The 144,179-nt window shown below is 44.7% G+C and overlaps 1 protein-coding gene across 1 annotated transcript; it reads left to right on the forward strand.

Moving 5' to 3' along the window:
- Window positions 1–31,174: 31,174 nt before the first annotated feature.
- On the forward strand, window positions 31,175–113,295 carry LOC141258134 (elongin-A-like). The gene is made up of 11 exons (XM_073673140.1): window positions 31,175–31,282; window positions 83,122–83,178; window positions 85,159–85,271; window positions 86,443–87,247; window positions 88,275–88,377; window positions 88,799–88,966; window positions 92,411–92,508; window positions 93,485–93,665; window positions 95,893–96,016; window positions 104,845–104,972; window positions 113,234–113,295. The coding sequence occupies exons 1-11, from the start codon at window positions 31,208–31,210 to the stop codon at window positions 113,293–113,295; spliced, it is 1,914 nt and encodes a 637-aa protein (XP_073529241.1). The 5' UTR covers window positions 31,175–31,207.
- The last annotated feature ends 30,884 nt before the right edge of the window (window positions 113,296–144,179 follow it).

The raw sequence follows: 144,179 nt of genomic DNA on the forward strand, positions 1-144,179 counted from the left end.
TCCACGGGCCTCTACTGGGTTCTTTCATTTGAACTTCTGTATGGCTGACATCCGCGGGGTCTCCTTGATATAGCAAAGGAAACCTGGGAAGCCGAAGTCATGCCCCACAGGAGCGTCATCGAGCAAGTCGCACAGATGCAGGAGAGGATTGTGAAGGTGATGCCCATTGTAAAAGGACATCTCCAGGCACAAGAGGCTGAAACTAGGGTCTACAACCAGTCAGCCAGAGTGAGGTAGTTCGATCCTGGAGACCGTGTCCTTGTTCTAATTCCAACTGTGGAAAGTAAATTCTTGGCCAAGTGGCAAGAGCCTTATGAGGTGGTGGAAAAGCTTGGTGAAGTGAAATATAAGATTCATCATCGCAAACCATACCAGATCTACCACGTCAATCTCATCAAGCCATGGCAAGACAGAGAGCCTGTTGAAACTCCATGCTTGCTGGTCAAGCCAGAAGCCAAGGTTGGAGGAGTCGCAATAGAGGAGACACTGACGAAAGCCCAAAAACTACAGTGTCGGGAATTGCTGCAGAAGAACAGGGACCTGTTCTCGGAATTGCTTGGGTGTACAAAGGTCATAGAACAAGAGGTTATGACGGAGCCACATGTGCGGGTGAACTTGAAGCCCTATCGAATTCCTGAGGCCCGACAAGAGTTGATCTCCAAGGAAGTGAATCGTATTTTGAAACTCTGGGTCATTGAGGAATCCAAGAGCGGATGGTCGAGCCCGATTGTCTTGGTTCCAAAACTCAATGGTGAATGGAGATTCTGCGATGATTATAGAAAGTTGAGTGAAGTCTCCAAATTCAACGCATATCCGATGCAGCGTGACGATGAGCTGATCGAGAGACTTGAGCCGGCATGGTACATAACCACCTTGGATTTAACAAAGGGATATTGGCAAATCCCCATGTCACCGGGAGCCAAGGAGAAGACTGCTTCCAATATGCCTGGATGCTGTTTGGACTGCAGGGAGCCCTGACCACCTTCCAGAAGGCCATGGACCGAATCCTTGCACCTAATAAGAAGTACGCCGCGCCATACCTGGACGATATTGTAATCTTTAGCCCGGACTGGGGAAGTCATCTGGAAAAGGTCCAGGCAGTGTTTGATGCTCTAAGGAAGGTGAGGTTTTCAATAAATCCAAAAAAATGTGCCCTGGGGAAAGAAGAAGCCAAATACCCGGGATATGTAGTGGGTAGAGGCAAAATCAAACCCCAATTCAGTAAAGTGGAGGCAATCCAAAACTGGCTGAGACCACTGTCAAAGAAGCAAGTTAGAACCTTTCTAGGAATCGTGGGTACTACAGGAGGTTAATCCAAAACTTCGCCATGATGGCCGCCCCCCTGACTGACCTCCTTAAGGGGATGAAATCAGCAATGGCCAAATGGACTGCAGAGGCTGAAGCAGCCTTTCAAGAAATTAAAGGGGCTCTGTGTAAGCAATCAGTTCTGGTTGCCCCCGACTTCAAGGGGGAATTTATACTCCAGATGTCAGTTTAGAAGCAGTCCTTTCCCAGGAGATACACGGGTAGGAGCACCCTGTTCTCTACCTGAGTAGGAAGCTATCCTCATATGAGAAGAATTAATCCATCATAGAAAAGGACTGCTTGGCCATAAAGTGGGCTGTGGACACGTTACCGTACTATCTGTTGGGACGAATCTTTAAATTGGTATCAGACCATGCCCCACATCAGGTGGATGAGGCAGAAAAAAGGGAAAAATGCTAGGGTCACCTGCTGGTTTTTAGCCCTACAGGATTTCAGCTTCCATGTGGAACATAGAGCCGGGAAGCTACATGGTAATGCTGATGCCTTCTCGAGAATTCCCTGTCTAGTAGGAGAAGGTGCCAACCCCCACGGCTTTAGGCAGAGGGGGAGGTATGTACGATAGCTCTCAGACACATAGTTGATGGGAGGTATGTATCACAGATATGGTTGTCGACTGTGATGTAATCCTGGAATGTTGCTCTAGTGCACATAAGCACTAAGAGGATTGTTTGGTGCATCCAGGACCAGGTTTTACAGGCAACCTGAGAGACGAGCGGGTCTGACTGCCCACATACCTCACCTCTGGGTGTGGGTAAGAGGATAAAATGGAGTCCTTTGTTTGACACATGATCTGGTCAGCAAAACACAAAACACATTCACTCTCAACACTGTGGAGTTTTTACTCACTTGAGTGCGTCGAGAGGCAAACAGGAAGCGTTTCCATTTAAATGTCCAAGTATGGTTCCATCAGGCTTACTAGGTCATCTGCATTCTGGGAATCTCCTTGGGCAAGCAAGCTTTGCATGGATTTAGATAGTGAGTGGGTAAATCGGTCCACTACCACACTTTTCAGCATCTGTGCTGGAGAGCAGGTCTCGGGTTGCATTTTTGCATCAGGTGTAACAGGTCGAACATCTGGGACCGGGAAGGCTTGTCCTTTTGGTAGCGCCAGAGGTGCACCCATTGTGCTTGGACTCTCAGGGTTACGCCCAAACATGCTAAAATCTCCACCTTCAGCTTATCGTGCTCCTTGGAATCCTGCATGGCAAGGTCATAATAAGCCTTCTTATGCCTTCTTATGCAGTGTCACTGTGTTCAGGAAGAATTGCATAACAAATTTTGGGTCCATTTTCTTCTATCCATTTTTACAACTGAAATGTGATATTAACTGGGCATTATACTCCATATGTTGTCAGAAACTGCTGTTTGGCCTCACAGTAGAGCTCAAAGGGAAGGTGCATAATGCTTATATTTTCCTGAAATAGATTACGGACACCAAGTTTACATTTATCCTGTGCTCTATACTGAACACTTACATCCAGACTTTTGTCTAAATCCCCCAAAAATTAGATTAAGATGAAATCCAAGACAGAACCATTCACTGTAAGACTAGGGTCACAAGAGCGTAAGAAAACTTGGTCCGATTATTATCCAGAAAAGTGGCACGATTTTTTTCTCACTTGTGATTTGTGTGCTTTCCGTATGCAGTCCATATGCAATCTGCTTTTTAATCAGCAGCTGTTAATCTTTTACATGACCATTTACAGTTTTCTTTGCTACAAAATTGTAATGTATCTGTAAAAATCAGATGCCATATTGTGCCATCTGATTTTTTCTCGCACCCATATGATTTTGGAGTAAAATTGGAGCATGCTACTTCACTTCCTTTCCGCTGCCATCCCCACTATCATCATGGGCGACTTCAACATCCCCATTGACACTTCCCACCCATCTGTCTCTTAGCTTCTATCTCTCACTATCTCCTTTTTTTTTTTTAGAAAAATATTTGTGGTCAATTAAAGGAGCGCTATGGCTAGAGAGCACACTGTGATAGATTGGTGGTGAACAAACTTTTTATTAAACCACTACGCGTTTCGGCAGCAGACCGCTATCTTCCTCAAGTGGATTTACACCACCTTTATTGGAATATCCCCACTAGGTGCTTTTCAAGCTGCACTCTTCCATCTTCATTGTCTCACTTCCTCCTTTGGCTTGCTCAATGGTCTTCAGCCCCCACTCACAAAGATGGCCACACTCTGGACTTCATCTTCACCTGCCTCTGTTCCCTATCCAACATCTCTAACTCTCATATCTATTACGCACATGCCCGGACTGACTGGCGTGAGCGTGGTTAGTGATCCCACTGGACCATGAACCGAGGAGTGCCTGGAGGGGCGTGACTAAGTATCAACTCGGTCCGACCAAGGTCGCACGGCGGCTCAGTCGACTCCGTGAACCAGGGAGGAACCGAGCAGAGGGACCAGGTACTACTCCAGGTCAGACCCCGGTCACAGCTGTTGACCCAGACCGGGGAATGCAGGAACAGGCAGGTTAGGCTGGCATACAGAAAGTTGGGTTCTGGCAGGAACGGCTGGAGTGCAGACAGGTGGGTACTGGCAGGTAGGAACGCAGGCAAGATAGGGACCAGTACAGGAAAAGAGCCACAGATGCGGTAGACAAGCAGAGCAGAGCAAAACCCGCAGGTGCGGTAGACAAGCAGAGCAGAGCAAAACCCGCAAGTGCAGTAGAGAAGCAGAGCAGAGTAAAACCCGCAGGTGCGGTAGAAAAGCAGAGCAGAGCAAAACCCGCAGGTGCGGTAGACAAGCAGAGCAGAGCAAAACCCGCAGGTGCGGTAGACAAGCAGAGCAGAGCAAAACCCGCAAGTGCAGTAGACAAGCAAAGCAGAGCAAAACCCGCAAGTGCAGTAGACAAGCAGAACAGAGCAAAACACGCAAGTGCTGTAGACAAGCAGAGCAGAGCAAAACCCGCAGGTGCGGTAGAGAATCAGAGCAGAGCAAAACCTGCAGGTGCGGTAGACAAGCAGAGCAGAGCAGAACCCGCAGGTGTGGTAGGCAAGCAGAGCAGAGCAAAACCCGCAGGTGCAGTAAAACAAGCAGAGCAGATACACGCAAGGTACTTACAATGAAGTAGCGAGTGGACACTAAACACACAAACAGAAGTACAGAGACAACGAGTTGGAGTTAGTTGCAGGTTCAGACACTGCAGGAAAAGGGAAGATACGAACATAGAGACAAACAAGTAATGGGCTAGGACACTGTTCAGAAAGGAACTGAACCAGGAACAAGATACAGGAACGAGCTTGGGAACTCAGCCCCCAGGGTGGCAGAAACAGACTAGAAGTCATGGATACAGGTAACAGGCCTGGGTATAAAGCCCCCAGGGTGGCGGAACAGAAGAGAAGTCACATATACAGGTAACAGGCCTGGGTATACAGTCCCCAGGGTGGAGGAAACAGACAAGATACAGAACAGGACCTGGCAACTCAGTTGCACAGAACACAGTGAAAGAAAGTGTTGCTCAGGCACCTCCTACTGGGTGGAGTGGGTTTAAGTATCCAGTGACTCACAGCAATAGGCTGGGGACACATTAGGACTGTGCACACAGTAACTATAAGAAACAGGCAGTAACCGCGCCGTCGCCCTAAGCAATCAGACAAGAGACATGCACACAGCAGGTACTGGAGCAAAGTGTGCCGCCTGGACTGATAGGTAAGATGTCGGTCTTGCATGGTGGGAGGTGGTAAGCCATGCTAGCATGCCGCCAGGTATTTTACAGTACACCCCCCTTTACGCCCCCTCTTCTTCAAGCCTGCAAGGATTTTCTGCAGAGAATTTGGAGGCCGAGCCTTCTCTTCAAGAAGATTACCTCTTCTGTCCACTAGAGGGAACAAAACTGGTCTCACCATCTTGGTGACTAGGATTGTTCCTCCCATCGAGCCATCCTCAGCAACAGATGAAGTGAGTGAAGTACCAGGAACAAGACACAGGAAAGTCTCTCTCTCTATTTGTTAATATCGGGTAGCACCCCAAAGGATTTACGGGACAACTGGAGATCCTCCACAGGGTTGGAGGGGTGCAGAGTAGAGATGAGCGTTGTTCGACTCGAACTGTTCGCCAATCTCAAATTCGAGCTGTTTTGGGCGGTGTTCGAGCCGTTCGGCGAACACGAACGATTTGAGAAAAATTCGGCTGTTCGAGGTTATGTTCGATAACTGTTCGTGCACCAAAATCATAACTGGATTTTTTCTCAGTAATGATGAAAATTAATGTTAATACGCAGTTTGAGTGTACAGCGGGGTGGGGGGAGGGGCAGGGGATGGATCTCTGCAGGAATAATGAAGATCTCCATTTTTTTTTCTCTTTCCCGCATTTACAGTGGGGAGGTGCAATCTGTCAGCCTATCAGCAGCGCACACACGGAGCGAAGTGCTTTTTTTCACACAAGCAAGGGCATGTGTCATTGGCAGTGTATGTCACATGTCCTTGCCCTTTAAGACCAAGCCATTTTCCCCGTCGCCACCATTTTCTCACTGCTGCAGCTGCGTGTTAGACGGCACCGCTGTTGCTGTGTGCGCTATACCTTGTTAATTTCAAGCCAATTTTCGCACAAATCTACAGATAGCTTGGGAGTAGGGAATAGTTGTGATTGCAGTCCTTTTAAGGACTAGGTTACAGCATTTCCTACGACTTTTATCAGGCAGGTCTGTGCTCTTAAATAGATAGATTGTGGGAGTAAAGACTAATTGTAATTGCAGTCCTTTTCAGGACTAGGTTACATCAGTTCCTATCAGTTTTTGCCAGGCAGGTCTGTGCCAGTGCTGTGCAAGTTTTTTTCACAGCATTTGGCTGAATCTAGCAAAGCTAATCCTTTTTGGCCTATTGCAGAGTGTGTTAGTCAGTGGAGTAGCCTATCTGTGTTGCAAGATATACCACCTGTGTATAGAATACCAATTTTTTTACTGCACCTAGTGAAGTAAAATCTTTTGGGCATAGCATCATTCTATTAGTCCATCTATACTGACCTCCATCAGGTTGCAAATTGAATATAATTTTTTTCTGTATCTAGCTCTGAAAAAATATTTGGCCTTCTAGCAGTGTGTGGGACTTTCTCTATTAGTCCATCTATACTGACCTCCATCAGGTTGCAAATTAAAAATAATTTTTTGTCTGCATCTAGCTCTGAAAAAATATTTGGCCTTCTAGCAGTGTGTGGGACTTTCTCTATTAGTCCATCTATACTGACCTCCATCAGGTTGCAAACTGAATATATTGAATATATTTTTTTTCTGCATCTACCTCTGAAAAAATATTGGGCTTCTAGCTGTGTGTGGGACATGTTCTATTAATCCATCTATACAGACCTCCATCAGGTTGCAAATTAAAAATAATTTTTATCTGCATCTACCTCTGAAAAAATATTTGGGCTTCTAGCTGTGTGTGGGACTTGTTCTATTAGTCCATCTATACTGACCTCCATCAGGTTGCAAACTGAATATAATTTTTTTCTGCATCTAGCTCTGAAAAAATATTTGGCCTTCTAGCAGTGTGTGGGACTTTCTCTATTAGTCCATCTATACTGACCTCCATCAGGTTGCAAATTAAAAATAATTTTTATCTGCATCTAGCTCTGAAAAAATATTTGACCTTCTAGCAGTGTGTGGGACTTTCTCTATTAGTCCATCTATACTGACCTCCATCAGGTTGCAAATTCAAAATATTTTTTTGTCTGCATCTAGCTCTGAAAAAATATTTGGCCTTCTAGCAGTGTGTGGGACTTTCTCTATTAGTCCATCTATACTGACCTCCATCAGGCTGCAAATTAAAAATAATTTTTATCTGCATCTACCTCTGAAAAAATATTTGGCCTTCTAGCTGTGTGTGGGACTTGTTCTATTAGTCCATCTATACTGACCTCCATCAGGTTGCAAACTGAATATAATTTTTTCTGCATCTAGCTCTGAAAAAATATTTGGCCTTCTAGCAGTGTGTGGGACTTTCTCTATTAGTCCATATATACTGACCTCCATCAGGTTGCAAATTAAAAATAATTTATATCTGCATCTAGCTCTGAAAAAATATTTGGCCTTCTAGCAGTGTGTGGGACTTTCTCTATTAGTCCATCTATACTGACCTCCATCAGGTTGCAAATTAAAAATAATTTTTTGTCTGCATCTAGCTCTGAAAAAATATTTGGCCTTCTAGCAGTGTGTGGGACTTTCTCTATTAGTCCATCTATACTGACCTCCATCAGGTTGCAAATTAAAAATAATTTATATCTGCATCTAGCTCTGAAAAAATATTTGGCCTTCTAGCAGTGTGTGGGACTTTCTCTATTAGTCCATCTATACTGACCTCCATCAGGTTGCAAATTCAAAATAATTTTTTGTCTGCATCTAGCTCTGAAAAAATATTTGGCCTTCTAGCAGTGTGTGGGACTTTCGCTATTAGTCCATCTATACTGACCTCCATCAGGTTGCAAACTGAATATATTTTTTTTCTGCATCTACCTCTGAAAAAATATTTGGGCTTCTAGCTGTGTGTGGGACTTGTTCTATTAGTCCATCTATACTGACCTCCATCAGGTTGCAAACTGAATATAATTTTTTTCTGCATCTACCTCTGAAAAAATATTTGGGCTTCTAGCTGTGTGTAGGACTTGTTCTATTAGTCCATCTATACTGACCTCCATCAGGTTGCAAACTGAATATAATTTTTTTCTGCATCTACCTCTGAAAAAATATTTGGGCTTCTAGCTGTGTGTGGGACTTGTTCTATTAGTCCATCTATACTGACCTCCATCAGGTTGCAAATTGAATATAATTTTTTTCTGCATCTAACCCAGCCAATAGTTTTGGCCTAATACCACAGTTTGGCCACTCAGCTCTGCTCGGTTCCCATCCATTGTTTTTTTCTGCAAACAACTCCAGAGTTGTGAATTAGTTAACCACCAAAATGAGTGGAAAAAGGCCTGCTGCTGGTGGAAAGGGGAATAGGCGTGTTGGGAAGGGGAAAAAATGTTTTGTCCGTGGGGTAGGTGTTAAAGCAACAGTAACATCTGCAGAAGAAAGACCATCTTCCAGCCAAACTAAAATGTCTACTTCTTTTAGCGGACAATGTGATAAGATCCCTTTCTTACGGCCACGCCAATCGCTACAAATTCCAGATGAGGCACAAAAACAGCAGGTGCTTCAACGGATATCAAGTGCTCCTTTAAGTGGGCTCTCCTCCACATCAACTTCAACATCACAAATACTCCAGTCCTCAAAGGTGTCACCCCAATCGCACTTGCTTCCTCACAGCTCCCAAATCTCCAACTGCCCGTCTGAGTATGAGGTAGAACAGATGGTTGAGTCTGCAGAGCTGTTTACTCATACATAGCCTGGGAATCAGAGGTCGACTCCAGCGCTTCTGTGAATCCAGACGAGGAAATGATCTGCACTGATGCCCAGAATCTTTATGAGTCGGATCCAGGAACAGACGCAGAAGGTTCTGACCATAATGTAGACCCTCATTCCCAAACTGTAACTCCTGTTGGTGGAGACAATGAGGAAGACGATGATAAGACTCAAATACCTGATTGGAGCGACAACTTTAGTTTTTTGTCAGGGCAGGAACAGGTTGGCTCTGAGGACGACGGGTGTGATAACGCACAGGGTGATGATGATGAGGTTGGAGATCCCACTTACTGTCAACCCACAGTCAGCCAAGAGATGAGGTCAGCAGAGGAGGTGGAGGAAGATGCTAGTGACGACGAGGTCAGGTTGCGCCTTCCTGGACAGAGACGTAGTACTGGAAGCACGTCAACAACTGCATCCTCAAACACAACTCTGCCTCTCACCACAAGTCGTGGTGGCTCTTCAGGTCGCATGGGTGCTAAGCCTTGCATAGCCTGGGCATTTTTTCAGATCGATAAAGATGACCCAACTCGTGTTATCTGTAACATTTGTCAGCAAAAGCTAAGTAGAGGCCAAAAATACATAGTTTGAGTACTTCATGCATGAACCGGCACATGGACATGAAGCATAAGTTGCAGTGGGAAGCTCAGTGTGCTACAATGCGGCCTAGCCGGCCGGGCCAACCACCGTCTGCCATATCTTGTGCATCCGCGGCCTCTTCATCCTCTGTGACTGGGGGGACAGCAGTCACACCTGTTTTGGGGCGCAGACCTGCCACCTCTTTACCCGCAACAGTCAGCGTGATTGGCAGGTCATCATTTTCTTTGGAGGTGGTAACACCAGCTGGTGTTGAGCGCTGTCCGACATCGATAGCACCACCTTTGGATCAAGGCAACCTAACATGTCCGCCTGCATCTTCCTCACAGACCGGCAGTTTGCCGGGGACACCCTTATCAACCCCGTCTAAGCACAATAGCCAGCCCTCGGTCCCTCAGATGTGGACAAGTAAAAGACCATTTCCTCCTAGCCATGAGAAAGCTAAGAGGTTGAATTTCACCATCTGCAAGCTCTTGGCTACAGAAATGCTGCCTTTCCGCCTGGTGGACACAGAGGATTTTCGAGACCTTATGTCCGTCGCAGTGCCCCAGTACCAGATGCCCAGTCGGCACTACTTCTCAAAGAAATGTGTGCCTGCGCTCCACCAGCATGTCGCACACAACATCACCGCTTCTTTGAGAAACTCTGTGTGTGACAGGGTGCATTTCACCACAGACACTTGGACGAGTAGGCATGGACAGGGGCGTTACATGTCGCTGACTGGGCACTGGGTAACTATGGTGACAGCAGGACAAGGGGCTGCTGTTCAAGTCTTGCCGTCCCCACGAGTTGTGCATCAATCCTCTTTATGTCAAAGTTCCTCCACTGCTTCTGCCTCCTCAACCTCCTCTCGGTCTTCCACCTGCACCCAAAGCCTGTCTGGTTATGCCACAAGCTTTCTAACTGTGCAGAAGGGATCCTGCACACCTCCTTACTATGCTGGCAGTAGGGCTCAACGTCATCAGGCGGTTTTTACTTTAAAATGTCTGGGAAATGTGAGTCACACAGCTGAGGAGTTGTGGTCAGCTCTGGAGAACCAATTTCATGAATGGTTGTCTCCACTGGACCTGAAACCAGGGAAGGCCGTGTGCGACAATGCTGCAAACCTGGGTGCGGCCCTTCGCCGGGGCAATGTCACACACGTGCCTTGTATGGCTCACATGTTGAACCTGGTTGTCCAGCAATTTTTAGCCCACTATCCCAGACTAGATGGCCTTCTGCAGAGGGCACCGTCACTGTGTGCTCACTTCCGCCGTTCGCATCCCGCAGCTCAGCGACTTACATCTCTACAGAAGTCGTTGGGCCTGCCACTTCACCGGCTAAAATGCGATGTGCCTACCCGGTGGAATTCAACTCTGCACATGTTACAGCGACTGTGGCAGCACCGACAAGCCCTGGTGCAATACGTTCTGACGTATAGCCTGGGCCAACGAGATCCAGAGGTGGGGCAAATCACGCTGGAGGAGTGGTCTCAGATCAGGGACCTATGCACCCTTCTGCACAGTTTTGAAATGGCGACGAAGATGTTTAGTGCTGATGATGCCATTATCAGCATGACTATTCCGGTGATTTACATGCTGGAGCACATGTTAAACAGAATTCGGAGTCAGGTGGTGGCACAAGAGGAGGTGGAGGAAGTAGAGGAGGAGGAGTTGTATGCGGAAGGGCTAACATCTGCAAGGTCCAGACGGTCGGCAGCACCAAGGCGGCAGGCATGTGAGGGTGGGGGAGATGGTTTTACCAGGGCGCATGGTAGCAGCCAAACTAGTGAGGAAGGTGCAGGAGCCCAGGAAGAAGTGGAGGACGAACTGATGGAAGACTCATCAGATGAGGGAGACCTTGATCACATTTCTGTTGTGCGAGGTTGGGGGGAGAGGACAGAGGAAGGAAGCAGGGACTTGGTGCTCCTGGATGCGCAACACACATGAGTGCCTTCTTGCTGCACTACCTGCAACATGACCCTCGAATTGTGAGAATTAGAAATAATCCTGACTACTGGGTTGCCACACTGTTAGATCCCCGGTACAAAAGTAAATTTGCAGAAATTATTCCTGCTATAGAAAGGGATGCACGCATGCAGGAGTATCAGCAGAGACTGTTGCAGAATCTTACATGTGCTTTTCCACAAAACACCAGTGGTGCACGTAGTGAATCTCACAGTTCCAACTTGCCAACCGTGGGACCGTCAAGTGTTCAGCACTCAAACCGTAACAGAACCACAGTATCTGCTGGTAACATCAATTTTGCGGAATCATTTCACCACTTTTTTAGCCCATCCTTTGCAAGGCCACAGGAGACAAGAAGTCTGACACATAGTCAACGCCTAGAGACGATGGTACAGGAGTATCTCCAAGTAGACATTGAAGCCATGACTGTGTCACTGGACCCTTGCTCTTTTTGGGCTTCCAATCTGGATAAATGGCCGGAGCTAGCCACTTACGCCTTGGAGATCTTGTCATGCCCCGCAGCCAGCGTTCTGTCTGAACGTGTGTTCAGCGCTGCTGGTGGTGTGCTGACAGATAAGCGCACGCGGCTCTCCACTGATAATGTAGACAGACTCACGTTCATAAAGATGAACAAATCATGGATCCGAAACGACTTTTCTACCCCTGTGTCATCCTGGGGAGAGTAAAAGCTTGATGATTGGTTAAAATCACCATACCAACCATTTTAAGCTTTCAAATTACTAATCATGTTTATCTGTATCTTGGCTGGAAAATAATTTGGGCTTTGTAGCAGTGTGCAGCACTGATTCTATTAGGCCATCTATAATAAGCTCCACCAGATTTAAAATTACTAATCATGTTTATCTGTATCTTGACTGGAAAATAATTTGGGCTTTGTAGCAGTGTGCAGCACTGATCCTATTAGGCCATCTATACTAAGCTCCACCAGATTTAAAATTAATAATAATTTTTAGCTGCATCTTGCCCGGAAAATAATTTTGGGGCTCGGAGATGCCCAAGACACATAAGTGCCTTCTTGCTGCACTACCTGCAACATGACCCTCATATTGTCAGAATTCGAAGTAATCATGACTACTGGGTTGCCACACTCTTAGATCCCCCAAACTTTTCGATCAACCTTTTCATTTTAATAAAGACCAAAAAAATGGTCATTTTTGAAATTATAAGCATTAGCAGGTTATTAGAAACTGAAATCAAACAGTTTTCAACTCAAAACTTTATTCTAGGTGATGTTACATTTTCACATAGGACCCCTTGTTCGAAAGGAGCTTCCGAACTCTCTCGTCCATTGAATTTGTCAGGTTTTGGATGGTTTCTGCTTCAATTGTTTTGCATGAGGACAGAATACCCTCCCAGAGCTGTTGCTTAGATGTGAACTGCCTCCCGCCATCATAGACACTCCTTTTGATGATGCTCCAGAGGTTCTGAATAGGGTAGAGGTCAGGGGAGCATGGGGGTCACACCATAAGTTTGTCCCCTTTTATGCCCATATCAGCCAGAGATGCAGATGTTTTATGTGCAGCATGAGATGGTGCATTATCATGCAAAAAAATGATCTTGCTGTGAAATACACGGTTCTTCTTCTTGAACCATGGCAGGAAGTGCTGTTTGAGAAAATCCACATACATTATGGAGTTCATCTTTAGCGCCTTCAGGGATCCTAAAGGGGCCGACAATCTCTCTCCCCATGATTCCAGCCCAAAACATTACTCCACCTCCTCCTTGTTGGCGCTGTAGCCGTGTTTGCGTGGGGTGTCCATCAACGAGCCATCCTCCACTCCATCCATCTGGACCATCGAGCGCTGCACGGCACTCATCCGTGAACAAATCAGTTTTGAAATCAGTCTTCATGTAATGTTTGGCCCACTGGAGCCGTTTCTGCTTGTGTGAAGTGGATAGAGGAGGTCGACAGGATGGCGTATGCACAGCTGCAAACCTCTGAAGGACCCTGCATCTTGTTGTTCGGGGGACGTTGGAGGCACCAGCAGCTTCAAAAACTTGTCTGCTGCTATGACAAGGCTTTTTTGCCGCTGCTCTTTTAACCTGACGTAATTGCCTGTAGGAAAGAGTCCTCAATTTGCCCTTATCAGCACGCACACGTGTGTACTGTGAATCAGCTACATACTTCTTGATTGCCAAGACACTTCATCCTGATCATCGCACAATGTTGATTGTAGTCATGCCTTGACCTAAACACTCCACAATTTGTTGCTTCTCAGCAGCCGACACATCCTTTTTCTTTCCCATTTTGGCAGAAAATGTAGGCTGCTTAATAATGTGAGACAGCCTTCTTAAGTAGTCTTGCCTTTCATTGGACACACCTGCCAAACTAATTAGCACAGGTGTCTGCAATTGCTTACAGTGATATAAAGAGCCCTGACACACATCACCATCAATGAGTTTAACTGGCAAACAAACAAATTCTTCCCTTATCACTCCTAAACACTTTTTGCATAATAATTTGGAACACAGTGTACATGTGCTTTTCCACAAAACACCAGTGGTTCACGTAGTGAATCTTACAGTTCTAACTTGCCAACCGTGGTCTGTATGGAGTTGTTCAATAAAGGGCCCAAAATTAAGATAACATAGATGGGAGAGGTCTCTATGAATAGGAATTCCTAAGTATTTGATACCCTGTGAGGGCCAGGCAAAGGGAAAGTTGGACTGGATGGAATCCTATATGGTTTTGGGGAGGGAGACATCGAGGGCCTCAGACTTCGCTGCATTGATTTTAAAATTTGACCATGTAACAAAGTGATCTATTTCAGCCATAACAGCATGGATGGATATATGTGATTGAGTGATATATACTAGGACATCATCAGCAAATAGAGAGCACTTGTACTCGGTGCTTCCCACCTCAATCCACCTAATATTGGGGTTATGGCGAATTGATGAGAGCAGGTGCTCCGTCACTAGGATGTATAAGAGAGGGGACAGAGGACATCCCTGCCTTGTCCCATTGGTGATTGTGAAAGGTGATGAAAATGTTCTGATGCACCCCCTGGGCCTTGGGACACCCGGAGCCGGACCCTTTTTGGTGGATGCTGGTGGTTGTAGTCTTCGTGGCGGCGACCCGGTTCCGTGGCTCAGGGTGGTCAAACCAGTGGCGGAACTATTTATGTGGTTTTGATGTTTAAATGTCCGACTACGCCACCCGTGGATTGCGGTCAGAGTGAACCGCCGCTGCAGGGCAGACCGCTGAGGCTGGTGTTGTGGGTGCAGCAGAGCGTAGCATAACTCCCCACGGGAGGAGTATAGCCTCAGGGCAGTGTATGCGGAGGATGGGGGTGATGGTGCAGGGCAGCAGCAGTAACGACACGGAGTCAGTGATGCAGTCCAGGGCCTTTACTCATAGTTCTTATTATCCAGACCACGTCTGCAGGTAACGGCTGCCCACGTCGTACTGTGCTCACCAGTTGAGGGGCTCAGACAACTCCCAGATAACTTTGGAGCGCTTCACAGGACCCCCTTTGTGTGTCCTTTGTCTGGCCTTTCTTACCAACCCTTCTGTCCGGCTGCCTCGGGCCTCCTCTTGGTAAAATTGGCGCCAGTTTCCCTGACCCTATGTGGTGCCTTCCTAGCCGGTGTAGCGAGGGGCTGCGCCACATAAAATGTCACAGCCTCCGGTTTCTAGCTGAGGGTCGTTTCCTGCCTCCACTAGTTTCGGGGACCGGTCTCCCCCTTTGGCCTGACCCCTCCACGCAGGTAGATTCGGGCGTGCGGTGGCGACTCGCCCGTCCGCACCCCTGGGATCCCTTCATTCCTCGTTCCTGGAGCCTTCTCTGCTCCTCTTCCTTCCTTCTCCCTCTTCCAGGCCTGGGCCTCAGTTACTAGGCCCGCCTCCGGAGCAGAGCTCATGCAGAGCCCCTGCTCCCTGCCACTTCTGCTCAGACTTCTCTGCACTGAACTAAGATGGTGCCCACCTTTTATACTCCCTTTTCAATGCACCCAGGAACTGCTTCCTCCCTGCTCCTGCACTACAGGGTTCCCCTTCCTCAGTGTTCCCTCCCCCCACTCCAGCCAGGGACAGGGACTGTCGTGCCCATCTCAGAGGCATATTGGTCGCCCTGCCCCACGGCAATGTGGTGTAATGCATGCAGGTGTCGGGTCCTGATCCACACTCCATCCTTACCTGAGAGTGAGATATCACACCTCTGGGTGAGGTGCAATACCTCTGTAGCAACCGAGCCCTCAGGGTGCTACAGTTCCATTTATCTTCAGCCTAGGTGACGTATTGTGATACAGGGCCGTGATTTTGGCTATAAAAGGGTCCCCTAGACCCCTACCCCAAGCTTTTTAAGAGAATCATATATGGCGTGCCAGGAGACTCTATGGAATGCTTTCTCAGCATCCAACGAGAGTATCTAATTACAAATTTTTAACTGCATCTAGCCCAGGAAATACTTTGTGCCTAGTAGCAGTGTCTGCTAGTCAGCGGATTATCCCGGCTCTTAAGCAAGCTACACCACCTGTAGTTTGGACACTTAATTTTTTCAAAGGAAATGCTTCGGGACCACGGGATACTCAGTGAAGAGCATCAGGAGGCACCCCAATGCATAGGGGCTGGGACTGGCAGTAGGATGCCTTGCGGTGGACAGCCGAGCTCGATCCTTATAAAAGCTTTTTAACTGCAGCAGCTTTAGTGGACGCTACTGGAGCTGGAATTACGCGGCTGCTGGCATGAGACTTGCCCTCCAATAGATCCTTGTAAATGGATTTAAAGTGTATTCATTCAAATTAGAGAGACAATTTAAATTAAAAAGCTTAGAGCTGCCTCCACCACAGGGGGGCTCGCTCGACCCACCAGCGGACAGGCACCAGTATTGGGAGAGGGGGGCTGGCCGTCAGGGTTCACCGCGGCTCTGGCACAAACCCGGCGACACGGAGGTGGCACGGGCAGGAGCGGACTGAACGTGTCGGCTTCTCACTTTTTGGATTTTAGAAGGGCATGACATGCCTATATCTGTGTCTCCCCCTCCTTTTACTCCTCCACCTCTTTTCTTTTCGCATGACTATATGTACTTGTCACTTTTCCATGTGTTAGTTGTGTCTTCTGAGCAGTTTATCAGCTTTTGGACACCTTTGAAGGTGTTTTCTATGTGTTTCTATGTGTTTTTGTTTGCCTGCCATTGGTTTTAACGGTGTTCGAAGGTGTTCGACGAACAGTTCGGCGAACACACGGGTGTTCGACGAACCGAACCGAACTCGAACACTACGGGGGTGGCTCAACACTAGTGCAGAGACTTGGGGCTAAACACCACCTTGACGTACACTTTGCCAAGCTTACTGGATGAAGTGGGCGAAGTACCAGGTACAGGGTGCAGAAAAGTCTCTCTCCATTTGTTATCAGGTAGCACCCTGGAGGATTCAGGAGGCAACCGGAAGTCCTCCGACTGGTTGGAGGGGTGCAGAGACTTGGAGGTAGCCACTGCCTTGATGGACTTATTGCCAGATTTGTTCGAGATGGAGGATCCTTGCTTAGGGACCAACTTCAGTCTGGTTTCTGAGATGACACGTCTGCGAGGCGGGGCGGTGCCTAAAGCCAGATCATTGATACAATCGTCGAGACTGTGTGGGGACAATGCCTCCGCTTCCCTTCCTTAGCAGACTTCAGCTCACAGTGAGTCAGCGACTAGCAGATCTGGTGAAGAAGAAGAAAAAGACACTGCTGACTGTCCTGAAGATATGGGGACTGGACTGGACACCCCTTGTACCTCAGCAGTCCCCCCGGAAAGACCATACAGGATCTCCAGACCTGAGCGGGCACTAGATCTCTCGGCTCTGTATGACCTGTGGGTAAACCAGACAGCACCTGGAATGTGAACTTCTTCATGTGTAATGCTCCAATCTGGAGCTTAATTTGTACAGACATATTTTGACTGTTTCTGAGTAGGGCTCGTCCTTCCGCTGACAATGCCCCAACCGGATTCTGGAGTTGTCGGACGGGAATCAGACACCGACTCTTCAAGGCTTTAAGCCCGAAACTTCCGGTTAATCCGAGGCCTTCACTTGCCACGGAGACAGTCATGGTCATCTGTGGAGAGGAAACACTAACGCCAATGGCAGCCTCTCCTACAGGCCTAATGACTTGGGATTCTCCAAACTTCGCTGGACAAAGACCGTCATGGGGTCCCAAACAACCGCAGCGGGACCGCAATCTGATTTTGTGACTGAGTTGTAGCCTCTGCTTTGCCTGACGAACATGGTCATCCTTCATGGATTCTGTGCAGATAGCTGCCTCTACAGGCTGGGAACAGGAGGTCTTTGGGAGGACAGAACCTGGCGTGACGGTTTACCTCTACGTCTTGCACGTCTCGACAGCCTCTTGAGGTTGGGAAGAGAAGTATTCTGTGGAGCATTGTCATCCTGTGTGGATTCTGTGTGGGCAGCAGTCTCTTCAGGCTGGAGAGCTGGTGGGCTACCTACACGCATCACCCATCGGGACTGCTCCAGGATATTGGGAAGGGAAGCTTTAGCAGAAGCCTCAGGGTTAGCGTCATCGAAGACCATTAGAAAGACCACCAGGAAGGCCTGCAGGTCAAAGACGATAGGATCCCATGTTTACCATAGGGGGTGATCCAATTCACGGCATCACCCACTAAGTAGGACATCAGAAATGCTACTTTAACCCGATCAGTGGGAAAATAGTGAGCATAGAATTTGAAATGCAGCATGCATTGCTCCACAAACGCACGGCTGTGTTTTGGATCCCCATAGTACCGTGGTGGATCCGCAGGAACGAGTGCTGATAGCTCCATTTGGGCTGGTGTGTAAATCGCCTGGACCTCAGCTTGAGAAAAAAAATGTTTTTTTTGGTGCACGTATTTGCCAGGCAAGGATTAAAATGTCTCCGAGAGCGAAGGGCCGTGGGGCTCAATGGGGACCATGGCCTGAGCAAACTGTTACGCACACGCCCGGACTGACTGGCGTGAGCGTGGTTAGTGATCCCATTGGACCATGAACCGAGGAGTGCCTGGAGGGGGGTGACTAAGTATCAACTCGGTCCGACCAAGGTCGCACGGCGGCTCAGTCGACTCCGTGAACCAGGGAGGAACCGAGCAGACAGACCCGGTGCTACTCCAGGTCAGACCCCGGTCACAGCTGTTGACCCACACCGGGGAATGCAGGAACAGGCAGGTTAGGCTGGCATACAGACAGGTGGGTACTGGCAGGCACGGCTGGTATGCAGACAGGTGGGTACTGGCAGGCACAGCTGGTGTGCAGACAGGAGGGTACTGGCAGGTAGGTACACAGGCAAGATAGGGACCAGTACAGACTGGGATACAGGAACAGAGCCGCAGGTGCGGTAGACAAGCAAAGCAGAGCAAAACCCGCAGGTGTGGTAGACAAGCAGAGCAGAGCAAAACCCGCAGGTGCGGTAGACAAGCAGAGCAGAGCAAAACCCGCAGGTGCGGTAGACAAGCAGAGAAGAGCAAAACCCGCAGGTGTGGTAGACAAGCAGAGCAGAGCAAAACCCGTAGGTGCGGTAGACAAGCAGAGCAGAGCAAAACCCGTAGGTGCGGTAGACAAGCAGAGCAGAGCAAAACCCGTAGATACAGTGGACAAGCAGAGCAGAGCAAAACCCGCAGGTGCGGTGGACAAGCAGAGCAGAGCAAAACCCGCAGGTGCGGCAGATAAGCAGAGCAGAGCAAAACCCGCGGTTGCGGTAGACAACCAGAGCAGAGCAAAACCCGCAGGTACGGTAGACAAGCAGAGCAGAGCAAAACCCGCAGGTCCGGTAGACAAGCAGAGCAGAGCAAAACCCACAAATGCGGTAGACAAGCAGAGCAGAGCAAAACCCGCAGGTGCGGTAGACAAGCAGAGCAGAGCAAAACCCACAGGTGCGGTAGACAAGCAGAGCAGAACAAAACCCGCAGGTGCGGTAGACAAGCAGAGCAGAGCAAAACCCGCAGGTGCGGTAGACAAGCAGAGCAGAGCAAAACCCACAGGTGCGATAAACAAGCAGAGCAGAGCAAAACCCGCAGGTGCGGTAGACGAGCAGAGCACAACCCACAGGTGCGGTAGACAAGCAGAGCAGAGCAAAACCCGCAGGTGCAGTAAACAAGCAGAGCAGATACACACAAGGTACTTACAATGAAGTAGCAAATGGACATTAAACTCACAAATAGAAGCACAGAGACAACGAGTTGGAGTTAGGTGCACGTTCAGACGCTGCAGGAAAAGGGAAGATACGAACATAGAGTCAAAGAAGTAGCTGGCTAGGACACTGTTCAGGCAGGAACTGAACCAGGAACAAGATACAGGAACGAGCCTGGGAACTCAGCCCCCAAGGGTGGCGAAAACAGACTAGAAGTCACAGACACAGGTAACAGGCCTGGGTATACAGACCCCAGGGCGGCGGAACAGACTAGAAGTCACAGATACAGGTAACAGGCCTGGGTATACAGCCCCCAGGGTGGCGGAAACAGACAAGATACAGGACAGGACCTGGCAACTCAGTTGCACAGAACACACTGAAAGAAAGTGTTGCTCAGGCACCTCCTACTGGGTTGAGGGGGTTTAAGTATCCAGTGACTTAGAGCAATAGGCTGGGGACACATTAGGACTGTGCACACAGTAACTATAAGAAACAGGCAGTAACCGCGCTACCGCCCTAAGCAATCAGACAAGAGACATGCACACAGCAGGTACTGGAGCAAAGTGTGCAGCCTGGACTGATAGGTAAGATGGCGGTCTTGCATGGTGGGAGGTGGTAAGCCATGCCAGCACGCCGCCAGGGATGTTACATTACGCCCCCTTTACGCCCCCTCTTCTTCAAGCCTGCAAGGATTTTCTGCAGAGAATTTGGAGGCCGATCCTTCTCTTCAAGAAGATTACCTCTTCTGTCCACTAGAGGGAACGAAACTGGTCTCACCATCTTGGTGACTAGGATGCTACCTCCCATCGAGCCATCCTCAGCAACAGATGAAGTGAGTGAAGTACCAGGAACAAGACACAGGAAAGTCTCTCTCCATTTGTTAATATCGGGTAGCACCCCAAAGGATTCACGGGACAACTGGAGATCCTCCACAGGGTTGGAGGGGTGCAGAGACTTGGGGCTAACCACCTCCTTGATGTACACTTTGCCAAGCTTACTGGATGAAGTGGGCGAAGTACCAGGTACAGGGTGCAGAAAAGTCTCTCTCCATTTATTATCAGGTAGCCCCCCGGAGAATTCAGGAGGCAACTGGAGGTCCTCCGCCTGGTTGGAGGGGTGCAGAGACTTGGAGGTAGCCACTGCCTTGATGGACTTTTTGCCAGATTTATTCGAGATGGAGGATCTTTGATTAGGGTCCAACTTCAGTCTGGTTTCTGAGATGACACGTCTGCGAGGCGGGGCGGTGCCTAAAGCCAGATCATTGATACAATCGTCGAGACTGTGTGGGGACATTGCCTCCGCTTCCCTTCCTTCGGAGACTTCAGCTCACAGCGAGTTAGCGACTAGCAGATCTGGTGAAGAAGAAGAAAAAGACACTGCTGACTGTCCTGAAGATATGGGGACTGGACAGGACACCCCTTGTACCTCAGCAGTCCCCCAGGAAACACCATACAGGATCTCCAGACCTGAGCGGGCACTAGATCTCTCGGCTCTGGACGACCTGTGGGTAAACCAGACAGCACCTGGAATGTGAACTTCTTCATGTGTAATGCTCCAATCTGGAGCTTAATTTGTACAGACATATTTTGACTGTTTCTGAGTAGGGCTCGTTCTTCCGCTGACAATGCCCCAACCGGATTCTGGAGTTGTCGGACGGGAATCAGACACCGACTCTTCAAGGCTTTAAGCCCGAAACTTCCGGTTAATCCGAGGCCTTCACTTGCCATGGAGACAGTCATGGTCATCTGTGGAGAGGAAACACTAACGCCAAGGGCAGCCTCTCCTACAGGCCTAATGTCTTGGGATTCTCCAACCTTCGCTGGACAAAGACTGTCAGGGGGTCCCAAACAACCGCAGCGGGACCGCAATCTGATTTTGTGACTGAGTTGCAACCTCTGCTTTGCATGACGAACATGGTCATCCTTCATGGATTCTGTGCAGATATCTGCCTCTACAGGCTGGGGAACAGGAGGTCTTTGGGAGGACAGAATCTGGCGTGACGGTTTACCTCTACGCCTTGCACATCTGGACTGCCTCTTGAGGTTGGGAAGAGAAGTATTCTGTGGAGCATTGTCATCCTGTGTGGATTCTGTGTGGGCAGCAGTCTCTTCAGGCTGGAGAGCTGGTGGGCTACCTACACGCATCACCCATCGGGACTGCTCCAGGATATTGGGAAGGGAAGCTTTAGCAGAAGCCTCAGGGTTAGCGTCATCGAAGACCATTAGAAAGACCACCAGGAAGGCCTGCAGGTCAAAGACGATAGGATCCCATGCTTCCCATAGGGGGTGATCCAATTAACGGCATCACCCACTAAGTATGACATCAGAAATGCTACTTTAACCCGATCAGAGGGAAAATAGTGAGCATAGAATTTGAAATGCAGCATGCATTGCTCCACAAACGCACGGCTGTGTTTTGGATCCCCATAGTACCGTGGTGGATCCGCAGGAACGAGTGCTGATAGCTCCATTTGGGCTGGTGTGTAAATCGCCTGGACCTCAGCTTGAGAAAAAAAATGTTTTTTTTGGTGCACGTATTCGCCAGGCAAGGATTAAAATGTCTCCGAGAGCGAAGGGCCGTGGGGCTCAACGGGGACCATGGCCTGAGCAAACTGTTACGCACATGCCCGGACTGACTGGCGTGAGCGTGGTTAGTGATCCCACTGGACCATGAAATGAGGAGTGCCTGGAGGGGGGTGACTAAGTATCAACTCGGTCCGACCAAGGACGCACGGCGGCTCAGTCGACTCCGTGAACCAGGGAGGAACCGAGCAGAGGGACCAGGTGCTACTCCAGGTCAGACCCCGGTCACAGCTGTTGACCCACACCAGGGAATGCAGGAACAGGCAGGTTAGGCTGGCATACAAACAGGTGGGTACTGGCAGTCACGGCTGGTATGCAGACAGGTGGGTACTGGCAGGCACGGCTGGTGTGCAGACAGGAGGGTACTGGCAGGTAGGTACACAGGCAAGATAGGGACCAGTACAGACTGGGATACAGGAACAGAGCCGCAGGTGCGGTAGACAAGCAGAGCAGAACAAAACCCGCAGGTGTGGTAGACAAGCAGAGCAGAGCAAAACCCGCAGGTGTGGTAGACAAGCAGAGCAGAGCAAAACCCGCAGGTGTGGTAGACAAGCAGAGCAGAGCAAAACCCGCAGGTGCGGTAGACAAGCAGAGCAGAGCAAAACCCGCAGGTGCAGTAGACAAGCAGAGCAGAGCAAAACCCGCAGGTGCGGTAGACAAGCAGAGCAGAGCAAAACCCGCAGGTGTGGTAGACAAGCAGAGCAGAGCAAAACCCGCAGGTGCGGTAGACAAGCAGAGCAGAGCAAAACCCGCAGGTGCGGTAGACAAGCAGAGCAGAGCAAAATCCGCAGATACAGTAGACAAGCAGAGCAGAGCAAAACCCGCAGGTGCGGTGGACAAGCAGAGCAGAGCAAAACCCGCAGGTGCAGCAGATAAGCAGAGCAGAGCAAAACTTGCGGTTGCGGTAGACAACCAGAGCAGAGCAAAACCCGCAGGTACGGTAGACAAGCAGAGCAGAGCAAAACCCGCAGGTGCGGTAGACGAGCAGAGCAAAACCCGCAGTTGCGGTAGACAAGCAGAGCAGACCAAAACCCGCAGGTGCAGTAAACAAGCAGAGCAGGTACACACAAGGACTTACAATGAAGTAGCAAGTGGACACTAAACTCACAAATAGAAGCACAGAGACAACAAGTTGGAGTTAGGTGCAGGTTCAGACGCTGCAGGAAAAGGGAAGATACGAACATAGAGACAAAGAAGTAGCTGGCTAGGACACTGTTCAGACAAGAACTGAACCAGGAACAATATACAGGAACGAGCCTGGGAACTCAGCCCCCAAGGGTGGCGGAAACAGACTAGAAGTCACGGATACAGGTAACAGGCCTGGGTATACAGACCCCAGGGTGTCGGAACAGACTAGAAGTCACAGATACAGGTAACAGGCCTATGTATACAGCCCCCAGGGTGGCGGAAACAGACAAGATACAGGACAGGACCTGGCAACTCAGTTGCACAGAACACACTGAAAGAAAGTGTTGCTCAGGCACCTCCTACTGGGTGGAGGGGGTTTAAGTATCCAGTGACTTAGAGCAATAGGCTGTGGACACATTAGGGCTGTGCACACAGTAACTATAAGAAACAGGCAGTAAATCGCCTGGACCTCAGCTTATGAAAAAAATTGTTTTCGGTGCATGTATTCGCCAGACAATGATTAAAATGTCTCCTAGAGCGAAGGGCTGTGGGGCTCAACGGGGACCATGGCCTGAGCAAACTGTTACGCACACGCCCAGACTGACTGGCGTGAGCGTGGTTAGTGATCCCACTGGACCATGAACCGAGGAGTGCCTGGAGGGGGGTGACTAAGTATCAACTCGGTCCGAACAAGGTCGCACGGCGGCTCAGTCGACTCCGTGAACCAGGGAGGAACCGAGCAGAGGGACCAGGTGCTACTCCAGGTCAGACCCCGGTCACAGCTGTTGACCCACACTGGGGAATGCAGGAACAGGCATGTTAGGCTGGCATACAGACAGGTGGGTACTGGCAGGCACAGCTGGTATGCAGACAGGTGGGTACTGGCAGGCACAGCTGGTTGTGCAGACAGGTGGGTACTGGTAGGCACAGCTGGTGTGCAGACAGGTGGGTACTGGCAGGTAGGAACGCAGGAAAGATAGGGACCAGTACAGACTGGCATACAGGAACAGAGCCACAGGTGCAGTAGACAAGCAGAGCAGAGCAAAACTCGCAGGTGTGGTAGACAAGCAGAGCAGAGCAAAACCCGCAGTTGCGGTAGACAAGCAGAGCAGAGCAAAGCCCGCAGGTGAAGTAGACAAGCAGAGCAGAGCAAAACCCGCAGGTGCGATAGACAAGAAGAGCAGAGCAACACCCGCAGGTGCAGTGGACAAGCAGAGCAGAGCAAAACCCGCAGGTGCGGTAGACAAACAGAGCAAAACCCGCAGGTGCGATAAATAAGCAGAACAGATACACACAAGGTACTTACAATGAAGTAGCGAGTGGATTCTAAACTCACAAACAGAAGTACAGAGACAACGAGTTGGAGTTAGGTGCAGGTTCATACACTGCAGGAAAAGGGAAGATACGAACATAGAGACAAAGAAGTAACGGGCTAGGACTCTTTTCAGACAGGAACTGAACCAGGAACAAGATACAGAAACGAGCCTGGGAACTCAGCCCCCAGGGTAGCGGAAACAGACTAGAAGTCACGAATACAGGTAACAGGCCTGGGTATAATGCCCCCAGGGTGGCGCAACAGACTAGAAGTCACAGATACAGGTAACAGGCCTGGGTATACAGTCCCCAGGGTTGTGGAAGCAGACAAAATACAGGACAGGACCTGGCAACTCAGTTGCACAGAACATAGTGAAAGAAAGTGTTGCTCAGGCACCTCCTACTGGGTGGAGGGGGTTTAAGTATCCAGTGACTCACAGCAATAGGCTGGGGACACATTAGGACTGTGCACACAGTAACTATAAGAAACAGGCAGTTACCGCGCCACCGCCATAAGCAATCAGACAAGAGACATACACACAGCAGGTACTGGAGCAAAGTGTGCCACCTGGACTGATAGGTAAGATGGCGGTCTTGCATGGTGGGAGGTGGTAAGCCATGCCAGCACGCCGCCAGGGATGTTACACTCTCCCTCTTTCTGACCACAACTTACTCACATTCTCTCCCCTCTCCTCTCCAGGTCCACAATCCGCAATCCAGAAACTTGCACGCCCTCACAGAAATCTCAAACACCTCAACCTACACTCACTCTCCGAATCCCTCCTCCCTCTTACAGACATAAATTTCTTACACGATGCAGATGTTGCTGCCGCCTTATATAACACCACAACAGCTGCAGCTCTTGAATCGGTCTACCCCTCATACATACCAAAGCTCGCACAATCAACAGGCAACCCTGGCACACCAGCCTGACTAAAGAACTGAGACGGGCTTCCAGGGTTGCTGAGCGGAGATGGAAAAGGTCCCACTCCACCAAGCACTTCCATCGCATTCAAACAAGCCCTCACTACTTTCAGGTTCACACTCACTGCAGTAAAACAAACATACTTCTCATCTCTCATATCCTCCCTGTCTCACAACCCTAAACAGCTATTCAGTACTTTCAATTCTGTCCTCCGTCCCCTAGCACCTCCTCCCTCTCCACTCATCTCAGCTGAAGACTTTGTCTCATTCTTCAAGCAGAAGATTGACAACATCAGACAAAGCTTTTGCTCTAAGTCCCGACAGACCCTCCTCATATGTACTCAACTCTCCTCCTCCAAAACCAGCTTCTCCGCCATCACGGAAGATCAACTTTCCTCTTTACTCTCCAAGTCACATCTCACCACCTGCGAACTTGACCCAATCCAGTCCCACCTCATCCCAAGCCTTACCGCAGTCTTCATCCCAACCCTAACCCACCTCTTCAACCTGTCACTAGCAACTGGTGTCTTCCCCTCATGCTTCAAACATGCTTCGAACACATCCATCCTCAAAAAGCCATCCTTTGACCCATCCTCTCTGTCTAGCTATTGCCCCATATCACTTCTCCCCTATGCCTCAAAACTACTAGAACAACACGTCCATCTTGAGCTGTCCTCCCACCTCTCCTCCTACTCCCTCTTTGACTGCCTCCAATATGGCTTCCGACTGCACCATTCTACTGACGCGGCCCTGACTAAAGGCACCAACGACCTACTGACCGTCAAATCCAAGTGACACTACAACTCTCTTCTTCTCCTTCTGGACCTGTCATCTGCCTTCGACACAGTAGACCATTCCCTCCTTCTATAGACTCTCTCATCTCTTGGCATCACAGACTTGGCCCTATCTTGGATCTCCTCATACCTAACAGACCGGACATTCACCGTCTCCCACTCATACACGACCTCCTCACTTCGCCCCCTATCTGTTTGTGTTCCCCAAGGCTCAGTTCTAGGACCCCTGCTCTTCTCCATCTACACCTTTGGCTTAAAACTTAATATGGATAAAGCTGAATTCATCATCTTTCTACCATCTCACTCAACCCCCCCATCTGACCTATCCATCAAAGTCAATGGCTGTACACTCTCCCCAGTCTCACAAGCTCGCTGGCTAGGGGTAACCCTTGACTCTGATCTCTCCTTCAAACCTCATATCCAAGCCCTTTCCATTTCTTGCCGACTCCAGCTCAAAAATATTTCCCGTATCCGCACATTCCTCAACCACGAATTTGTAAAAACACGAGTGCATGCTCTCAACATCTCCTGCCTCGACCACTGCAACCTCCTGCTCTGTGGCCTCCCTTCTACCACTCTCGCACCCCTCTAATCTATCCTAAACTCTGCTGCCCGACGAATCCACCTGTCCCCCCGCTATTCCCCAGCCTCTCCTCTCTGTCAATCCCTTCACTGGCTCCCCATTGCCCAGAGCCTCCAGTTCAAAACCCTAACCATGGCATATAAAGCCATCCACAACCTGTCTCCTCCATACATCTGTGACCTAGTCTCCCGGTACTTACCTGCACGCAACCTCCGATCCTCACAAGATCTCCTTCTCTACTCGCCTCTTATCTCCTCTTCCCACAATCGCATACAAGATCTCTCCCGTGCACCCCTCCTACTCTTGAACTCTCTACCCCAACACATCAGACTCTTGCCTACCGTGGAAACCTTCAAAAGGAACCTGAAGACCCACCTCTTCCGACAAGCCTACAACCTGCAGTAACCCTCGCTCCACCATACTGCTGCATGACTAGCTCTACCCTCACCTACTGTATCCTCACCCATCCCTTCTAGATTGTGAGCCCCCATGGGCAGGGTCCTCTCTCCTCCTGTACTAGTCATTCTAAGCGTTTTTGCTACATATACCCCTTTTTCACATGTAAAGCGCCATGGAATAAATAGTGCTATAATAATAAATAATAATAATAGGTTGGTCAAATGTGGTGACAGATTCCCTTTAAAGAATTGCAATGTATCCATAAAAATAGGATGCTATACTGTGTCTCCACATGGCATCCGATATAGTTGCACATTCATAGACTTGAATGGGTGAATCTCATCTTAAACACTGAAAAAAATAGTGCATGTTGCGATTAAGTTCACACATAGATGCGGTTAGTAAAAAAAATTGCTCACTCCACTTCTCCATTGAATAACATTGGCCTTAGTGCTGTCCTTGTGTTGTCCATTTTTTCTATGTACAGCACTTCTACTGAAAATATGGTCGTGTGAACGATCCCTTACACTGACACATCCTGGTAGATGCTGTTTATGGGAAGGCCTAAGTGGCCATCATAACCTGAGGCCATTACTTACTCGAAAAGGTTGTGCAGCAACTCAAAGTGTTCAGACGACATTGTTGTACCACCATGTGAAGTAGTCAGAACACTTTGAGACACTGTGCAAAATGCTATGAGCAGCTGCAGAGGATGCCACACCAGCTGGAGAGCTGCCGTGGACAGCAACATAAAGCCACGTGCACACAATGAATATTTGGTGAGTTTTTTACCTCAGCATTTGTAAGCCAAAACCAGAAGTGGGACAGTCAGAGGAAAAGTATAATTGGAGTTTGGAAGACAAAGGGAGCAGTTGAAACGAACGACAGATCATCTTATAAATACTGGTGAAAACTAGAACAAAAGTAGGAAGATTCTTCTCTCCTTGTCTCAGATAATGTTTAATCATATAGCTTATAGCAGCATGTTTTGAAAGAGCTTTTTTTACTTAATAAGACTCATTGATAATGTTGTTAAAAATGCTGCAAAATGCTACTTTTAAATATAGACAATTTTAAAGGGAATCTGTCACCAGGTTGTTCTCACCTAATGTTAGAGAAACATATTGTAGCGACAGAGACCCTGATCCGCCGATGTGTCACTTATAGATGCACTCCTATCCAGAGACGTAACTGCCGCGGTCGCAGAGGTTCTGAGACGCACATTCAGCTGAAGTACAGTATATTGCGGCGCAGAGACCCATCGGGTCCATACAATGCAATGCACGCTGTGGACCAATCAGAGGCCAGCAGCTGACAACGATGTGCACGTGACTGGGGGCTCATGGCAGTGACGTCATGCACTCCCCTTGCTTGCATGCTGAAGTCAGCTGCTGGCTTCAGAAGAGGACACCGCCTGGCTGGGGAGCGGATGGGAGGGGAGTATAATTGTTTTTTTAATTCTATACATAAAACAACAGTGGCAGAATGAGGGACATGTACCAGGATGAGGGATATATATATATATCAGGATGGGGGATATATATACCAGGATGGGGCCCAGGATAAGGGACATACATACCAGGAAGGGGGATTAATATACTGGGATAGGGCCCAGGATAAGGGACATACATACCAGGAAGGGGAATATATATACCAGGATAGTGACATATATATACCAGGATGGGGCAAGGATGAGGGACATACTGTATATACCAGTACAGAGGGCATATACACTGCTCAAAAAAATAAAGGTAACACTTAAACAACAGAATATAACTCCAAGTAAATCAAACTTCTGTGAAATCAAACTGTCCACTTAGGAAGCAACACTGATTGACAATCAATTTCACATGCTGTTCTGCAAATGGAATAGACAATAGATGGAAATTATTGTCAATTATCAAGACACACTCAATAAAGGAGTGGTTCTGCAGGTGGGGCCCACAGACCACAGTACCAATGCTTTCTGGCTGATGTTTTGGTCACTTTTGAATGTTGGTTGTGCTTTCACACTCGTGGTAGCATGAGACGGACTCTACAACCCACAGAAGTTGCTCAGGTAGTGCAGCTTATCCAGGATGGCACATCAATGCGAGCTGTGGCAAGAAGGTTTGCTGTGTCTGTCAGTGTAGTGTCCAGAGACTGGAGGAGCTACCAGGAGACAGGCCAGTACACCAGGAGATGTGGTGGGGGCCGTAGGAGGGCAACATCCCAGCAGCAGGACCGCTACCTCCGCCTTTGTGCAAGGAGGAACAGGAGGAGCACTGCCAGAGCCCTGCAAAATGACCTCCAGCAGGCCACAAATGTGCCTGTGTCTGCACAAACGGTTAGAAACCGATTCCATGAGGGTGGTATGAGGGCCCGATGTCCACAGATGGGGGTTGTGCTCACAGCCCAACACCGTGCAGGATGCCGTGCAGGACGCTTGGCATTTGCCACAGAACACCAGGATTTGCAAAATCGCCACTAGCTCCCTGTGCTCTTCACAGATGAAAGCAGGTTCACACTGAGCACATGTGACAGACGTGACAGAGTAAATTTGATTTCCATTGATGATTTTTGTGTGATTTTGTTAGCAGCACATTCAACTTTGTACAGAACAAAGTATTCAATGAGAATATTTCATTCATTCAGATCTAGGATGTGTTATTTGAGTGTTCCCTTTATTTTTAAGCAGTGTATATATATACCAGGATGAGGCCAGGATGAGGGACATATATACCTGGATGGGGGATAGCTATACCAGGATAGAAGACATATATATACCAGGATGGGGCAAGGATGAGGGACATATATACCAATACAGAGGGCAGATATATATACTAGGATGAGGGACATATATACCAGGATGGAGGACATATATATATAACAGGATGGGGGGGGGTGGTCCAGATCTTGCACTGAGGCCTATTGGAAAGTTTTTTTCCTCTAAATATATTGCAATCATCATATTATATAGCTCGGTGTAGTTACAATTGCTCATTTTGCCCTTCTACCCACTTAATTCTTCTCTTTTCCATTAGGTCTATGACATCAAGTGATTAAAAAATGACTAGCTGAATCCTTCTAAGCTGGATGGTCAAAAGTTGAAAAGGGGGATGACCATGCAGGGAAAAGAGACAATGTTTCTACCAAGAGCATAGATGGATTCTGATAGTCTGTTTTTAACCATGTGATGTGGAAGACCTAATGGAAAAGAAAAGAATTAACTGGGTAGAAAGGCAAAATTAGCAATTGTAAGTACACAGTGCTATATATTATGAAGATTGCAATATATTAAGAGGATAAAAGCTTTGATAGTGCTTCTTTAATGGGCTGCTTGCTGTAGCTTAAAGAAAATCACAGTTTTATCAGTAGGAGAATATCAGTAGAGGACTAATAAACCTGCTACCATGTAGTCCTCCATATTCATGACTCTGTATAACCACTAATTAGCACCTTTCTGCCTATGCACAGCATACACAGTAAGCTGCCAATCAGTGGTGTGGGTGGGGCTACACATAGTTCAGCATTCAGAGAACTATTAGATTTGAAGAAGATAAAACAATGATTTTATGAAAACTGCAGCAAGCAGCCCAGTAAGTGATATATCACTGAAATCAGGGTTTCAGCCCTTACATCACGCTGCTCTCAGATAGGTTACAAAAAAAAGGTAACAGATTCCTTTTAGGAACTATGCAAATATTTTGCTTTACTTTAATTTTGTGGATTTGCAACAATTTTAGTTTTTAGTTTTGCTAGTTGACATTGGTAACTTTTGGCTTTGTCCCCAGGGAACAGAAAACAACAGAATGCTGAATTCAAATGGAATGGATTTATAACATCATGAAACTGAAAATTAGTAGAAAACATGGAAAGCAAAGTATTTAGTAGCTCCAGATTTTATTTAAATTGAAAATATGAAATGTTATAAAGATGCAATCTTAAGGTGGTATTTCCCTTTAAATCATTCCAAATGACTTTGCTTGTATTATTGGTTCTAAGCAGCACCAAGCCATGAGATTTATAACGTCACATGATTGTCCGAAGCATGTGATTTAGGCAATCACATGGTAACGTGATGTCATTTGTGACACCAGGATCTAATGAGCAGCTAAGACATTGGAAGCAACTGCTATTTGCAAAGAGCTTTCAATATGGACTCTCAGAGCATTGTGCAAAGAGTCCAGCAACTGCAAGACCGACTTGGGCACACACAGGACCCTAAAAAGGTATCAATCATAACACACCACATTATAAAATAATGTGTAATAATAAAAGCTTTCCCTTTCATGAAGTTTTTAGCTTTGGCTAATTATATCATGTTCTGTGTAGTAAGATAAAGATGCTCATTGCAAAATGGTAAAGGATATTTTGGGTATTGATTAGTTTAAAGACTTTGTTTACCTTACTGTTAAACAACAATTATTTACCTGTTTACATTTTTTTTGCAATGTATTTATTTTACTCCCCTATATAGCGCCATTAATTCCACAGCGCTTTACTGACATTATTGGCAATTCCTACGGCATGATGTTTACATAGGTGACAGGTTTATTGGCAGAAAAAGCAGCATGTAATATTTCACAGTAGTGTGAATGGGTTGTAACATTGATAACTTTCTCCTGCAGGGCCCATGAAATAGCGGAATATACAGCCAGGAGAAAATGTTTGGCTTGCTGTGTACAGACATAAGGTCCACATACACTCTTTAATTGTGAGGTTTTCAGGAAGTATTTCGCCGGTCTTGTTTTATATTGGGCGCTCCTATTCTGGTCTGCATTCTATATTGGAACAGGTGTTGGGGGAAGTGCAGCGCTGCCGGGAGCTGGGCCAGGGATCATCTTGCACATCGAGTCCATTTGGTGTAATGTTTAACATGTTAAGACAGAGGCTGGAGGCAAAATCCTGAAGTGTAAAACTGTACAGTACAATATTTAGAACTCTTTAGACTACATTCCCACTGGGGAGTTTTTTGATGTTGCAGATTTTCTGCACCTATTAAATAAATTGGGATTCTTCCGTGTGTTTTTTTTTTTTTTTTTTTTTTTTTTTTTTTTTTTTTTTTTTACATGCTCCCTTGACGCTGCAGTTTTTGTCTCCTGTTGTGATGTCTTGTTTTAAACAAAGCTGTTTTATTTTTGATACTTCCTGGTATTTGGCTTTGACAAATAGTCAGGTGCAGATTACATTTGTTTTTTTTTTAGATTTCCGCAGCAGAAACTCAGTAAAAACGCATGATCATTTTTTACCTGCGGATTTTCTACATCTAATGCAAGTCTAAAGGAAAAATCCACACATTAAAACTCGGCTTATCCGCATAAGAAATTGTTGCGGATTTGAAACCCTGTTAATGCACATTGGACCAGTCACTTGTGTTAGCTGCTTCCCAGTTTCAAAGTCTGGAGTGGTTAAAAAGTTACAAAATAAGGAACATATGAGCAGCAGATCGTTTGGACATTTCTGTGAATATGGTCATTTTTTTTATAGGTTTTTAAAGCACTTTTTCAGTCAGGTTCCAGGTGGAATCTGCCTGAAAAGATATTTTGTGCACATACCCTTGTCCACATTTTAGATTTTTTTTGCTGAGTTTTTGGAGCAGAAACTTTTTTTTTTTTTTTCAACCACAAGGAGTTCAAAAACTTTCAGTTTTCGTTGGCGTATGTGTACATTATGTTATAAATGGCCGCATACCCAGCAAGTTTTTCTAGCAGAAGATGCTTAAGGAAAACGCTGGCTGTGTTACTAATGTGTCTTTTCTTGGCATTCTCTCGGTTGTGTTTTGCAGTGGCCTTGCCGCCATAGGTTTTTTTTTTTCCTGTATGTATAAAATAGCGAGCAGCTTCACAAGCAGAAGACTCCTCCTTAAGCGCTCTTTCACACATCAGTATCTCCGGTATGATTGGTGACAGTTTCCACACGTAACGGAGACACTGACACACTCAGACACCCGTGTGCTCCACACGGAGAAAAGTCAAATTTTTTTGCGAATACACGGTCCGCAAAACGTACCACATAGATGACATCTGTGTGACACGTACTGGTGCCTGGTAATTGCGCTGGTGCTGAACGCTGCCCTCATCATGGTTCCTTGCCAGCGCTGCGATCTGCACCAGCAGGGACCATGATGAGGGTAGTAGTCTGTTCCCGCAGTGTCCCCCACCTGTAAGAATAAGAATAAAATCCATATACTCACCTCTACTAGATGTCCCCCCGCTGTAATCCATGCCACCGCTGACTCCGGGGAGTATGAGCAGCTCAGGAGCAGTGTCCTGTCACTCATTGAGCGCAGCTTCGGCGTGGCTCATTCTCCTCGGCAGCAGCGGTCGCATGGATTACAGCGGGGGACACCTAGGAGAGGTGAGTACATGGGTTTTAAAATTTTGTTCCTATTTTTACAGGTGGGGACACTGCGGGAGCAGACACTACTACCCTCATTATGCTTCCTGCTGGTGCTGATCGCAGCACCAGCAGGGAACCATGATGAGGGCAGTGTTCAGTATCAGTGCTTGGGAACAGCGCTACCTGTAGCGCTGATTCCCAGGCTCCAGTCCGTGTGATCCTGATGCGGCACACGGTTGCCACACGCACGTGTGACACACGGGACACAGATATCTCCGGTACCGGTTTTTATGGACTTGTGAAATGCTTTGTGATTTTGAAACCTGAACATTTTTCAAGGTTTGTAGGTAGGTTTCATGTGGATTTAGGTACAGAATACATTGCAAAAATACATATCACAGTTAAGCCATATCTTAAAGCCAAGTTCCCGCAATGAGTTTTTTTCTGCTGTGTATTTTCGTGTGCAAAAAATGCTTCACTTTACAGTTACAGCAAAGTGAATGAAATTTTTTTGAATCTTATGCCTACTGGGCTGTCATTTAACACTGTGGAAATTGACTTGCGGTGCAGTTTTGAAATCCACAACATGTCATTTTTCTTGTAAATATGCATTTTAATTGCATATAATCAACATAGACTTAAATAAGATGTGTAAAATCCACAGATTTAAAAAAAAAACAAAAAAAAACCCACACGCGTTTTTAGTGCATTTCCACAGTGGAAACACTATAAAAACGCATGTAAGCCACATTTGATTTTATAAAAGCTAAGTACCAGAAAGCTTCCAAAGCAAATCATTTTTTTTGACCCCTTAACCCCTTTACCCCCCCAAGGTGGTTTGCACGTTAATGACCAGGCCAATTTTTTCAATTCTGACCACTGTCACTTTGAGGTAATTACTCTGGAACGCTTCAACGGATCCCCCTGATTCTAAGATTATTTTTTCGTGACATATTGTACTTCATGATTGTGGTAAAATTTCTTCGATATCACTTGCGTTTATTTGTGAAAAGAAAACGGAAATTTGGCGAACATTTTGAAAATTTTGCAATTTTCAAAATTTGAATTTTTATGCCCTTAAATAAAAGAGATATGTCACATAAAATAATTAATAAATAACATTTCCCACATGTCTACTTTACATAAGCACAATTTTGGAACCAAATTTTTTTTTATTAGGGAGCTATAAGGGTTAAAAGATGACCAGCGATTTCTCATTTTTCCACCAAAATTTACAAGACCATTTTTTTTTAGGGACCACATCACATTTGAAGTCACTTTGAGGGGTCCTTATGACAGAAAATACCCCAAAATGACACCATTCTAAAAACTGCACCCCTCAAGGTGCTCAAAATCACATTCAAGAACTTTATTAACCCTTCAGGTGCTTCATAGGAATTTTTGGAATGTGGAAGAAAAAAATGAACATTTAACCTTTTTCACAAAAATGTTACATTAGACCCAATTTTTTTTTATTTTTGCAGGGGTAACACGAAAAAATGCACCCCAAAATTTGTTCTGCAATTTCCCCTGAGCACGCAGATACCCCATATGCAGGAAAAAAACACTGTTTGGATGCACGGCAGGGTTCGGAAGGGAAGGAGCACCATTTGACTTTTTGAGTGTAAAATTTGCTTGAATAATTAGCGGATGCCGTGTTGAGTTTGGGGAGCCCCTGATGTGCCTAAACAGTGGAAACCCTCCACAAGTGACACCATTTTGGAAGCTACACCCCTCAAGGATTTTATCAAGGGGGTATAGTGTATGTTTTGAACCCAGAGGTACGACACAGAATTTGATAACATTAGGTCATCATATTGAATAAGTTGTCATTAGTCTTGAGTGCAAGTGCTTGCTACTTGAGTTTGCATTGGGTGCTCGGGTATGCACCCTGTATCGCGCATGCTCGAGTGACATGCTCGAGTCCTCGGCCGCATGTTTCACAGCTATTAGACACCCAAAAAAAAACATGTGGGGATCGCTCGTGCATGGCAGGCAATCCCTGCAAGGTTTTTTTGGCCGTGAAGCATATGGGGCGGAGACTCGAGAATGTCACTCGAGCACCCGCGATACTCAGTGCATACCCGAGCACCTGATGCAAACTCAAGTAGCGAGCGCTTGAGCTCAACACTAGTCACCATATCGTCATCTTTTTTTGTTTTACTTTTGAAAATAATCCCAACCCTAACCCTAGACTTTATTTTTTACGCCGTTCCTCGTGCGGTATAAGTGATTAGACGACTTTATTCTTCGGGTCGGTGCGATTACAGTGATACCAGATTCATATCGGGTTTTTATGATTGACAGTTGTCACACACTAAAAGACCCAAGTTTTTTTGCAAAATCTAGTTTTTGAATCGCTATATTTTGAGAGATATAGTTTTTCCAGATTTTGGCCGACAGTCATGTGACGGCTTGATTTTTTGCGGGATGAATTGACGTTTTTATTGGTACAATTTTCAGGCACGTGACATTTTTTGATCGCTTTCTATTCCGATTTTTGGGAGGCTGAATAAACAAAAACCAACAATTCAGGAATAGATTTTTTTATGCTGTTCCGCGTGTGGTAAATTTGATAAGGTAGCTTTATTCTTCGGGTCAGTACGTTTACAGTGGTACCACATTTATATAGTTTTTCTATGTTTTGGCGCTTTTACACAATTTTTTATTTTTATTTTTTGCATCGCTTTATTCCGAGAGCTATAACTTTTTTTTTTTTTGGCTGATGAAGCTGTATTGTGGCTCATTTTTTGCGGGACAAGATGACGTTTTCAGCGGTACCATTTTTATTTATATTCGTCTTTTTGATTGCGGGTTATTCCATTTTTTGTTTGGCGGTATGATGATAAAGCATGTTTTTTTGCTTTGTTTTTTATTTTTATTTTTTACTGTGTTCACTAAAGGGATTAACTAGTGGGACAGTTTTATAGGTCAGGTTGTTCCGAATGTGGCGATACCAAATATGTGTACTTTTATTTACTGCAGGAAGAAGCAGTGTGGTGGCCGCAGACACAAGGCGGGAAAGCGTTCCTTGTAAAGCCAACATGACGGAAGTTGTCAGTACAACTGTTAAGTCTTCCAAAGTCTGATTATTTTTTAAAGACTCTGCAGATAACCCCAAAAAAAGGCCATTTGCGCCACCAGCCAGGCCAGCATCAGCAGCAAGATTAGCAGCCTGACCACCACCAGCATCATCAGGCACATGGCAGCAAAGCACCCGACTTTGTGGGCCGAACCCCAGGGTCCAAGAACAATGTCTATGGGTGACACCACTGCTTCTTCTGCTGTTGTGCGTGCATGCCAATCCCCTGTCCATGGCGCATGCCAAGATGCCTCCCGCCCTGCACCTGTTGTTGCACATTCTCAACTAGCACCATCAGCAAGCACATCCACGTACCTGTCCCAGTGTAGCGTTCAGTTGTCCCTTCCCCAGTCCTTGGGACACAAGCGCAAATATGCAGCTAACGCCCCACAGGCTACACCACTAAATTTGCACATTTCGCGAATGCTTGTGCTCAAAATCTTGCCTTTTAGGATTGTGGAATTGGAAGCTTTCCGCTAACTAATAGCGGCGGCTGTCCCTCGGTACTCTGTCCCCAGCTGCCACTATTTCCTCCGGTGTGCCATCCCCACATTACACGAGCACGTGTCCCACAATATTAGACGTGCCCTCAATAACGCAGATACTGGGAAAGTCCACCTAACCACGGACACATGGACAAGTGTTTGTGGGCAGCGATGGTAGATCTAACTGACGGCACAGTAGGTTAATATAGTGGAAGCCAGGACCCAGTCAGTCCTTGGGACGGAACACGTCCTCCCGACGCCGAGGGTTGCGGGCCCTGGGTCAATCAAGGTTGCCATCATCAATCATCCTGGAAGTACTGTAGCACTGCCTCGGCCACACGGCAACAGGCTGTGTTGAAGCTAATATGCTTAGGTGACAAACCACACAATGCTGAAGAGTTGTGGACAGCTCTGAAAGAGCAGGTAGATCTGTGGCTGACACTGCTGACCCTACAGCCAGGCATGGTCGTGTGTGACAATGGCCGGAATCTGGTGGCGGCTCTGAGGCGAGGCGAGCTCGCACACGTACCATGCCTGGCCCATGTGCTTAACCTCGTGGTTCAGTGATTTCTCAAAACCTACCCAGATCTGCTTGTCAAAGTATGCCACCTGTGTGCCCATTTTAGAGAGTCAGCTACATCTTCTGCCGCCCTTGCCGTGCTTCAGCTGCGTTTGCAGCTTCCGGCTCACCGACTGATCTGCGATGTCTCCACGCATTGGAGCGCTACATTGCACATGTTGGGAGGGATTTGTGAGCAGAAGAGGGCAGTTGTTGACTACCAGCATCAACAAGGCCGTCTTTATTCAGGTCAGACTCCACACATAAGACCTCATGAGTGGACATGGATGTCGGACATCTGTACCATCTTTCAAAACTTTGAGGACTCCACCAAGATGAGCTGCGATGATGCCATAATTAGCGGCACCATCCCGCTTCTCTGTCTTCTGAAACGCTCTCTGCTCACAATGAAAGAGGATGCATTCCAGGTGGAGCACGATGAAATGGAGCAAGGAACCATACAGAGTGATTACACACAGCCCAGCCTCATCTCATCCCAATGTGGATTGGGTGACAATAAGGAGGAGTAAGAACAGGTGGTAGTGTCCTGCGCTATAGATGGTACTACCTGCACAACTGTCATACCGTGTGTTCAGCGTGGATGGATTGAGGACAGGGAGGAGGAGGATGAGGAGGAGCGCATGGGCAGTCGTCCTCTTGGTGAGGACATGGAAGTCTTGCCTGTTAGCTGTCTGGCACGCATGGCTGAGTTTGTTATGCTGCCTTTCCTGTGACTCTCACGTTTTCCAAATTTTGGGTGACAGTCATTACTGGTTGGTAATGCTTCTAGACTCGCGCTACAGGGAGAACTTTCTGTCTCTCATTCTCTTGCAGGACAGTCCTAATAAAATGGTGCAGTAAAAGAAAGCCCTTGTTGTTGAATTATTAAAAAAAAACTCCCATCTGAAAACGCTGGCGGCAGAGGTCACAGTTCGTTGGACAACCAAGGAGTACTGGCGAGAGAGATACAAATGCAATCCAGGAGAGGCAGGGGAACACTGTCAAATTTCTGGGACCGTTCTCTCAGACCCTCCCATCGCACAGGCCCTGAGGTGCGGGGTTCTCTCCCAAGGAGTGAAAAGTTTCAGAAGATGGTGAGAGAGTACCTTGCTGACTGTACAAACGTCCTCCGTGATTCCTCTGTGCCTTATAATTATTGGGTATCCAAGCTGGACACGTGGCATGAAGTGGCTCTCTACGCCTTGTAGGTCCTGGCCTGCCCTGCCGCTAGTGTTTTGTCAGAGCGGGTTTTTAGTGCCGCTGGTGGAATTATAACCGACAGGCGCTTCCGCCTGTCAACTGAAAATGCTGACAGGCTGACTCTTATAAAAATGAACAAGGGCTGGATTGGAACAGACTTCTCAAAACCACTGAATGATAGCAGCATAATATAAACTCAAATACAGTGTCTTTTTTGGGGAGGTCTAACTCCTATTCCCATGCACCTCTGTCTTCACACCCAGACATGGGTATATGCTTTCTGATTTTGTCTACTTGCTCTTGTCCTCCTCCTTTTCCACATCCTCATCCTCCACCACCATATGTACCATATCCACATATCTTTGTCTCATGCAAGGGGCATTGTAGTTACTCCAAATTTTTGGCAGCCATTGCTTCACTGCATAGGCAAACAGTATGGGAGACACACTTCCTAATAATGGGAACATTGTTTTCATAAGGCCCTCCGACCTCTACGTCTCTTGCAAGGGGCATTGGAGTTCCTCCAAATGTTTGGCAGCCGTTTTATACTCTTTAACTGTATAGCAGACCCTCTCCTTTCTAATGGGAACATATCGTTACTTTGGCCCAGCTCTGTGTGTCTTTAAATTGTTAGTGGGGTTTGGCAGCCCTTACAGTCACAGCATGGGCATTACCACTATATGATACCCGCTCCTTAATAATTGGAACATTTTTTTTTTTTTTACTGAGACCCTCCTGTATGTCTCTTCAAAGGGGTATTGGGTTGCATCAAAATTTTTGGCAGCCCTTGCAGTCACTGCATACGCAATAACAGTATAGGAGACCCACTCGTTAATAGTGGGAACAACAAAGCATAGCGAAGGCCGACTGCTGGCCTTTTAAGAATAGTAAGGGCCGTGTGATGGCCCTATAAAAAATAGACTGTGACTTTCAGAGTTCCAACATCATAAACAAAACAGGATATATCTGATGATGTGTCACACACCACATGGTCAGATAAGGTTGTAAAATGTTAAAATGACATTTCTCGGCGAATGCATTTGTCTTAAAAAATAAAATAAAAAAACAACACAGTAGGATCTTTGTTTAGTCTAAAACCCAGACTCACCAATGTAACCTTAATGTAATAACATTGTTCAGCTCCTGCACCTCCTCCTCCAGTTCGGCCTCCATCTCCGAAAGACCACATCAGTCACTAGCCGAAAGCACTGCAGCATTGCCTTGGCCAAGCAGCAACAGGCTGTGCTGAAGATAACATGCTTAGGTGACAAACCACCCAGCGCTGCAGAGTTGTTGAAAGCTGTAACACAGCAGCCTGATCTGTGGCTTTCACTGCTGAACATACAGCCAGGCATGGTCGTGTGTGATAATGGGGGGGAAACCTGGTGGTGGAGAAATGACAGCTGGAGTAGATACGGTTTCCCGCTATGCAAGTCCTTTCACTGAGCTAAAGAATATGGCTGGGGTGAAATACACCTCCCACTGAGAAGCCGTTTCAAACCTGAAAAACCTTGGGCCCACCAGATGATTTGATTCTGAGGGCTCACCTTTTTTAATGTGGATCGGACGTGCTTGTTATTACTCAAACCGCATTGCAGATCAGGCCATTGCCCAACTCTGTAGTCACGAAATTAAATGCACAAAGAAAGATGTTTGTGTGTCGAAGCACCACCGACAAGTGTGAGAGGATGTTGGACAGGCTGCCATTGCTTATGCAACAAGCTGCATTAGAGGACTTCCTGGGAGAAATGACACCCAGAGTAGATACGGTTTCCCTCTATGGCAGTTCTTTCACTGAGCTGAAGAATATGGCTGTGGTGAACGCTCACTGAGAAGCAGTGTCAGACTGAAAAACATTGGGCCCACTAGAGCAGAGGTCCCCAACCTTTTTTGCACCAGGGCCCGGCTATAAGGAAGACCAGTTTTCCATGGCCTGGTGGGGGTGGGGGCGGGGCTTTGGTCATATGGGGGTGGGGTTATGGAGGGGTGGAGCTGTATGGGGAGGTTGCTGGCGGGACCTCGGTGTACAGCGCTGCTAAGTAGCAGCATTGTACATTGAGCGTCAGTGTATACAGCGCTGCTGCTTAGCAGCGCTACACACTGAACACCGGTACCGGGAGCCGCATCACTGAAGCCAGTCTGCTGCCCCAGCACGCCCCACATAACATGTTCTGCCGGGGGCGTGTCAGTGAGGAGAGCCTGCCGCCCCACCCCGTCAGGAACACACCATGCTGTGCTGTGGAGGGCCGCGTCACTAAGACCCGCCCGACGCCCCACCCCGTCCTGCATAATGTTCTCTGCCAGGAGCTGCGAGCTGTCACGGCTATGGCAGAAAACATTATAAATCCACACAGAGCGAGCTCTGACCAGGCGCAGGGCCGCGGAGCTAGCTGTCAGCGGCGCCGTGGACCGGCTGAAAAACCCCAACGGCCCGGTCCTGGTCCGCGGACCGGCGGTTGGGGACCTCTGCACTAGAGGATTTGAGTCTGAGGGCCCACCTTTCTCCCCCCGCTCAAAAGCCCCATAGCAGTTGCAAAGTTTGCACCTATCATGAACTCTCCTGATGGAGAAGCCAGGGCCCATCCAAGGATTCTCTGGTGGGCCAGTCCAACCCTGCTAAGAAATGTGTTTGGGAAGGTTCCGGGACACTTTATGGATGCACTTTTAATGTGGACTGGCTCCATACCGTCCCTGGCCACATTCCCCTGTCCACATGCTTGTGGTTAGGCGGTACTTCTCAGTAAGTGCACTGGGGAGGACACAGGTAACGTTGTGGAAGGCAGAGATGACACCGGGAGAAATGGTGGTGGCTGGGGACCGAGTATGCTCATGCCCAGCCACCATAAGGTTGTGGACAGCTTCTGCCTCCACGAGCCTAAAAGGCCACATTTCAAGTTCAAGCAGCTGTCAATAATAGCTGTTGGTGTCTGGCTGCATACTTGCGCGTGCATTCCAAGGAATGAGGTAGGGACAACTGAACGCTGCGCTGGGACAAGGATGGTGATTGTTTCAAGTCTGCAATGACAGGTGCATGGCGGTAGGCATCTTCGCATGTGCCAAGGATCACTTATGATGGGTACACTTTTAGGCAGTGACCTGGGAGTCAGAGATGCTTCCAGGGGTCTTCACCATGCTGTTCCCATGTCTTTTCAGCACTGCATGCATGTGTCTGATGATGTCACACGCCACATGGCCATATAAGGTTGTAGAATGTTAAAATGACATTTCCCAGTGAATGCATTTGTCTTGGTTGAAAGCAATGCAAAGGTGCAAAAATGCATCAAAAACGCTACGTGTGAACATAGCCCAAGGTGTGGAGGAGTATTTTTGGTTATGTATTTTGCCTTATATACAAGTCATTACCCTGGAAAGGATGTTCCTTAACATATTTCCCTGGAAAATCCATTTTGGTTTCGTTTTTGCATTTTTTATTGTGAGTCCGTAAAAGTGGCGTAATACACTGACAACGTTGCTGACAGCAGTGACCTGGGTGTCCGAAATGCTTCCAGGGCTCTTCCCCATGCTGTTCCCATGTCATTTGAGCACTGTTCCCGTCGATTTGGGCAATTTTTAGGCCCTCTGCAGACCGCCCGGGGGATCCGCTGGAAAAATGCTCGAGTTTCCCATAGACTTACATTGGGCTCGTTACTCGGTCCGAGCACTCCAGCATTCCAATTTGCTCGACTCGAACAACGAGTACCCGAGCATTTTAGTGCTCGCTCATCACTAGTGATGACTTGTTTTTTGCAGGACTATTTGTACTCTTGAATGACAATATCCATTTTATCATGTGCTGTACTGTTGCGCTTTTTTTTTTTTTAACCCCTTAACAACATTTGACGTACTAATACGCGTCTGTGCCCTGGGACTTAAGAGCCAGACCCGTATTAGTACGTCATGGCGATCGCGCGCGCACACAGGCTGTGCGGGCGCGTTCGCCTCCGGGTGTCAGCTGATTGTCACAGTTTACACCCGGTACTATGTGCAGGGAGCGGTCCTGCACCGCTCCCAGCACATTAACCCCCGCGATGATGCGATCGAAGTCGATCACAGCATTGTGGTGGCAAGAGGAGGTGATCGCAGATACTCACCTCCTCTTCCGGCTTCCAGCGCTGACTGCCGTGGCTTACAGGATGTTGCCATGACGACCCGATGTCGTCATGACAACATCCGGGTCACCAAACAGCAGGAAGATTTTTTGGACATGCGCAGTGCATCGCCAAACAATCTTCTCCCTGTCCAGCGCTGACAGCCTGCTTGACACAGGGATGGTGCTGCATTCCTGTGCCATGCAGGCGATCAGAGAAAAAAAAAGTGAAAGTCCCACAGTGGGACAAAGTAATAAAGTATTAAAAAATATCAGAAAGTGAAAAAAATTTTTTTTAAAAAAATTGTAAAAATATGAAAAAAAAAATAATAATAATCTACCAAAAATAAAAATATAATGTACCCATCAATAAATATTATAAAAAAAAAAAAAAAAAAAATTAAAAAATAAATAAAAGTACACATATTTGGAATCGCCGCATCCGGAACAACCTGACCTATAAAACTGTCCCACTAGTTAACCCCTTCAGTGAACACTGTAAAAAAAATAAAATAAAAAGCGAAGCTAAAAACAATGCTTTATCACCATACTGCCAAACAAAAAATGGAATAACACGTGATCAAAAAGACAAATATAAATAAAAATGGTACCGCTGAAAACGTCATCTCGTCCCGCAAAAACCAAGCTGCCATACAGCTCCATCAGCCGAAAAATAAAAGTTATAGCTCTCAGAATAAAGCTATGCTAAAAAATAATTTTTTCTATAAAATTGCTTTTATGTAAAAGTGCAAAACATAGAAATACGATATAAATGTGGTACCGCTGTAAACGTACTGACCCGAAGAATAAAGCTGCCTTATCAATTTTACCACACGCGGAACAGAATAAAAAAAAAAAAAAAAAAAAAAAAACAATTCCTGAATTGTTGGTTTTTGTTTATTCTGCCTCCCAAAAATCGGAATAGAAAGCGATCAAAAAATGTCACGTGCCTGAAAATGGCACCAATAAAAACGTCAACTCATCCTGCAAAAAAAGAGCCGTCAAATGACTGTCTGCCAAAATCTGGAAAAATTATAGCTCTCAAAATATGGCGATGCAAAAACTAGATTTTACAAAAAATGCGTCTTTTAGTGTGTGACAGCTGTCAATCATAAAAACCCCATATGATTGTGGTATCACTGTAGTCTCACCGACCCGAAGAATAAGGTCATCTAATCACTTATACCGCATGAGGAACGGCGTAAAAAATAAACTCTCAGGTTGGGGTTGTGCTAGGGTTGGGGTTGTGCTAGGGTTGGGGTTGTGCTAGGGTTGGGGTTGTGATGGGGTTGGGATTTTTTTCAAAAGTAAGAAAAAAAAGATGACGATATGGCGACTAGTGTTGAGCTCAAGTGCTCGCTACTTTAGTTTGCATCGGGTGTTCTGGTATGCATTTGGTATCGTGGGTGTTTGAGTGACATGCTCGAGTCTCCGCCCCATATGATTCACGGCCCAAAAACTTTGCGGGGATTGCCTGCCATACACGAGCGATCCCAGCATGTTTTTTTTTGGGTGTCTAATAACTGTGAAAAATCCGGGCGGGGACTCGAGCATGTCACTCGAGCACACGCAGTACATGGTGCATACCTGAGTACCCGATGCAAACTCAAGTAGCGAGCACTTGCGCTCAAGACTAATGACAACTTATTCAATATGATGACCTAATGTTATCAAATTCTGTGTCGTACCTCTGGGTTCAAAATGTTCACTGTACACCTTAATAAAATCCTTGAGGGGTATAGTTTCCAAAATGGGGTCACTTGTGGGGGAGCTCCACTGTTTAGGCACATCAGGGGCTCTCCAAACGCGACATGGTGTCCGCTAACAAATTGAATGGAAAATCGGCTCAAATTGTTAGCGGACGCCATGTTGCGTTTGGAGAGCCCCTGTGTGCCCAAACATTGGAGCTCCCCCACAAGTGACCCCATTTTGGAAACTAGACCCCCCAAGGCACCTATCTAGATGCATAGTGAGCACTTGGAACCCTTAGGTGCTTCACAAATTGATTCGTAAAAATGGAAAAGTATTTTTTTTTCATTTTTACTAATCAATTTGTGAAGCACCTGGGGGTTCCAACTGCTCACTATGCATCTAGATGGGTACCATTGGGGGTCTAGTTTCCAAAATGGGGTCACTTGTGGGGGAGCGCCAATGTTTGGGCACACAGGGGCTCTCCAAATGCAACATGGCGTCCGCTAATTATTCAAGCAAATTTTACAATCAAAAAGTCAAATGGCGCTCTTTCCCTTCCGAGTCCTGCCGTGCGCCCAAACAGTGTTTTTTTTTCCCCCACATATGGGGTATCTGCGTGCCCATCGGAAATTGCACAACAAATTTTGGGGTCCATTTTTTCTTGTTACCCCTGTGAAAATAAAAAAAAATTGGGTCTAAAGTAACATTTTTGTGAAAAAAGTTAAATGTTCATTTTTTTCTTCCACATTTCAAAAATTCCTGTGAAGCACCTGAAGGGTTAATAAAGTTCTTGAATGTGGTTTTGAGCACCTTGAGGGGTGCAGTTTTTAGAATGGTGTCACTTTTGGGTATTTTCTGTCATAAAGACCTCTCAAAGTGACTTCAAATGTGATGTGGTCCCTAAAAAAAATGGTTTTGTAAATTTTGTTGGAAAAATGAGAAATCGCTGGTCAACTTTTAACCCTTATAGCTCCCTAACGAAAAAAAATTTTGGTTCCAAAATTGTGCTGATGTAAAGTAGACATGTGGGAAATGTTATTTATTAACTCTTTTGTGTGACATATCTCTCTGATTTAAGGGCATAAAAATTCAAATTTTGAAAATTGCAAAATTTTCAAAATTTTCGCCAAATTTCCGCTTTTTTCACAAATAAACGCAAGTGATATAGAAGAAATTTTACCACTATCATGAAGTACAATATGTCACGAAAAAACAATCTCAGAATCAGGGGGATCCGTTGAAGCGTTCCAGAGTAATTACCTCATAAAGTGACAGTGGTCAGAATTGTAAAAATTGGCCTGGTCATTAACGTGCAAACCACCCTCGGGGGTTAAGGGGTTAAACAGCGTTCATTTTATTGTAAAAATGACTTGGCATTGTGATTCTCCAGGTCATTATCATTATGAAGATACCAAACATTCATAGTTTTTGTTTTATTTGGGTAGTGTAAAAAAAAAAAAAAAATTCTGAAAATTTACTTGGGACCCCATTTTCCAAAAGCTGTAACGTTTCCAATTTTCGTGATAATGTAGAAGTATAATTTTGGGGTCAGTATGTTTTTCTCAGGAGTGGGAGCCAAAACCAGGTGAGGAACTATCAGAGAAAAGGTATAATAGAAACAAGTGCACCAATTCTGCAATTATCACCTACTCCTGGTTTTGGCTCCCACTCCTGAGAAAAAAAAAATACTGACCAAATACTGATAGTGGGGTTGTGGCCTTAGGGTGCGCCACCATAATCAGGATTACCTGGTTAGGGGCCCACTCAGAAGTTTCACCCCTCCCCTGACCCAAACCCCTAACTATGCCTCTGGTCTAAGTGACCTCAACCCATCTGGCTAGGAGTAAACTGATGTGAAGTGGTGGTAACCAGCAGCCTTTTTAACCATACTCTACAATTTCAGACCTTGTAAGCTACTTAAATTGTATAAATGTAACAAAATGTTTCCATTTTTAGGGACAGATGCCTGCCTTACTGGTGTTTATACACAAGCAATGCGAATGGAAGAAGCCATGGATTTTTCACATGGAAAATGCAAACATTATCCCTGTTTGGGGAGTATCTAGAGCTTTGTTCCTTACTAAATTAAAGAGAACCTGTCAGGTCCTCTGGGCCCCCAGAACCAGCAGCAGTTGTGTGTGCATATATAAATTCCAATAATAATCTTTTTATTTATATAGCGCCAACTGCAGCACTTTACAATTACAGACATTATTGGCACTGTCCCCATTGGGATTCACAATCTAGATTCCCTATCAATAGGCATTTGGAGTGTGGGAAGAAACCGGAGAACCCGGAGTAAACCCACGCTAACACGGGGAGAACATACAAACTCCTTGCAGATGTTGTCCTATGTTGGATTTGAACCCAGGACCCCAGCGCTGCAAGACTGCAGTGCTAACCACTGAGCCACCATGCTTCCTAACAGTCCCTGTATAACATTACATACTTTTTCTAAAGATTTGTTTATGTATTTGTAAAGTCCATATGTAAATGAAGTATTTGACTAGTCGTGGGGACATTGGTGTCATGACGCGGTGATTGCAAGTTATGTTATCACGCTCACAGGGACGTGATAACATGCTAAGTGGGCCGACTACTCTGGGGACACGAATGTCCCCATGACTAGTCAAAGCCCTCGTTTACATATCATAAATGGACTTTAGAAATACCTTTCTCTAATAACCCCCCATGACATCACACCGTAGGATGTAACCCCACCCTAATAGGGACAGGAAAACACAGAGGTTAAATAGCCCCTCCCACATCCTCCCTCCAGTGTGTTTGTGTTTTTTTTTCCTGTCCCATACACAAAAATATACGAGACCTTGTACTAGAGGAATGGGATTCCCCCCAAAAAAGGTGGTGTACTCCTGCAGAGTTAAGGGATAGATTCCTGGCAGATGACAAGACAACAGAATGCTAGTCTGAAGTCCCAAAAGTAGACATCCAGATTGTGCAGGTGGCAAATAAAACCACCTTACCGTTTGAGGATTCCTCCCAACTGAAGGACCCCTTGAAGCGCAAGATGAATGGACAATTGAAGAAGTCCTGGGAAATCTCAGCAACACTACTAAACTTGAATGCCGTCTCCACGTGTGTTGCTCGGTCTATGTCTCTTTGGCTAAGTCAGCTGGAAGAACATCTGGCACTCCCAGAGAAGACCTCCAGGCATCGTTACCACTTCTACAGAAAGCAACTGGATTCCTGGCGGATGCTTCTGCAGAATCAGTAAGAGTAGCAGCAAAAGCATCTGGCCTATCCAATTTCATAAGACATGCTCTTTGGTTAAAATCCTGGAGTGGGGACGTGGCATCTAAAATTAAGTTTTGCTCTATTCCCTTTAAGAGGAAATACATGTTTGGGGCAGCCCTGGATGATTTACTCGAGAAGGCCTCATATAAAAAGAAATCCCTTCCTGAACCTAGAAGCTTGAAAAGGAGACCATTTCGAACTTTCCCTGGGGCAAACTCCTCAGTATAGAGGAAAATGGAAGTCAGGACGGTGGAGCTACCCAAAGGGCAGTCAGGGCAGGAATCTTTTTCTCCCAGGGCCAGCGTCAGAACAAGTTATGACGCCGAAACAGTCGGGGGGGCCGTATTTCGAGGTTTCTTCCCCAGTGGCGCAAAATTTGCTCAGACCCATGGACCCTAAGATTGGTCGAAACTGGTGTAAAAATAGAGCTCTCTTTTTATTACCCACGGAGAGTAAAAGCAACACTGCTCTCCTCTCCAGAACTACAAGCACCTTTTAATATCCGGTCTGAGAAACCTTTTATCTTGAAGGGTAATCTCCCCAGTTCCAAAAAAAGGAGAGAAGCATGGGTCACTACTCCAAGCTCTTCCTGATAAAAAAAACCGGGCGGTTCCCATTGAATCATAATCAACCTGAAACCTCTAAATCAGCACATAATTTACAGAAGGTTCAAGATGGAATCCGTCAAATCAACAGTCCCCCTAATAGGGTAATGTAGCGTCGGCGTCCCAGCCTCCTGCTAGGCAGGGACGCTGTTCCCCCTCACCTCTCCGCTCCGTGCCCGGCGTCCTCCTCCCGCTCTGCTGGCAGCGCGCGCTGCTTCCCGGCCACTGTGCTTAGGGCGTGCGCGCTCCCCCTCTCTTAAAGGGGCCGCGCGCGCCGTCCTAAGGAGTCCCCGGCCAATGGCCGGAGGACCTCACCATATATAAGGCACCTCCTCCAAAATGGAGGTGCCCGAGCAATGTTGTTGCAAAGCCTTCACTCTGCTTCAGCCCTCAGGTCCCGTTACCAGTCACCTGCCAGTCACCTGCCAGATTCCTGCCTGTTACCTGCCTGTCACCTGCCAGATTCCTGCCTGTCACCTGCCAGATTCCTGCCTGTCACCTGCCAGATTCCTGCCTGTCACCTGCCAGATTCCTGCCTGTCACCTGCCAGATTCCTGCCTGTCACCTGCCAGTCACCTGCCTGTCACCTGCCTGTCACCTGCCTGTCACCTGCCAGTCACCTGCCTGTCACCTGCCAGTCACCTGCCAGATTCCTGCCTGTTACCTGCCAGTCACCTGCCAGTCACCTGCCAGATTCCTGCCTGTCACCTGCCAGATTCCTGCCTGTCACCTGCCAGATTCCTGCCTGTCACCTGCCAGATTCCTGCCTGTCACCTGCCAGATTCCTGCCTGTCACCTGCCAGATTCCTGCCTGTCACCTGCCAGATTCCTGCCTGTCACCTGCCAGTCACCTGCCTGTCACCTGCCTGTCACCTGCCTGTCACCTGCCAGTCACCTGCCTGTCACCTGCCAGTCACCTGCCAGATTCCTGCCTGTTACCTGCCAGTCACCTGCCAGTCACCTGCCAGATTCCTGCCTGTCACCTGCCAGATTCCTGCCTGTCACCTGCCAGATTCCTGCCTGTCACCTGCCAGATTCCTGCCTGTCACCTGCCAGATTCCTGCCAGTCACCTGCCAGTCACCTGCCTGTCACCTGCCAGTCACCTGCCTGTCACCTGCCAGTCACCTGCCAGATTCCTGCCTGTCACCTGCCAGATTCCTGCCTGTCACCTGCCAGTCACCTGCCAGTCACCTGCCAGATTCCTGCCAGTCACCTGCCAGATTCCTGCCTGTTACCTGCCAGTCACCTGCCAGATTCCTGCCTGTTACCTGCCTGTTACCTGCCAGTCACCTGCCAGATTCCTGCCTGTTACCTGCCAGTCACCTGCCAGATTCCTGCCAGATTCCTGCCTGTCACCTGCCAGATTCCTGCCTGTCACCTGCCAGATTCCTGCCTGTCACCTGCCAGATTCCTGCCTGTCACCTGCCAGATTCCTGCCAGTCACCTGCCAGATTCCTGCCAGTCACCTGCCAGTCACCTGCCTGTCACCTGCCAGTCACCTGCCTGTCACCTGCCAGTCACCTGCCAGTCACCTGCCAGATTCCTGCCAGTCACCTGCCAGTCACCTGCCAGATTCCTGCCAGATTCCTGCCTGTCACCTGCCAGATTCCTGCCTGTCACCTGCCAGATTCCTGCCTGTCACCTGCCAGTCACCTGCCTGATTCCTGCCTGTTACCTGCCTGTTACCTGCCAGTCACCTGCCTGTTACCTGCCAGTCACCTGCCTGTTACCTGCCAGTCACCTGCCAGATTCCTGCCAGATTCCTGCCTGTCACCTGCCAGATTCCTGCCTGTCACCTGCCAGATTCCTGCCAGTCACCTGCCAGTCACCTGCCAGATTCCTGCCTGTTACCTGCCAGATTCCTGCCTGTCACCTGCCAGTCACCTGCCTGATTCCTGCCTGTTACCTGCCAGTCACCTGCCTGATTCCTGCCTGTTACCTGCCAGTCACCTGCCTGTTACCTGCCAGTCACCTGCCAGATTCCTGCCAGATTCCTGCCTGTCACCTGCCAGATTCCTGCCTGTCACCTGCCAGATTCCTGCCTGTCACCTGCCAGATTCCTGCCAGTCACCTGCCTGTCACCTGCCTGTCACCTGCCTGTCACCTGCCTGTCACCTGCCTGTCACCTGCCTGTCACCTGCCAGTCACCTGCCAGATTCCTGCCTGTTACCTGCCAGTCACCTGCCAGATTCCTGCCTGTTACCTGCAAGTCACCTGCCAGATTCCTGCCTGTTACCTGCAAGTCACCTGCCAGATTCCTGCCTGTTACCTGCCAGTCACCTGCCAGATTCCTGCCTGTTACCTGCCAGTCACCTGCCAGATTCCTGCCTGTTACCTGCCAGTCACCTGCCAGATTCCTGCCTGTTACCTGCCAGTCACCTGCCAGATTCCTGCCTGTTACCTGCCAGTCACCTGCCAGTCACCTGCCAGATTCCTGCCTGTTACCTGCCAGTCACCTGCCAGATTCCTGCCTGTTACCTGCCAGTCACCTGCCAGATTCCTGCCTGTTACCTGCCAGTCACCTGCCAGATTCCTGCTTGATACCTGCCTGATATCCGCTTACCTGCTTGCAAGCCTGCGGTCCGACGGTCTGCCTTCCGACACCTGTCAGTCTGTCTATGGACCAACCTGCCTGCTCACCTGGGAGCGCTCACCTGCTACCTGCCTGCTAGCCTACCTGGAGGCTCTGCCGTCACTTGCCATGACCACCTGCCTGTCCAGAGACTCTTGCCCGCTCACCTGGGAGCGCTCACCTGCTACCTGCCTGCTAGCCTACCTGGAGGCTCTGCCGTCACTTGCCGTGACCACCTGCCTGTCCAGAGACTCTTGCCCGCTCACCTGGGAGCATCCACCTGCTACCTGTCTGCTAGTCTACCTGGAGGCTCTGCCGTCACTTGCCGTGACCACCTGCCTGTCTAGAGACTCTCGCCCGCTCACCTGGGAGCGCTCACCAGCCACCTGCCTGCTGCCCTTCTACCCAGAGACTGTCCCTGTCACTTGCCGTGACTACCTGCCCGTCTTCCCTGGGGGCCACCCGCTTCCTTACAAGGACTGCCCCTTTGTATCGTAGCTCAGAGGTTCCACCTCCCAGACCCGTTACAGGCAATACTTTGTCATGGCCACAATCGACCTCCAGGATGCATATTACCATGTCCCTATTCATCTGATTTATCAGAAGTTTTATCATGATGGCCCAAGGTGAACGGACCATACACTATCAGTTCAATGTTATTCCATTCGGGATTTCATCGGCATCACGGATCTTCACGAAGATCATGGAATAGGATATGGCATACATCAGAAATCAGGATGTTTGCATAGTACCATACCTCGACGACTTCCTCCTAGTTGCCCCCTCAATACCATTACTCCAGGAACATGTACAGTTGACAACCCAGATTCTGACATCTCTGGGCTGGTGAGTGAACAACAAAAAAAAATCAGATTTGGTTCCCTCCACGACGAAAACATTCCTGGGAGTGTTGTTGGATTCCCACAACCGGACATCCTTTTTGTCGAGACAGAAAGAAACAAATCATGTTGAAATCGATGGTGAACATTCTGCAAAGCAGGAGATTGATGTCTCTAAGGAGTGCCATGTCACTCCTCAGATCCATGATGTCCTGCATTCAGATGGTGGCATGGGCCCAGGCAGACACCAGAACATTGCAGACTCACATTCTAGCAAACCAGGACAAATCTCTACAATCCCTGAACAAGAGAATTCCTATACCACCGTAAGTAAGGACCTCTCTAGCTTGGTGGCTCAACACAAGAAATCTGAGCAAGGGGGTGCCTTGGATCCAGGACCCGATGATCACGATAAAAGTGGATGCCAGCGGAAGGGGATGGGGAGCCGTGGTCTCCCAAGAATTATTCCAAGGTGCCTGGTCCAGGGAAGTAAATCAAAAATCATTCAACTTCAGAGAATTAAAAGCTGTAGAAGAAGTCCTGGTATCAGCAGGATTTCTGATCCAGAATTCCCAAATAAAAATTCTGTCAGACATGACTACAGTAGCCCATCTCCATCACCAAGAAAGTACAAGACACAAGGACTTAAAATCAATCTCAAGGAGAATATTTTCTTGGGCACCTTCTTTCCCTGTCGGTTCTTCACATAAAGGGTTCAATCAACATCCAGGCCGATTTCTTCAGCAGGACAGAAATTCATCCAGGGGAGTGGAGTCTAAACCCAGAGGTCTTCCAGATTCTAACCAAAAAGTGGGTCGTCCGGAAGTAGACCACTTTTCTTCATATCAAACCTCAAATGTACCTCAGTTTTTTTCCTTAGATGCAAACTATCTCTGCCTGGGTGTAGACTCATTCGCCCACCAGTGGAAATTCAAGATGGCATATGCCTTCCCTCCGCTGCCAATCTTACCAAGAACCCTGCAGAAGATAAGAGCCGAAGGAACCAGAGTGATACTAGTGGCATCTCTTTGGCCAAAAAGAAGCTGGTTTGGCACCCTAACCAACCTAAGCATAGACTGCCCCCTAGTCCTTCATCCTGTCAGATCTTCTTCTACAGGGACCGGATTCATCATCCGGAACCCGAGAGACTACACCTGGCTACTGAATTCTCAATACTAAAGACCAGGGGCCTTTTAGGGAGTTAGTTAGTTATTATAGTGCTCCAAAAAAGCAGAAAAACAGTGACAAACACCATATACCATAAGATCTGGAAGACCTTTTTATCATGGTGTGCACCTAGACATCCAGCCCCACATAAGGCGAACATAGCTCAGATACTGGATTTCCTACATAGACCCACATAGACAAGGGTCTCAGACTCAGTACTCTTAAAGTCCAGGTAGCAGCACTAAGTTCCTACTTTGACCAGAGCCTGGCTGAACATCAATGGGTGAGCAGATTTGACAGCAGCCTCCCGCATTCACCCTAGAGTGGCAAACTTAGTCCCCCCCCTGGGACCTTAACATTGTTCTTAAGGGTTAAAAGGGTGGAAGAGTTAGCCCCTTATCAACTATAAGACCAGACAGACTTTCCTGGAAAATGACATTTCTGGTAGCTATAACCACAGCCAGAAGGGTGGGCAAACTACAGGCTCTTTCAATTAATGAACCTTATCTGAGAATCCTAGAAGATCGTCTAATTTTTCGCCTAGACCCTTCATTAATAACTAAAGTGGTCTCAGACTTCCACAGGACTCCAGATATAATTCTTTCCTCCTTCTGTAAAGAATCCAACGAATGAAAAAGAGGAATTCCACACTCTGGATGTTCAAAGTGTGGTCATTAGTGTTGAGCGAGCATGCTCGACACTGCTCGTTACTCGCCAGAGTATCACGCTACTCGGGATGTTCAGCGAGCACCAAGCATTTCCGGGTTACTCGGGAGGGAGCTCGGGTCACCGCCCTGCAAGTTTGGCGCTCTTTACAGAGCCAATGAACATGCTGGGATTGCCAGCCAGTCACTGTAATGCCGCAGCCATGTAGTTTGTGGATCAGCCAGTGTAGGGTCAGTGCTTATGAGTTAGGGAGAGATATATTGTGTGAAATAGGTAGTGTAGGGTCTCTAAAGCCTGCCAAATCAAACAAATGGGCCAGGAAAAATTATTTTTTTCATCTAAATCCAATATTTTTTTTCCCCTCAGACTGTCCAAATACGTGTCTTATTAACCTTTTGGTATCCCCCCTCCCCCCCCCCCCCCAAAAAAAAAAAAAAAAAAATTGAGTGTGACTGGTCAGACACCAATATATCTGTTTAAAAGAGTCTGGCGTACGCCACATAACTATAACTGTTTTTGCATTTACACAGTTCAAATCTCTGTATTATCAACTTTTGGGCCTTTTTTACATAAAAAAAACTGTTTGAGTGTGTCGCTGACTGTTCAGCCCCAAATATATCTATTTAAATAAGTCTGGTATACGCCAGGAAATTAGAACTGTGGTTTTGCAGTTCCACTGTTCAAATCTCTGTATTATCCAGCTTTTGGCCTGTTTTACATAAAAAAAACAGTAATAGTGTCTCCCTGTCTGTTCAGACACCAATATATCTGTTTAAAAGAGTCTGGTGTAGGCCAGAGAAATAGAACTGTGCTTTTCCTCTTCCACGGTTCTAATCTCCTTTTTGTTAACCTTTTTCCATTGATAGTGCGAGTGTAAGCTATTTTACTTCATTTACAATGGGCAAGGTGCGTGGCAAGGGACGTGGAACTGGACGTTCTGGTGATGGTGCGTGCAGAGGACGGGGCCGTGGCCAAGGTGAAAATGTGCCACAACAAACAGCCACATCTTCTCGCTCCCACTTCTTGACCGAATTACTAGGGTAGCACACTACAACACCAGTATTGCGAACTGATCAGTGTGAACAGGTTATTAATTGGAAAGCAGATAATACTTCCAGTTACCTGGGCACCACCACCTCCGGTCTGTCTTCCACACAAGTTTTAGTAGCCGTGAGTCTCGACCGCATACTCCTCCTCACCCTGATGCTCATTCCTCCCACCATGCCGAGTGTCGTCAGACAGCAACTGATCCCACACTTGGACACTCTGAAGAGCTGTTCACTGGCCCATTTCCATATTTAGGCCCCTCGCCTGCTCCGCTTGAAGTGGTGGAAGAGGAGTTCCCATGTAGCGATGCCCAAATATTTGAACAGCCACGGCCAGAGTAAGTCGACGCTGGCAATTTGTCACAAGAGGTGGACGATGACGAGACACAATGCCACGAAGTGAGGAGGAGGATCGTGGTGCACAAGTGGAAGAGGAGGAGGTGGTGGATGATCTAGTAACTGACCCAACGTGGCAGGAGGACATGCAGAGCGAGGCCAGCAGCACACATGGGGAGGGAGGCAGAGTACCCCAACAGGCAGGAAGAAGCAGTGTGGTGGCCGCACACAGAAGGCGGGCAATAGTTCCCCGTAACACCAACACGAGGGACATTGCCAGTACAACAGGTAGGTCTTCCAGAGTCTGGAATTTTTTTTTAAAAACTCTGCTGATAACCCCAAAAAGGCCATTTGTACCACCTGCCATGCCAGCATCAGCAGGGGTGACAAAACTACCAGCCTTACCACCACCAGCATGATCAGGCACATGGCAGCAAAGCACCCGACTTTGTGGAGCGAACCCCAGGGCCCACGACCAGTGTCAGTGGGTGTCACCACTGCTTCTTCCGCTGTTGTGCGTGTAATAGAGCCCCCTGTTGTGCGTGCAAGGCAATCCCCTGTCCATACTGCATGCAAAGATGCCCCCTCCTCTCAGTCTTCACTTGTTATGGCAGTTTCTCAAGAAACAGCATCAACGTCCACGTCCACATCCCACCGCAACTGTCCATATCCCAGAGCTTTGAACGAAAGCGCAAATTCGTAGCCAACGCCCCACAGGCCACAGTCCGTCAAAGTAGTCCGCCTGTCAGCTCATTTTCGCAAGTCGGCTACAGCTTCCGCCGCCCTTGCTGTGTTGCAGCAGCGTTTGCAGCTTCCGGCACACCGACTAGTGTGTGATGTCCCCACACGTTGGAACTCTACCCTCCACGTGTTGCAAAGGATTAGTGAGCAGAAGAGAGCAGTTGTGGAGTACCCGCTGCAACAAGGCCGTCGATATTCAGGTCAGACTCCACACATAAGACCTCAGGAGTGGACCTGGATGGCTGACATATGTACCATCCTGACAAACTTTGAGGAGTCCACCAAGATGGTGAGTGGCGATGACACCATCATTAGCGTCAGCATCCCACTTGTCTGTCTTTTGCAACACTCTCTGCAGAGAATTAAGGAGGAGGCATTGCAGCCAGAGTATGATGAGATGGATCAAGAAGCCGTAATGAGCGATTACACACAGCCCAGCCTCCTCTCATCCCAACGTGCATTGGGGGAGGAGTAGGAGGAAGAACAGGAGCTGGTATCATGCGCTGTAGACGGTAGTACCTGTACAACTGTCATACTGTCTGTTCAGCGTGGGTGGCCTGAGGACAGGGGGGGGAGGAGGAGGAGGAGAGCGTGGTCAGTCTTCATCTTGGTGAGGACACTGAAGTCTTGCCCGTTACCAGTCTGGCACGCATGGCTGACTTTGTTACGCTGCCTTAACCGTGACCCTCGCGTTGTCAAAATGTTGGGTGACAGTCATTACTGGTTGGTGACACTTTTTGACCCCTGCTACAAGGAGAACTTTCACTCTCTTATTCCTGACTTGGAGAGGTCTACAAAAATGGGGCAGTACCAGAAGGCCCTTGCTGCAGAACTGTTAAAAAAATTCCCATCTGAACAAGCTAGCAGCAGAGGTCACAGTTTGTTGACCAACCAAGGCGTACAGGCGAGAGAGACGCAACTCCAATCCAGCAGAGGCAGGGGATCACTGTCAATGTTCTGGGACAGCTTTCTGAGACCCGCCCAGCTTACAGGTCCTGAGGCGTGGAGTACTCTCACAAGGAGTGGAAAGTTTCAAAAGATGGTGAGGGAGTACCTTGCCGACAGTACCAGCGTCCTCCGTGATTCCTCTGTGCCTTTTAATTATTGGGTATCCAAGCTGGACACTTGGAATGAACTCGCTCTGTATGCCTTGTAGGTCCTGGCCTGCCCTGCCGGTAGCGTGTTATCGGAGCGTGTTTTTAGCGCCGCTGGGGGAATTATAACTGATAAGCGCACTTGCCTGTCAACTGACAATGCTGACAAGCTGACCCTTATCGAAATGAACAAGGGCTGGATTGGGCCAGACTTCTCATCACCACCAAATGACAGCAGAGTAACAAAGTCAAATCCACTGTGTTATTTCGGGAGGTGTATTCCCATGCACCGCTTCACATCCACACATGGGTATACGCTTCCTCAATTCGGCTTTTTTTTGCTCTTCTCCTTATCCTCAGCCTCCACCACCACTATACCACCAGGGTGACCGCGGTCCGTGTTGCCAGCATTGCAAGTTCCTCCGTCCTAATTTTTGGCAGCTTTTGCTTGGAAGGCATAGGCAAAGACTATGGGAGACCCACTCCCCAATAATGGGAATGTTTTTAATATGCTGTACTGCATGGCTCTTGTAAGGGGCATTAAAACCGTCTTGTTAAACCACTCTGACCTCCACGTCTCTTCCAAGGGGCACTTAAACCGTCTTGTTAAGCTAATGCGACCTCCACCACTTTTCCACGGGGCATTAAAACAGTCTTGTTAAGCTACTGCTACCTCCACCACTTTTTCAAGGGGCATTGATATTTTCTTTTTATTCCACTGCGAACTCCACCATTCTTCCAACGGGCATTGCATTTCCTCCTAATTTTAGTCAGCTTTTGCTTTTCAATGCATAGGCAAACACTAAGGGAGACCCACTCCCCAATAATGGGTAGAAGGTTTTTAGTATGCTGTAATCCACGCCTGTTTCAAGGGGCATTGCAGTTCCTCATAATTTTTGGAAAGCCTTCCATTCACTGCTTAGGCCAACAGTGTACAGGAGACCCAGTTGCTATAAATGGAAAAAACGGTTTATTTAAGGCCCTCTGACCTCCATGTCACTTCCAAGGGGCACTGGAGTACCTCGAAATTTTTGGTAGGCATTGCACTCACTACATGCCCTATAACTGTGTAGCCGAACCTCTCCTATTGGTACAGAAACATATCCTACTAGACATGTGTGGTTGACTGGCCTGATATTGATTTGAATGGTCCCTGTTCCTCCTGCTCTTTCTCCTTTGCCACCACCTCATCCATCATTCACCACCTGAAGCTTTGTTTTAACGGGAGTCATAGAACTGGGATAGTAGCAGGAAAACATCCAGCAATCCTCGGAGGAGGTAGGATATGCGCCAAAACGCTGACCACCTCAGGCCTAGCCTTTACTACATAAATGCGCTTGCATTCCAAGAAAACCAAGCAGATGCTAACTTCTATCATCATCATCATCATGCTCCTCACCTTGGCACTCTCAACTCCCCTGATGGAGAAGCCAGGGCCCACCGGAGGAGTCTGGTTCTCTGGTGAGCTCGTCCAATGCAGCCCTAAAGCAGACCAGGCTAAGAAAAGTGTGGGGGAATTTCCAAGGAGAAATGGGGGCGGCTGGGGACTGTGTGTGGGCACCCGGGCCCCGGGGCGGCTCGGGACCGAGTATGGATACCAGGCCGCCGACGCAGCCATGACGTGGTAGCAAGATTCCGCCTCCACATGCCTATAAGGCCCAATTTCAAGTGCAAGCAAGCAGTATGTTATTGCAGCCTGGGGGTGGGTGGGTGGCAGGCTGCATACTTGCGCTTGCATTGCAAGGAATGGGGGAGGTACAATTGAACACTGCCCTGGGACAAGGACATGCACGGGGATAGTTGCAAGTCTGCATCTTCTGATGCGGCAAGGATCACTTCTGATGGGCACACTTTTAGGCAGTGACCTGGGAGTCAGAGATGCTTCCAGGGGTCTTCCCCATGCTGTTCCCATGTCTTTTCAGCACTGTATGCATGTGTCACACAGCACATGGCCATATATGGTTGTAAAATGTTAAAATTACATTTCCCGGTGAATGCATTTGTCACGGTTGAAAGCAATACAAAAGTGCAAAAAATGCATAAAAAATGCTACTTGTGAACATAGCCCAAGGTGTGAAGGAGTATTTTTTTTGGGGGGTTATTTATTTTACCTTATACACAAGTCTTTACCCTGGAAAGGAAGTTCCTTAACATATTTCACAGGAAAGCACTTTCAGTTTAGTTTTTGAACGTTTTATTGTGAGCCCTTAAAAGTGGCTTAATACCTCTGACCACGTTGTTGACAGCAGTGACCTGGGGATCATAAATGCTTCCTGGGGCGATGCCCATGCTGTCCCCATGTCTTTTGAGCACTGTCACTATCGTTTTGGGCACTTTTTAGGCTTTCTACAGACTGCCGGGGGTGCCGCCGCAAAAATGTTCGTGTCTCCCATAGACTAACATTGGGCTCGTTGCTCGCGTCGAGCACCCGAGTATCATGGCGATCTCGGCCCGAGCTTCGAGCATTTTAGTGCTCGCTCAACACTAGTGGTCATTCATTCCCTTCAGGAGACATGGGAAGGAAGAAAAGACCAAAATCTGTTTGTCCATTCCCAAGGCCAAAATAAGGGGATGAAAGCGTCTAAATCCACGGTCGCCAACTGGATCAAGAAAGCAATTACTGAGGCTTACCCGATCCAGAACCTTCCACCTCCAGAGAAACTCACTGCTCTTGTAGAGTTAGCTCTATCTGTCTCCTGGGCTGAGAGAGCCAGCGTCTCCATCAAGCAGATTTGCAGAGCTGCTACCTGGTCCTCTGTCCATACGTTTTCCAGACCTTACAGATTAGATCTAATGTCCATTAGAGATTTAGCCTTTGGAAGGAAGGTCCTTCAGGCTATTGTCCCTCCCTAAATAACTCTTGGGTATACCTCCGGTGTGCTGTCGTGGGGGGTTATTAGAGAAAATAGAAACCGAATTACTGGTAAGACTAATTCTAATAACCCAACACGACAGCACGGGTAATTCCCTCCCTTTTGCTTTTTATTTCTTACATTATTATATCAGTGAGAAAATATAACTTGAAGCATTCATACTCTTGTGGTCCTTTTTATAATAGCACTGGAGGGATGATGTGGGAGGGGCTATTTAACCTCTTTTGTGTTTTACTGTCCCTATTAGGGTGGGGTTACATCCTCTGATATGCTGTCGTCCTGGGTTATTTGAAACCAAATTACCGGAAAGTCTAATTCTATTTTTCTAATGATCTGTTTAAGTATGTAATGTAATACAGGGACTGTTAGGCAAGGTGTTTATGCAGACCCAACTGCTGCTGGTTCTGGAGGCACTTGGAACCTGACAGGTTCCCTTTAAGTAGCAATAGCTTTTTTGCAAGCCATCCAAAACTGATTCATTTATTTAGGAAGACAAAACAGATGTGCTGTTTTGAATGTGAAGAAAAATGTCTTCAACTAGGAGTGAAAAAATTCTCTTTTTTGGGGGATGGGGCGGGGGGGGGTTCTATTCACAAAATGATTAAGAAATTACAAAGGCTTAAGTTGCACAAGTGATCAAGTTGTCCAAAAATTATACCTTATTTTTAGGGAGCAAGACTACACAAGTGGTTTTCTAAGTGAAAAAGCGAAGCCTTTTCACAAATTGGCCCTATTTTAGGAGCTTTTTCTTGTCTGTACACCCTCAATAGTACATTTTTGTAAGGTGCCTAGGGCAGTAGCCATGGGTGAACTGCTGCTTCTCCACAACCTGGCACCCTACAAACAGTGTCCCAGTCTATATGTGGTGTGCTGTGAAGTTTGCTTTGCACTCACTTATAGGCTGAAGGCCTGCACTGCATCTACATCCTTGGTTCCTAGATCATCCGCACACACATCAGTGGACACCTGGTTCACTTTAACAAGTTCAACTTTATTGGGCAGTTCAAGTATATTCGTCTTTAACATGGGATATCAGGCTCAGCACCCTCCAGTTCTTGTTCCATCATCACAGAGCATTTCAAGCATTTGCTTACTTTCAGCTCGGACTATCCCTACCCTTGATCCTTCTGTCGGCCCCAGGTAATTCCCATCCTTCACCACAGCACTCCCCAGATCCATTTAGTCTCCCTCATGCAGTTTACCGTTCGGTTTCCTCTGTATGGAAGGAATTAAGGCACACTCCTCGGTGCCTAGTTTGGGCCATAAGCCCTGGATGTTACAGGAGGGTCCGCAGGAAATTTGGTATCACCTCGTACTGTCAGAACGATATTTACTCCACGTGCCTCCAGCCTACTGCAACTTGAACTGCAACTTGACATGAACCCCCAACACTCACGTCCCTCTTTTATCCATTTATTACCTTAAATAAATAAATTAAATAAATAAATAATCCGAAGTGGTTCACCGTAAATCCATTCCATGTCCCATGACGATCCCAAACTCCGATATATCCGGAAGCTGTGCTGAGCGGTGATATGAGAAATGTTCCTGCTCACTACAGCCGCCGGAACTCAGTGAGAGTATCATGAGAACCTGGCTGCTTTGACGAGCGGTGACATCATTAAGGTTGCCGCAGGTCAGATCCGGCAGTTCTCACAGTAACCTCTGTGTGAGCTGGCCATTGCTCAACTTTGTTAACCTTCATGATGTCACCGCTCGTCAAAGCAGCCAGGTTCTCAAAATATGTAGGCTTCTGTGCAGTTTTATCCATAACTTAAATGTAGTAAAATCTCCAATCTGAGACTGCCAACTCTTATTAAATAAAAAAAGGCAGCCCCAGATTGGTGGTAGGTTCTCTTTACGTTTGCTTTCATATTACAGCCTGGAAGAAATATATCACCATAAGTGAATTTGTAAGTGCAGAGCTTCAGTAGACTTGCATGTGATGCGCCCCCTGGGCCGTGGGGTACCCAGTGCCGGGCTGGTAGATGCTGGGGGTTGTAGTCACTGTGGCGGTGACCCGGTCCGTGACCCAGGGTGGTCAATCCAAGGGGAATTTATATGTATAGGTTTTATTAAAGAGTCTGACTACACCACCTGTGGAATGCGGCCTTAAGGGGCCGCCGCTGCAGAACAGTCCTCTGAAGCTGGTGGTATTGCAGCAAGGATGTTATGACTCCCCACAGGAAAAGTTAGCTTCAGGGCAGAGTGTGGATGATGGTGGTTGTGCGGGGTGTCAGTAATAACCACAGAGTCAGTATAGTGCAGTCTCAGGGTCTTTACTGATGACAATTAGACAAGCCTGGACTGGAGTACTGGCTAGAAGGAAGAGTCCGGTCAGCCTGGAAGCAAACAGAGTCCTCCTTGCCAGATGGAGTTGTAGGCCTACCCTTCTCACTATACTCTTTGGCTTTACTGCTTGTAGCTGTGTTGTAGCCCACGTCCCTGAGTGTGACGTTCTGTGCTCACCCGTATGGCTGGTAGCCCGGGCCTTGTGCATGCGTCGCTCCTCCGTGGCGGTGCTGGTCCCTCTGTGCTGCTGAGCCTCCGGGCGTCTGATGGGGCCAGGAGACCTTCAATCTCCTGCCCTACGGTATCTGCTGCTTTGCCTTCAGTGCCCCACAGCCTCGGACTCCGGTGTCCGGTCCTCTGTGTTTCTCTAGCTAGGACGAGCTACCTCAGCTCCAGTCCCTAGCTCTTGTCTCCTCGATGTCCTAAACTCAACTCCCTGACACTAAGACTAACTAACCCCGCCTCCAGATCCCAGTTACCAAGGGGAGGGGACTCCCCTTGCTGGTCTGGAGCCAGGAAAGTGTTGCATGTGTAGTGTACCTTACTAAAAGGACCCCTGTTTGCTTCCAGGCATGGCAGTACCTCTTTTGAAGGAGGCAATCGGACCCTCTGGGGTGCCACACATGCACCATTTTTTTTTTTTCTCCATGACTTTCTACTTAAAAGGGTTGTCCACTACTCTGACCACCCCTTCTCAACCCTCATTTTCGCCGCTTTTAAAATAACACTTATACTTCACTCCGGTGCTGGCACTGTTCCAGCAGTGTTGGCACTGTCTCTCCCGGCGATCACATAACAGAGAACCGTCAAGCGAAGATGTCAGGCGAAGACTCTCTTTGCCTTTGGACAAATCGCTTACATCCGGTGGAAGTGAGCGCTGCTGCTTTCTCTCATCTTCTGAATGTAAGTGATTTGTTCAAAGAACGCAGCTGGTGATTGGCCACAGGTTTCGCATGACGGTTCTCTGTTATGTGATCGCTGAGAGAGACAGCGCCAGCATCGGAGGTTAGTGTAAGTGATATTTTAAAAGGGGAAAATGTGAGGATTGAGAAGGGTTTGTCTGAGTAACAGACAACCTCTTTAATATTCTATTATGCAATCGTCATATGAAGTTGTGAGTGTACCTGTTGTGTGCAGGATTGCGTAGTTGGTGTTTGGGTATGTGTACACGTTTTAGGATTTGTAGCAGATTGTTGACAGGAAAACATTGCGTGAAATATGCATGTTTTTCCTTGCATTTTTTTGTGTTTTTGCTTGCGCTTTTTTTACCCATCCATTCCTTTTGTTGGTTCTGTAAAATGCTATATTTTTTGTGCAGCAAAAGCTCAACATGTGAACAAGCCCTTTTGTTTTCAAAGTTGTTTTTTTTTAGGTATACATCTGTTGTAAAAATCAGTCATGTCCACAATTTGCTCCTAAAGTCTAGGGGAGTCCAAAATGTTCCTTTTTGGCCCATATAAAGTAGTATGAATAAAGTTCTGTATTAGTTGGGGGCACTGTTGGGAGACTTTGCATTGTGGCCTACAAGCTTTAACACTGGTCAGTGTGTCAGTTTTTACCGTCCGTGTATCTCCAGTGATTTTTCTCATATGCTTAAATAATGGGAAAACTACAAAAAAACGTGGAAATGTGAATAGTCCCTTAGCTTAGAATGGATATTTGTTATATTGGTGAAAAACATGGATAGAACACGTATGTGAAAAACAAAGGTGTGAATGAGGTCTAATGTTGATAAATATGTTGATCATTGCAAACCTGGATAACAAACAGATCAAAAATATGGGCTTCTAAATGAGGCTTTAGGCTGTCCAAAGCCAGATAAATTTTGTGCTCCTAACGAGTGATGGTTTTAGTTTCTCCTGTTATATGCTATATCTATTTGTATAACTTGCTGCTGGGATGGAAACTTGGCCTAGCATAGTACATGCCTGGCTAAGGGTAATTTTACATGCTGCAATCACAACATAAATCAATTATATATGCATTACTGAATGTCAAGCCATCAAGTAAGTGTAATTTGGTTTATTCTAACATGAATCAATTGCCATATACCTCTGAGCCCATTATTTTCCACACAACACCTATTTATTTTTTTCCTTTCTTGCCTTCCAAAAGCCATAACTTTATCTTTCTGACACGGGTGCGAGCTGTAAAATCCTGAGCTTGCTCCACACATATAGTGCACACATCCACTGTTCTGTGGATGTCGCCAAGTGGTTACAATCTTCCCTCGATGTCACGTTCTGAAAATAAATGGACAGCAATTTATATATGAGAACTCAAGCTCTGCCAAGCCCCATAATGGCTTCCTTGGTAGTAATCCGCATGATCAAATGTGGGTAACATGCAAATTAAATCCATATGTTTTGACCATTCACTTAACTTATAAAACCAGATGGGTTAATATCAAATTAAAAGCGGTATAATCATTATAGGAGAGATCATTATTTGGTTATTAGGATTATTAAATAAAATGGTAGTTGTCTGCTTATTTCTATTACTAATAATAATCTTTTATTCTGTGATTATCCTATTCGTTAAGAGTCCTTATAACCCCTTCATGACCGGAGCATTTTCCGTTCTTGCGTTTTGGTTTTTTGCTCCCCTTGTTCCCAGAGCCATAGCCTTTTTATTTTTTTGTCAATATGGCCATGTGAGGGCTTATTTTTTGTTGTACTTTTAAACGCCATTACTAGTTTTACCATATCGTGAACTGGAAAACGGGAAAAAAATTCCAAGTGCGGTGAAATTGCAAAAAAAATGCAATTCCACAGTTGTTTTTGTTTCTTTTTCCTTCCACATTCACTGAATGCTAAAACTGACCTGCCATTATTATTCTCCATGTCATTATAAGTTCGTAGACACCAAACATGTATAGGTTCTTTTTTTATTTAAGTGGTGAAAAAAAATGCCAAAGTTTGCTTAAAACAAACAAACAAAAAAAACCCGCCATTTTCCGAGACCTGTAGCGTCTCCACTTATTGGGATCTGGGGCCGGGTGAGGGCTTATTTTTTGCATGCCAGGCTGACTTTTTTATTTATACCATTTTGGGGTAGATCCGATGTTTTGATAATCTGTTATTGCATTTTATTGCAATGTTGCGGCGACCAAAAAAACGTAATTCTGGCGTTTGGAATTTTTTTCTCGTTACGCCATTTGCCAATTGGATTTACTTATTTTTCTTTATATTGATAGACCGGGCGATTCTCAACGCGGAGATGCCAAATATGTGTATGTGGGGTTTATTTTTATTTTATTTTGAATGGGCCAAAAGGGGGGTGATTTTAAACTTTTTTTTATATTTTTTAAAACATTTTTTTTACACTTTTTGCTTGCTTCTATAGTCTCCTGCTCATCACCTCTATGTAGCAGAAATGCTCCTGTGCTATGAGCGCCGACCACTAGGTGGAGCTCATAACAATCTTTACATGACAACCACTGGGGTCTGCTGCAGACCCAGGGTTGTCATGCCCACTCATCAGTGACCCGCGATCGGGGTCACCGATGGATGGGGTCACAGATGGGCGGGGTAAGTGACGCGCTTCCGGTACAGCGCTGTTAAATGTCGCTGTCAGAGATTGACAATGGCATTTAACTAGTTAACAGCTGCGGGTGGATCGCAATTCCACCTGCTGCTGTTGCGGGCAAATGTCAGCTGTTAGCTGTGCTCTGTTCAGTGCGGACTCCGCGCCGGAGCCCCCGCTGAACTGGCCTTTCTGACGTGGTGCGTACTATTACTGACCACGTCTGAAAGGGGTTCATGTTGCGCCACCTAGACTTAATGCTTCCTATTTGTAGGTGCATAGTACTTCTTCTATAGATGTCTCGAAAAATAAATAAATAAATAAAAAAAAAATATATATATATATATATATATATATATATATATATATATATATATATATATATATATATATATATATATATATATATATATATATATATATATATATATATATATATATATATATATATATATATATATATATATATATATACCGCTCAACAAAAAAATAAGGGAAACCCTTATATTCTGTTTAACTTCAAGTGACTCAAACTTCTGTGAAATCAAACTGTCCACTTAGGAAGCAACACTGATTGACAATCAATTTCACATGCTGTTGTGCAAATTGGAAATTATTGGCAATTATCAAGACACCCTCAATACAGGAGTGGTTCTGCAGGTGGGGACCACAGACCAAATCTCAGTACCAATGCTTTCTGGCTGATGTTTTGGTCACTTTTGAATGTTGGTTGTGCTTTCACACTCGTGGTAGCATGAGACGGACTCTACAACCCACAGAAGTTGCTCAGGTAGTGGAGCTCATCCAGGATGGCACATCAATGCGAGCTGTGGCAAGAAGGTTTGCTGTGTCTGTCAGCGTAGTGTCCAGAGGCTGGATGCGCTACCAGGAAACAGGCCAGTACACCAGGAGACGTGGAGGAGGCAGTAGGAGGGCAACAACCCAGCAGCAGGACTGCCTTTGTGCAAGGAGTAGCAGGAGGAGCACTGCCAGAGCCCTGCAAAATGACCTCCAGCAGGCCACAAATGTGCATGTGGCTGCACAAACGGTTAGAAACCGACTCCATGAGGGTGGTTTGAGGGCCCGACGTCCATAGATGGGGGTTGTGCTCACAGCCCAACACCGTGCAGGACGCTTGGCATTTGCCACAGAACACCAGGATTGGCAAAGTCGCCACTGGTGCCCTGTGCTCTTCACAGATGAAAGCAGGTTCACACTAAGCACATGTGACAGACGTGACAGAGTCTGGAGACGCCGTGGAGAGCGACCTGCTGCCTGCAACATCCTTCAGCATGACTGGTTTGGCAGTGGGTCAGTAATGGTGTGGGGTGGCATTTCTTTGGAGGGCCGCACAGCCCTCTATGTGCTCGCCAGAGGTAGCCTGACTGCCATTGGGTACCGAGATGAGATCCTCAGATCCCTTGTGAGACCATATGCTGGTGCGGTTGGCCCTGGGTTCCTCCTAATGCAGGACAATGCCAGACCTCATGTGGCTGGAGTGTGTCAGCAGTTCCTGCAATATGAAGGCATTGAAGCTATGGACTGGCCCGCCCATTCCCCAGACCGGAATCCAATTGAGCTCATCTGGGACATCATGTCTCGCTCCATCCACCAACGTCACGTTGCACCACAGACTGTCCAGGAGTTGGCGGACGCTTTAGTCCATGTCTGGGAGGAGATCCCACAGGAGACCATCCGCAACCTCATCAGGAGCATGCCCAGGCATTGTAGGGAGGTCATACAGGCACGTGGAGGCCACACACAATACTGTGCCTCATTTTGACTTGTTTTAAGGACATTACATCAAAGTGGGATCAGCCTGTAGTGTGTTTTCCACTTTAATTTTGGGGGTGACTCCAAATCCAGGCCTCCATTGGCTAATAAATTTGATTTCCATTGATGATTTTTGTGTGATTTTGTTGTCAGCACATTCAACTTTGTACAGAGCAAAGTATTCAATGAGAATATTTCATTCATTCAGATCTAGGATGTGTTATTTCAGTGTTCCCTTTATTTTTTTGAGCAGTCTGTATATGTATGTAATATATATTAATATACATACAGTACAGACCAAAAGTTTGGACACACCTCATTTAAAATTTTTCTGTATTTTCATGACTATGAAAATTGTACATTCACACTGAAGGCATCAAAACTATGAATTAACACATGTGGAATTATATACTTAACAAAAAAGTGTTTGCTTTGATGACTGCTTTGCACACTCTTGGCATTCTCTTGATGAGCTTCAAGAGGTAGTCACCGGAAATGGTTTTCACTTCACAGGTGTGCCCTGTCAGGTTTAATAAGTGGGATTTCTTGCCTTATAAATGGGGTTGGGACCATCAGTTGTGTTGTGCAGAAGTCTGGTGGATACACAGCTGATAGTCCTACTGAATAGACTGTTAGCTGCTTTTTTCTTGCCATAATACAAATTCTAAGTAAAGAAAAACAAGTGGCCATCATTACTTTAAGAAATGAAGGTCAGTCAGTGCGAAAACTTGGGAAAACTTTGAAAGTGTCCCCAAGTGCAGTTGCAAAAACCATCAAGCACTACAAAGAAACTGGCTCACATGAGGACCGCCCCAGGAAAGGAAGACCAAGAGTCACCTCTGCTTCTGAGGATAAGTTTATCCAAGTCACCAGCCTCAGAAATCACAGGTTAACAGCAGCTCAGATTAGAGACCAGGTCAATGCCACACAGAGTTCTAGCAGCAGACACATCTCTTCAACAACTGTTAAGAGGAGACTTTGTGCAGCAGGCCTTCATGGTAAAATAGCAGCTAGGAAACCACTGCTAAGGACAGGCAACAAGCAGAAGAGACTTGTTTGGGCTAAAGAACACAATGAATGGACATTAGACCAGTGGAAATCTGTGCTTTGGTCTGATGAGTCTAAATTTGAGATCTTTGGTTCCAACCACCGTGTCTTTGTGTGACGCAGAAAAGGTGAACTGATGGACTCTACATGTCTGGTTTCCACCGTGAAGCAAGGAGGAGGAGATGTGATGGTGTGGGGGTGCTTTGCTGGTGACACTGTTGGGGATTTATTCAAAATTGAAGGCATACTGAACCAGCGTGGCTACCACAGCATCTTGCAGCGGAATGCTATTCCTTCCAGTTTGCGTTTAGTTGGACCATCATTTATTTTTCAACAGGACAATGACCCCAAACACACCTCCAGGCTGTGTAAGGGCTATTTGACCAAGAAGGAGAGTGATGGGGGGGGCTACACTGGATGACCTGGCCTCCAGTCACCAGACCTGAACCCAATTGAGATGGTTTGGGGTGAGCTGGACCGCAGAGTGAAGGCAAAAGGGCCAACAAGTGCTAAGCATCTCTGGGAACTCCTTCAAGATTGTTGTAAGACCATTTCCGGTGACTACCTCTTGAAGCTCATCAAGAGAATGCCAAGAGTGTGCAAAGCAGTCATCAAAGCAAAAGGTGGCTACTTTGAAGAACCTAGAATATAAGACATATTTTCAGTTGTTTCACACTTTTTTGTTAAGTATATAATTCCACATGTGTTAATTCATAGTTTTGATGCCTTCAGTGTGAATGTACAATTTTCATAGTCATGAAAATACAGAAAAATCTTTACATGAGAAGGTGTGTCCAAACTTTTGGTTTGTACTGTATATATAATATATTAATCCCAGAAATGGCATTCTGTACATATCAAGGTACTCAATTGAATCCGTATCGGGTGAGTGTACTTGATCAGACTCCATAAATAACAATTGAAAATCCGGAGAACACATGGAGTATTAATGACTAGTATAAAACAATATCCCCCATGATGAAGCAGCAGATTTTCTGAGCGAAACGCGTATAGGGTTCCTTTTGGGGGATCTTTCCTGTGCTGGCCGTATCCTGATATTACTTTCCAATTACTCTGGTATGTTCTGAGTCCCACTGTCTGATTTTAATGGTTCATATGCATAGCATGGGTATTCAGTAAGTCTAATGAGTGGCTAAGGATAGTCCACTACTCTACTATGTAATTTAAGTACATTTTGCCTTGCATATGTTCATACTGGACACTATTCGTGTGAGTTATGGAAATTTCAGCTAAGCACATTTCATTGTGTTGCCTCTTGTATTTATGTGCACAGTACATGTTTTCTGTAACTTTTAGTGATTTAATAAAATGTTTTATACGAGCCTATATTATATAATTTTCCTTGAATACCATTGCTCACACTACTTATCCCTATTTTTTTCTTATTACTATTTTTTCGATTTCCCCATCCTCCTTCCATACTACCTTAACTTGTATTTTATTATTGTATTCCCTTTTCCTAACTTTATCATCCTCAGCATAAGTATCCCACTTGCTTTTTCTGCATGATGTGTATATACAGGTGCATCTCACTAAATTAGAATATCATCAAAAATTAAATTTATTTCAGTTCTTCAATACAAAAAGTGAAACTCATATATTACATAGAGTCATTACAAACAGAGTGATCTATTTCAAGTGTTTATTTCTTTTAATGTTGATGATTATGGCTTACAGCCAATGAAAACACACAAAACTCATTATCTCAGTAAATTAGAATACTTTATAACAGCTTGAAAAATGTTTTTAAAATCCGAAATGTTGGCCTACTGTATGTTCAGTAAATGCACTCAATACTTGGTCGGGCTCCTTTTGCATCAGTTACTGCATCAATGTGGCGTGGCATGTAGGCGATCAGCCTTTTGCACTGCTGAGGTGTTATGGAAGCCCAGGTTGCTTTGATATCAGTCTTCAGCTCGTCTGCATTGTTGAGTCTGGTGTCTCTCATCTTCCTCTTCACAATACCCCATAGATTCTCTATGGGGTTAAGGCCAGGCGAGTTTGCTGGCCAATCAAGCACAGGGATACTGTTGTTTTTAATCCAGGTATTGGTGCTTTTGGCAGTGTGGATAGGTGCCAAGTCCTGCTGGAGAATGAAATTTCCATCTCCAAAAAGGCAGAGAGAAGCATGAAGTGCTCTAAAATTTCCTGGTAGATGGCTGCGCTGAATTTGGTCTTGATAAAACACAGTGGACCTACACCAGCTGATGACATGGCCTCCCAAACCATCAATGATTGTGGAAACTTCACACTAGACCTTAAGCAGCTTGGATTGTGTGCCTCTCCACTCTTCTTCCAGACTCTGGGACCTTGATTTCCAAATGAAATCCAAATTTTACTTTGTATTTACTTAGTGTCAATGACTGCCTTCTGGACATCTGTCAAATCAGCAGTCTTCCCCATGATTGTGGAGCCTACTGAAACAGACTAAGGGACCTTTTTAAACTTTTAGGCTTTGCAGGTGTTTTTTGTTAATTATTCAAATTTTCTGAGATAATGACTTTTGTGTTTTCATTGGCTATAAGCCATAATCATCAACATTAACAGAAATAAACACTTCAAATAGATCTGTTTTTAATGACTCTATACAATATGTGAGTTTCACTTTTTGTATTGAACTGAAATAAATTAACTTTTTGATGATATTCTAACTTAGTGAGATGCACCTGTGTTTTGATGCAATTTGCTCAATCCCTAGTATGTTAATGACTCAAATTTCCCTGATGATTATTGTATTCTTCAACCTTGCTGTTGGTTGTTGTGTTTTTTGTACTGGAGTATATTTTTAATTTTATTTGTAGATCTATGTTCATGCATCACCTGTTACTCGATACAGCACAGTCATTTTATACATATTTTTCACTTTACCTTTAGCGATGTTCTGAGAGAGGTTAGGTTTCCACCTGTCCCGGGTTTATCGATTTCTGTCCGGATACCAAGCACTGTGTTGAAATACTGTATTCTATTGATATAAATACAAGCATTTGTTTGAAATCTTCTGTTCACTCCACTGGAGTAAGATTTCTGGCGTAGGGAATGTCACAGCCTGTTATGGTTTAAGAGAACAGTAGCATCACCCATTTTGGTGGAGTTGAGAGAAACTGGTGTGAAAACGTCAAAATTCACAAAATGTAAGCGCAGCTACAAGTTGCGCCTACATTTTGTGACACTTGAAAGCTTTTACAACAGAATTCTGGCGTGCAGTGGCGTACCGCCAATGGGGCCGGTGACGTGAGGGGGCCCCATAGCAGTCCTGGGCAGGACATACCGCCGCCGGTGCAGCTGCTCACTGCACGCGGCGGGCATGGAGCGATCCCTGCAGCTCTGCTGCTGACAGGAGGAAGAAAGTTGCCAGCAACTAGGAGGATGCTGCAGGAGAGCGTGCTGAGAGAAGGTGTGTTTTTTTTTTTTTTTAATTTTTTTTACTTAAAACGCTGGGGAGAGGAACAGGAGAATGAGGGGAGGTGGGGGCGAGCAATGATGGGGCTGATGGAGCTGGAGAGAGCAATGATGGGGCATAGTGGTGCTGGGGAGAGCAATGATGGGGATGGTGGGGCTGGGGAGAGCAATGGTGGGGATGGTGGGACTGGGGAGAGCAATTATGGGGATGGTGGCAATGGTGGGGCTGGGGAGAGCAATGGTGGGGCTGGGGAAAGCAATGATGGGGATGGTGGGACTGGGGCAAGCAATGATGGGGATGGTGGCAATGGGGAGAGCAATGATGGGGGTGCTAGGAGAGAGCAATGATAGGGGTGCTAGGAGAGAGCAATGATGGGGGTGCTGGGAGAGAGCAATTATGGGGGTTTCACTTTGCTTGTACTGCAAAGCCTTGTATATTTTCCATGTGCATATAGCCTTACAGTAAATTGGGGAGAGTCACAGAGACTGAATATATTATTGGGCGGCAGAGATTATAGTTAATGGGGGGCACAGTGCTGCTGATCCCTTTTGTATTTTGATTACTAAGTGGCTAATAGTATATTAATGGTGGAGTACATATCTGTATTCAGGGGCGCAGTGTAGGGGAGACACAAGTGTATATATACAATATATGTGACCTTGTTATTTTTAGGGCTGTACTGATCATCGTGACAAGACGAGTCGTGGCTGGGAGATGTCGACATGAAGGTCTGACCAGATGGAGAAGAAGCAGCAGAAACTGACTCTGATCAGATGAGACGTTAGCGGTAAGTACCTGAATGAAAATATTATTCTGGATCTGCACTGTGTGACTTGGAGTGATAATGTTATCTGTAAAATCCCTTAGGCTGCATTCTCACATTTGTGTGAAATGTCCGTGTGCTGCCAGAATTTTTTATCGCATGGTCCACGGACTCGTAGAGTTTTATAGATACATAACACATCCATAAAAATCACGGATCTGAGAATGAGATCTGTGAGGGTCAGAGACTGTCCTGTTCTGATCTGATTTTGAGGATCAGAATAGGACATGCTCAATGCATCTGTAAAAGTGGGCAGCACACCGACACTGCACACAGATGCAGGAATGTAGCCGTATTATGTATAGCATATTCAGTATATAGTGTACTCACTTATTATGTATAGCGCCGTCCTTAGTTATATAGTTTCACCTTTTTTTATGTAGAACACCCTCCCTTATTATGTATCATCCTCTCTAGCTCTAAGGGGTCACAGTTGGGGGATCATACTGTGTTGGGGTCACCATACTTTGCCCTGGGAGTTGAGGTGGGGTACAGTAGGGACATTATACTGTGCATGTGGAGGAATTCACCATGGGGGTATCATACTGTGTTTGGGGGACACTTTTGTTGGCATCACACTTTATGGGGCAATGAAAGAGGGATCTAGAACTACAGCAGGGGAAAAATTACTATGTAACGGATGGAAAGTTGAGAGATCTGCTCCTGTGTGACCACGACAATTATTTACATTTTTTTTTTGGGGGGGGGGGCCCAATTAGAACTCCTGCTATGGGGCCCCATGATTCCTATGTATGCCCCTGCTGGCATGACAGCTGTGATGAATCATTCCCATAGTCTTTTACTGCAGCTTTCTCTCTTAAAACAGCCTGAAAAAGCTCTCAGAAATGCTCAAACGAATGAACATCCGCATCTCAATGTAAAAACTACTTGCTATTCATATGTCAAGTTTTTTTTTTAAAAGGTTTCCTAAGACTCCAAAAGCTTGAAGTGATCTGACTATGCATTTTTGCTCTCAGATGTTGCCCAGGCCACTTTTAAAGTGTTTTGCCAGTGTATTTGCTTCAAAACCCACTAGTGGGTCCTTTTCTCAGGTCAATGGAGTTAAACAAAAAATCCACCTCCACAAAAATTGGAAAACACTAATAAAACCCTGCCAGTGGCTAAAAATGTCAAAAAAGCACCTGGGGGAACCCCCCCCCCCTACACACACACACACCCAAAACCCAAATAAAGTTTTTGGAAAAACACCAGTGTTTCTTGAAGTGTTTTCTGCTTGGAAAAGTCGATAGGTTCACATGCTAGTAAAAGATGTAGTATGCACATACCCTTAAGCAGACAACTAAGCATGGGGCCATTATTATAGAGACCTCTGCTTTCTGTGTCCATCACAGGCTCCAGTAACCTGTCAGGATGAGAAGTAAAGCACCTGTACGACAATGACTACACTTGCTGGTGTCTATCACCGCCTGTACGTTCCTTGGCTGAAACTGTCTTCGTGACCGGAGACTGAATAACTTACAATATTTCAAACCTGCAGAAGAAAAGAGGGCGCGTGGTAAAGGAGAAGATGACATCTGTTACTTTTCAATTTCGTAGCTTCAGATTCAGGTTTGTGAGGTCAGCCTGTTTTTACCCATGTAGCTAATGGCATTTGCATTGCCCATTTATAGCTCCCAGTAAGCTGAGATGTCTATAGCCTCAGGCATTCCCATACATAGCTACTGAGCTCACTGCCCACTCAGCCATTCCAAGCTTCCTAGAGAACAAGAGGCCCTTCCCGTACATGGCTGTCCACCTTTTACCTATTAGATCAGATGAGGCATTTTTTCCATTTTTTTTTTTTGTCACTTTTTTCAAATTATTCACCAAAAGTTAATCTGTGAAAACCATAAACTAAAAATAACAAAAATCAATGAAGTGTAGAAGTTTCAGCACATTATTATAGCCCAGTTATAAACTGCCTGTTAGGCCACGTTCACACGTTCTGTATTTTATATCCTTATTTCTAAGCCATAACCAGGAGTGGGTTATAAATACAGAAGTGGTGACATGTTTCTATTATACTTTTTCTCTGATTGTTTTTGGCTTAAAGATACTGATGTAAAATACTGAACGTGTGAACGTGGTCTTATACTGTGTCAGGGCGTCAGTAGCGAGGAACAAATAGGACATTACTCAAATCTATAAGTTTTAGGTAATATGTGTTCATGGGAATGAGTGTCTATTTGTTGTAGCGTGTGGTTATTTTTTACTCTTTAGCTTACAGTTTGTATATGACATTCTGTTATCAGATGGTGATTTTATGTTTTAAAGTGCTACATGTGCAATAAAAAAAGCCAACAAGGTCCTTCCATGAATATCTCTTGATAAAGGAAAAGTGTTACATTTGACTGAGAAGCTTTTGTGTAATTTAATAGTGAAATGAAAAACTTTAGTCCACGTTTACTTTTCTGTCGTAAGAAGTGGGGCTATACATAGGAGTATGTGATAAAAAAAATAACAGGATGGTTTAAGGAAGCACTCCCATCAAAACTTTTATTCTATTAATATATTTTTTTCCATTAGGTTTATGACATCACATGATTAAAAACTGATTAGCTGAATCCTTCTATTCTCTATGTAGAAACAGGAGGACAATTTCCCTGTATGAGTCCTGGGAGGGGTTGAAGAGGGGAATGAAAAATTCAGGGACAAGATACTTCCTGTTTCTACCTAGAGCAGAGAAAAGAGAAGAATTAACTGGGTAGAAAGGCAAAATGAGCAATTGTAAGTACACAGTGCTATATAATATCATGATTGCAATATATTAAGTGGACAAAAACTTTAATGGGAGGAGTGCTTCTTTAATTAAGTAGAGAAGTTCTCTAACTTGCTATGTTTTAAGAGGTTAGAAAAAGCCTGGGAGAGGCATAGCTGTGGATATAGTGTTTTTATACTGTGCAGATGTGTTTGCCACTGTCCCATATAGACATATAATGGGTATATTTAAGGGATTAGCCATTACAAGTTACCATGCTTTTTCAAATCCTTCTGTGATGTGAGCTGCTCTTTTGGTCACATGAACATCTCCACAGATTCCCAGCGAGAGATTAGGAGTTAGTGTATTTACATACCGTAGTGTGTGAGCAAGCTCCTTTCACTAAAATCTAGCAGTGTAAAAAGGCTGCTGATCACCCGATAAACAAGCAAAACGCATGTTCTTCTGGTGAATGATCTTTTTTACTGCACAAAAGATCATTGTTCTTGGCAGCACATTGTCCTGTGTAATCACGACTTGTGCTGATAGAACAATGCAACCTATTCACACTGAGCAATCTATTACTGATCGTTCAGTGCGCATCATAAAGAGTGGTCTGCCTGTCTAAACAGGCTATTAAACGACCGCTGAACAGTAAATATTTACTGATCAGTGGTCATTTAGTGCTGCAAATTGGTTGTTGTTGCCCATCTTTACACGCTAACGTGTAAAAACGCTAGTGTTTGGGCACACATTAGTAAATGAGATTCACTGGATAAATGGAAAATTCTATACCTGTGCACAAATGATCTACAGGCATCATATGTTCTAGGGGGAGTAAAACTCAGAGTTAGGCCAGTTTCACGTGTCCCAATATCTCCGGTACCGGAAAAAAAACCAGTACCGGAGATATCTGTGCCCCGTGTGGCATCCGTGTGTGACACATGTGCCGCATCTGGATCACGCAGATGGGCACCTGGGAATCAACGCTAAAGGTAGCGCTGTTCCCAGGCGCCTGTGCTGAACGCTCCCCTCATCATAGTTCCCTGCCGGCGCTGTTATCAGCACCAGCAGGGACATTGATGAGGGTAGTAGTAGTGTACTCTGTGTCCCCACCTGTAAAATTACGAATAAAATAATAAAATCCTTATACTCTCCTCTCCTAGGTGTCCCCCGCTGTCATCCATGTGACCGCTGCTGCGAGGAGTCGGGGAGAATGAGCGGCTCAGGAACGGTGACCTGTCACTCACGGAGCGCAGCTCTGGAGCGATTCATTCTTCCTGGATTCTCTGGCGTTCCAGAGAATGTCGGAAGAAGTCTTAGAGGCGTTATGAGGAAAACTTCACGAGACTCTGGTCCAGCGTCCAGGTCGATTGTGGCTTGACTGGAGGACCATGAATTCTTACCTTAAGGTGTCTACGGTGCAGCTTTTGATTAACCAAGGCTGGCACGACGTCATTTGTACATTGTGCTCATTTCTAGTTGAGACCTAAGGATTTATTTTTTTGCTTATTCATTCATAGTCATAGCAGCCATAATTTTCTCATTTTTACCTTTTTATGTAAGCCTCGCTACTGTATATGACCTCTTCCTTTTTTTTGTGTCTGTAAGGCCATATGTGATTTCAGAGCCAGCAATGCTGATTCAAGTATAGAAAATTCCCTCATACTTCTTAGTGTAGGCTGTGGCTCATAGCTTTAACTGCTGCCTACATTGATACAGGTTGTAGGTTCCATTCCCGGGGAGACCATATCTCAAATTTAAAAATAATGGTTTACTTACTGGAAAACCTATACAGATATACTGGCGCTCCCACCCCTAGGTACACACAGCTGCAGCAAGCTATCTGCTACAACTTGCTAAAAGCCAGAAAAAAATGTAATGTAAAAAGGCAAACTGTACTAAAATGCACCTAAAATAAAATGGCACAATACTCTTGCAATGAATCCTGCATGTATAATGTAGGTAGATAAGCAGATAAATATCCTACCTAAATCTGACTGACTGATCAGCTGGTAAAAGTACTCAAATATACTGGTAATCCTGTATTCCAGTGAATGGAAAAATAGAAATAATCATTCACTAGTTTTCTGTCAATTTTTCTAGACCTAATAGAGTACAATTCCTCAAACAGGAGTTACAGAGCGATGAAGATGCCGGAGGGAAGACATCGCACGGAGAGTGAGTGGAAGTTGGGAGACAGCCCTGACCTGCCGGGACAATGGGACTGCCCCCTCAAATCGGGATAGTCCTGCTGGATCCGGAACCGTTGGGAGCTGTGCCTTTCGTTATTAAGAGGGCAAAAAGGCCATCATTTTGTAAAACAATAGATCAGTATTATAAGGGTCACGGGTGTGTTAAAGATTTTGCTTTGTGATCTAGGCGCTTCAAGTTGTGCCTGTAATATGAGTCTGCAACAAGAAAAAGGAAGCTATGACTTAGTGCACACAGAATGTTTAATGAGAATATCTTTATCTAATGTGTAAATGGCATATGGAAGCTCTCAACGCTGGTCTACATGAACACTTTCCTGCAATTAACCTTGTTGTATGCAGTTTAACAATGTATGCTGAAATGCTATCTATAGACCTCCCTCCTCCTCCATACCCGATTCCTGACTGGCAAGCTTGGAGACCATCTGACACTTGTTCTTTTGCATTTCCCCACTGAATTGCACTTATAGTGACTGATAAGACAGTGAATGAACACGCTGTAATCTCGCAGCTGCCAACATTTTACAATAATCTTCAGAGATCTATAAGTGCTGAGCTGGTAAATTTGTCTGGGAACAAACAATGCTGCTGATGTAATCCATGAGCGGTGCTACTCCATATAATATTGTAATACACAAGAAGTATGTGCGATATATGGGTAAACTTCAAGATTTGGTTAAAAAAAAAAAAAAGTTAAGATGCATTTACGCTACCCGATTATTAGGAAAGCTCTTTACTCATTTATTGTGCAGTATAGACAGGTTGCCGATGAACAAACTAACACCTGTTCGATGGGGGATTGATCTTCTAGGAAAGTCAAAAAAGCATTTCTTGGCAGCACATCGCCCGGTATAAATAAGACATGTGCTGCCAATAAAATTGACACAGAACATTGTATTGCTGATCGTTCTTTGCACATAATAAGCACAGTTGGCCTAAACAGTCTCTTAAACGACCGACACAATATATTGTTTCGTCATTAACATGTCTTTCGTTCCTGTGATTTCCAAAATTCAAAGATTTTTCCATCTTAGTGTTCCAATTTCAATATTAAGGAGTGTATATAAAAAAGCTATTCCTCCATGCTTTTTATTGTTTGTCATTTACCATTATCTTTAAATAGTAAATACACTTTTTTATATTTCATTCTATAAATGTACAAGAGAAGATAAGAAACTTTGTAATGTGTCTTATTAGAGAAAACGCCTTTCCCGAATTATCAATCACCTTTTAACTTGTGCACTCTCAAAAATTGCTCCGGTCTGTCTACAATTGAGAGCAGGATACAAGTCATATAATGACCAGAAATTTTGTCTGAAAAACAAAAATTGTGGAACAGCACTTCATGTCTTGAAGCTAAAAGCAGATGCACAAGTTTGGGTGCGAGAATATATCTGCATAAACCACCTACAACATAGTCCAAACTAAAGACAAACCTAAGAAGTTGTATTGAAGTTCATAAGATGTGTAGTTTGGGCTGTAATTCAACATTTTTCAAGACGAAAGGGAGATTGTTTCTTTAGGCTGAGACAGAATGCGATTTAAAGTAGTGGACATTCCCTTTAACTTTTATGGCAGCACTTTAGAGGAAGATTACTGCGCTGTGCGCTATCGACCCCTGTGGTTTCGGGCAGTGAACGGAGACCAATAAAGTTGGTCTCTGCTCTCCCTTTAGATTCCACAGATTCCACCAACTTTTTTGACAACTCCAAGATCGTGCCTCTAAAAAAATTTAAATTCGTCCTACAGAAATAAGTCCACATACAGTCATATTGATGGGAAAAAAATGACAAGTTTTAGTACTTAAAATGCGAAAAAAAAAGAAAAAAAAGTGGTACTTTAAAACTGCCTGATGATATTAATACTGAGACTTAGATACAGATATAGCAGTGCCTGATGCTTTAACACGAGCTTTGCAACTTTATGCTTCCGATGATTATTGACAAAAGAGATCTTTTCGCTCCTTTCTATTTTTTATCGGTAGACTTTCCTACTATGCACAGCTTAGGCTTTATCTGACCGCTATACCATTGCATTACTTTTCTGTTTGTTGCAATAAGGATTGTGAATGTTGTAAAGTCATGAATATAGGAATGAGCTATAGAAACTTCATCTCCTGTATGTCTGTCTGAGCACAGGATGGTGTCATAGTTTTTACTAACACTTGTCCCCACACTAAATTTGCCTCTTTAATATAATGGATGTTGCCCTTTCAAATCACTTTTTCCCACATTGAGTTGTCATTTGTTATTGACCATGCGGTTTGTCAGCCCTTTGTTATTAAGTGTTTTTGCTGAGCTCTACACTAATGGCTATTGACTAAATGTCACGGTTACAATAGAGACCTTCAACTCTGCAAGCTCTGTGTTTTTTTTTTTTTTTAACCATCTTTATTTAATGGGATCATATCTGTCCCATGAATTTCCACATTCATCTGTACGTAGCCTTATACTACAACCCCTGGCAAAAATTATGGAATCACCAGGCTCGGAGGATGTTAATTCAGTTGTTGAAAAAAAGCAGATCACAGACATGGCACAAAACTAATGTCATTTCAAATGGCAACTTTAGGGCTTTAAGAAACACTAAAAGAAAGCAAGATAAAAAATGTGGTACTCAGTAAGGGTCATTTTTTTTCAGACCAAGCAGAGGGAAAAAATTATTGAATCGCTCAATTCTGAGAAAAAAATTATGAAATCATGAAAAACAAACACACGAAAGAACACTCCAATACATCACTAGTATTTTGTTGCACCACCTCTGGCTTTAATAACAGCTTGTAGTCTCTGAGGCATGGACTTAGTGAGTGACAAACAGTACTCTTCATCAATCTGGCTCCAACTTTCTCTGATTGCTGTTGCCAGATCAGCTTTGCAGGTTGGAGCCTCGTCATGGACCATTTTCTTCAACTTCCACCAAAGATTTTCAATTGGATTGAGATCCGGACTATTTGCAGGCCATGACATTGACCTTATGTGTCTTCTTTCAAGGAATGTTTTCGCAGTTTTTGCTCTATGGCAGGATGCATTATCATCTTGAAAAATGTCATCATCCCCAAACATCCTTTCAATTGATGGGACAAGAAAACTGTCCAAAATATCAATGTTAACTTAGGCATTTATTGAAGATGGAATGACAGCCATCTCCCCATTGCCTTTACCTGACATGCAGACCCATACCATCAATAACTGTGGAAAATTGCATGTTCTCTTCATGTAGTCATCTTTATAAATCTCATTGGAACTGCACCAAACAAAAGTTCCAGCATCGTCACCTTGCCCAATGCAGATTTGCGATTCATCACTGAATATGACTTTCATCCAGTCATCCACAGTCCACGATTGCTTTTCCTTAGCCCATTGTAACCTTGTTTTTGTCTGTTTAGGTGTTAATGATGGCTTATGTTTTGCTTTTCTGTATGTAAATCCCATTTCCTTTAGGCGGTTTCTTACAGTTCGGTCACAGACATTGACTCCAGTTTCCTCCCATTTGTTCCTCATTTGTTTTGCTGTGCATTTCCCGTTTTGGAGACATATTGCTTTAAGTTTCCGGTCTTAACGCTTTGATGTCTTCCTTGGTCTACCAGTATGTTTGCCTTTAACAACCTTCCCATCTTGTTTGTATTTGGTCCAGATTTTAGACACAGCTGACTGTGAAGAACCAACATTTTTTGCAACATTGCGTGATGATTTACCTTCTTTTAAGAGTTTGATAATCCTCTCTTTTGTTTCTATTGACATCTCTCGTGTTGGAGCCATTATTCATGTCAGTCCACTTGGTGCAACAGCTCTCCAAGGTGTGATCACTCCTTTTTAGATGCAGACTAATGAGCAGATATGTCAGGAAAACTTGGTCAGACCTTGCAGCCCTCTGGTGCCCCCTTATCCTACTGGTCAAACACGGTATTGACCGAGGATAAGCAACAGGGCGCAGCTGCTCTAATTTATGTCGACTATTGTGGCACGTGATGTGACAGGACATATATATACCACTAGTTCCTTCCAGGAACATATATATACCTCAATCCAGCCACCTGCAAACCACTATCACATAAATACACAGTATGCTGCCACCACGGATCTCTTAACAGGTGGATCGGGTACCCGTTAGGTAATGTGAAATTAGTGGGTGAGGAACGTGTTTGCTCGACATAGGACAAGAAGAACGAAGCTGGTAAATAATAATAATTTACTCCCAAAAGTTGGCAGTGTTTTCAAAAGATATACAAGATATTATAAAGGAGACAATTTACATATATGCATAAAACAGTTACTTATCCCTTTTATTTTAATAATAGCAAAACCAGCTCCACGAGGTGATGGTCTCAGATTCTGTGGGGGGGACGGCTCCCCGGAAATTAGGTGTGATTCCTCCACGCAGCGAGGAGTGCTTGCGTCTGACGTCCCTGGGTTGGAATGAATCAAAGATGGACGTTCTGGTTTTTAGTAAAGAGGCAAAACACTAGGATACACCCCTGTTGTTTATCTCACACGGGGGCTCAGTTTTGTGAGCCCACCCAGCTGCACAAGACATAAAAATCCTTAATCTTCCATATCTTGGTATGGGGGGGGGGCCCACATCCAAGATGGATACATCATGTTTGCCGTCACCAATATTCACGGAGATTGATATCAAATATGATATTTCTATGACGTTCAGAAACTCGGAACCCATTTCCTAGGTTTCTGGTGGTTTCCCAGTTATGAAAGATACACCATCATAACTGGAAAAAGGTGAGCATCCCAAAAATGTGGTCCACGTGTTTGTGACAGTCATGTGCCTTATTAAACTCGACATTAAAAGTTTGTTACACAATAGGGCTTTGGAGGGGAAATCCAGTGTAGACCAGTATGCTTGCTTTTGACTGAGGTTTTATGGCGGTTATAAAAATTCCTTGTTTGGGAGAAGCAAGAGTAGATTTCTATGGAGGTCCCTTCCGAGTGAACATGGGGTGGAGATTTAAGACATCTCTAGCTGTCCTTTCAACATTTTTAAAACTAGGACAAAAAATACATTTTGCCTGACCAGTTCTAATTTGATGCAGGTGTTAGTTTTGGAAATGAAAATTTACAGGGTGATTCCATAATTTTTTGCTCAGAATTGAGTGATTCCATAATTTTTTCCCTCTGCTTGGTCTGAAAAAAATTACCCTTACTGAGTACCACATTTTTTATCTTGATTTCTTTTAGTGTTTCTTAAAGCCCTAAACTTGCCATTTGAAATGGCTTTAGTTTTGTGCCATGTCTGTGATCTGCTTTTTTTTCAACAACATTAAACAACTGAATGAACATCCTCCGAGCCCGGTGATTCCATAATTTTTGCCAGGGGTTGTAGATTGCTACCCAAAACCTCAATTTTTATTTTTAATCTTTTATTTTTTTTGTTTTATGGTTCCTTTTTTGAGTGTTATGTCTTTTGTATCCACTTCTTTATCTGTGAATAAAATATCAAAAATCCATATATACTTTTTAATCTTGGTGTGCCTCATCCTTTTTGCCATTGCTTTTCTGCTTTGTTCTGGTTATGGATCTATTGAGATTTCCTAAAACTGTGCATACAATTCTAAATTGTAATAATATAATTTATTTTACTAAGACAAGACAAGAAATAATTCCCTGTCTTATATTATTATTATAGATTTCTAAAGCTCTGAAAAGCTTACAGGTACTTGACATCTCATTGGATATCTTGGCGGTAAGTATTCAAACAGAAGTCCAGTTATTTTAGAATAGAATATATAAAAGTAGAAAATCGAATGACAATTTTTTTTTTATTTTTATTAATCTCCGGTATATAAATTGCATGTTACTTTTGTTATCACACATTTTATTCTGGAATTCTCAAAAGTCAGGTGCAGGCCACAAAAATCAACTGAGACATGTGCTCCACTGCCCTGAGAACAAGTGATGGTGGCTATGAGTTTAACCCCTTCACTACCTTTGACGTTAACATCAGCGGCCCTCACTTTGATATGGGCTCGCACGCCGAGCCCACATCTTTCCCCCACACTTGATGACCTCTTTAATCATCCATCAAGGACCTTTAACAGCCACAGGCGGAGTGGTGCTCCACCCCGCAGCTGTCAATCGCAAACAATGGGATTTAACACTCAAAGGCCAGAAGCGCATCACTAATCCCGCCCATTGGCGCCCCTGTCACATGATTGGAGAGTTCCGATGGGTTGTCATGACTGCCGGAGGTCTGCTGAAGACCCCTGTGCCGGTCATTGTGAGACTCCTGTGAATGCCCGCTCGTGGTCGGCATTCATAAGAGAGAGAATCATTTCTGCTATACATAGCTGGGCTGAAGCTGAAGCCCTGCTATGTACAGCACAAGCAATCGGATGATCGCAGCTTCAAATCTCCTAAAGGGACTATTGAAGTCAGTAAAAAGTGTGAAAAAAAAAAAAAAAGTTTTTTTTAAAAATGTGAAACAAAAAAAAAACAAGTTCAAATCACCCCCCTTTTGCCCTATTGAAAGGTAAAACAATTGAAAAAAAAAAAAATCACTTTTAGTATTGCTACGTTCAGATATGTCAGATTTATCAAAATATAAAAACAATTAATCAGATCGGTAAACTGCATAACAAGAAAAAATACCAAACCTATATATCTTTTTTATCTGCGCACTTGTACTGACCAGCGCCATCATACAGCAAAGTCCGTTTTACCATATAGTAAACATGCTAAATAAAGAAACACAAAAAACAATTGTAGAATTGCACTTTTGTTTTTGTAATTTAACCGCACTTGAAATTTTTTTAATGCGTTTTTCAGTACACTATATGGTAAAATCAATTGTGTATTTCAAAAGTACAACTCATCCTAAAGAAAAAAAACAAGCCCTCATACAGCTATATTTACGGAAAAATAAAAATGTTACGGCTCTTGGAAGAAGGGGAGGAAAAAATGAAAGCGCAAAAAATGGAAAACCGTAAGGTCAGGAAGCGGTTGAACCAATTTTATAATTTATTCCTCATAAATAGGATGGCGGATAACTTATTGATTGATTGATCGTTGGTGATCTGATTGTTGGGACTTGACCAATTCAGAGAATGGGACTCTGCAGAGCGCAGTACTCGACTATCTCCGCCAGGTCCATACAGAATGAATGCTGCGCATGTAATACCTCTGATCTATTCATACAGGGCTTGTAGAGCTTTGTACTTGGGATTCATGGGAATCTCCGTGGTCAGACCTCCAGCGATCAATGTTATCCCCTAGCCTATCAATAAGCAATAACTTCAATACATTCGTAGAAAGGAGAAGAAAGTCAGCTCACCCTTAGAGATCCCAGAGCACGGAGAACCAGTTGAACTGCAGGGAAACGAATCGATAAGAACGATATATCCAGCTTCGGAAGTCCCGTAAAAATCAAAGTTTATTGAGGAAAGTTAAAAGTCCAAATTAGCACATAGTATAATGTCACAACCCCCATACAGGATCAGGCCGGAGCAGACTCTTTTCAGACCGGGTGGTCTTTAATCATTGCAATGGATACATCTTTCTTCTTATCGATCTAACTTCTATACATGGTACAACCCTTTCCACCTAATCTTGGCTTTGTAGCCTATATTTCTTGTCATCCTTTAATTCCAAAAGGCATTTCTATTGTTTAAACTTACATTTACCTTTTGCTTTCTTCACATTCCAACCAAAACTGTTTATTTTAAAGGAAACTGGAGTTGGAAAGACCGTGAACAGTTTCCGCAAACACACTGAAGTGGGAGACATTGCTAAATCTATTGTACTTCAATGGAAGAAATTAGTTCCTGAGGTGCAGGAAATGTAAGTGCAGTTTGCTTGAACTTCTTTGGTGTTTAAACATTTACAGATGTGGGAAGAAAAAAAAAAAAGCAACAATTTGTCTCCATGTTGGTAGTCATCTTTTTTGCTTGTTTGTTTTTTTTACAACAACTTAGTTAAAAAAGGCAACACACAAGTTTATTGTTGGTACATTACATTTAATATACTAATCAATATAAAAAAGCTTAAATTGTGAGTTGGTAGTAGTTATAACCATTTCATAAGTTTTGTATTGGATGGCTGTAAATGTAAATTGGTGGACCAGGTATCATGTCACTTCTTCTGTGTTCCTATAAACACCTAAAATTAGTGTGTCTACAGGAAAATTGTCTACTTTTCATGACCTGAATCTTCAGGACCCCAATGAGTTTTTGTAAAAGGTCCCACTATGTGCAGTTGCTTTTTTAATGTTGGTGTCATTTTATGTGTCAGAAGATTTTTTTCGTATGACGACTAGTGTATGCCCTGATCAACTGTTATTATATAGAAGTATGAGTAAAAAATGCATCAGCAAAGAATTGAGGAAACTTGTGATATAGATCCCAAATGTAATAGCTTGAATGAGGCCGAAGGCTCTATGCATATGTGCTTGTAGTGTGTTGCAAGGCTGTCTATATGGTATGTGCACACGTTAAGTATTTGCTGTGTTTTTTGTTACATTTTTCTCCCCGGTTTTGTCATAAAAAGAGTGGGATTTCCTAGTACCTGGAAAGTGACTGAGACTCCTGAAGTCTCATGCACACGTTACTTTTTTCTCCTGCAGATTTGAAGCTACAGTATTTTCAATCTGTAGCATGTCAAATTTTTCAGCAACGTTTTTCACCAATTTCAATGCATGGTAAAAATCGTATCAAAAATGCCCATATTTTATGCTACATTTTCCTGTCAAAAGACACATTTTTGGTGCCGAAATGTCTGCAGCAAATTCTTAACATGTGCACATACCCTTAAGAAGCAACACTTCCAAGGGTAAAAACCTACATAATATGTCAGCCGAAAGAGCACGCTATTATTGCCTTTTGTATCAAAGAATAATAAGGTAGAGTATGACGTCAGTTGACTACAATGGCTGCCATGGTTTTGCTCTGTATGATTTGCCATAGAGAGGTGTAACTCTTTATCCTTTTAAACAGCACTATTTTTTACTTTGTAGTAACCACATCCCAAATTCTATGGATGAACAAATGGAAATCACTGAGAATAATATACCCACTAAAAAATCCAAATATGAGCAAAAGGAAATTTTAGAAGACAGAAAAAAGGTTTCAAAATCTAAACAAGAACCGAAAATGGATGTCAAAGACAAGAAGCTGATTTCTAAACCTAAACACGGGCAAAATGAGATTTTGGAAGAAGTTAACTTGAATTCTAAAGAGAAGCATTCAAATAAGGGTAAGATTGATGGATCTCAAATAGATAAAAAACAAAGAGAGTCTAGTAAAATAGACATCAAGGTCAATGACAAAAAAGATCAGCCCAAAGAAAAGACACCTGACAAGAATATAACATGCAAGGAACAAAAACATGAAAAAACTCTTTTGAGTTCCCAATCAAAGAGTGAAAAGTCAAGCAAGTCAGGGCACCGGGAGAAGATCAAAAATGTACAATTATTGAGTAATGAAAAGAAATCGAAGTCCTCTACTAAACATGACAGCAAGTCTTCTGGGTTTGAAAGACTCAAAAGCAAGGATACTGTACATGAGACGGGCACTAGGGAAAGGGATGACAATCAAGCGGAGAACACTTTCTCTGGTGAGGAGTTTGAAACTCCCACAATGTCTTTTGAGTCTTATCTCAGTTATGACCAAGTTTCAAACAAAAGAAAAAAGAAATCCTGTCCATTAAATGAACCTCCGAGAAAAGTAGAAAAAGTGTGTAAGCAATACTATAATTTGGAAATATCCAAAGCTGAACATCAAAGTTGCATAAAGGAAGAGGAAGAAGTGGAACGAATAGAGGCAAGTTTTAAAAATATTTTAACTAAATTTTGATAAAATTTTGCTTAAAGCACGTCTGTCAGCAGGATTGCGCTCAGTAAACTGCATACGCTGTCAGGTGGGCGACATTACACTGATTAATATGATACCTTGGTTGATGAAATCCGTCCTGCTGTTCTTGTGTAATCTTTACTTTAAGTTTGGAGATAAAGATATGCTCGTGCTTCGGGGTGGCTGGGGGGGGGGGGGGGAAGCTCTATCTGGTGCTCTGCTTACATACTCGTCTGCATGCTTTTATGACAGCTCATTGGTCGTTCACTGACCTGCCTCCTATTTTACCTAGCTCCGCACTACTAGATGCATTATGTAAAATAGGAGGCCGGTCAGTGAAGGCACAGTTACCTGTCATAAGAGCAAACAGATGAATAAGTAAGCAGAGCACGAGCATATCATTATTTCCAAACTGAAAGTAAAGATTACACAAGAACCACAGGACGGATTACATCAACCCAGGTATCATATTAATCAGTGTAATGTCGCCCACCTGACAGTGTATGTAGTTTACTGAGCACAATCCTGCTGACAGGTGCGCTTTAAAGGTTAAACATAGGCTGCAGTACTGTCAATCACTGAGCTCAGTGGATCTGCCAATGTGGATGGCACAAGCGGCACTGCGGTTATCTTCGTGTCACCCTGCAGCAAATAAACACATACAGAGCACGGAACCTCAAAATGTGATTTGCTGAAAGGGAACACTTACTTTTTAATTTAAAAAAAAAAGTTAAATGAGTGCAAGTTATTTCTGGCAGTAAAGGTCTTCTGGGTAATTTGAGGCCTTCTTGGTATGTTAATCAACGTGGACAAGAGATTCCTAGTGGTTGTCTTTTTTAGTAAATGCACATGCGTGCCAGCTCTTTTGCTCCCACTCTCTTGCTGTCTTGTGCTCACTATTTCGCATGCTCACTGCAATGAGCGCTTTTAAATCAATTGGCAAAGCTGCACAAATTATGTGTTCTTTGTAAGTTTTCGGTGAGTGTTTTAATTTCAGGTGAAAAAGAGCTGTCTTGAGGATTTACTGAATGTCCCGCTTCCTAAGATTTTGGCCGACTACTCGATTTTCTCTTCCCCACCTCACCCAAGTGAATATAAAGGTGAGCATATTGGGAAAACATTGCTGCCTGAAAATGTTTATTTTATCTAATTAAAAAGGATCACTATTTTTAAGAATATTTTTGCAACTTGAAGTGAAAAATGTTGCCTATACTTTTAGACTTCTTTTTAGCTGTGCATGCATTTTTGAGTTGACTAGCCTTGATATGTAGCAGTGGAGCCTCGGCTTAAAAAAAAAAAAAAGTGTTCCCTAATTAGAAACCTACCAGTGATAGCCGCATATTACAGATATAGATTTGTGCATAAATAAAACTGATCTAACATATTAGTATATCCTAAGCTATTTTATAGCATATTTAGTATGCCCTTGTAAAATATACTGTATTTGAAATATGTTCTACATTGATGAATGTTGTATTTATGCTTTTTGTTTTTATGAATACTTTTTCTCTTTTTATACAGAGAGCATTCTAGAAAGTTTACCCAACAGGAGCCCTGAATCATGTGAATTTACTGGACGGCGTCTTAATTCAAAAATGTTGGTGTACTCTGGTTCCAAAATAATATACCTTCCCAAAATGTTATCACTCTATGAGCAATGTATACGGGTGCTTCAAAATAATATTGATTGTAAGTATGAGTGGCAGTTTTCACATTAAGGCAGTTAATCCCTTTGTGAATTGTGAAGTATGTTTACATCAAAGGTCGTGTCCCTGACTCACACTCCAAGCCCACATATTTCCCTGCACTTGATGGATGATTTAGTCAGCCATCAAGTGCCTTTTAACACCCTTACCCCTGAGGGTAGATTGCACGTTAATGACCAGGCCAATTTTTACAATTCTGACCCCTGTCCCTATATGAGGTAATAACTCTGGAACGCTTTAACGGTTAAAAGTTGACCACGGATTTCTCATTTTTCCAACAAAATTTACAAAACCATTTTTTTGGGGACCACATCACATTTGAAGTCACTTTGAGGGGCCTTTATGACAGAAAATACCCAAAAGTGACACCATCCAGAAATTGCACCATGCAATTTGTTGTGCAATTTCTCCTGAGTAAGCCGATACCCCATATGTGGGGGAAAACCAGTGTTTGGGCGCACGGCAGGGTTCGAAAGGGAAGGAGCACTATTTGACTTTTTGAATGTAAAATTTGCTTGAATAATTAGCGGACGCCATGTTGCGTTTGGAGAGCCCCTGATGTGCCTAAACAGTGGAAACCCCCCACAAGTGACACCATTTTGGAAACTACACCCCTCAAGGATTTTAGCAAGGGGTATAGTGAACTTTTTGAACCCAGAGGTACAACGCAGAACTTGATAACATTAGGTCATCATATTGAATAAGTTGTCATTAGTCTTTAGCGCGAGTTCTCTGTACTTAGGTTTGCATCGAGTACTCTGGTATGCACCAAGTATCGCGGATGCTCATGCTCGAGTCCCCGCCCGTATGTTTCATGGTTGTTAGACACACAAAAAAAACATATGGAGATCGCTCGTGCATGGCAGGCAATCCCCGCAAGGTTATTTGGCTGTATAACAACTGCAAAACATATGGGCCGGAGACTCGAGCATGTCAATCGAGCAGCCGTGATACTCAAGTAGCAAGCACTTGCGCTCAACACTAGTCGCCATATAGTCTGCATTTTTTCTTTACTTTAAAAAAAAAAAAAAATCCCAGCCCCAACACAACCCTAACCCTAGCACAGCCCATTATTTTTTACACCGTTCCTCGTGCAGTATAAGTGATTAGACGACTTTATTCTTCAGGTCGGTGCAATTACAGCGATACTAGATTGATATGGGGTTTTTATGATTGACAGCTGTCACACACTAAAAAAAAAAGCATTTTTTTTGCAAAGACTAGTTTTTGCATTGCCATATTATGAGAGCTATAATTTTTCCATATTTCGGCCGACAGAGTCATGTGATGGTTTGTTTTTTGCGGGACAAGTTGACGTTTTTATTGGTACCATTTTCGGGCACGTGACATTTTGTGATCGCTTTCTATTCCAATTTTTGGGAGGCAGAATAAACAAAAACCAACAATTCAGGAATTGTTTTTTTTGTTTTTTTTTATGCCATTCTGCGTGTGGTAAAATTGATAAGGCAGCTTTATTCTTTGAGTCAGTACTTTTACAGCGCTACCACCTTTATATTTTTTTTTTATGTTTTTGCGCTTTTACACAAAGTATTTTATAGAAAAAATAATTGTTTTGCATCGCTTTATTTTGAGAGCAATAACTTTTTTTATTTTTTGGCTGATGGAGCTGTATGGCAGCTTGTTTTTTGCAGGACAGGATGACGTTTTCAGCGGTATCATTTTTATTTATATTCATCTTTTTGATCACGTTTTATTCCATTTTTTGTTTGGCGGTATGATGATAAAGCATCGTTTTTTACTTTGTGTTTTTTTTTTTTTTACTGTGTTCAATAAAGGGGTTAACTAGTGGGACAGTTTTATAGGTCAGGTTGCTCCGGACGTGGTGATACCACATGTGTACCTTTTTTTTTTATTGTTTTTTTTTCTTTTCATAATATTTATTTATGGGTACAGTATATTTTTATTTTTTGGATTATCTATCTATCTATAAAAAAGTTTTCACTTTCTGACACTTTTTGAACTTTTATACTTTGTCCCACTATGGGACTTTCATTCTTTGCAGTCTGATCGGCTGTATAGCATAGAGATGCAGCAGCATCCCTGTGCTATACAGCCAATCAGCGTTGCACAGAGAGAAGTTACTTTGATCGTGCACTGTGCATGATCAAAGTAACCTCTTGCTGTCTGGTGACCCGGATGATGTCCAGGTCACCATGACAACCATCAGGACCCGGCACGACGCCGGAGAGGAGGTAAGTATCGGTGCTTACCTCTCCTTGCTCCTGGAATGCTGTGATCGACTTCGATTGCAGCATTTTGGGGGTTAATGTGCAGGGAGCGGTGCGGGACCACTCCTTGCACATAGTACCGGGTGTCAGCTGTGACAATCAGCTGACACCCGGCGGCGATCGACCCGCACCGCTTGTGTGCATGCACGATCACATTATGCGTAATAGTACGTCCCTGGCCTAGTAGGCACAGGGACGTACTATTACCACATATGTCAGAAAGGGGTTAACAACCGCGGGTAGAGCGTGGCTCTGATGGGTTGTCATGACAGCCGGGAGATTGCAGGAGACCCCCATGCCTGTCATTACGATATTCCTGTGAATGTTGGCTCGTGGCCGGCGTTCATAGGAGATCATGATTTTTGCTATACATAGCAGTACTTCAGCTATGCTATGTATAGCACAAGCAATCAGGCGCAGCTTCAAGTCTCCTTAAGGGGACTATTGAAGTCAGTAAAATGTGTTAAAAAATGTTTTTTTAAATGTAATTTTAAAGAAATAAAAATGGCTGTCAAAATTTAATGCTCAAACTATTAATGAAATAGGGCAGATTTACTGAAACTATCCAGCTATTCTACAGTCCTAGTTTATTAATTGGCCTGTGTTGTTAGACTAAAGATGCACCACATTTATCAAAGTTTTTATCACCTATTAGGTGGCTTACTTTGTGTGCAAGAATTTATCCAAAATTTGAAGAAATGATGCAATTTAGAATAGACCGAACCTTATTAAAGTGTTTGAGAAAAAGCATCTAAAACACATAAACATGGTTCAAAGCCTGTAAGACATGGCATGTGGTGGGAATTAAGTCTTAATTCTGGTGCACTTATCTTAGAAAATTAGTTTGAAGATTTGATAATTGCTTTTCACCATCTTTTAACCCCACCACCACTTAAATAAAAAAAAAAAATCTACACAAGCTTAGTATTGCCGTATAGTATTAATTATTTCTAATTTTTTTTAGTGCATTATATGGTAAAATAATGACCTCCTTCAAAGCTACAACTCAACCTGCATAAAACAAGTCTTAAAATGTCTCCGTTGATGGAAAAATTTTAAAAGTTGTGGTTCTTTGAAAGAAGGGGAGAAAAAAAATGAAGTATGAAAATTGGCTGCAGAGGAAAGGGTTTACAAATTTTACATGAGTAATAAAATACATATTTTACTTTTGTTTGCAGCCATTCAAGAGGTCGGCGGTGTACCATTTGAAATTTTGAAGCCAGTACTTCAACGTTGTACTCCTGAGCAATTGAATCGAATTGAAGAATGCAATCCAGTTTGTATATTTTGTATTTTCTGCAAGCCTAATATACATTACATCCAAAACATGCATTATGTATACATATAAAATCATACCATTCAAGCTTTGCAGATCGATTGGGACAGTCCCGAATAAGGGGCACTGTCCGGAGATGGTCGGGGTTGTGTATGTGTCCAGTTCAGTCACAGAGTAACAGAGATGTGAAAGAACACACAGGCAAGTGGGATGCTTGTGTGGGGTCACCGTGGGGGCATTATAATGTGTGGGGGCCTCTTGGTGGAATTCATTCCAAGGGGGAAACATATCATGTAATGGGGGGCAAAGTGGTGGCATCATATTGTGGGAGGGGCTATGGGGGGTCAAACTCATCATACTGTGTGGTGAGATTTTGGGGCATAATATTGTGTGTGAATGGGGTTACTTTGTAAGCATTATACTATGTAAAGTAGGACTTTAGGGTCGTCATACTGTATGTTGGAGGGGCAATGTGGGGGTACTATACTGTGCGGGGAAGCTGTGGAGTCACCATTTTGTATGTTGGGGTGGTGCTGCTAGGGCATCATGCAGAGTGTTGGAGGCAACATTTGAGCATCATTTTATGTAAGCGCACGGATAGGGCACAATACTGTGGGGGCTTTTTACTGTGTGTGGGTCACTGTGAGGGCAACATACTGTATGGGGTGCAATGTGGGAGCATCATACAGTCTGTACAGGTATTATACTGGGTGGGGAGCTGTGGGAGCATCCTACAATAGGGGGTGGCATGTGGGACCATGATATTGTGTGTGGGGGCATTATCCTGTGAGCACTGTGGTGATATCACCCTGTGTGTCGTGGGCATTAAGATTAATATTTCTGTATGGGCACAAAAGGCTATTCCAGGTTATGGAGATGGCTTAGCTGAGGCCGCTTTGTGTGCCACAATACATGTCCCTCTTTGCTAGCTTTGAATTTGGGAGATATGCTAAAATATTTGATTTTTATCACCAAGGTTTTCATAGAAGACTCTGGGAACTTGTGGAAAAAGCACTGCGAAAAAGACTTTAAAGGTCATCGGCTTTTACAGTATGAGTCTTGGCGGGAAATGTACTTAAGGCTCTTTACTGAAAGAGAGGAAAAGTTAAGGAAGATAACGCAAAATATCAGTTCTGCACATTCAGGGAAGCCGAAAGGTTTGTCGTATGGTTATTTTGAAAATTCTGTAAGTCTTAATGCTCCTCCCCAAAATTATTTTTTATTTTTTGTAATCTATATTAAGATATTTTTTCATTTTTAACAAGGAAAACAAACATGAGCTATGTAAATTCTTATAATATAAGCTATAAAGCATTAAACCAGTATAATATAATAAAAATACATTTATTATATTTTAAGTCGGTTAGTCAGATTATGTATATTGTACAGGAAAAAAATAGCTAAACAAAAAACTCGCATATAGACAAAGACTATAAAAGGGGGAAAGGGTAGATACTAGGGATAATATAATGACCAGCTGCAGAAACCTCTTAAAGGTTAGATAGTCGAACCCAAAAAAGTGTCCCAAGGGGACCAAATAAGATTAAACCTTTCCACAATGATGTTGTTCAAAGCAGCATTCAAAGTTTCGAATATCTTTGATCTGAGCATAGAGATCAAGCAAAGAGGGAGGGGAAGTTTGCTTTCAATGAAAAGCTATTAGACAACGTGCTGGTGACTCTTAGATATGGTCTATGGAGAAATGTTTAAACAGAAAAAACTGAGGGTCTAGAGGTACATCTAAAGCAAACACTTGTTTAACGAAAGATTGAACCTTTTGTCTATGATCAGAGAACAGTCCAAAAATATATGGAAAATAGAGCCTCTTGCTGAGGTGCATCCCCAACATAGAGTAGAAAGAAATGGTCCAGTTTGTGTAAAAACTCGGGTGTGTGGTACCAAAAATAAAGTATTTTTTATTGGTTCTCTTTATGGTAAATGCAGGTTGCAGTCTTGGATGCTCTAATTAAGACATTTCTCCATTTGGCCTCAGTTAAAGTTCTACCTAGGTAATCCCCCCCCACACTCCCATTTGAGCAAATAACAATGCTTCGTTAAGGAGTTTGTGTCTGGATTTTGTAAAATATTGTAGATCTCAGAAATGAAACCTTGTTGATGGGCCATTTCTACGTAACCTTTCAAAACATGTTGGGATGAAGCAAAGTGTCTAGTCTTGGTATGTTGGAATAATATGAGAGTGTGTGAACAGAGAACTTCGATTTCAGCTCCTCATTAGAGTATAAGATCCTAGTTTTATAATTATAGTTGCAAAATTAAACCGGACCAGATTCAGCTTATGTCCTCGTTAATGATAAATTCAGGCTTTCAGAGAAGTTTGCATAGAATAAGGAGGAGGTGAGAGAGGAATTTTGTTAAATTTTTTGGAGCAAACCTTCCATATTTCTGGAGTGAGCCATTGGACCTAGGAGATCATCCAAAATTACCATTTTAAATTGACAAATCCTTAAAGGGGTTATCCACTTCTTCTGAAACCCTATGTTTCGAACCACCCCCCCACCCCTGCAGTAAAATAAAAACTTTTATACTCCCTTCCATCGCCGTTCCAGCAGTGTCTGCACTAGCTCTTCCAGGGATCACATGACCTTGTCATGTCACGTGACTCCTGTGACCAATCATCGCTGGGTTCACTTTCCCCGCCTTCGGAAAAATCGCATACAGCTGGAGGAAGTCAGAGCTGCTACTGTCTCATTTCCTCCGGCTATATGTGATTTTGTCTGAAGCCAGGGAGAGCCAAGCTAGCACTAATTGGCCACAGGGATTGTGTGACATGACAATTTCACGTGATTCCCGGGAGAGCTAGTTCCGACACCACTGTAACTGTGCCAGAGGTGAGTATAAGTGTTATTATTTTACTGGGGGAAAACACAGACATTCAGAAGGGGTTGTTCATGTAGTGGACAACCCCTTTAAGGTCCAAAATGCATAAAGTGAAAGGACAAATTTATTGACCTCTTATTGAAATCCAGTAATACAGTAGAACAGTATAGTACATACATAAGTATTGCTTTTCAAGAGTTTTTCAAGTATATTATCAAATACAAGCAGAGATCTGTCTGTTCTATGGCATGAAAATAAGTTTGATGAATAAACAGTATAGGAATGCAGGTGTATTTAAAATGTAAATTCTGTGTAGAATATTTCAAGTTAATGAGTTGCACAAAGAAGTGAACATCTTTTTATATGTCAGTCAGAAGAGAAATGGAGCAATTATTTTGTTAATACTTGGCCAGTACTTTTACTGTTATGGTTTACAATGTCGGCTTATTGACACTGCAGGAAGGCCGTTTAATTCCTATCAGAATTGTCCAGTTTAACTTTGTAATTTTGATAACTCAAACATGAACTTTGTTCTAATGCCTGCAGGACGGCAAGTAAAACTGGCTTACATCAATGGTGCAGCCAAACCTCCACGGAATATTCGTCGGCAGCAGGAAATTCATGGAACTGCAGGGCCTATAGTGCAACCTCATCCACTAGACAAATACAAGTAAGTAAAAACATTCTTAAAGCGAACCTGTCAGCAGAATTTTGTTAAGTAAACTATAGGCATTGTCCTGTTGAGGCTGCTGCACTGATTAATATGATACCTGAGGTGAAGAAATCCATTTTGTAGTTCTTGTGTAATCAGTGTTTGCAGTTTTGAGTACATGATATGCCCATGCTCCAGGGCGGGACTGTAGGCAGGGTCTTTCCTCGGTGCTCTAGGCCAGATCAGCAAGAAAAGATCTGCCCATAGGCCCACCCCTGTCTGTCTGTCTGTGTCTCTCTCGGTCTGTCTGTCTGTGTCTCTCTCGGTCTGTCTGTCTGTGTCTCTCTCGGTCTGTCTGTCTGTGTCTCTCTCGGTCTGTCTGTCTGTGTCTCTCTCGGTCTGTCTGTCTGTGTCTGTCTCTCGGTCTGTCTGTCTGTGTCTGTCTCTCGGTCTGTCTGTCTGTGTCTGTCTCTCGGTCTGTCTGTCTGTGTCTGTCTCTCGGTCTGTCTGTCTGTGTCTGTCTCTCGGTCTGTCTGTCTGTGTCTGTCTCTCGGTCTGTCTGTCTGTGTCTGTCTCTCGGTCTGTCTGTCTGTGTCTGTCTCTCGGTCTGTCTGTCTGTGTCTGTCTCTCGGTCTGTCTGTCTGTGTCTGTCTCTCGGTCTGTCTGTCTGTGTCTGTCTCTCGGTCTGTCTGTCTGTGTCTGTCTCTCGGTCTGTCTGTCTGTGTCTGTCTCTCGGTCTGTCTGTCTGTGTCTGTCTCTCGGTCTGTCTGTCTGTGTCTGTCTCTCGGTCTGTCTGTCTGTGTCTGTCTCTCGGTCTGTCTGTCTGTGTCTGTCTCTCGGTCTGTCTGTCTGTGTCTGTCTCTCGGTCTGTCTGTCTGTGTCTGTCTCTCGGTCTGTCTGTCTGTGTCTGTCTCTCGGTCTGTCTGTCTGTGTCTGTCTCTCGGTCTGTCTGTCTGTGTCTGTCTCTCGGTCTGTCTGTCTGTGTCTGTCTCTCGGTCTGTCTGTCTGTGTCTGTCTCTCGGTCTGTCTGTCTGTGTCTGTCTCTCGGTCTGTCTGTCTGTGTCTGTCTCTCGGTCTGTCTGTCTGTGTCTGTCTCTCGGTCTGTCTGTCTGTGTCTGTCTCTCGGTCTGTCTGTCTGTGTCTCTCTCTCGGTCTGTCTGTCTGTGTCTGTCTCTCGGTCTGTCTCTGTGGTGCCCCTGCGGATTCAAGTCGCCACAGAGGTACCCCACTCTCAAGTAAGTAAGGAAGGAGTACTACCCGGGACCCACACACCCACATCCAATACACTCTACTTCAGTAGGGAGGGCGAGATTGCTCCTAAGGGAGAGCACAGTCCCTGGACCCTAGCTGGAGAGTGGAACTAGGTAGAGGAGGTGGGTGGAGGAAGAAGATCAGGGGAGCACAGACAGAAAGGGTATAAAAGACAGAGAGAAACATCTAGAAGGGTCCAGTCCTGCTCAGGAGAGCAGTGCAGAAGGGTCCATGCTCCTGGCTCCAGTGCTTGGAACAGGAGTTCAGTAGAGTGAGAGGAGTCGGGCATAGTGAGAGAGGAAAGAAGAAAGGAGCAGTGAGGAGGGCTCCAGGAAGACAGAAGGGATCCCAGTGGCACGGTGAGTGTGGATGCCACCCGTGCGCCCGAATCTACGCTGATGTGGGGGGATCAGGCCGCAGAGAGGGGACGGCCCCTAAACTAGTGGAGAACAACCAGGCTCAGCTAGACAACCGGAGGCTGCTGCATTTTCAAGGTGCTGCAGCCAACAGCCTCAATTACATCGCCAAAAAGGCGGCCACAGGGGGTCCAGGGGATTTCAAGTCGCCCGACAAGGCCCGAGGCCACTGGCTTGGGACACTGATTGTGAGGCGCAGGGCAGGAGGGTGAGTGCCAGCGCAGTGAGACGACCGAGGAAGGTACATAGAACAGGGTCCCGTTTAAGTGCTCCTGAGATACCTGAGAGTTTGCTGGATCACTATCCCGGAGGACACAGGACGACGTGGGCAGTTATAATCCGGAAAGTGTAACCTGAGGAACTTAACAACTGTGAGTAAAACCTGAAGACTGCACCCCACTGTGTCCTTGAATAATTGCTGCACCATCACCTGCATTACACCTCACCAACAACATCTACCTCATACAATCAATATATCATTTCCTGCCCTGGAGCTTAGCTCTACCTGTGGAGAGCTGAACCAACTCTGCTGCATCACCATCAGCTCCAGTTGACCTGCACTGCAGCGGCTGCCCTATATAGCCGCATATCACAGGTGGCGTCACGAACATTATCTCTAAAAACTTTATTCCCCTTTTACTTTCCCTTTAATTGACTGCCCTGGGTCACGGACCGGGTCACTGCCACCGTGACATCCCCCAGCACTAACCGGCCCGGCTACCGAGTACCCCACGGCCCAGGGGGTGCATCATCTGTCTCTGTCTCTGATAAGGAACATACTTTTGCTTCGGGGCGGGCCTGTGAGCAGGGCTTTACTTGCTGATCTCGCTTAGACCACCAAGGAAAGACCCTGCCTACAGTCCCGCCCCAGAGCACGGGCATATCATTAACTCAAAACTGCAAACACTGATTCCACAAGTAGGATTTCTTCATCTCAGGTATCATATTAATCAATACAGGAGCCGCAACATGACACTGCCTGTGGTTTACTTAGCGAAATGCTGCTGACAGGTTCGCTTTAAGCTCCATTTATACTTCATGATTATGGTGACCGAACGTCCCTAGGACTGCTCATTTCCCGATAATCTTATTCTACCCAGGCAGCAGATCACCTGACAAATAGTAAAACGCTCGTTCATCGGGTGAAATAATACTTTGTGCTGGATAAAAAAAGATCATTGTTCTCGGCAGCTCATCGTCCTATGTAAACACAACTTGTGCTGCCAAGAAGAATGGCAGCCTATGTGCACTGAACAATCTGAGAGTAGTTCGACTGTGTAAAGGAGCAAACAAATAGCTGATCATCGGACATTTAGTGACGTTCATTGGTGTAAACGGAGTTTTAGGCTTTAAATCACTCCAGGGAGGGAAAGAAGTACACTTGCGACAAATTTCCTATGTATAGCGTCACAGAATTAATACGTGCTCTATAAAATAAAAAATAATAACAACAATGTGCTGGAAACACCAGATTGATTCATGGAGACCCCATCTTATAACTTGCAGCACATAAAGGATTTCCTGCTAAGATCTTGGTGCCAGACAACACAAGAACCCTTTTAAACAGTTCAACTTAATATGTTGCTCTATGTGAGGGTAGCATATTACTGTAACCTAGTAGTAAAAACTAGTGTTGAGCCACCCCCGTAGTGTCTGGGTTTGGTTCGTTGAACACCGGCATGTTCGCCGAACGGTTTGTCGAACACCGTTAAAGCCAATGGCAGGCAAACAAAAACACATAGAAACACATAGAAAACACCTTCAAGGGTGTCCAAAAGATGACAAACTGCTCAGAAGACACAACTAACACATGGAAAAGTGACAAGTACATATAGTCATGTGAAAAGAAAATAGGTAGAGGAGTAAAAGGAGGAGGAGACACAGATATAGGCATGTCATGCCCTTCTAAAATCAAGAAAGGCTGGAGTAAAAATCTAAAATCAGCCTACCAACACCCAGACGTCGTGACAAGAAAATTAAACAAAGAAATATCTTTAGGTAGAATGGCGGTTCAATTCAGCACACTTTCCTTACAAGACATAGTGGTATCACCGCTGGGAGTCGTGCCAAAAACGGAACCCAATACATTCGGACTAATCCACCATTTGTCATATCCAAGGGGCAGGTCAGTAAACGACAACATTGACGTGGAACCAAGTACAGTAGTATATACTGTACTTCCTTTGAAAAGGCAATTAGGCGGGTCAAGAACTTGGGAAGGGGCACCCTAATGGCCAAAACAGACATTGAGGGGGCGTTCCGGTTACTTACTACCTGTGCCTTCGAATAGTGTCCACCTATTGGGCTGCTTCTGGGAAGGAGCATACTATATAGATCGCTGTTTGCCCATGGGGTGCTCCAGATCCTGCTCACTATTTGAGGCGTTTAGTTGCTTCCTCGAATGGGTCATCATGGACGTTTCTAAGGGGGCACATATTATCCATTACCTCGACTACTTCTTATGCCTGGGCCACAAAGATTCGCCACAGTGTGAATACACGCGGTAGTCCACCTGTGAGAAGGAGAGAGCTGGAGGGAGAATGGACACCACAGAGCCGAGGGGTTAGATGGAGAATGGAAGATGGAAAGAGGGCGAGGGAGGTAAGGGGGTACGGTGGAAGGCCGACCTGAGCTCCCCCATGTTCCTGCTGGACGGGGAACAGCCCTGGGAAGAAAAGCCACTTGCGCATCCCTTTGAAGCTACGGGTGCGAGCGAGCAGAGGGACTACGCTGGAGTGCAAAGCCGACACGGTCAAGGCCGTTCCTGCCCGTGCGACCTCCGTGTCGCCGGGTTTGTGCCAGAGCCTGACGGCCAGCCCCCCTCTCCCATCCCATGGATGCGCCATTTCTGGGGCGGCTGACGGCTGGTGTTTCTGGCCTGGGAGGGGGCCAATATTCATGGCACCCTTCCTGGGCTATTAATATCAGCCCCCAGCTGTCTGCCTAACCTTTGCTAGCTATTAAAATAGGGGGGGGACCCCACGTCATTTTTTTTTTTTTGGGGTTCCCCATTTTAATAGCTTGTAAAGGCTAGGTATTCAGCTGGGGGCTGATATTAGTAGCCTGGGAAGCTCCGTGGGTATTACCCCCTTCCCAGGCTTCAAACATCTGCCCCAGCCGTCTGCTTAACCTCCGCTAGAGACTAAAATTACGGGGAACCCAACGCCATTTTTTTTTTAATCCTTTATTTTAACACTAAATGACAAGTACAGTAACCAACACTGTCACTGTACTTATTATATATGTGACTGACATGTTTCTGTCTCTCTAATCTATCTTTGATGCTCTATGCTTTCTGTTCTAAATTGTCGGTACCGGTGTATGCCGCTGCTGAATTGCCGGCTTTTCGTGTTTCACTGTGAGCACTGTTCCCATCGATTTGGGCAACCACTGTAATGACACAACCACCATGGCTGTGGCACTACAGTGAGTGGCAGACAATCCCTCCATAAATGGTGCTATAAATAGCGCCAGACATGCAGGACAGGGACCCGAGCTCCCGCCCGAGCATCTCGAAAGTACTCGGCGAGCTCCGAGCATCTCGAGTACTGAGATGCTCGGGTGAGTACTGAGCAGTGGCGAGCATGCTCGCTCATCACTAATTAACAGTATAACTGTGAAAAAATCCAGTTACGCTTTTGGTGCTCGAACAGTTATCGAACATAACCTCGAACAGCCGAATTTTTTGCAAATCGTTCGAGTTCGACGAACGACTCGAACACCGCCCAAAACAGCTCGAATTTGAGATTGGCGAACAGTTCGAGTCGAATACCGCTCATCTCTAATAAAAACTGCACTAACTTTTTTTTATTTTTTATTTACAGTTTGGCTATTAGGAGCAATACAAGGGACATGATTATGTGTCCAGTATATTTGTAAGATGTCCCTGAGCGAGGTAGTCGTGGGCGAGCCGTCACGTCTACTCGCTCTTTCATCCTAGAGACGAAATGTGTACCTGTCCTGGTGTGCTGAGGCGTATGTGATGTTTCCCCTCTTACTTCTGACCCGCAGGCCTCTTCCGACTCCAGGTTTTCCATTTCTGGAACTAGGGCAGCAATTAATTCAGGCGACACAAGATTAATAAAAACAATCAAACTTGTACTTGGTGACTGGCAGAATGTACAGGCAGGTGTAAAGGATAAGGGCCAACGGGGTGTCATCTTTCCCACAGGTACCAGATACAACTTCAGCCCTGGTTCCCGATCTAGGTAGAGCATCCTTCTTGCTAACTTCTCTAGCCCTAGGGATTCTTCTCCACCATTAGCAGTATATTCGGATTCAATCTCACTGCGCCTCTGAGAGCTTGAGTCCTATATCTTCTGTAGCTTCGCAGACAGAATGTGCCCCCAGGCCCTGACATCCATCTCAAGGTTCCCAGGCCGGCAAAGGGGACTCGTACAGAGGAGTTCTCTGGCAATCTACTGCACCCCGGGATTCTAGGACCACGTTGTCCCTAGCAACCCTTTACCCGAGCCTGCTGCTTGTCACCTCTCTCGATTCACTTCCTGAACTTCACACCAACACTCAATTCCCCCCTCCCTCAACTAGGCCGGCCATTACAGTTAACCCTGTCTAGGCTAAACTGCAGCCCCTGAGGGTTATACCTTCAGAAACACAACTTTAACTCTTCAGAGTGTCAGGGACCAGACCATCTCGTCCAGCACTCCTACATATTCATGAATAAAGCTGTCGAGGCTGTGATTGCTGGATCATTGTGCATGCACGTATTTACAGTGGCCTGACTATTCACTAGGAAGAGGGACAGAAGCGGCAGAAAGTGACCTAGAAATATTTGAAGCTGTCATACTTGGGTCAGGAGACCTATGGCCTGTCAATACATTGCTTTCCTATCTCGGACCTGTTTGCATGGACGTTTGAATAGGGCAGAATGTAAAAGGGAACCTGACATCTGGCTCAAGCTTCACAAACCACAGGCCAACATTAATCAGAGACCGGCTTAGTTAGGGCAGCACAGTGGCTCAGTAGTTAACACTGTTGATTTGCAGTCCTGGGTTCAAATCCCACCAAGGACAATATCTGAAAGAAGTTTATATGTTCTTCCCATGTTTGCGTTGGTTTCCTCCTACACTCCAAAGACCTACTGATTGGGGCTTACAATCTAAATTCCCTATGTGGCAGTGATGATGATGTATGTAAAGCTGTCGAATATGGTGGTGCTATATGAGCAAAAACATAATAAGTTATAGCAGCCATCCATGTTAGCTTTACTCTGAAAAGCTGTTTCTTTTCAGATAAAACTTTATTTTAAATGTTGGTCTGAGTGCTACAAATAAGATGACTAATCCAAGAAGCAGACACATAGGCGAGACCTGTCAGTCTAGTCGAGTGAGGTGGGAAAAAGCAGACTAGACATCCTAGTGACATTGTCCCCGGCTGAAGCTTTTCAAAGTAAAACCTGAATGGTGGCAATTATAGAACCTTTCTGCGATTCGTGGTTTCCTATGGTTCAGACAGCATGAAATGGCTACCAGGTTGCCATTGAGCTGACAAATCTGCCTTCATAAAACAGTTTTACATTGATCAGCCGTAACAAAAATGGAATTTCTTTCTTCTATCTCAAGTGATTCTTATAAAATAGTTACAAATGTTTCCGCATTTAGCTATGAAGCTTTTGTTTTACTGAATACAATCCCGAATAATAACCTGTCATAAGTGGAAAGCTGCGACTTCCAATGCTCGGTAAAATTGCAGAGTAGAACCTGCTGTCTATCACATGGTCATGTGTAATTTACCCCACTCCTGAGGATTAAGAACAGTTGCCTTTTCACTCCTACATCACAGATTTTCCCTTTTATTATACCTTGCTTTCAGCACCTTATCTGCCCTCTTCAATTAGCTGCATTGGTTTTCTTCCTGTGTCTTGTACAGTCACAAGTGTGACTGACTGTTGTGAGTACCTGAAGGTAATAAACTATTTTGGAGGTGTAACTATAGAATGAAACCCGATCTTGGAAATGCTAAGACATTCAGTAGCTGTCTGTTCTTGTCATTCACTCTGTCCTGCCTGGTGAGGCATATCTACATTTTTTTTTAGAGCCTTTGTAAATATATTGCCCACAAATCAATAATGCCGAAAAATAGTTATTTTAATAAATATGCCATTTTCAGTATGGACTACCTTTTGTTAAAAAATACTTTTATATGCTTTGACATGCCTAAATGGGTAAATGAAAGTATAACTAGGGAATATTAAAGGGTTTGTCTCAAAATGTCGAGTATATATGCACTGCCCATTAATTTGAAGGTACCCTGTTATGTAAAATAACACTATTAAATTGCAGATATGGGGCTAATCTGAAAGTTAATAGTGTTTTGACACCGTGCGGCTGCTGCACTGAGCGCTCCACTGTCAGGAGGAAATTTACTTTATTCCACCTGGCAGCATTCGGCTTTCAGTCATAGGGGTGGCACCGCCAATGTTTCAGGCACCACTTAGTGTATAGAGAGCGCTGGCTGTACATGTGCCCCGACACTGACTAACATCTGGCCCTAAAAACAGTCTTTCCATTGGGTAGGCAAAATAATTCAAAGTGGTCTCCCCCATTTAGTTTTAAATAAACCTTTTGAGGCTCTGGCAGAAACTGTTCTCCATTAACGGTCTTTTCCCTCTCCAAACACAACAGACCCTGCCGAGCTTGATGAGCAAATCTGGGGCTGGAGTGTATGGGAGCGACCTTTCTCACCCAGGCTCTTTTGGTCATTCTTAAATCCCGGACCCCAAATTCTGTCCACTAAAAAATCCTCTCGGTAACAGTTGTTACTGCTATATTTTCTTCTGGAACTTAACCACTGAGGATAGTCACCTCAGTTACACATACCTGCCATTCATGACTTTACCTCCTGCTTCTCTACTATATATCAAACATATTATATTATATCCACACCATTGCAAGCCTGTTATTTTAAAATCTATGAACAAACGCCCATTATATCTTGAGATCTCGTGCAGTCAAATATTGTGATCTGGCTTATAATGGCATTGATTTTTAGTGATACACCCTGCAAAGCCTCTTACAATATGGCTTGTTTTAGAGAGTAGGGTATTATAAGAATACTTCTACTTTTTTTTTTTTTTTTTTACTTGTACTATAATATTGATTCGGTAACCAATTCTGTTTTTTGTTTTTTATTTTGCTTTTTTTTATACTTCTACTGTAGGTTGCAAAAAATAGAAACAAAGGAAAGTAATGCATCAACTCTCAACTCAAATGCTCACCAGAATACTGTGGTGGGTGTGTGTAATAACCAGTTTGGCCAAAGTCAAGATCAGAAACGAACTGTAAAGAGTAAGTATAGCTGTTTTTACAAAAGGCATGACTTCCATTGCTGTCAGGATGCTCCCCGTGACTGACTTCCTCTCACTCTGCTCTCCATTCACTTCTGTTGCTCTCGCCCTCTCTCAAAGACTGTCTTCCATGGTCCACCCTCCCACAGACGCCTCTTTCTCATAATACCGACCCCCATCCCAGTCTGTAGCGGGAAGCTGAACACTGATTGTTCTAATTCCGTTTTCTTTGTGTGTAAGTTTTATTTTTTTTTTTCATACTGTTGTGCAGCTTAACTGCTTTCAGACCACTCATAGACTTTTAAATGTCTGCCCTGTCCACACATTGCTCTAAAATGATGTAATTTCATCATAGGCAGCAGCATGAGACGGGGAGCCTGCTGTCAGACCCAGCCAGACTCCCAATAGAAAAAGCATGGATGATTTATTACTATCTCTGCCTTCCTGATCACTGTACACACTGCGTGGAACAAGCCCTGTGTATAAAGATTAGGAAGCACTGATCACTCGGTGCCGGGATGAAGCATGAGCTGCTGGGTACTAACAAAATTCAGAAGCAGCACTGCTGTTTGACAGGCAATCTCTGCATGTGTCACAGCTGTCTAACAGCTGTGACACTTGCAGGTATGGCGACACTAAAAGAAATGCAGAGCATGCCAAAATACTCGGCGAGCACCCAAGCGTCCTAGCCAAAAGGGTTAATGAAACCTACTCTCTCTATCATCACTAATCTTGATATATATGGCTATGTGAACTTTGTTTATATTTTGACAATTAATAATTGAGAATACTAATTTTCCAAAAATATGCAATGTCATCACAAACTGCAGGTCTGGGGTGTGTAAGCCAAACTTGTAAATTAACACTGGTGCAATTGGATAGCCTATGTCTAAGCCTCTTGAGCGCACAACATGCCACCTTGTGACTGATAACAGTACTCCCTTGGATTTTCCTTAACGAATTGTACTGAAGCATAATTTCAACAATTCCCTAATAAAAATTTTCGTTACTACATAAAGATTATAACGTTGGAGGTGGAGTTTTAATACAACAGTGGTGAATTTTGAATCCTAAAGTTTTTGTATTAGTTGCTCAATACTAGGCACAGCAGTTTTCTTTATGCTCCATAGAATACCACTGTATTCCTTTGCCTTCAAATATATAATTTTTTTTCAATATGGATAGATTTGAGTTATAAAATCTTTTTTTTTTTTCTGGACAATTTTTACAAATTGACCAAGTTTAAATCAGTCATTGCGGGATTCAAACAAAGCTAGACCATTTAGTATACACTAATTTAGTACATTTACATATAATAAGCCTGTTGAAATCACTTCTAAAGACCCCATACACTTTAGACTAGACTAATGTTGACTAATATTGATGGATATGGCCAACATTAATGTTTATGGAGGTGCCGGACAACTGATTGTTTCAGGAGATGTCGATCGTGCCTGTCAAATTTCAGGTTTTCGATCACTTTGTTCTCCCTGTCATAAGCCACCAGTGAATATGTCTGATGGTGGCTTTCTCATAGAGAACACAATAGCACTCGTGTTGTGTATGGGAGACTGTCGACATGGTTGTTGGTCGAGTGACCTGCTAAAGCATCATTTCTCCGACAGCCATCTAATGTGTATAGCCGACTTTAGAGTCCACCATGTGCTATCCAGTTTGTGTTCTTACAATAATGTATACTGATCTGTTAGTACAACTGCCTGAGGCCAGGCCCAGTATTCAGCCCCATGTCAACTTTAAGTTCACAGAAGCAGTTGTTGTAGTTGACAGGTGGAAACCACCAACCTTGCCAAACCTAAAATGAGAGCATAAATACATTGCAATGTGCCATAAATCTAAAAATACATCGTGGTATGTTCACCAGATTATTTACAAAGCCCAAATTGCAAAGCATTTTATTAATTGCAGCTTACCTGCAATTAAAGTAGTTTCCCTTATGAAACAAAATGTATAGAAACAAAGCAAAAATATTTACTGAAAGCTAGTTATACTGATTATATGTTAACCCCTTCACCACCTTGTGACTTTTCGTTTTTGTGCTTTCGTTTTTTTGCTCTCCTTCTTCCCAGAGCCATAACTTTTTATTTGTCCATCAATATGGCCTTGTGAGAGCTTGTTTTTTGCGGGACGAGTTGTAATTTTGAATGACCCCATTAATTTTACCATATAGTGTACTGGAAAATAGGGGGGAAAAAAATTCCAAGGGCAGCAAAATAACAAAATAAGTGCAATTCCACAATTGTGTTTTTTTTTTTTTTTTTTTTTTTTATATATATACCATGTTCATGAAATGCTAAAACTGACCAGACAATATAATTTCCCAGATCAGTACGAGTACGCAGACAGATACCAAACATATACAGGTTCTTTATATAAAAAAGGAGTACAGCACAGCAATATTTTCTTGCATACAAATAACAAGGTTTTATGGATATAAAACACACAATGTGAATAAATTACATACTAGGAGATAGTGCCGGATGGTGTATTACATCATGGTGGGGTAAGTAAATTTTGTAAATTCATAGTACTAAGAGGCGACATAATTGCACAATGCCCATAGAGGCCACACTGTCAGTCTTAGATTGTAAACCGATCAGCATCAGAATAACAGGCCAAGGTGACAATACATGCCATCAATGCTCTGACACTTATATGAAAAAGTCCGCCCTCCCCTGTAGCCACATTAGAAAAAACACTACTAGTCACAGTGAGTATTAGAAGACATGGCAAAAGTAGCTCATACAAACCCACTTCACAAAAAAGCTAAAAGTGGCATAAGGAGAGGTAACCCACCTATGAAGAGCACCAACGGTCACAAGGGGAGCATGGAGGTGAAAAGAGGAAGGTCCGACGTACTTTTTGCGGCCCACGCTGCTTTCACAAGGACAGAGAGTATGTATAAAAGTGACCCATGGTCTCTCTATATACCCACAGTGACACCCAGGGATCCGGTCACGTGGCCAGCGCGGCGCGCACCCGGAAGTGGCCAGCTAAAGCCGGGGGCGCGCCGCGGGGACCACGTGATAATGTGGATGGTGACGCCAATATTGGCGCGTGCGGACAGCGGCGAGAACACGCCGCGTGCGCACCCCAGCCGTCAGATCGCCCACCGCGCATGCGCAGGATGAATCTCACACAGGCGCCGGGCGGCCGAAAGACGGCCGGGCGCACGCACGCCGCGTCACTGCCACACGCACGGCGCACCTATGCCCACAGACAATAGATGAGGTAATAACAATTAACCCTATCAGGTAAGGGGTTAGATATAGATGAAAGAAACAAAAATTAGAAGAATTGGAGAGGGGGGGAGGGGAGGAGGGAGGGGAAAGGGCCATAGTGCAAATAGAAAGAGAAGGACAAGATGACTAAAATATCAAAAAGCAATGAAATAAATCTGGCACATAGAAAACAAGTATATCTCAAGCTGTGTCATCTTGTCTTGTTAAGCCCGAATCCCATAACCACCTCCAATCCGATATAGACATCCAAATTCCACCATCATCCAGAATGGGCTGGGGTCATAGTATATAGATATACTCTAATAAAGGAGAAAAGAAAGAAAGACAATAAGAAACGCAATACAAAATTAAAATCATGTAAAATACAAATCCCACTTGGGAACACCTCCCTCACTTCCATTGAGAAAAAGAGATGTTAAAACAAAGATGTACAGGGTCAGCTGCTAAGCTCACAAGAAAGAGGAAAAACTCAGGGACTCATTGAGGCCATTGGGTATCATTGTGCCCAATCGCATGATCCATTGTGCCTCCCTCTGGGCAAGCACTTTTTTGATGTTACCCCCCCAAATCCCCATATGTATCACGTCGATACCACGCAGCATAAAGGAGCGAGGGTTACAGTTTATGTTTAATCCTAAAATGACGTGGGATAGTCTTAAGTAGTGTTAGATCTTCAACTGAGCTGGCTGCTCCAATGTCTCTTACGTGCTCACGTATACGTACCTGCAGTTTCCTGGAGGTCAACCCGACATAAATTAAAGTGTAACTGCAGGTATCGTAATAGATGACACCCGTCGTGCCGCATGATATGTGATGTCTAATATCAAATGATCTATTGCCATCTGTGGAACAGAAACTAGTGCATCGAAGGACATTGGGGTAAGCCACACATTGTCCACACTTAAAACTGCCCAAATTCGGACCCCTCGATCCAAAAGGGAGCGGTATCGGTGTCACATAATGACTGTTAACCAGGATGTCTCCGAGACTGCAGCATCTCCTGGGTGTCATAGATGGAAAGTCCCTAAGGCATCCCCTCAGGGAGGGCTCCGTCATCAAAATGTGGGTATATAGAGAGACCACGGGTCACTTTTATACATACTCTCTGTCCTTGAGAAAGCGGCGTGGGCCGCGAAACGTACGTCGGACCTTCGTCTTTTCACCTCCATGCTCCCCTTGTGACCGTTGGTGCTCTTCATAGGTGGGTTACCTCTCCTTATGCCACTTTTAGCTTTTTTGTGAAGTGGGTTTGTATGAGCTACTTTTGCCATGACTTCTAATACTCACACTGACTAGTAGTGTTTTTTCTAATGTGGCTACAGGGGAGGGCGGACTTTTTCATATAAGTGTCAGGGCATTGATGGCATGTATTGTCATCTTGGCCTGTTATTCTGATGCTGGTCGGTTTACAACCTAAGACTGACAGTGTGGCCTCTATGGGCATTGTGTAATTATGTCGCCTCTTAGTACTATGAATTTACAAAATTTACTTACCCCACCATGATGTAATACACCATCCGGCACTATCTCCTTGTATGTAATTTATTCACATTGTGTGTTTCATATCAATAAAACCTTGTTATTTGTATGCAAGAAAATATTGCTGTGCTGTACTCCTTTTTTCAATAAGCCTTTTTGCTCAGCTTGCATGTGGACAGCATTCTGTTTACCCTACAGAGTACTGCCCACTTTTCTTTTCATTTATTATTTGTGGCAAATCTTTGTTGTTATTTAGGTTCTTTATATAAGTGGTAAAAAAATATCAAAAATTTGTAAGAAGGAAAAAAATAAAAAATTTAGGTCGGTGTTCATAGGAAATTCAAAATGACAGGCCCGGGGGTCTTCTGCAGACCCCCGACTGTCATGACAACCCATTGGCACTACGCGACCATGTGACAGGGGCGCTAATGGGTAGGACTTGTGACGCTCTTTCGGCCGGCGTGTGTTTAAATGCTGCTATCAGTAATTGACAGGGGCATTTAACTGGTTAACAGCCGCGGGTGTATTTGAGGCACATGACAGCTGATCAGATCAGCTGTCATGTGCAGGGAAAGATGCGGGGTCAGCGTCTGAGCCGGTGTCAATGAAAGTGACACGACCTTGGACGTACATATACTACCAAGGTTGTGAAGGTGTTTTTAAGGTGGATCTAACAAATTTCATATTCAACTTGCATAAAATTTTAAATGTTTAAGTCTTAATATGACTGGTGTAATTACTCTGAAAATCAATGTCAGAATGGCTGTATAATTTCACCATCTGATCCTGATCTTGATATTAAAATTTTACAAATCTTCTGACATGGATTTTTAAAGTAAGTACACCATCCTGAACAAGTTTAAACCATCTGTTTAAGTGTATGTAATTTTGTATTATGGAATCAGTCAGGAGAACAGTTAAGCGATCTCGCATATATCCCACTGCTGCAACCAATTTGTCATGCGATGGCTACGTGATCACGCAGATCTTCCCCCGCTGTTACTAAGTTGTCACGAACCAGCACTATGCTGCCTCAAACTATCTGGACAATTATGCAATTTACTGACAAGTGATTGATGAGGCCATAGCTGCTTTAGCTACCAGGCTGGATATTGGGCAAAAAAAAAATTATATTTTTTTTTCCCTAATATATATAATTTTATATTAATTATACACACGCACATTACGGTTCAGTCACTGCCAAGCTCTGCAATAACCCAAGAAAACTAGCTACCACCACAAATCGTTTATACAGGCTGATTGGACATCCGTTACGGGTATGGATTCATGGATGCGGTTTATTGAGCAAGAGTAACGAAGCTAGTAAATTTTATATATTTAATCCAAAAAGTAGGCAGTGTTTTATAAAAAAAAAAATATTAAAGATGTTGCAAAAGGGGACAAAACGATACCGCATATACAATTACAAAAAAAATGAACAAGGGATAACTGAGAAAAAATATTAAACCAGAGGCAGGGCTGCCACCAGGAATTTCAGGGCCCTATTCTGACAAAATTTTTGGGCCACTTTGAGACTCCACCTCCACCCCTCGAACCTTCCACAGTCCCACCGCCCACTCTTGGAAAAACTCCACTTCTGCACCATGTCCTCACCAGTCACACATTAACAGTTCCCATCGAACACTATATCACATGCATAGCCAGCAGCTTTTGTTTTGGCCAAAAGATTTTTTTAAGCCGCCGCCAAGACCAGTAGACTCTTCTGGCCCCGCTCTACTCTACTCTAACTTATTACACATTTCTTAAAATATACAATACTCTTTTTAGGTATATTTTTATATATTTTTCTTTTAAGGGAATGTGTCATATACATTTTTTTAAATGACCAATAATATCACACACAAGGGAGAAATACCACCACGTCATGGCTAGACCACAAATTACCACCACATAGTGAACGAATAATTCCACATACAAGGGACAAATACAGTCACATCATGACCAAACCACATATTGCCATCACATAGTGACCGAATAATACCTTATACAAGAGACAAATGCCATCACATAATGACCAGACCACATATTACCACCACATACTAACCGAATATTACAATACCGATCATTAATAAAAAAAACACAATACTAAGTGCCATTATACACAGGAGCTCTGTATATAGTGTCAGTGTACAGGTAATACAGTGAACACCAGTGACATTATACACAGGAGCTCTGTATATAGTGTCAGTGTTTAGGTAATGCAGGGATCACAGGTGACATTGCACACAGGAGCTCTATATATAGTGTCAGTGTACAGGTATTACAGGGATCATCAGTGACATTCTACACAGGAACTCTTTACATAGTATATAGTGCATAGTGTCAGTGTACAGGTAATACACTGACTCACCAGTGACGTCTCTAGTTGAAGATATTTATCTTCGCTTTTCATCCAGCGCAGACTGCCATCACTTCTTCCAGCCAGGACTCGTCTCTGCATAAAATAACACAGTTATCTAGAGCACATTCCCACTTTTTCCCCTTCTTCTACACTATACAGCTGAATACAGACGTGCACCCACCATTAATATATAATTAGTTATTATGCAACCCACCATTCCAAATATAAATTGTAATCCACTACTGTGCCCCCACTAACTACAAATAGCCACTTTCTCCACCCAATAAATATATAAATTAGTTAGCACCTGTACTCTTTCCCCCAATTCATTACCAGTCACACTCCTGCATCGTCAACGACCCCTCTGTACCTCCCGCTCCCCGATTCATTCGATTTACATGCCCCCCTCAACACCAATTCATTGTCATGTCCTCTTTCTCTCCCACCTCCACCCTCTATTCATTATCCGCTGTTCTCCCCCCCACATTCAATACATCATTTACACCCCCCCCCACCCACCTCTCAATTTATTATTTGCTGGCCCATCCCCCAGTCTCCATACATCATGATTTAATCCCCCCCACCTTCAAAATTCATCATTATTTGCTCTTCCCCAGCCCCCACAGTCAATTAATTTGCTCTGCCAACCCCCACCTTCAAAATTACTAGGATTAGGTAACTTGGATTAGTAGCAACACTCCAGCGCTGAAATTTAGAAAAATAAACAGCTTGAATGGGGCTTTAACGTATTTTTTCGTTCTGTTACATGAAACTCCCTCCATATTATTGACGGGCACCAACCTTTTGTATACACAGAAGCAGGAAAAAACTTTTCATCCAGCTCCTCAACGTCAAATGAATGCCGCACCTCAGATATTGCACTCGGGCAATCCAAAATATTATCTCCGAAAGAATTCAAGCTCTATTACAGTTCAATGGTAAAAGCCAGTTTCAGACGAGCTAACTTTCTGGTTTATTAGATGGCGACTTACTAGAGACCATTTTGTAAGACTATGCACAATTTTATGTCCTATCATTTCAGAAACATTTCAGCTTTACATATATAATATTACGATCTACTGTATTTCCTCTGCATATATTGTATAAAATGTATGAGTAATATTTTATATTTGTCAAAAGTAAAGCCCTTGTCTCTTTTAGAGATTGCACCAATGATGGCAAAATCCATGAGGGCTTTCAAGAACCGAGTAGGACCAAGATGAATTCTCACAATTTGATCTCAAATTCTATGATTTAAGTTCAAAGAAGAAATGTCTTTTCTTTTTTTTTCCCCTCCATGACTTACTCCTCAAACATTGCATTTTGTGTATGCACATGATGATGTATATTCTAATAAAGTAAGTGACAAGTAGTTAAAATTTTGTGAAATCATTAAATTGCTTATTTTTAAATGTCCGATTTGGTAAAATCTGTTAGATGAAAAAAGAATTGAATTTAAAGACTGGTTTTAAAAGACAGATGCCTTCAGAGGGCTTTTTTTGTTTTAATTTAATTTGTAATTTGGGCTTCACTGAAAATTTTGCAGCTTGCCCTCTATAACCTCTGTGTTGCACTGTTTGTTTCACTGCAGAATCCATTCACTAAAAACTCACAATGGGCTGAATGACAGATTCTAACTATTTTGTTCTTTGTTTTCTCAGCATTTCACAGCTGATTTATGATCACCTGAAAGGTCGGCATTTCTTTCATAGTTCCTGTGGTTATAAGTTAGCTGTGAGTAACCTGTAAAAGGCAAGCGTTACAAACCCTCTGAAAGATAGCGCCTGACTGATGGATTCTTGAAGAGAGTCGGTCACCCCCCAAAATTCTACACTAATAAAACCACTTATACAGACACATAGGAGACTTAAGGCCCCGTCACACTAAGCGACGCTACAGCGATCCCGACAACGATACGACCTGTCAGGGATCGTTGCTGTGTCGCTATGTGGTCACTGGTGAGATGTCAAACAGTCAGATCTTCCCAACGATGCAGCAGCGATGCGGCGACCCGTAACGATCTGTATAACGATGCACGCCTACATGTTTCTCTGTCTGAGTCATCAACAAGGTCGTTGGTAAGGTGTCAAACACACGGATGCATGCTACCCAGCGGGGCCTCAACGATCAAAGAAATGCCCAGACCATTCCGACACGACCAGCGATCTCGCAGCAGGGGCCTGGTCGCTGCTAAGTGTCAAACGTAGTGAGATAGCTACTGAGGTCACTGTTGCGTCACAAAACTTGTGACTCAGCAGCGATTTCGCTTGGTGTGACAGGGGCTTTAGAACCTGTAAACAATCATACCTGGAGTATAGGTTTGTGGCTTGGATGGCATATAACAATGATTTATTTTGTATGCAAATGAGGGGGCTTGAATGACCGTTCTGATCCAAGAGCTTTGTCCTGCTACTACTCATGAACAGAGTGTCTGTGTTTGAGTCTACATTGTTTTCACTATGTTTACATGCAGAGATAACAGTACATTTGAACAAGCACAAAGCTAAAGAAAGCGTGAATCATGATTAGGAGAACTGTATTTGGAATATGTCGGGGTGGGGTGTTAAAATACATGCAGCAAGCTACAGATTTATCATACATTGGAGTTACATTGCTGTGTCAGCAGATAGCACTGTTGTATCTGTTGATGCTTAAAGGGGTTGTCCACTACTTTATATTCCCCCCTGGCGCCCCTAAGACTTATTCTAAATACCTTCTGTTGCTGATAATGCCTGTGAGCGGCGCGATCACTGGCCGCTCACAGGCATCACGTGACCCCCAGCTGCAGCCGGCGCTGACATCCGCTAAAGGCCCCGTCACACTAAGTGACGCTACAGTGATCCCGACAGCGATACGACCTGTCAGGGATCGTTGCTGCATCGCTATGTGGTCGCTGGTGAGATGTCAAACAGTCAGATCTTCCCAACGACGCAGCGACCCGTAACGATCTGTATAACTATGCACGCCTATGTGTTTCTGTGTCTGGGTCGTTAACAAGGTCGTTGGTAAGGTGTCAAACACATCGATGCATGCTACCCAGCGGGGCTTCAACGATCAAAGAAATGTCCAGACCATTCCGACATGACCAGCGATCTCACAGCAGGGGCCTGGTCGCTGCTAAGTGTCAAACGTAACGAGATCGCTGCTGAGGTCGCTGTTGCGTCACAAAACTTGTGACTCGGCAGCGATCTCGCTAGCGATCTCGCTTAGTATGACGGGGGCTTAACATCACTACAAGTGCTGGCAGCAGCCGGGGGTCTCTATCTTCCTGGCTCCATGGTGGATGCCAGGGTGTGGGCGGGGTAACCCCCCCATGTCACACCCGGCATCCACTGCGCGCTCTGCCTTTCCCCATTCATTGGGAAAGCGCTCTGTGGATGCTGGGTGTGACGCGGGGGGGGTAACTTTGCCCACAACCCAGCAGCCACCACGGGGACCCCAGCGCTGAGTCAATCCCCACTTGTTGTGATGTCAACGCAGGGTCACGTGATGCCTGTGAGTGGCCACCGATAGCGTCGCTCGCAGGCATTATCAGCAACAGAAGGTATTTACAATAAGTCTTAGGGGGCCCGAGAGGATACATTGGGGGGGGGAATAAAGTACTGGACATCTTCTTTAATATGTAGTGCATCTAACTGTTTTTGTTTAACCCCTTTACCCCGGAGGGTGGTTTGCACGTTAATGACCGAGCCAAGTTTTACAAATCTGACCACTGTCACTATGAGGTAATACCTCTGGAACGCTTCAATAGATCCCGCTGATTCTAAGATTGCTTATTTTGTGATATATTGTACTTCATGATAGTCGTAAAATTTCTTTGATATCACTGGCGTTTATTTGTGAAAAAATCAGAAATTTGGCGAAAATTTTGAAAATTTCTCAATTTTCAAAATTTGAATTTTTATGCCCTTAAATCAGAGATATGTCACACAAAATGGTTAATAAATAACATTTCCCACATGTCTACTTTACATCAGCACAATTTTGGAACCAAATTTTTTTTTTTATTTGGGAGCTATAAGGCTTAAAAGTTGACCAGCGATTTCTCATTTTTCCAACAAAATTTACAAAACCATTTTTTTATGGACCACAGCACATTTGAAGTCACTTTGAGGGGTCTTTATGCCAGAAAATACCCAAAAGTGACACCATTCTAAAAACTGCACTCCTCAAGATGCTCAAAACCACATTCAAGAACTTTATTAACCCTTCAGGTGCTTCACAGGAATTTTTGGAATGTGGAAGAAATAAATTAACATTTAACTTTTTTCACAAAAATGTTACTTTAGACCCACATTTTTTTTATTTTTGCAGGGGTAACAGGAAAAGATGGACCCCAAAATTTGTTGTGCAATTTCCCATGAGCACTCAGATACCCCATACGTGGGGAAAAGCCACTGTTTGGGGCACGGCAGGGCTCAGAAGGGAAGGAGCGGCATTTGACTTTTTGCATGTAAAATTTTGCTTGAATAATTAGCAGACGCCATGTTGCATTTGGAGAGCCCCTGATGTGCCTAAACAGTGGAAACCCCCCACAAGTGACACCATTTTGGAAACTAGACCCCTCAGGGAACTTATCTAGATGTGTGGTGAGCACCTTGAACCCCCAGGTGCTTCACAGAAGTTTATCACATGGAGCCGTGAAAATAAAAAAAAATCAAACTTTTTCCACAAAAATAATCTTTTAACCCCAATTTTTTTATTTTCACAAGGGTAAGAGGAGATACTGTAACCTAAAAAGTGATGTAAAATTTCTCCTGAGTACGCTAATACCCCATATGTGGGGAAAATACTCTTTTGGTGCATGTCAGAGTTCAGAAGGGAAGGAGCACTGTGTGACTTTTTCAACGCAAAATTGGCTGGAATCAAGAGCGGGTGCCATGTCGCATTTCGGGAGCCCCTGATGTGCCTAAATAGTGGAAACCCTCTACAATTGACTCCATTTTGGAAACTAGACCCCTCAAAGATTTTATCAAGGGGTATAGTGTACGTTTTGAACCCAGAGGTACGAAAGAATTTGATTAACATTAGGTCATCATATTGAATAAGTTGTCATTAGTCTTGAGCGCAAGTGCTCGGTACTTGAGTTTGCATCGGGTACTCGTATCACGGCTGCTCGAGTGACATGTTAGAGTCCCCGCCCGCATGTTTCACGGTTGTTAGACACCCAACAAAAAAAACACGCGGGGATTGCTCGTGCATGGCAGGCCATCCCCGCAACGTTATTTTTGACCACGAAGCATATGGGGCAGAGACTCGAGCACACCCGCGATACTCACTGCATACCCGAGCACCCAATGCAAACTCAAGTAGTGAGCACTTGCGCTCAACACTGGTCACCATATCATCATCATTTTTATTTATTTATTTTTATTTTCAACAAATCCCCGCCCTAATACAACCCCAACCCCAACCCTAGCCCTAGCCCAACCCTGACCCTAGAGTTTATTTTTTACGCCTTTCCTCATGCGGTATAAGTGATTAGATGAGCTTATTCTTCGGGTCGGTGCGATTACAGCGATACCAGATTCATATCGGGTTTTTATGATTGACAGCTGTCACACACTAAAAGACGCTTTTTTGTTGACATTTTTATTGGTACCATTTTCGGGCACGTTATATTTTTTGATCGCTTTCTATTTCGATTTTTGGGAGGCAGAATAAACAAAAAACAGCAATTCCTAAATAGTTTTTTTTTTTTATGCCGTTCCGCGTGTGGTAAAATTGATAAGGCAGCTTTATTCTTCGGGTCAGTACGTTTACAGCGGTACCGCATTTATATAATTTTTTCATGTTTTTGGCGCTTTTACACAATAAAAACTTTTCTAGAAAATAATTTTTTGTATCACTTTATTCTGAGAGCTATAACTTTTTTTATTTTTTGGATGATGGAGCTGTGTGGCAGCTTGTCTTTTGGAGGACAAGATGACGTTTTCAGCGGTACCATTTTTATTTACATTAGTCTGTTTGATCGCGTGTTATTCCATTTTTTGTTTGGTGGTATGATGATAAAGCATTGTTGTTTGCTACGTCGTTTATTTAGTTTTTTTACAGTGTTGACTAAAGGGGTTAACTAGTGTTACAGTTTTATAGGTCAGGTCGTTCCGGACACGGCGATACCAAATATGTGTACTTTTATTGGTTTATTTTATTTTTTCATAATAAATAAATATTATGGGTACAATATATTTTTATTTTTTGGGGATTATTTTTTTCAGGTTTTTTACTTTTTTTTTTTCTTTCACTTTCCTACACTTTTTTTTTTTTACTTTTACACATGGTCCCACTATGGGACTTAGACTTTTTACAGCCTGATCGGCTGTATAGCATAGAGAGCTGCAGCTCCCTATGCCATGCAGCCTGTCAGCGCTGCACACAGGGAGACGTTAGTTTGGTCATGCACTGAGCATGACCACAGTAACTTCCTGCCTCCTGGTGACCCAGATGTTGTCATGACATCGGGTCGTAATGACAACATGCGGGAGCCATCGCAGACATCGCTGGACTCCGGAGAGGAGGTAAGTATAGGCGCTTACCTCCCCCCATTGCCCCTGCAATACTGTGATCGACTTTGATCGCAGCATTTCAGGGGTTAATCTGCCGGGAGCGGTGTGGGACGTCTCCCGGCACATTGTCACAGCTGACACCCGGTGCTATCAGCTGACACCCGGCAGCGATCGCCCTGCTTGTGTGCGGGCGCTATCGCAGCGTGCGTAATGGTACATAACTGGTCCGTAAGTCCCAGGGTGCAGCTACATACTATTACTAACTTGGTCGGAAAAGGGTTAAACTGTCACACTCTAGTATATCAGCCATCTTAGAATGAGTGTAGCTTTCCTCTCCGTTGATGACTTGCTAGGGTTCTTCTGAAATCAATATATCTGCAACAAGTTATGGGCCCAGGCATAGAAGACAGCAGGACTTGGTGAATACAAGAATTTTTCAGAATGGTTCTTTGCTCCAAAAACCAAGTAAGGTATACAGTGGAAAATGACTGGCAGTTCAGAGTTGAAATTTACAGTGGCCAAACTGAATAACGATAACTGCCAGCTATCGAAGTTTAAAGTAGAGATGTTACTATCCAAAAATGACTTGTGGGAGCTGATTACTACAGACAGACCACAGGGTAATGATCAGGAATGGGAGAAGAAAAACAGACAGGCAATGGCTACTATCAGCTTACTAGTGGAGGATGACCAGCTGATCCACATAAGACATGAAACTGTGAAGGTGGTGAGGATGACATCCCACTCCTCAGATATTTCTGTTGGTTAAATGTGTGAAAATGTATTTTGCATGTTAGTTGCTGCTATGTATTTAACCCCTTTCTGATGTGGGGTATATTTATACGTATCTGCGCCCTTGGTTTATTGGACCAGATGCGTATTAATACCCTCTGGCGATTTAGCCCGCATAGAGGCTGTGCTAGTGCGATCGCCGCCAGGTGTCAGCTGATATTACCGGGTGTCAGCCGTGACAATGTGCAAGGAGTGGTGCCACACCGCTCCCGGCACATTAACCCCAGAAATGCTGCAATCTAAGTCTATCGCAGCATTCTGGGAGCAAGGTGAGGTAAGCACCGCTTACTTACCTCCTGCGTCCCGCGCTGTCTGGGCCGGGTCCCGGTGGTTGTCATGGTGACCCGATGTCATCATGACGACATCTGGGTCACCAGACAGCAGGTAGCCGCCTTGATCATGCGCAGTGCGCGATCAAAGTAACTAACTTCTGCCTGCGCAGCGCTGACAGGCTGTATAGCATAGAGATGCTCCTGCATCTCTATGCTATATAAGTGATCAGCCGGCAAAAAGTGAAAGTCCCATAGTGGGACAAAGTGTGAAAGTAAAAAAAAGTATCAGAAAGTGATAAAAAAATATAAAAATAAAATAAAAATATGCCATACTCATGAATAAATGTTATTATGACAATAAATAAATAAAAGTACACATATTTGGTATTACCGCATCCGGAACGACCTGACCTATAAAACTTTCACACTAGTTAACCCCTTTAGTGAATGCGGTAAGAAATAATAATAAAAAAATGAACCAAAAAACAATGCTTTATCATACCGCCAAACAAAAAATGGAATAAAATGCGATCAAAAAGACAAATGTAAAAAAAAAAAGGTACTACTGACAACGTCATCTTGTCCTGAAAAAAACAAGCCACCATACAGCTCCATCAGCTGAAAAATAAAAGTTATAGCTCTCAAAATAAAGCGATACAAACATTTTTTTCTATAAAATTGTTTTTATATTAATGTGGTATCGCTGTAAATGGACTGACCCGAAGAATAAAGCTGCCTCATCAATTTTACCACACGCGGAACGGCATAAAAAAACAAAAAAAAACAATTTCTGAATTGTTGACTTGTTAATTCTGCCTCCCAAAAATCGCAATGGAAAGCGATCAAAAAATGTCATGTGCCCAAAAATGGTACCAGTAAAAACGTCAACTTGTCCTGCAAAAAACAATCACATGACTCTGTCGGACGAAATATGGAAAAATTATAGCTCTCAAAATATGGCGATGCAAAAACTAGTCTTTGCCAAAAATGCACGTTTTTTAGTGTGTGACAGCTGTCAATCATAAAAACCCGATATGAATGTGGTATCGCTGTAATCGCACTGAATAGTCATCTAATCACTTATACCGAAACCAGGAACAGCGTAAAAAATAAACTCTAGGGTTAGGGTTGTTGCTAGGGTTAGGGTTGTGCTAGGGTTAGAGTTGGGGTTTGGGATTTTTTCAAAATTAAAGAAAAAAATTATGACGATATGGCGATTAGTGCTGAGCGCGAGTGCTCGCTACTTGAATTTACATCGGGTGCTCGGATATGCAGTGAGTATTGTGGGTGCTCAAGGGACATGCTCAAGTCTCCGCCGGCTGTTATAAACCCAAAAAAAACCTTGCGGGGATTGCCTACTATGGGCAAGCGATTTTTATTTTTTTATTCCCCCCCCCCCCCTGCCAGATGTTTTTTTTGGGGTGTCTAATAACCATAAAACATGCGGGGCAGGGACTCGAGCATCTGCGATACATGGTACCTACCCGAGTACCCAATGCAAACTCAAGTAGTGAGCACTTGCGCTCAAGACTAATGACAACTTATTCAATATGACGATCTAATGTTATGAAATTCTGTGTTGTACCTCTGGGTTCAAAATGTTCACTATACCCCTTGATAAAATCATTGATGGGTCTAGATTCCAAAATGGTGTCTCTTGTGGGGGGTTTCAACTGTTTAGGCGCATCAGGGGCTCTCCAAATGCGACATGGCGTCCGCTCTCAATTCCAGCCAATTTTGCCTTCAAAAAGTCACATAGTGCTCCTTCCCTTCTGAACCCTACTGTGCGACCAAACAGTGCATTTTCCCCACATAATGGCTATCGGCGTACTCGGGAGAAATTTCACAACAGTATTTGGGGTCCATTTTCTCCTCTTACCCTTGTGAAAATATAAAGTTTGGGGCTAAAAGATAATTTTTGTGGAAAAAGTTTGATTTTTTTTATTTTCATGGCTCTACGTTATAAACTTCTGTGAAGAACCTGGATGTTCAGGGTGCTCACTACACATCTAGAGAAGTTCCTTGAGGGGTCTAGTTTCCAAAATGGTGTCACTTGCGGGGGATTTCCACTGTTTAGGCACACCAGGGGCTCCCCAAACACGACATGGCGTCTGCTAATTTTATTCAAGCAAATTTTACATTAAAAAAGTCTAATGACGCTCCTTCCCTTCCGAGGACTGCTGTGTGCCCAAACAGTGGTTTTCCCCACATATGGGGTATTGACTTACTCAGGAGAAACTGAACAACAAATTGCATGGTGCATTTTCTCCTGTTACCCTTATGAAAATGCAAAATTGGGGGCTGAAAAACATTTTCGAAAAGTCACACAGTGCTCTCTCTTCTGAGCCCTGCCGTGTGCCCAAACAGTGGTTTTCCCCACATATGGGGTATCTGCGTGCTCAGGAGAAATTGTACAACAAATTTTGAGGTCCATTTTATCCTGTTACCATTTTGAAAATAAAAAAATTTGGGTCTAAAGTAACATTTTGTGAAAACAAAAAGTTAATTTTTTTTCTTCCACATTCCAAAAATTCCTGTGACGCACCTGAAGGGTTAATAAACTTCTTGAATGTGGTTTTGAGCACCTTGAGGGGTGCAGCTTTTAGAAAATATCGAAAAGTGATACCATTCTATCATAAAGGCCCCTCAAAGTCACTTCAAATTTGATGTGGTCCTTAAAAAATGTTTCTGTAAATTTTGTTGGAAAAATGAGAAACCGCTAGTCAACTTTTAACCCTTTTAACTTCCTAACAAAAAAAATTTTGGTTCCAAATTGTGCTGATGTAAAGTAGACGTGTGGGAAATGTTATTTATTAACTATTTTGTGTGACATATCTCTCTGATTTAAGGGCATGAAAATTAAAATTTTGAAAATTGCAAAAGTTTTGCCAAATTTCAGTTTTTTTCACAAATAAACGCCAGTGATATCAAAGGAATTTTACTACTATCATGAAGTACAATATGTCATGAAAAAAACGATCTCAGAAAACAGTGGCATCCGTTGAAGCGTTCCAGAGTTCTCATAAAGTGACAGTAGTCAGAATTGTAAAAATTGGCCTGGACATTAACGTGCAAACCACCTTTGAGGGTAAAAGGGTTAATGCCTATCTTCCTGTGAGTTGCAATGTTAACCAATGGCCGCAAGATGTCACGGTCTTCTTTTTCATAGAATTTGGTGAAAGGTGAAATCTGCCCAGATACAAGATAAGGACAGACATCAGGCACACACACAGTGTGAGGATTAACTAGAAGCACAGCACAGCACAGCGCAGAGTGGGAGGTAGTTCTGTGAGATAATGGAAGAAAGGGATCAATTTTTAGTACATCTAGAAGAGAAAGAGGCAAGCCAGGTTGTTCCTAGTGTGGAACTACAAGGCTCATAGGAAAAGGATCTAGTTACAGAGGCAGCAGGACGACACAGGCAAGTCAGGAACCCTGCAAGAGAAAAGTCCAGGAAACATACTGTCCAGCGAGAAAGGGGATTTTGGGTCGAGGTATCGCCATGCTGTGGGTACTGTTTCTGTGAGCGGCCCCTGGGACTGATACAAGCAAGGACAAAAGTGATCAGGGCATAGTGACACACAAGGACCCGTATGACTCTACCCCTAAGGAAAATGCAGGCATTTAAGATATCTTCTCACTACTGTGCCGTTCCTGTTGCCAGAAATAAAGTGCAGACTGGAACTCTGAGAATGGAGCCTGTTTACTGTGTGGGAAGTGATGAAGAATGCATAACCTGTTACTCTATATTCACCTGTTTGACTGTGCATAAAAAGAACACCGTTTATAACAGCTGGTTTGGCTTCTTGACTGAGAGGGTTAAACAGGACAGTTCTGCACCCAGTGCATTAACAGGGACTGTGGAGTTCTCAGATCTCGAAGCATCGACGCACATGCAACCCCATAGTACACTATTTCCTGTAGCAGGCCAGGGTGTCAAAGAAGCAACACTGACAAAGTAGCCCATGACTACCACCCTGCAGTCCATTACAAAAGCACAAGGAATGTGGGAGGAGCTGAAAAGGCTGTATGAAAGCTTAATCTATTTCTGGTAAGGAAAATGTATAAAATGAGACTTTGCAAAGATACGGACATGCAAGAGCACATACAGGTGCATCTCACTAAATTAGAATATCATTAAAAAGGTAATTTATTTCAGTTCTTCAATACAAAAAGTGAAACTCATATATTATATAGAGTCATTACAAACAGTGTGATCTGTTTCAAGTGTTTATTTCTGTTAATGTTGATGATTATGGCTTACAGCCAATGAAAACACAAAAGTCATCTCAGTAAATTAGAATACTTTATAACAACAGCTTGAAAAATGTTTTTAAAATCCAAAATGTTGGCCTACTGAAATGTATGTTCAGTAAATGCACTCAATACTTGGTCGGGGCTCCTTTTGCATCAATTACTGCATCAATGCGGCGTGGCATGGAGACGATCAGCCTGTGGCACTGCTGAGGTGTTATGGAAGCCCAGGTTGCTTTGATAGCAGCCTTCAGCTCGTCTGCATTGTTGGGTCTGGTGTCTCTCATCTTCCTCTTGACAATACTTCATAGATTCTCTATGGGGTTAAGGTCAGGCGAGTTTGCTGGCCAATCAAGCACAGTGATACTGTTGTTTTTAAACCAGGTATTGGTACTTTTGGCAGTGTGGACAGGTGCCAAGTCCTGCTGGAGAATGAAATTTCCATCTCCAAAAAGCTTGTCGGCAGAGGGAAGCATGAAGTGCTCTAAAATTTCCTGGTAGACGGCTGCGCTGAATTTGGTCTTGATAAAGCACAGTGGACCTACCCCAGCAAATAACATGGCTCCCCAAACCATCACTGATTGTGGAAACTTCACACTAGACCTTAAGCAGCTTGGATTGTGTGCCTCTCCACTCTTCTTCCAGACTCTGGGACCTTGATTTCCAAATGAAAATTGGATCTCTGGGACCTTGTGGAGTGTTTCAATGACTGCCTTCTGGACATCTGTCAAGTCAGCAGTCTTCCCCATGATTGTGGAGCCTACTGAAACACAATAAGGGACCTTTTTAAATGCTTAGGAAGCCTTTGCAGGTGTTTTTTGTTAATTATTTTAATTTACTGAGATAATGAGTTTTGTGTTTTCATTGGCTGTAAGTCATAATCATCAACATTAACCGAAATAAACACTTGAAATAGATCACTCTGTTTGTGATGACTCTCTATAATATGAGTTTCACTTTTTGTATTGAAGAACTGAAATAAATTAACTTTTTGATGATATTCTAATTTCGTGAGATGCACCTGTAAATGCAATGCTGGAGGTGATTGCAAAGCTGAGGTCGGTCGGTGAAGATATTAAAGACAGCCATGTAGAAGTCATGATGTTATGTAGTTTACCAGATTCATATACTGCCCTAATTAATGCAATGGAGACAAGACCTGAGGTAGACCTGACACTAGTGTTTGTAAAGAACAGACTAATAGATGAATATATAAGAGAAGAAATTAACTTGTGCAGGACTCTTTAGAGAATGGCAGTAAAAAGGCTCTTAAAGTCATAAATGTATGGCCCTACAGTACAGACAAGAACCTGTTTCATATGTAAGAAACAGGGACATTTAAAGAAAGACTGTACAATATGGAAAGCAGAATAGCAGAAGTTAGTTCTGAAAGGGACTATAGAAAAGGTGAAAAGCACAATGTCCACCCCATGTGCAGACCATGGGAATGGTATGCTTAAAGTGACAATTACTTATTGCAGGGCTGGTGCATTTACTCAGGAGCTACAAATCACATGACTAGTGATAAAAATTTCTTCATAAAACTTGACTCAAGCAACAAGGAAACAATTTTTTTGCAGTAGGTAGAAAAATAAATGAAGAAGGAACTGGACATGGAATCCTCGTCTGTCCTGATAAAAATGGGCAAAGCTTAGCCATAAGAGTAAAGGATGTGTTGTATGTTCCCAGGATAGGAGGACTGCTCTCTGTAAAATGCATGACTGCTAAAGGACTCACTGTAACATTCAAAGGTGATGAATGTGTTATCTTGGATAGAAACAAGGTAATAACCACTGCTAAAGTGACTGAGCATTTGTATCAGCTCAACACAGTGAAGGAACAGATGAAACTATGTAGACATGGATGTAATGACTGTATACACATGTGGCAGATGCTTTTAGGCCACAGGCATCCAGAAAGTATAAAGGAACTGCTAAACCGAAATCTGACAAAGGATCTAATAATGCCTACTTGTCCGATCACCATGAGATGTGAATGTTGCATCATATCCAAAGCTACAAGGGCAACTCTTCCTAAAAAAAAAAAAAAGTCAGAGAGGCCACACGACCACTTGACCTAGTACATACTGATCAGAGGCGTAGCTAGGGGTTCCGCTCGGGGGGGCGAAATATCTGAGAGGGCCCCTAACCCCTGATTACAGCTAAGGTGGCACACTGTAATCATGGTTATAGGGGAACCTCAGCAGATGACCACGCTGTTACAAAAAAAAAATCTCCACAAAGACCAACACTGATATTACACCTATATAGTAACCATATAGTGGTAGATATCTGTGCTGCAGAACATACAAAAGATTACAGTACAGTTACAGATAGTGACTTACAGGTGATGTTTTTTCTGATAGTCGTTTACTTTTGCATCTGGCCCAGACCCACATGACAACGTCTTCCAACCAGGACTCTTCTGCAGAGATTACAACAACGATTCATTACACTTCTTACATTTCCATCACTGTCCCTATCTATTCCCAATCTCCCCAAACTCCTCATCTTGCTGATACCCCAATACTGAGCCTCTGATGCCATATGTGTCCCTATTACTACACCTACTGTGTGGTACAAAAGCAAGGATCCTCCTACTGCCTCACAAACTAAAGCCACCATTGTGCCCCTTACATAGTAAATGTCTCATAGTAGCTCCCACACGGTATAGAAGTCCTCACAGTTTATGATAGCACCCCACAGTAACTCACACACTGTATATAGGCCCCCACACTGTATGGTGGCCTCCACAGTATACTCCAAACTGTATAATGGCCCTTGCATTAGCTTCACTACTGTATAATGGCCCCCGCATTAGCTCTCAAGCTGTATAATGACCCCCACATTAGCTCCCATGCTGTATAATGGCCCCCGCATTAGCTCCCACACCTTTTATTCCGGTCTCTGTCTGTCCCTTTCTGTGGCCTGCAACTTGCACTGCCCTGATATATATATGACAAAGAGCTAAATAGAAGAAAATAGAAACAGCTAGTAGGTGCGTATAAAGTTCAGCATATGGGCATAGCTCCCTGAATGTATCCAGGTAACCCTAAAAAGAATAATCTTATCTGGACAAGAGCCCAAAGAGGGGAACGGAGAGAATGAGGGAATCAGAAGAGGGGGAGGTAGAATATTACACATGTAAAGAAGAAAGTGCTCCCCCTGGTACGTCTACTCTTCTCTTTTTCATTCTCTCCCCTTGGGGATCTTGTTGTCCAGACTGAGTATACGTTCAGAGGCCTGCTGCTATATGTAATTCTCTATACGCACCGACTGGCTGTTTCTAGTTGGCTCTTTTCTTTATCATATAAATTCATCCTCAACTTTGTGCTCTCAAACATGGCCAGAAGCATGAATGGGGAGTGATGACATGGGGATGACTAACAGCACTATTATTACTACTGTGAAACCCCAGGGGTCTGGTTACCACAGTAATAGCAATATTACGTCTGTGAGCAGGTGGGAGGTCTCCTGGTCAGGAATCCTAAGCATGCCACACCTCCTGCCCAGTCCTGGGAGGGGAAGAACTTCCCCTATATAAACTGGGGCTGAGGTGGGGTTAAAAAGAACACAGACAGAGACAGAGACATAGTCTGGTCTGGTGTGGAGCAGTTGCAGGGAAAGTGACAACAGGAGCTCTGTAGGAGCAGGAGTGAGTGCCAGAGGCTGGAAGCTAGATAGCTCGCCTTGGCTGAAGAGATCTCACCGGACACGGAGTCCGAGGCTGTGGGGACTGTTCCATACCCAGCAGCAGAAACCGACCGGCAGGGAATTTCAGGTCCTCTGGCCAAGAAACCCGAAGGCACGGTCACACGCAAGGGACCAGCACCGCCGTCGTGGAGCGGAGGCTACCAGAAGGCCCCGAGTCACCGGCCATACGGGTGAGCACCACACGGTACACTCAGGGACGTGGGCTACTTTTACCCGCTTCTAGCAAGGTAGCCAAGAAGAGTACAGTTAGTTGGGGAGGCCTACAACTCCGCCTGACCAGGGGAGATCCTGTCTGCTCACGGACTGACCAGACCCCGACCGCTAGCCAGTACTCCCGGGAGGGTCTATCTTTGTCACCAGTAAAGACCCTGAACTACACCGCACCGTCTCTGAGTGGTTCCTGGTGCCTGCGTGCAATTCTACCATCCCCATCATCCACGTCCGCTGCCCTGAGGCCATACCCCTCCCGTTGGGGGTTATACTACCCACGCTGCACAACTGTACCACCGGCCTCAGCGGTCTGCCCTGCAGCGGTGGTTTCGTAACCGCATTCAACGGGTGGCGTAGTCGAACAATATCACATCTGCCACTAAAAACATCGCCACTTAGTTTGACACCCTGGGCACGGACCGGGTCACCGCCACGAGGACTACCACCCCCAACGGATCCGGCTCCGGGTATCCTCCTGCGCAGAAGCAGCACAGGCCCAGGGGGCGCGTCAATATTGGCGTAGTCGGCAGGATCTCGTGCCCGCAACCACCGGGTACTGCGTGCCTGAAAAAAAAAGACTGTTAAACTTACCTGTGGTGAAGATTCCCGCCATCCGACGCCATCTTTTGCCTTCTTCCCGCAATCCGTGGAGTTTTCCCGCCATCTGACGCCATCTTTTGCCTTCTTCCCGCCATCCGTGGAGTCTTCCTGCCATTGGACGCCATCTTGAGGACTCCGCGCGGGAAGAAGAGGGGCGTGGACTCCGAAAGCGCGCGAGAACTGAAGCCCCGCCTCACGTCCGGACGTTGCGTAAGGTCCTGGAAGGAGCCCAGCAGACGCCGACGTCACAGGAGCGCGACGGAAGGTCCTCAACCCTGACGATCCACTGCGGAGCCGTGGCCTACGGAAGAGGATCATCGCAAGGTAGGCCACGGTCCACTAGGGGGGAGGAGGATGTCGGATACGGAGGAGAGCTTCACTGCCACAGCCACCGCCAGCACCACCGCTGCTGCGGTCATGCCTTTCACCATGCCCTACATCCCGGGGGCAGCCTGGCTACCCCAGTACTCAGGGGAGTCACATACCCTAAATGACTTCAGAGAAAGGCTGGATAGCCTCTTCCAGGTGTACCCCCTCACAGAAGAGCAAAAAGTGAGCATCCTGGTGGCTCAATTAACAGGGGCAGCCCAAAGGGAGGTAAAGTCCTGGCCACTTGGGAGGAGGAGGACTGTCGCAGAGATACTAGCCCGGCTGAAGGACACCTTTGATACCCGTACCTCAGCCGAGATCAAGCTTAGATTCTACGGGTGCAAGCAGCGGGCACATGAGAATATAAGGGACTATGCGCTAAACCTACAAGAGGCCCTGAGAGCCATTAAGCAGGCCGACCCTGACGGCGTGGGGAACGAAGACAAACTGTTGACTGAACAATTTATAGAGGGTCTACATTGTAATGCCCACCGAACCCAGTTGCGGGCCATGGCCTTACAGGACCCTCATCTGGACTTTGCACAGTTCAAGGACAGAGCCATCCGGGTGCTCCGAGAACCGGCACCAGGTGGCGCTGTGACCCACAAACGCCCTGCTACCACTTACCACCAGGAGACGGCGCCCTTGTCGGCAGGGCCTGTGGGAGCTGATGCGCAGGCTTTAAACAATGACCCGGCTACAGACCTGCACCATCAGGTCCAAGAGCTAACTAAAAGCGTTGCCGCGCTAACCCGAACTGTGCAGTCCTTACAGGTTTCTACTCCAGGGAAGATCCAGCTGGCATCCGGACCGGAGGATATCCCGTGGCGCCGACCAAGGAGGACCCCACCGGCCAGAGGAAGACCCAGCGACCGATACAACGAGGACGGACAACCCATCTGCCGCCGCTGCAATCAACCTGGACATATGGCAAGGTACTGTCCTTTAAACTGGCACAACCTGGGGTAGAGGGCCAACCCCTAGGAATAAGATCACCAGGCCCATCGAACTGGCGTGACAAATACGTGGGAGGACGTCCAGTCTTGCCTGTGGTACTGGATGGCATTCCTATGAGTGCCCTACTTGACACCGGGTCACAGGTCACCACCATCCTGTACGTGCTCTTCAAGCAGTACTGGAATGACTCGGATATAACCCGCTACCCAGACGACGACTTGAGTATCATCGCCAGCAATGGTCAGCCCGTGCCACAGATCGGATTTAAAGAGATGACCATTAAAATCGGTAAAGTCGAACTGGCAGCACAGGGACTGATCATTGTGGACATTGACAAGCGCGAGAGTCACCCAAAGATAACTCTAGGAACTAATGTGATTGAAAATTGTCTTGCAGAGGTGATTCTTATTTTACAGCAGGTTGCCAAGAACGCCAGCTCCGGCCAGCAGCGAGTGCTCCAAAAAGAGATCCGGGCACTGATGCGACGGCAACAGGTGGAACTCTCCGGTGGTGAGATTGGTAGCGTGAGGATGTGTGACCCTTTCCCTATTGCCATGCCCCCGAAAAGTGAAATGATGATTTGGTGCCGGGCAGCTATTGGTCTCAGAGGTAGAGACTACCAAGCAATGGTAGAACCCGTCTACTCAGACAGTAGGCCCACCATTTTGACAGCACGGGGGGTGGTTGATGTATGCCATGGGAGGGTGCCCGTTCGCATAATAAATATTGGGAAGAGGGAAGTGTACCTGCCCCGGTATGCTACGCTAGCCAAATTGTATACCATCAACCAAAATTCTGTACAGTCCGTGGAACCCTTGCCTCCATCTCATCCAGAGGAAGGTAACGGCTCTAAGCAACAAATGGAGGACTGGTGTCAGCAACTGCATTTGGGTACTGACTCCACTCCCTCACACCAGAAACAGGGAGTCTATCGGGTGGTTTGAGAGTACGAGAGAGTGTTTAGTAAACACCCGCTAGACTTCGGGCGAGTAAAGGGGGTAGAACACCACATCCCCACGGGAGACCATCCTCCCATAAAGGAGAGATACCGACCCGTACCCCCTGCACACTACCAACACGCCAAGGGGATGCTTAGAGACATGAAGGAGGCTGGGGTAATCAGGGATAGCTGTAGCCCCTGGGCAGCTCCACTAGTCTTGGTTAAAAAGAAAGACAACACTATGAGAATGTGTGTAGATTACCGGAAAATCAACCGTATCACACACAAAGATGCGTACCCCTTACCAAGGATAGAGGAGTCTTTGGCTGCTTTAAAATCTGCTAACTTCTTCTCCACTTTGGATCTCACTAGCGGGTACTGGCAGGTTCCTGTCGCAGTGGCGGACCGGGAGAAGACCGCATTCACTACCCCGATGGGACTTAGCGAGTTTACCTGCATGCCGTTCGGACTCTGCAACGCACCAGGAACCTTCCAACGATTGATGGAATGCTGTCTGGGACACCGGAACTTTGAGACGGTCCTGCTGTACCTGGACGATGTTATAGTTTATTCCAAAACCTACGAGGACCACCTGAAACACCTGGCGGAGGTGTTTGAAGCCCTGGCAAACTACGGTCTGAAGGTGAAACCGTCGAAGTGTCACCTGCTAAAACCAAAAGTGCAGTACCTGGGACACGTGGTGAGTGCTGACGGAGTGGCCCCCGACCCTGATAAGATCACCGCGATTAAGGAATGGCCAAGACCCTCCAGCGTAAAGGAAGTGCGGCAGTTCCTCGGGTTGGTAGGCTACTACCGAAGATTCATTCCCGGTTTCACCAAAAAGGCAGCTCCTATGCAGGACCTCCTGATAGGCCAGTCCAGGAAGGCCAAGAACCAGAAGCCGCCCTTCAGATGGGAGAAGCTGGAAGAAGAGTCCTTCCGCCAGCTGAAGATGGCCCTCACGGGGGATGAAATCCTGGCGTACCCTGATTACAGCCAGCCCTTTATCCTCTACACCGACGCAAGTAACATCGGGCTGGGAGCCGTACTGTCCCAGATCCAGCAGGGGAGAGAACGGGTAATTGCTTACGCCAGCCGAAAACTGCGACCCACTGAAAGAAACCCTGAGAATTACAGCTCATTCAAGCTAGAGTTCCTGGCAGTGGTGTGGGCAGTCACCAAACGCTTTAAGCACTACCTCGCCTCTTCTCGGTTCACCGTGTACACGGATAACAACCCGTTGACACACCTGGACACTGCAAGACTCGGTGCCCTGGAGCAGAGATGGATGGCCCGCCTGTCCAACTATGAGTTCACGATCAAATACCGGGCAAGACGCTCCAATACCAACGCGGATGCCTTGTCCAGAATGCCAAACCTACCGGACGTAGGGGAAGATCCAGGGGAACTGGAAGAAGTTGAACTCCCCGCGTTTCACCGTCATGGGACTACCCAGTATTCCCACCGTGTAAGGGGTAAGCAATCCGCTACGTTCAACCCCTTACCTCATTACAACTGGGCAGAAACGCAAGACAGTGACCCCGCCGTCCGACTGGTGAAGGAGATGCTGACTCAGCCAGATGCCCGCCTTGACCCAGACGCTCCGGAGGAGACCAAGCAACTGTGGGCTGAGAAGAGTCGACTGTTCCTTTACAAGGGGAAGTTGTGCCGCAGAATGGTTAACTCCCGGACGCATGAACTGGTCTGGCAAGTAGTGGTGCCAAGAAGAGACGCGGCAATGGTACTGGAGGCATACCACGACGGAGCTGGGCACTTCGGATGGAAGAAGCTGGAGTTCCTGCTGCGCGGGCGGTTCCACTGGGTAGGCATGAGAGGAACCATCGAGAGGTGGTGCAGAGACTGTGGCCCATGCAACCTAAGAAGGAAGGACCGTGCCAGCCAGAAGACTCCCCTGCAGTCCATCGTCACCAGGCAGCCGTTGGAACTGGTAGCCTTGGACCATGTAAAACTGACCCCCAGCAGAAGTGGCTACGTCTATGCGTTAACCATCGTGGATCACTACTCCCGGTTCTTGGTTGTAGTCCCCGTCAAGGACTTAACGGCTCAAACAGCAGCTAGAGCCTTCCAGCAGCACTTCTGCCGTCCACACGGATACCCAGAGCAGGTGCTGACGGACCAAGGACCTGCCTTTGAAGCGGAAGTCTTCCAGGAGTTCTGCACTCTGTATGGCTGCCGGAAGATAAGAACAACACCCTATCATCCGCAAACCAATGGACTCTGCGAGAAGATGAACCAGGTGATGATAGACCTTCTGAAAACATTGCCCCTGGAAGAACGCAGTCTGTGGCCTGAGAAACTGCCTGATCTGGTGGACCTATACAACCACATCCCTGTAGGTTCTACCAACTGTACCCCGGCTTACCTAATGAGAGCAAGACCTGGTAAGCTGCCTGTTGATCTGGATATGGGAGTCCTGACACCCGAGGACACTTCACCAGAAGCAGACTGGGACACAGAGAGGCAGTAGCAGTACCGGAAAGTACAGGAAAGCGTTGAGCGAAGTCTCTGTCAAGCAAGAGAAAGACAGGAGAAGACTTACAACCAGCATGCTCCCGCTGTTCCCCTGGTACCTGGAGAGCAGGTCTTGAAGAGGAAAAGACGGCTCCACAAGTTGGACGACCAGTGGGAGAAGGACCCGTACACCGTACTGCCATCAAGCCATGAAAACCCAAAAATCTGCACAATCAGTAAGGATGGAGGAGAAACCACAGCCATTGTCTCCCGAGATCACCTGAAGAAGTGTCCCGAGCAGCTGCGAAACCCTGAAGAAGATCAAGAAAACCCTCGACCCGCAGAGGAAAGGGAAGAGATGGTCAGTACTGTACTCGGAGACTTCCCTCGATCTTGGACACAAGTAAATGGCGCTGTTGTAGTACCCGTCCTCACCTTCCTCCAGCCAGCATCCCAAGTGCCTACGGAAAAACAGGTAGAGCTGGAAGAGCAGCCGGTCCAGGAGGCAGAAGACACAAGCAGACCAGGAGAATCGACCCTCTGCTTATAGTGAGCCTGCCGTGCCCCTAGTGAGCCAAAGAGTCCGTAGACAGCTGCCCAGCTTACCTTTAACAGCTCCTACACCCTGTAGTGCAGGACCAGTTCGTGAGCTCCGTAGGTCCACTAGAGCCACTAGAGGCCAGTTGCCCGTACGTTGGAGGATCTAAAGTGTTTAGACTGTTTTATTAATATTTACCTGTTTACTGTTGCTTGTAAATAATTATGTTTTTCCAGTTATTTTATAGGTATCTTTTGTGGATTTACTAGAACTCTATTGTATATATGTTTGGAGCGTAACCCAGGAACGGACTAAGACTGTTAAAGACTCGGGGCAGGACAGACCCCTACCTGGTTACGGCTCCCTGTTCTTTGGTGAAATGGACACGCTTTTTGTTTCAAAAATTGCACCCGGTTGCGGACACGCCGTGACCACTTTAACATGTTTTTCCTTATTGTATTGTTCCTGTTTATACCCTGTTATGTTTTCAAAAAAAATATGTTTAGTCCCGGAGTACTAAATTTTACTAGGGGGGAATGTGGAACCCCAGGGGTCTGGTTACCACAGTAATAGCAATATTACGTCTGTGAGCAGGTGGGAGGTCTCCTGGTCAGGAATCCTAAGCATGCCACACCTCCTGCCCAGTCCTGGGAGGGGAAGAACTTCCCCTATATAAACTGGGGCTGAGGTGGGGTTAAAAAGAACACAGACAGAGACAGAGACATAGTCTGGTCTGGTGTGGAGCAGTTGCAGGGAAAGTGACAACAGGAGCTCTGTAGGAGCAGGAGTGAGTGCCAGAGGCTGGAAGCTAGATAGCTCGCCTTGGCTGAAGAGATCTCACCGGACACGGAGTCCGAGGCTGTGGGGACTGTTCCATACCCAGCAGCAGAAACCGACCGGCAGGGAATTTCAGGTCCTCTGGCCAAGAAACCCGAAGGCACGGTCACACGCAAGGGACCAGCACCGCCGTCGTGGAGCGGAGGCTACCAGAAGGCCCCGAGTCACCGGCCATACGGGTGAGCACCACACGGTACACTCAGGGACGTGGGCTACTTTTACCCGCTTCTAGCAAGGTAGCCAAGAAGAGTACAGTTAGTTGGGGAGGCCTACAACTCCGCCTGGCCAGGGGAGATCCTGTCTGCTCACGGACTGACCAGACCCCGACCGCTAGCCAGTACTCCCGGGAGGGTCTATCTTTGTCACCAGTAAAGACCCTGAACTACACCGCACCGTCTCTGAGTGGTTCCTGGTGCCTGCGTGCAATTCTACCATCCCCATCATCCACGTCCGCTGCCCTGAGGCCATACCCCTCCCGTTGGGGGTTATACTACCCACGCTGCACAACTGTACCACCGGCCTCAGCGGTCTGCCCTGCAGCGGCGGTTTCGTAACCGCATTCAACGGGTGGCGTAGTCGAACAATATCACATCTGCCACTAAAAACATCGCCACTTAGTTTGACACCCTGGGCACGGACCGGGTCACCGCCACGAGGACTACCACCCCCAACGGATCCGGCTCCGGGTATCCCCCTGCGCAGCAGAAGCAGCACAGGCCCAGGGGGCGCGTCACTACCCACAGGTAATATATTATTTATATGATGCAGGTTTACTTCCAGTTGCTTTATGACAATAAAAATGGGTAGCAAAGGTAAAACCTGGACTGTACCAGGACTCCAAATGCCGAATCCAAAGGCCTTCTTATTGAACAAATTGGAGTATTCTATCCAGTGCTAATGACAAGTTTCAAAGTTGGCTCTGACAGGTACCTTGAATAGGCAGCACACTTCTACACCAACTGCTGCTAGTCCCAGTTTTCATGCTTGACCACTGTGTCTTTCTGCAACTAGCACCTATCACTTCACTACTCCAACTCCAGCGTTGAACAGACTATACACGAGTACTATAAAAAGATGTCAGCACTCCTTTCCAAGATCCGGGCAAACACCCCAACACACTGCTCATTATTGGCTCATAATCTCCTGTAGGTTACACCAACACCTACTTCTTCTTACGCACATGTGGTAGTAAACACAGTGATAATCTAACTATGAAAAAACTGCACAAACCCCACCCGGTTCTTGTACAGACTGTAGTATCCAGTAACGCAGACCCTAGCGGCTTCAGTGCGACCTGGATAAACCCTGAAGGGGAAAAACTAGACTACAACAAGGACCTGGCTCCCTAAAAGGCCATTGAGTGTATTACATACCTCCTAAGGAATTGAGGAAGAGTGCCACATAAGAAACAAACCCCAGCAGTACACTTATCTGACTGGCCTAGATACTCAGAAGTAGGACTAGAACTTCAAGCAGAATCCACTAAAGACTATCACTAGCAGGGGGTAGGTTTAATTAGTAGCACCAACAGTGTGATAGGACAGGGTAGATAAAAAATGAACACCTGCTGTTTTACAAGAATGGACAAAGGCAAAGGGTAATCAGCACCTGGATAGCAACAGAACCTGCTGTGACTTGGTGGACAAAGACGCCTACAGAAGAGCACAGGACCACCAGATTGAATCCAGAGGAATGGCCCTTCTCATCATAATTTAGAGGGTCTTTTAAATTCTCCTTGTATGTCAATTTTATTTTTGTTGTTGTCGTTTAGGGAAATGTTCATAGAAAATGTCAGTGCTATATTGCTCAAAAAATATTTTTAAAAAGATGTGTAGGACTTTGATATTAATGGCTTATACTTGGGATAGGTCGTGAACATCAGATTGGTGGGGGCTCCGACACCTGGCACTATCACCAATCATTTGGTAGTAGGTACTGCGGCGACCTCCAGATCACGTGAAATTCGCACATGACTGGCCACAGAGACAAGTGCAATAGGAAAACAGTACAAACGGGCAAGTGGGATGTTTGTATGGTAGCATGATACTTGTGTGAGACAGGCACTGATGGCATCATACTGTGTGTATGGAACGGGACTAAATTATATGACCCTTACAGAGCCCTGATCTCCACCTAGAGTCTGTGTTGGATTACATAAAAAGACAGAAGGATTTGCACATATCGACATCCACAGAAGATCTGTGATTGGTTCTCCAAGATGTGTGAAACAACTTCCAAGCTAAGTTCTTTCAAAAGCTGTGAGCAAGTGTACCTAGAAGAATTGATAATCTAATGCAATTTTGAAAGCAAATTTGTCACACCTGCCTAAAATGTTGGCACAGCAAATATATAGAGAGAGAATGTGCCAACAATCAACAAATATGAGTAGCAATTATCCTTTATTGAGTATAAGATCAAATTAAAATGGCCACCATCTTATAAGATCATCAAAATTGCCACCGAGATTGTTGAGAAATTGTCATGGTGCAAAAATTATAACAGTAATTTTGGAAAGAAGCTATTACCTTATGAATGCAAACAATGTAAATCACTACGGATAAAGTAGAACAATTTTAAACAGGAGTATAGGCCGAGTACATAAGTCCATAAAGTATAATCTTGAGACAAAACTGTTAATAGATAAGTATCTCATAATAGTCTGAACTATGATCCCGGTTTTATGCCTATATCAAATGCATGATTCCAATAAACCCACAAATAGTAAGGTCTATACCCCACTTCTAGGGATCAAAAGTGCTAAATAAATGCATAGAAGGAGCCATATCCGTGAGGAATGCTGTTAGAAAATGAGCAAACTAATAAATCACAAAAAGGAGTACATTGTATCTTAGTTTTAGTGCAATAAATTGTGATAATGGTAAAAACAGGTATATTACTGACCAATAAACCCCACACATCCATGCCCGATGTGTGTTTCGCCATCGCTTCTTCAAAGGGGCTGATGAAGGTGTACACTGCATACAGTATATCACATAGAACATGCTGTGTCTGCTACATACATCCTACAGGAGACTGTGATGCAAGATGAAACAAGGAGATGGACGGGAGCGGACAGCGTGCTTACTCCACCCACAATAAACGTCCTGACGCTAAACGTAATCCAGCGATGTGTGCTCTGTGGTGTGTAGTATTGAATGCTGCGTGTGCACGCTAAAGAAGAATTAAGTGGCTGGTGTCCCAGGCACTGCGGCCCCCAACATCTGTCATAGGGCCAGAGCAAATGATGTTGTTCATGGGCTGGGCGCTCGCCACTCCTGCTCTACAACATAGACCCACTTGTGCTGCACACTTTTTTGCTCCATTTCCGGCAAACTAAACAACAAGTAGTAAACTACTGTATATAATATTAAAAATCCCTTTGTTCTCAGGAATGAAGATTTTTTTTAATAGGATGTAAATTGCAAAGTTGGTTCTTTTTACAAGTACTTTGCAATTTTACCCATTTATGAGCTTAAGGCCACCCCTTTATAAATTATCTGTATTTCTCAGGTTGACTAACCTCCACTTCAAACAGACAGCCTCCGACAGGTTCCTATCTAGTTATAATGTATGCCTGGCCTATGTAACTGAATAAAGTTCCTTATTGATGAGTCCTTTATCTGGAGTTCCAGAACATTTTATGCGCAGTCATTTTATTATATACATTTAAGTTTCAGGAGAATTCAATGAATCTTTGCTCATTACAATTAGCAATATTAAATGGATACAGTTCATTAGGATGAAAACAATTGTGCAGGTAATTGTGAATACATTACTGTCGAATCACATTAGAATATTAGTCTCTCATAATGAGTATTGCCTAACGATCCTTGAACGGAGCTGAGATAATATTTACACTTATATGAACAGTTATTATTTGCCAATGGGCCAAAATTTATGTACTCACATTCACATGCATATAGCAGCAAAATGCGGAACACATGAAACCTGTAACTGATGCTTTTAGGATCTTGTCCGTTTAATCTATAGAATCTACAATCCTGATTTTTTACTTGACTTTTAAAACATGTGTGTGTAGAAAAGAAACCCTTATTTATTGATTTAGAAATGTGCGGAGTGCAAAAGGGTTTACATGAACATATTTGGCTTATGCAGCGAGAAAGCTCCCGGCTGGTACGGGAAAAAAACATAGTCATAGGTCCCCAATCACCTGATAGAAGCCAAAAAGCTACACTTATGGCTTCTACTGTATTTGACCAGTATGCCTCGCATTATTTTATTACTATTTCTTTAATAGATACATGGTGAAAGGTATTTGTCAGGGAATAATGTATGAGAGCTTGGTTATTTTTGTATGCCAAGCTTTTTTGGGGAGGGCACAGCAACTGAAAAATGGTAGTTCAGTGATTGAATTTTTTTTTTATGGTGTTTATTTTATGATGCATCATGTTTATAGGATTGGCAATACTGAATATGCTTATATTTTTAAATTTCTTTATTTGGATTGGATGAAGAAGGATGATTCAACCTTTTTTTTCTGCAGTGCTGAGCAGCAGGTGAAAGGTGCTCCTAAAAGAGCAAGGACTTAAGAACTGTAACATAGTGTTTGGGAGAGAAAGCAGGAAAATAAGCCAATGAAGTAAAATAAAAAGAAATCATAACTTTGCAATGCCTGTTAATTAAAGGGGTTGTCCACTACTGGAGAACTACTTATTAAAAGCTCCACAATACAGTACACATTTTTTTAAAAAAAGGTATACTTTTTGGACTGATGCACTCTTTCTCCAATCTCCACACTATGTCTATTATTTGAGAACTCTTTTAAATAACAGAAAGTATATTTATTCTTTAATAATAGTGTTAATTGCTAACCTAACATTTTACAATTTTACAAGTGCTTACTTAACTGGACACTTTCATTATAAAGTGATGGAAAGTTTTTGCACATATTTTTTCTGTAAATCAGATGAATACTTTTTTCTATGGTAGGTTAATGTGCTGAACACAGTGGTGTTAATCCTCATGCAGATCTGTTGTATACGTGAGAGCAAATATGTGACAAATATCAAGGGGTCTATATGACAATTTTTGCTGCAGAAATACTCTTTTTACTCTAGTCCAATGTATGAACGTATCAGGCTGGCTGTACTGATAACTGTATGTCTGGGCCAGCACAAAACCAAGTTAATTGAAATTGTCACGCGTCAAATGCAATAGAAATATATATTTTTAAAATATTGTGCATTTCTTTATAGCATGCACTAGATGGCAGTATTAATCAGGGAAGCTTCAATCTTAACCTATAAGCCACATATTTACAACAAAAAAACTGTATTATAATGAAGATGCTGAGCTCTGTGCTATTCATAGGTGATAGTCTGGGATTAGAAATGTCTTCAGAACTGAAATGACCTCCTGAGAATTAGTAATCTAGTTTTTTCTCTAGAGATAAAAAGCATACTTTTGTTCTATAAAATCACAACATCAAAGATGGAAAATTGTATTTTGTGGTAGAAAAAAAACTGTACAAGCGAACGTAAAATAAGAGTTCTTAATTGTTCTGCACATTTGTCTGAGTTTTGCTCATTATTGGTCTGCAGTAAATTTAATCTCTCTATAAAGGTCTAAATACCATTAAAGCTTCCTTGTGTATGAATATATATTGCATGTATGCGTATAATTGTATATTCCTGAAAAAATAATGCATATATTCTGTCCAGTTTTTGCGTCACATCACCAAATAATACAAACACTCTTGCTTATATCATTATCTGTCTTCCTATGAACTCTGTTAATGGCCTCATTCCGAATAAATGTTCACACCTTCAAATCCATATTGTGAGACCTAAAGGTTTTATATCAAGACTAAATTATTCTTTTAAGTTTGTATACAAGTTAAAAATAGAAATGGCCACATTTTGTGATTCTAGGTCGTCTCTGTATTTATCAATTTATAAAAGATGGCATAATTAGTAGTAGTCCTGTCGCTATGTGTTTATTCTGGATCATGGGTGGACACAGACCAAAGAGGAGCACTGTGCAAAAACAGTATATGGGTCCTTTGCAATACAATAGCTCATCATAATGCACAATTCCATAAGTTTTGCAGGTGAAAATGTGTCCCCTGTCCTCTTTGGTCCCTTTGTGGCTGCACAAGTGGTACCAATGATATGTCTGCCCCTGCTCTAAACTGTAATTTCCCTGCTTGAGTACCATGGAGAGAAATTGAGGCACTTCCATAGATTTTGGTGCCTTTTCATAGATGTCAGTACAGTCTTTCCATGGAACAGGTGGGAAGAAACTGGTGACAACAACCATCTGCCATTTTATATACCAATAGTAGTGTAGGCAGCATAGAAGCTTAGAATACAAGGTGGCCCAAAAGGAGGCATAGGTATGTTTCATCATAATAAATGCAAATTTAATAATTTGATAAAATTCAAATAAACTACTTTTGTTGTGTCTGTATGTATGCTAACCTACAGTTGTGCTCAAAAGTTTACATATCCCGGCAGAATTTTTCCTTTCTTGGCCTTGTTTCAGAGAATGATAACAAAAAAACTTTTTCTCCACTCATGGTTATTGGTTGGGTGAAGCCATTTATTGTCAAACTACTGTGTTTTCTCTTTTTAAATCTTAATGACAACCAAAAACATCCAAATGACCCTGATCAAAAGTTCACATACCCTGGTGATTTTGGCCTGATAACATACACAGAATTTGACACAAATGGGTTTGAATGGCTACTAAAGGTAACATCCTCACTTGTGACCTGTTTGCTTGTAATCAGTGTGTGTGCATAAAAGCTGAGTGAGTTTCTGGGATCCAGACAGACTCTTGCTTCTTTCATCCAGCCACTGACGTTTCTGGATTGTGAGTCATGGGGAAAGCAAAAGAATTGTCAACGGATCTACAGGAAAAGGTAGTTGAACTGTATAAGAAAGGCCAGTCAGCAGCGTTTAAACTGTGATTAACAAATGGAAAATCAGGGGCTCTGTAAAAACCAAACCACGGTCAGGTAGACCAACAAAAATTTCAGCCACAACTGCCAGGAAAATTGTTCAGGATGCAAAGACAAATAACATCAGCTGAAATTCAGGACTCTCTGAAAACTAGCGGTGTGGCTGTTTCAAGATGCACAACAAGGAGACACTAGAAGAAAAATGGGCTGCATGGTCGAGTCGCCAGAAGAAAGCCATTACTGTGCAAATGCCACAAAGTATCTCGCCTACAATACGCCAAACAGCACTGAGACAAGCCTCAAAACTTCTGGAACAAGGTAATTTAGAGTGATGAGACCAAAATTGAACTTTTTGGCCACAACCATAAATGTTACATTTGGAGAGAGGTCAACAAGGCCTATGATGAAAGGAACACCATTCCTACAGTAAAGCAGGTGGACCGCTGAGGTTTTGGAGATGTGTGAGCTACAAAGGCACAGGAAACTTGGTAAAAGTTGAAGGAAAGATGAATGCAGCACGTTATCAGCAAATACTGGAGGCAAATTTGCACTCATCAGCCTGGAAGCTGCGCATGGGACATACTTGGATGTTCCAACATGACAACGATCCAAAACACAAGGCCAAGTGGACCTGTCATTGGCTACAGCAGAACAAAGTGAAGGTTCTGGAGTGGTCATCTCAGTCTCCTGACCTCAATATCATTGAGCCACTCTGGGGAGATCTCAAGCGTGCAGTTCATGCTAGACAGCCCAGGAATTTACAGGAACTGGAGGCTTTTTGCCAAAAAGAATGGGCAGCTTTACCATCTGAGAAAATAAAGAACTTCATCCACAACTACCACAAAAGACTTCACGCTGTCACTAATGTTAGAGGGGGCAATACACAGTATTAAGAACTGGGGTATGTGAACTTTTGATCAGGGTCATTTGGATGTTTTTGGTTGTTTTTGGTTGTCATTAAGATTTAAAAAGAGAAAACACAGTAGTTTGACAATAAATGGCTTCACCTAAGCAATAGCCATGAGTGGAGAAAAAGTTTTTTTGTTATCATTCATATTCTCTGAAACAAGGCCAAGAAAGAGAAAATTCTGCCGGGGTATGTATGTAAACTATTGAGCACAACTGTATATTATCTGTTGTGATGAATTTCATTCATTCATGTGTATACCTCTTTTTAGGCAAATTCTTGATCTTAGAAATGATTAAGGGTATGTGCACACGATGCAGAAATGAAGCAGAAAATTTCTGCATCATTTCTGCATCTCCCTGGCAGAAAAAACGCATGCAGATTGTGCATGCGTTTTTCCTGCAGAATACATGCGGATCCACATGCAGATTCACATGCGTTTCCGCATGCAGATTGACAAGCGCTTTCCAGGCGATTTTAGCATCACCTGGAATGTGCTTGACAACTAGGTCACACTATATAAACAAACAGCATGGATTTATATAGTGTGACCCGAGAGAATGTATATACTTACCTCTGATGGCCCGCGCTGTCCTGCTTACACTCCGTTCTCCCGGCTGCCGGCAACTTTGAATTGAAAGACCTGCCGACGTCAGCGTCACGTGACCCGTCACATGACTCTGACATCACCGCAGGTCCTACAACTTACTGCAAGTGCCGGGAACAAAGCACGAGCGCTGCGCGGGCCGACAGATGGTAAGTATATATATATTTTTTATTTTATTCTTGTTTTTACAGCTTTTTTAATGGTACCTGGGTGTGGATGAGACTCTCCTCTCCTCCACACTCGGGTACCATCCGCACATTAGCGCAAGTACAGATGCAGTCTTGCGGTATTGGCGCGTTCTAATGCAAGTCAATTGCCGCGTTTCCGCGAAATTAAATGACATGCTGCGGATTTTTGAGCGCAGCGTTTACGCTGCGGAAATATCCGCATCATGGGCACAGCACATGCGGATTTCAATTGGGGAACATTGCTTCCCTTCTACCATGCGTTTTTCATGCGTTTTTGCAGTTGCGTAAACGCCGCGGAAACGCATGAAATACGCATCGTGTGAACTCAGCCTAAAAGGAGAATAATTGAAAGGAAAGCTTTATTCCTCTTTTTAAGGTCCCCTCTTCATGTTTGTTAGAGCTTTTCTGTCTTCTTGTCCTTCTCATGAGATCTACGCCTAGTGTATTACACTTTATCAAGTGCATAGTCCTAGCAAATCTTTTGAATCAGATGAAGAGAATAGAGCAACCATTTGGGAATTTCCCTAGGAAATATGGAAATGAGACAGTGAAGTCTCAAAGGATAATAATGTAGAGGAAGGCACTGGAGAAACTAAAGCTGGAATGGACTTTGGATCCCAGATTGGGAATATAATGTAGACTGCACATAATATTGACAGATATACTGTAAAAGATTATTAGTCCAATATGTAAACTTTTATACATATTCGGTCCCAGGCTACTTCAAACTTCCTGGATGACTATAATATACCGAAAAACTCAATCTTAAAATGATCTTCCATAGCAATATTCATTATGATGGTGGTTGCTGGTGTACTTAGCAGAATTGGGTAATATGTCTTAATGTGACAGAATTACTGCAAAAATTTCTGTGAAAATCAGTTTCATTTATTTGTATTACGGTAGTTTGTTTTAGAAGCAATCACTTGGCTCCCTGCATATCCTTAGACTTCCTATGTGATATACCCCAGCGCACACAGCCAGGACATGCAGGGAGTGCTCTAACACATGCGTTACACATAT

Source organism: Phyllobates terribilis, unplaced genomic scaffold (genome assembly GCF_046119375.1).
Source record: "Phyllobates terribilis strain yellow unplaced genomic scaffold, ASM4611937v1 Scaffold_3__8_contigs__length_932513732, whole genome shotgun sequence".
NCBI classification, from domain to species: Eukaryota; Metazoa; Chordata; class Amphibia; order Anura; family Dendrobatidae; genus Phyllobates; species Phyllobates terribilis.

Excerpts from the sequence above, each read along its gene's own strand:
- LOC141258134 (XM_073673140.1), top strand. The coding sequence starts at position 31,208 with ATGGACTCTCAGAGCATTGTGCAAAGAGTCCAGCAACTGCAAGACCGA. Across the intron at positions 88,967-92,410 it reads GCTTCAAAATAATATTGATT|CCATTCAAGAGGTCGGCGGT; the intron begins GTAAGTATGAGT and ends TTTTGTTTGCAG. Across the intron at positions 104,973-113,233 it reads TCAGAAACGAACTGTAAAGA|AGATTGCACCAATGATGGCA; the intron begins GTAAGTATAGCT and ends TGTCTCTTTTAG.